The sequence below is a fragment of the Mus caroli genome, unplaced genomic scaffold (assembly GCF_978045245.1).
Source record: "Mus caroli unplaced genomic scaffold, Mus_caroli_1 scaffold_3, whole genome shotgun sequence".
NCBI lineage: Eukaryota > Metazoa > Chordata > Mammalia > Rodentia > Muridae > Mus > Mus caroli.
Genome location: NW_028227258.1, coordinates 153,995,123 through 154,139,301, shown reverse-complemented (window position 1 = coordinate 154,139,301; position 144,179 = coordinate 153,995,123). Strand labels below are relative to the sequence as shown.

At 38.2% G+C, this 144,179-nt stretch overlaps 1 protein-coding gene and 1 pseudogene across 6 annotated transcripts; both read left to right on the top strand.

Annotated features, from left to right (window-relative positions):
• Nucleotides 1–64,155: 64,155 nt before the first annotated feature.
• On the top strand, nucleotides 64,156–129,258 carry Pkia (cAMP-dependent protein kinase inhibitor alpha). Of its 6 annotated transcripts, XM_085836035.1 has the most exons (5): nucleotides 64,237–64,343; nucleotides 91,159–91,211; nucleotides 91,534–91,648; nucleotides 121,383–121,560; nucleotides 125,918–129,258. In XM_085836035.1, exons 4-5 carry the CDS (start codon nucleotides 121,410–121,412, stop codon nucleotides 125,995–125,997), a joined length of 231 nt encoding a protein of 76 aa, XP_085692161.1. In that variant the 5' UTR covers nucleotides 64,237–64,343; nucleotides 91,159–91,211; nucleotides 91,534–91,648; nucleotides 121,383–121,409; the 3' UTR covers nucleotides 125,998–129,258. The 6 variants fall into 6 exon arrangements, with proteins under 6 accessions (XP_021014531.1, XP_029331352.1, XP_085692162.1 ...); XM_029475492.2 differs by lacking the exon at nucleotides 91,534–91,648 and having other exon boundaries at nucleotides 64,194–64,343; XM_085836036.1 differs by lacking the exon at nucleotides 91,159–91,211 and having other exon boundaries at nucleotides 64,224–64,343.
• An 8,993-nt stretch (nucleotides 129,259–138,251) lies between these two features.
• On the top strand, nucleotides 138,252–139,231 carry LOC110291981 (ubiquitin-like domain-containing CTD phosphatase 1; annotated as a pseudogene).
• Nucleotides 139,232–144,179: the final 4,948 nt, after the last annotated feature.

Genomic DNA, 144,179 nt, shown 5'->3' with positions numbered 1-144,179 from the left:
TGGAGGCACTCAGAGCTATGAGTTTTCCTCTTAGAAATGCTTTCATTGCGTCCCATAAGTTTGGGTATGTTGTGGCTTCATTTTCATTGAACTCTAAAAAGTCCTTAATTTCTTTCTTTATTCCTTCCTTGACCAAGGTATCATTGAGAAGAGTGTTGTTCAGTTTCCACGTGAAGGTTGGCTTTCTATTATTTATTTTGTTATTGAAGATCAGCCTTAGTCCATGGTGATCTGATAGGATGCATGGGACAATGTCAATGTTTTTGTATCTGTTGAGTCCTGTTTTGTGCCCAATTACGTGGTCAATTTTGGAGAAGGTACCATGGGGTGCTGAGAAGAAGGTGTATCCTTTTGTTTTAGGGTAAAATGTTCTGTAGATATCTGCCAGATCCATTTGATCCATAACTTCTGTTAGTTTCACTGTGTCCCTGTTTAGTTTCTGTTTCCATGATCTGTCCATTGGTGAAAGTGGTGTGTTGAAGTCTCCCACTATTATTGTATGAGGTGCAATGTGTGCTTTGAGATTTACTAAAGTTTCTTTAATGAATGAGGCTGCCTTTGTATTTGGAGCATAGATATTCAGGATTGATAGTTCCTCTTGGAGGATTTTACCTTTGATGAGTATGAAGTGCCCCTCCCTGTCTTTTTTGATGACTTTGGGTTGGAAGTCAATCTTATCTGATATTAGAATGGCTACTCCAGCTTGTTTCTTCAGACCATTTGCTTGGAAAATTGTTTTCCAGCCTTTCATTCTGAGGTAGTGTCTATCTTTTTCTCTGAGATGAGTTTCTTGTAAGCAGCAAAATGTTGGGTCTTGTTTGTCTAGCCAGTTTGTTAGTCTATGTCTTTTTATCGGGGAGTTGAGTCCATTGATATTAAGAGATATTAAGGAAAAGTAATTGTTGTTTCCTGTTATTTTTGTTGTTAAAGTTGGCATTCTGTTCTTGTGGCTGTCTTCTTTTAGGTTTGTTGAGGGATTACCTTCTTGTTGTTTCTAGGGCGTGGTTCCTGTCCTTGTATTGGTTTTTTTTCTGTTATTATCCTTTGAAGGGCTGGATTCGTGGAGAGATAATGTGTGAATTTGGCTTTGTCGTGGAATACTTTGGTTTCTCCATCTATGTTAATTGAGAGTTTGGCTGGGTATAGTAGCTTGGGCTGGAATTTGTGTTCTTTTAGTGTCTGTATAACATCTGTCCAGGATCTTCTAGCTTTCATAGTCTCTGGTGAAAAATCTGGTGTAATTCTGATAGGCTTGCCTTTATATGTTACTTGGCCTTTTTCTCTTACTGCTTTTAGTATTCTATCTTTATTTAGTGCATTTGTTGTTCTGATTATTATGTGTCGGGAGGTATTTCTTTTCTGGTCCAGCCTATTTGGAGTTCTGTAGGCTTCTTGTATGTTCATGGGCATCTCTTTCTTTAGATTTGGGAAGTTTTCTTCTATAATTTTGTTGAAGATGTTTGCTGGTCCTTTGAGTTGAAAATCTTCATTCTCATCCACTCCTATTATCCGTAGGTTTGGTCTTCTCATTGTGTCCTGTATTTCCTGGATGTTTTGAGTTAGGATCTTTTTGCATTTTCCATTTTCCTTGATTGTTGTGCCCATGTTCTCTATGGAATCTTCTGCACCTGAGATTCTCTCTTCCATCTCTTGTATTCTGTTGCTGATGCTTGCATCTATGGTTCCAGATTTCTTTCCTAGGGTTTCTATCTCCAGTGTTGCCTCATTTTGGGTTTTCTTTATTGTGTCTACTTCCCTTTTTAGGTCTAGTATGGTTTTGTTCATTTCCATCATCTGATTGGATGTGTTTTCCTGTTTCTCTTTAAGGACTTCTACCAGTTTGGTTGTGTTTTCCTGTTTTTCTTTAAGGACTTGTAACTCTTTAGCCATGTTCTCCTGTAGTTCTTTAAAGTCCTTCTTGATGTCCTCTACCATCATCATGAGATATGCTTTTAAATCCAGGTCTAGTTTTTCAGGTGTGTTGGGGTGCCCTGGACTGGGCGAATTGGGAGTGCTGGGTCCTGATGATGGTGGGTGGTCTTGGTTTCTGTTAGTAAGATTCTTACCTTTACCTCTCGCCATCTGGTAATCTCTGGAGTTGTTATAGTTGTCTCTGTTCAGGGGTTGTTCTTCTGGGGATTCTGAGTATCCTCTGTCAGCAGACCTGTACAGACTAAGTTCGGCGGAGTCCCGGAGTCAAGATGGCGCTCCCTGCAGGGCAGGTCACTGTTCTCCGGCTGGGAGGGTGCCGGAAGTCTGCGGCCCCAAAAGGGTGCTGCCTCAGAGGCTCTGTGGCTCCCGCCTGTCCCAGAAGCCGTCTGCCCCCGTGGTCCCCACTCTGACCTGTAGAGACTAAGCTCGGCGGAGTCCCGGAGCCAAGATGGCGTTCCCTGCAGGGCAGGTCACTGTCCTCCGACTGGGAGGGTGCCGGATGTCTGCGGCCCCAAAAGGGTGCTGCCTCAGCGGCTCTGTGGCTCCTGCCTGTCCCAGAAGCCGTCTGCCCCCGTGGTCCCCACTCTGACCTGTAGAGACTAAGCTCGGCGGAGTCCCGGAGCCAAGATGGCGTTCCCTGCAGGGCAGGTCACTGTCCTCCGACTGGGAGGGTGCCGGATGTCTGCGGCCCCAAAAGGGTGCTGCCTCAGCGGCTCTGTGGCTCCTGCCTGTCCCAGAAGCCGTCTGCCCCCGTGGTCCCCACTCTGACCTGTAGAGACTAAGCTCGGCGGAGTCCCGGAGCCAAGATGGCGTTCCCTGCAGGGCAGGTCACTGTCCTCCGACTGGGAGGGTGCCGGATGTCTGCGGCCCCAAAAGGGTGCTGCCTCAGTGGCTCTGTGGCTCCTGCCTGTCCCAGAAGCCGTCTGCCCCCGTGGGCCCCACTCTGACCTGTAGAGACTAAGCTCGGCGGAGTCCCGGAGCCAAGATGGCGTTCTCTGCAGGGCAGGTCACTGTCCTCCGACTGGGAGGGTGCCGGAAGTCTGCGGCCCCAAAAGGGTGCTGCCTCAGCGGCTCTGTGGCTCCTGCCTGTCCCAGAAGCCGTCTGCCCCCGTGGTCCCCACTCTGACCTGTAGAGACTAAGCTCGGCGGAGTCCCGGAGCCAAGATGGCGTTCTCTGCAGGGCAGGTCACTGTCCTCCGACTGGGAGGGTGCCGGAAGTCTGCGGCCCCAAAAGGGTGCTGCCTCAGCGGCTCTGTGGCTCCTGCCTGTCCCAGAAGCCGTCTGCCCCCGTGGTCCCCACTCTGACCTGTAGAGACTAAGCTCGGCGGAGTCCCGGAGCCAAGATGGCGTTCCCTGCAGGGCAGGTCACTGTCCTCCGACTGGGAGGGTGCCGGATGTCTCAAGAATAAAACTATTGACAAAAATTTTACCTGCCTTTTTTGTCAGTCTTATTTGTGTCCCTGACCATTTATTTCCTTATATGGTTTCACATATCTAAAACAGACACCATCAGTTGCAGATATAACCAAGGCAGCAAACAGTGTGCTCTTTTTCTCTTACCTCAGAGATAGAAAAACAGGAATGGGCACAACTGGCTCAAGATTAGTGACATCTGACCCACTTCTTGGCTTGGCCCCTAACACAATCAGTAGAATCACAGAACTCACTAGGGTGATGCTGAGGGTATATATTGCCATATTTTATTCTTGTTACACTGTTCATTATGGATAATTTCCTTCAACGTCTATCCCAGGGAAGTAAAATGCCCCTCTTGCCATTGGAAGTTAGCAAAAAGAAGACAAAAAAATTCTTCACAGCTCCCCATTTGAATTAACTACTTCTGAAAGACCTACAAATAAAGCAACTTTGTCACCTTTAACTTTTTTCTGACAAAGCAGGACTGCTTTGATATTATGTCATACTCTATATTCAATTATTTATTATAATTCTATTCATCTCATGTGTTGTTTCCATTACCACATGGTATCTTGATTTTACTTCATTGCATTAGTTATGGTTGTACAGAAAAATAGAAGCACTAAGAATATATGTATATCCAATATACATATATATGCACCAGATGTCAATAATATCTGTGTATGAATATCATGATTATGACTTTGACTGTTTTTATATACATACAACCTATAAATCAATTCTCTATGAGCCTATAAATTGGCTCATGGAATGGTGAAGGTGAAGATACCTTATGCTCTGCAAGCTGGAGACACAGAAACGCGTGGAAGAATTTCATTTGATTCTGAGGACATGAGACTTGGAGGCAGAAGTGGTGTAAATCTAAGCCTGAGTCTAAAGTCCAAGGACCAGTGGGGCCAAAGGAAGAAGACATGCTGGATGATTGAGGGCCAGCTCAGAAAGTCTAATTTGCCTTTCTTCCAGATTTTAGTTCCATTTGTTCACTAAGTAGGTTGAATGGTGATATTCTGTATAAAGTCTAAAAACTCAAAACTTTATGTCTTTTATAACTCCTTAGAAGGTCCATACTATATACCAAGACTATAATTATAGCATTTTGGAAGCTGAACAAAGAATAATATATGTTTCAGGCCTGTATGTATTATGCATAAAGACTACCACAAAACAAACAAACAAAAGATTCACAAATAAATGCAGGAAAAATGTTATGTTGAATAACTCCACAACTCCGTTGCTGATCAGTTTATCCATAAAATTAACCATGATATATTGACAGACTTTTGGGATAAAATGAATCCTAGGAGACAACTAAGTATGTATCCATGTGATATAGTTGCAATCTAAAACAGTTTAATTCATAACAGAAAATAATGCATATGACACATGCATATTATGGAAATAAAAAATGAAGACTTGGTAGTTGCCATCAACAGGAAGTCAACACTGAGTCCTGGACTTTGGAAAAAAATGATGTGCCATCCACCATAAGAGAAGCTCAGGAGCCTGTGTAACGTGGAAGAAGGTTGAATCATGATGCTCCTGAAAGACCTGACACTGAAGTCACCAGGAAGAAACTCCAGCCTATACCTCAGACTTTCCATTGCCTTCAGTCTCAGGCCAATAAATCATCTCAGGCAGATGTATTTACTATCTTTAATAGAGAAACCTGAGTTGAGAGTACGGTTCCCAGTCAATCGAATTGGAGCTGGTGGTACAGGGACACATGGTTCTGACATGCTGTAATCAAGAACAACTCTTTTACTAATACTGATTTTGTCTTATAAAGGCTGAAGTAGTCTTTCTTTGGGCTCCAAATGGAGTTTCTATGGAAATAAGCTTTACCTAAACTATTTTTCCATTTTATTTTCTGTTGATATTAAAGAAAGCACATCTCTCACCAAGGACAGAAGCATCATTTCTAATGCTGTATGAGGAAGCATTCTCACTTTTAATAAGTCTGGGATGGTCAAAAACTAATTCAAAACTGAGGTCATTTTACTTAGGTAAATACACCTATAAATTATAGCATAGAAGAACTATTTGCTCATTAAGTTATAATTTTAATTCTTAACTCAACACCTTTTCTATTAAGAAAGTATATTCATCTTTAGTGGACTATTCATGAATATAGAACTATATATAAGCTATTAACTAATTCACAAAATACCTTATTATTTCCACTATCAAAATAATCAGTGATTTTTTTACTACTTATTTTTTTATCCTGTAATGCATTATAAGACTCACATAAAGACATCAAATATCAGATATCAAATATAGCCAATTTGCTGGAACATTTTGTTTCATAATTTTTGTTTAACATCTATAAATTTTCTGTGGTTTGATGATAAGCAGTGTGAAAATACAAATTATAAACAAACAACAAGGTAACCCTCTAGATTATCAGTTCATTAAGTGAAGACCACACCAAGCCATGATTATTCTGTGTGTCTAAGTTAGATCCATCTATTTGAGGATAACAAAGGAAGCTTGCTAAGTGCTTTTAGGGTGTCAGCCAGGACAGTCAGCATTTTAGTGGTAATAGGCAATTTACATCCTTTGACCTCAGCACATAGCAGTTAGAATCCATTTTTTGTCACTATCATTCATTTGTTCACAGGGGTATTTTTTAAAGTTCGTTTTAGCTTTACAATTGCTTGGCCTTCATGTTTTTTGTTGTACAAAGCTAATGATAATAAAAATTTAAGTAATACATTGGATCACCATGGTCTGGAACAAGTTTAGTTTCATTAAAATTGCACACGAAGCTCTAGATGATCTTCCTGTCCCATACTCAACTCTCACTGCTCCTTCTTTCCCATTTTTACTGCTTTATTATCACATTTCACACAGATCTCAAGACATGCCATGTTAATTACTTTGAACATGTTGTTCCTTCTAGCTGCAACAGCCTTATCTGCATTAGATCTTCTGGATGAGTTATTTTCATTCTTTGCCACCTCTGGGAACTACTGTTTCTTTAAGAAGTCACCTGTGTATTGTTGTCATCTCTCCATGGATCACTGTGCAGTAGGTTTACTCATTAATGCACAGCACTTCCCAGCGAGTGTCTTAAAGGCACAGACTACATATGTATCACTGTGCTTGGACATGATAGCTGCTGACAATGGGAAATGTGTATTTCTAGCTCTCAAAGAAGTGCATTTCAGCTGAAAGGAGGATGACACATAACAAATGTCTTTTTGATGGTTTGCTCTAGGTAAAACATTCAAACTTATGAAATAAGAAAAGGTTTTGCTGATAGCTTAGATTGAAAGTAAGGTTACAAATGCTCTGAATCTGGCATTAGCACCTCAGGCAAGAGAAACGTGATGAGTCTAGTCATGTGACTTTTGCACTGTTTTCCTTGATGAAACTTGAAGCAGGTACTTCTTTCACAGAACAGTAACTACATGTGGAGTCACAAGCCAACCTTTCTCTGAATCTGAGATACATATTCTTCCAAAAAAGAAGTCTTCATTGAATGATGACAACTTTTTTATGATACTCAAAATCTCCCTGATCAAATCACAAAAGAGTTAGTGAAGAAAAAAACATTATAACAAATACATGCTAGTAAAGGATCATCAATGTGCTTGAACATGGAAGGAGATTCTATCACATGACATGACATGACATGACATGACATGACATGACATGACATGACATGACCAAAAAAGTGAAGCCTGTCTCCCTACAGATAATTGGACAGAGAAAAGTACACACCAAAGCTTTATATTGAGTTTTACAATATTTCACCTGGTAACTGATCATCAACTATGAGGAAATTTCATGAGATTGTGAAAAGAACTATCCCACAAAACCTAAAGGTAATTTTTTTATTACACTTAGCCTATTATAATGGCATGCACCTATGACCCCTAGTACAGAGGTCAGAGACAGAAGCACTGACTGAGCCAAGGGCTTAGACGAAGCCTGGGTAATGCCCCTGATCTTATTCCAAATGTTTTTGTTTTTTTGTTTTTGTTTTTTTTGGTTTTTTTATGAAGTTCATTATCAGACGGTAGCACACAGGCCACAGAAGCTGTAGTAAGCTGGGACAAAATCCTCCCTGCCTCCATTTGAGCCCAGGAGCTGGGGCCTTTCCACAGCCCTCTCTGCTTGGTCCTGCCAGGGAAGATTTCCTCTCCCAGGAGGACTAACACAGTGTTACAGGTCCACAGGAGAGACAAACTCAAGCCAGAGACAGCAAGACCAGCTAACACCAGAGATAACAAGACAGTGAAAGGCAAGCACAAGAACCAATACCAACCAAAACCAAGGATACATGGCAAAAATCAGAATGCATTTTTCCCACAACAGCAAGTCCTAGATACACCCCCCCCCAAAAAAAAAAAAAAAAAAAAAAAAAAAAAACGGAAAAGCACGATTTCAATTTAAAATCACTTCTCATGATACTGAAAGTGGATTTTTAAGAAGGACATAAATAACTCCCTTAAAGAAATACAGGAGAACAAAAGAAAGCAGGTATAAGACATTAAAGAGGAAACACAAAATTCCCATAAAAAATTACAGGAAAACACAACCAAAGAGGTGAAGCAATTGAACAAAACCATCCAGGATCTAAAGCTGGAATTAGAAACCATAAAGAAACCACAAACTGAGACAACCCTGGAGATAGAAAACCTAGGAAAGAAGTCAGGAGTTATACATGCAAGCATCACCAACAGAATACAAGAGAGAGAAGAGGGAATCTCAGGGGCAGACGATTCCATAAAAAAACATTGACACGCCCTTCCAGTCCAACCAGCACCAGGGTAGCTAGGGCACAGAGTCTGCTGATACCCTCCAGCTACCCAGGACACCGTCACAAGATCTTAAGACTTCTGGTGAGTGGAACACAGCGTCTGCTCCAATCTCTAAACAGAGACAACTATAACAACTAACTCCAGAGATTACCAGATGGCAAAAGGTAAACGTAATAATCTTACTAACAGAAACCAAGACCACTCACCATCATCAGAACCCAGCACTCCCACTTCACCCATTTCAGGGTACCCCAACACACCGGAAAAGCTAGACCCGGATCTAAAAGCATATCTCATGATGATGGTAGAGGACATCAAAAAGGACTTTACTAACACACTTAAAGAAATACAGGAGAACACTGCTAAACAGGTAGAAGACATTAAAGAGGAAGCACAAAAATCCCTTAAAGAATTGCAGGAAAACCAGACCAAACAGGTGAGGGAATTTAATAAAACCATCCAAGACCTTAAAAGGGAAGTAGAAACAATAAAGAAAACCAAAATTGAGGCAACACTGGAGATAGAAACTCTAGGAAAGAAATCTGGAACCATAGATGCAAGCATCAGCAACAGAATACAAGAGATGGAAGAGAGAATCTCAGGTGCAGAAGACTCCATAGAGAACTTCCGCACAACAATCAAAGAAAATACAAAATCCAAAATGATCCTAACTCAAAACATCCAGGAAATCCAGGACACAATGAGAAGACCAAACCTACGGATAATAGGAGTGGATGAGAATGAAGATTTCCAACTCAAAGGACTGGCAAATATCTTCAACAAAATTATAGAAAAAAACTTCCCAAACCTAAAGAAAGAGATGCCCATGAACATACAAGAAGCCTACAGAACTCCAAATAGACTGGACCAGAAAAGAAATTCCTCCCGACACATAATAATCAGAACAACAAATGCACTAAATAAAGATAGAATTCTAAAAGCAGTAAGGGAAAAAGGTCAAGTAACATATAAAGGCAAGCCTATCAGAATTACACCAGATTTTTCACCAGAGACTATGAAAGCCAGAAGGGCCTGGACAGATGTTATACAGAAACTAAGAGAACACAAATTCCAGCCCAGGCTACTATACCCAGCCAAACTCTCAATTACCATAGATGGAGAAACCAAAGTATTCCACAACAAAACCAAATTCACACATTATCTTTCCATGAATCCAGCCCTTCAAAGGATAATAACAGAAAAAAAAAAAAAAAAAAAACAATACAAGGAAGGAAATCACGCCCTAGAAAAAGCAAGAAAGTAATCCCTCAACAAACCAAAAAGAAGACAGCCACAAGAACAGAATGCCAACTCTAACAACAAAAATAAAAGGAAGCAACAATTACTTCTCCCTAATATCTCTTAATATCAGTGGACTCAGCTCCCCAATAAAAAGACATAGACTAACAGACTGGCTACACAAACAGGGCCTAACATTTGTGGCTGTCTTCTTTTAGGTTTCTTGAGGGATTACCTTCTTGCTTTTTCTAGGTCATGGTTTCCGTCCTTGTATTGTTTTTTTTTTTGTTGTTGTTGTTGTTTTTATTTCTGTTATTATCCTTTGAAGGACTGAATTCCTGGAAAGATAATGTGTGAATTTGGTTCTAAACATGTGAAACTCAAGAAGAATGAAGACCAAAGTGTGGACACTTTGCCCCTTCTTAGAATTGGAAACAAAACACCCATGGAAGGAGTTACAGAGACACAATTTGGAGCTGAGACGTAAGGATGGACCATCTAGAGACTGCCATATCCGGGAATCCATCCCATAATCAGCTTCCAAACACTGACACCATTGCATACACTAGCAAGATTTTGCTGAAAGGACCCTAATATAGCTGTCTCTTGTGAGACTAGGCCGGGGCCTAGCAAACACAGAAGTGGATGATCACAGTCAGCTATTGGATGGATCACATGGCCCCCAGTGGAGGAGCTAGAGAAATTACCCAAGGAGCTAAAGGGAACTGCAACCCTACAGGTGGAACAACAATATGAACTAACCAGTACCCAAGAGCTCTTGTCTCTAGCTGCATATGTATCAAAAGATGGCCTAGTCGGCCATCACTGCAAAGAGAGGCCCATTGGACTTGCAAACTTTATATGCCCCAGTACAGGGGAAACCCAGGGCTAAAAAGGGGGAGTGGGTGGGTAGGGGATTGAGGGGGTGGGTATGGGGGACTTTTGGGATAGCATTGAAAATGTAAACGAGGAAAATACCTAATAAAAAAATAAATTAAAAAAAAAAGAAAACTTCCCTAACCTAAAGAGATTTCCATGAACATACAAGAAGACTACAGAACTCCAAATAGAATGGACCAGAAAAGAAATTCCTCCTGACACATAATAATCAAAACACCAAATGCACTAAATAAAGAAAGAATATTAAAAGCAGTGAGGGAAAAAAGTCAAGTAACATATAAAGGCAGGCCTATTAGAATTACACCAGACTTCTCTCTAGAGAATATGAAAACCAGAAGTTCCTGGGCAGATGGCATACACACCCTAAGAAAACACAAATGCTAGCCAGGCTACTATACCCAACAAAACTCACAATTACCATAGATGGAGAAACCAAGGTATTCCATGACAAAATCAAATTAATGCAATATTTTTCCACAAATCCAGCCCTTCAAAGGAAAATAAATGGAAAACTCCAACACAAGGAGGGAAACTACTCCCTAGATATAGCAAGAAAATTATTTTCTTTTAATAAACTAAAAAGAAGATAGCCACATAAACAAAACTGTACCTCTAACAACAAAAATAACAGGAAGCAACAACCACTTTTCCTTAATATCTCTTAATATCAATGGACTCAGTTCCCCAGTAAAAGACATAGACTAACCAACCGAATGGATATGTAAACAAGACCCAACATTTTGCTTCATACAGGAAACCCACTTCAGTGACAAAGGTTGACACTACCTCAGAGTTAAAGGCTAGAAAACAATTTTCCAAACAAATGGTCCGAAGAAACAAGCTGGAGTAGACATTCTAATATCGAATAAAATCGACTTTCAACCTAAAGTTATCAAAAAAGATAAGAAGGGACATTTCATACTCATCAAAGGTAAACTCTACAAAGATGAACTTTCAATTCTGAACATCTATGCTCCAAATGCAAGGGCACCGACATTCATAAAAGAAACTTTGCTAAAGCTCAAACCACATATTGGACCGCACACAATACTAGTGGGAGTCACTGGGAAGTGGTGGCACCTGCCTTTAATCCCAGCACTTGGGAGGCAGAAGCAGGCAGATTTCTGAGTTCAAGGCTAGTCAGGTCTACAGAGTGATTTCCAGGACAGCCAGAGCTATAGAGAGAAACACTGTCTCAAAAACAAAGCAAAGCAAAACAAAACAAAACAAAACAAAAAACAAACAAAACAATAATAACAGTGGGAGACTTCAACACCCCACTCTCATCAATGAACAAATCATGGGAACAGAAACTAAACAGAGACACAGTGAAATTAACAGAAGTTATGGAACAAATGGATTTAACAGATAACTATGGGACGTTTTATCCTAAATCAAAAGAATATACTTTCTTTTCAGCACCTCATGGTACCTACTCCACAACTGACCATATAATAGGTCACAAAACAGACCTCAACATATAGAAAAAGATTGAAATAATCCCATGCACCCTATTAGATCACCATGGATTAAGGCTGGTCTTCAGTAACAACAAAAATAATAGAAATCCCATATACACATGGAAGCTGAACAACCCTTTACTCATTGATAATATGATAAAGAACGAAATTCAAGACTTTTTAGAATGTAATGAAAATAAATCCACAACATATCCAAACTTAAGAGACACAATAAAAACAGTGCTAAGAGGAAAACATATAGCTCTGAGTGCCTCCAAAAAGAAACTGGTGAGAGAATACACTAGCAGCTTGACAGAACACCTGAAAGCTCTAGAACAAAAAGAAGCAAGACCCAAGAGGAGGAGAAGGCAGGAAATAATCAAACTAAGGGCTGAAATCAACCAAGTGGAAACAAAAAGACTTATACAAAGAATCAAGCAAACCAGGAGCTGATTCTATGAGTAAAACAGCAAGATAGATAAATGCTTAGGCAAACTAACCAAAGCAAAGGCAAACTAACCAGACAGTATCCAAATAAAGAAAATGAGAAATGAAAAGGGATACATAACAGTAGAAACTGAGGGCATCAAAAATATCATCAGATACTACTAGAAAACCCTATACTCAACAAAACCGGAAAATCTGAATGAAATGAACAATTTTCTAGACAGATACCAGATACCAAAGTTAAATCAGGATCAGATAAATGATATAATAGTCCCATAACTCCTGAAGAAATAGAAGCAATCATTGATATTCTCCCAACTAAAAGAAGAAGAGAGGAAGAAAGAAAGAAAGAAAGAAAGAAAGAAAGAAAGAAAGAAAGAAAGAAAGAAAGAAAGAAAGAAAGAAAGAAAGAAAGAAAGAAAGAAAGAAAGAAGCCCAGGACCATATTGTTTAGTGCAGAGTTCTATGCGACCTTCAAAGAAGAACTAATACCAATACTCTTCAAATTATTCCACAAAATAGAAACAGAAGGAACACTATCCAATTCATTCTATGAAGCCACAGTTACTCTGATACAAAAACCATACAAAGACCCAACAGAGAAAGAGGACTTTAGACCAATTTCCCTTATGAATATCGATGCAAAAATACTCAATAAAATTCTTTCAAACTGAATCCAAGAACACATCAAAATGATCATCCATCATGATCAAGTAGGCTTCATCCAAGAGGTGCAGTGGTGGTTCAGTATACAGAAATCCATCAATGTAATCCACTATATAAACAAACTAAAAGACAAAATCCACATGATCATTTCATTAGATGCTGAGAAAGTATTTGACAAAATCCAATACCCGTTTAAGATAAAAAGTCTTGGGGAGATCAGGAATTCAGGGCCCATACCTAAACATAGGAACAACAATATACAGCAAACCAGTAGCCAACATCAAACTAAATGGAGAGAAACTTGAATCACTAAAATCACTAAAATGATAGACTAGACAAGGCTGCACACTCTCTCCTAATATAGTATTTAAAGTTCCAGCCAGCACAATTAGATAACAAAAGGAGGTTAAAGTAATACAAATTGGGAAGGGAGAAGTTAAGATATTACTCTTTACAGATGATATGATAGTATATTTAAGTGACCCTCAAAAATTCCACCAGAGAATTTCTAAACCTGAGAAACAACTTCAACAAAGTGGCTGGATATAAAGTTAACTCAAACAATTCAGTGGCCTTCCTCTACTAAATAGATGAAAAAACTGAAAAACAAATTAGGAAATCAACTCCCTTCACAATAGTCACAAATAATATAAAATGCCTTGGTGTGACTCTAACTAAGCAAGTGAAAAATCTGTCTGACAAAAACTTCAAGTTTCTAAGAAAAGAAATTAGATATCTTAGGGGATGAAAAGAACTCCATGCTCATGAATTGGCAGGATTAATATAATAAAAATGGCCATCTTGCCAAAAGCAATCTACAGATTCAATACAATCCCCATCAAAATTGCAAATATACTCTTCATAGAGTTAGGAAGATCAATTTGCAAAGTCGTTTGGAATAACAAAATTCCCAGGGTAGCAAAAATTATTCTCAACAATAAAAGAACTTCTGGTGGAATTATCTCTGACCTCAAGCTGTACTACAGAGCAATAGTGATAAAAACTGCATGGTATTGGTACAGACACAGGTAGATAGATTAATGGAATAGAATTGGAAACTCAGAAATGAACCCACACACCTATGGTTCCTTGATCTTTGACTAGATGTTAAAACCATCCAGTGGGTGGGGGGGAGGCAGCATTTTCAACAAATGGTGCCGGTTCAATTGGTTGTTACCATGTAGAATAATGCAAATCAATCCATTCTTATCTCCCTGTACAAAGCTCAAGTCCAAATAGATCAAGGACTTCCCCCCCCCCAAAAAAAAAACAGATACACTGAGACTAATAGAAATGAAAGTGGGGAAGAGCCTTGATCACATGGGCACAGGCAAAAATTTCCTGAACAGAACACAAATAGCTTATGCTCTAAGATCAAGAATTGACAAATGGGACCTCATAAAACTGCAAAGCTTCTGTAAGGCAAAGGACACTGTCAATAAAACAAAATGGCTACCAACAGATTGGGAAAAGATCTTTGCCAACCCTCCAACCGATAATGGGCTAATATCCAATATATACAAAGACCTCAAGAAGTAAGATGTCAGAGAACCAAATAATCCTATTAAAAATGGAATGCAAAGCTAAACAAAGAATTCTCATCTGAAGAATCTCAAATGGCTGAGAAGCACCTAAAGAAATATTCAACATACTGAGTCATCAAGTGCCATGGGGTAGACTCAGTTGGTCCCTCAACCCACTGGAGAATTCAGAGTCCTGGTTCTCAGTTAGGTAAGGTGTCAGTGGGGTGACAAACAGACATGAACACCAGAGTGCTGTATCTGAATGAAATTTCTCAAAGCAAGCATCAGACTTATATTACAGAAGAAAACAAGGAAGTAAGGCGATGCATCAGCCAAGGTACATCGAGAAGCATAATGGCTCTTTACACAAAAAAGAGAAAATGCATTACATAAAAGTAAACAGGGACCAGGAAGTGTTTACAACTAAGATATGATCAACCTCATCTAAAATAAGCTATTCACAAGAGCCAGGTGAAAGAGCTAATAAGCCCAGGTGCTGCAATACTATACTATTGTTAAACCCACCACCAGGGGTCCCTTAATAAATACCTAAGTTTGCTATTCTTCAGGACCTAGTGAAAAACATGCACCAGGGAAGTTCCCTTCTGCTAACCTTTTCATGAATAATACTCTTAATACTCTTGAAGTTAATATTTGAAGAGTATTAACTTATTGATATTTCTAACTATCAACACTGGAGGCATTTGTCTGAATGAGTAGCATTCTTAAAAAATTCCAAGCCCAAGGCCAGCTCAAGGGCTGCCTAGGACATTGGTGAAGGTCAGTAAGCAAAGTTCAATCTAACTTAGGTATTTGTCAAATCATTCTTTGGAAGCACCTATAGTAAAACAATACTGAAAGAAAGCACACAGAGTCTTCTGCTCCAATCCAATTGCGCGGGACCTGAGACTGCATTAGTTAGGGAAGCAGAAACCGGCCTGAGTAGGACCACAGGCCTCATCCGGCTGGATCAGCGCCAGGGTAGCGGGAGCGCAGGGTTGCCTGACACCCGCCAGCTACCCACGACCCCCGCCTCAGGATTTTGGGACTGCTGGTGAGTGGAACACAGCTTCTGCTCCAATCCAATTGCGCGGGACCTGAGACTGCATTAGTTAGGGAAGCAGAAACCGGCCTGAGTAGGGCCACAGGCCTCACCCGGCCGGATCAGCGCCAGGGTAGCGGGAGCGCAGGGTTGCCTGACACCCGCCAGCTACCCAAGACCCCCGCCGCAGGATTTTGGGACTGCTGGTGAGTGGAACACAGCTTCTGCTCCAGTCCAATCACGCGGGACTGCTCTGGTTGGGGAGAGAGAAATCCGGCCTACATAGGGCCACAACCCTCTTCCAGTCAGAAAAGCACCTGGGCAGCTGGGGCGCAGGGTCAGCTGACACTCACCAGCTACCCACAACACCCACCACAGGATCTTAAGACTTCTGGAGAGTGGAACACAGCTTCTGCTCCAATCCAATTGCACGCGGGACCAGAGACTGCATTAGTTAGGGAAGCAGAAAAACGGCCTGAGTAGGACCACAGGCCTCATCCGGCTGGACCAGCACCGGGGTACCGTCAGCTACCCACGACCCCCTCCGCAGGATTTAGAGACTGCTGGTGAGTGGAACACAGCTTCTGCTCCAATCTTTAAATAGTGACAACGATAACAACTAACCCCAGAGATTACCAGATGGCGAAAGGTAAACGTAATAATCTTACTAACAGGAACCAAGACCACTCACCATCATCAGAACCCAGCACCCCCACTTCGCCCAGTCCAGGGCACCCCAACACACCGGAAAAGCTAGACACGGATTTAAAAGCATATCTCCTGATGATGATAGAGGACTTCAAGAAGGACTTTAATAACACACTTAAAGAAATGCAGGAGAACACTGATAAAAAGGCAGAAGACAATAAAGAGGAAGCACAAAAATCCCTTAAAGAATTGCAGGAGAACACTGCTAAAGAGTTACAAATCCTTAAAGAAAAACATGATAACATAATCAAACAGGTAGAAGTCCTTACAGAAAAACAGGAAAACACATCCAAACAGATGATGGAAATGAACAAAACCATACTAGACCTAAAAAGGGAAGTAGACACAATAAAGAAAACCCAAAATGAGGCAACACTGGAGATAGAAACCCTAGGAAAGAAATCTGGAACCATAGATACGAGCATCAGCAACAGAATACAAGAGATGGAAGAGAGAATCTCAGGTGCAGAAGATTCCATAGAGAACATCGGCACAACAATCAAGGAAAATGTAAAATGCAAAAAGATCCTAACTCAAAACATCCAAGAAATACAGGACATAATGAGAAGACCAAACCTACGGATAATAGGAGTGGATGAGAATGAAGATTTTCAACTCAAAGGACCAGCAAACATCTTCAACAAAATTATAGAAGAAAACTTCCCAAATCTAAAGAAAGAGATGCCCATGAACATACAAGAAGCCTACAGAACTCCAAATAGACTGGACCAGAAAAGAAATACCTCCCGACACATAATAATCAGAGCAACAAATGCTCTAAATAAAGATAGAATACTAAAAGCAGTAAGAGAAAAAGGCCAAGTAACATATAAAGGCAAGCCTATCAGAATTACACCAGACTTTTCACCAGAGACTATGAAAGCCAGAAGATCCTGGACGGATGTTATACAGACACTAAAAGAACACAAATTCCAGCCCAGGCTACTATACCCAGCCAAACTCTCAATTAACATAGATGGAGAAACCAAAGTATTCCACGACAAAACCAAATTCACACATTATCTCTCCACGAATCCAGCCCTTCAAAGGATAATAACAGAAAAAAACCAATACAAGGACAGGAACCACGCCCTAGAAACAACAAGAAGGTAATCCCTCAACAAACCTAAAAGAAGACAGCCACAAGAACAAAATGCCAACTTTAACATCAAAAATAACAGGAAACAACAATTACTTTTCCTTAATATCTCTTAATATCAATGGACTCAACTCCCCGATAAAAAGACATAGACTAACAAACTGGCTACACAAACAAGACCCAACATTTTGCTGCTTACAGGAAACTCATCTCAGAGAAAAGGATAGACACTACCTCAGAATGAAAGGCTGGAAAACAATTTTCCAAGCAAATGGCATGAAGAAACAAGCTGGAGTAGCCATTCTAATATCTGATAAGATTGACTTCCAACCCAAAGTCATTAAAAAAGACAGGGAGGGACACTTCATACTCATCAAAGGTAAAATCCTCCAAGAGGAACTATCAATCCTGAATATCTATGCTCCAAATACAAAGGCAGCCACATTCATTAAAGAAACTTTAGTAAAGCTCAAAGCACACATTGCATCTCATACAATAATAGTGGGAGACTTCAACACACCACTTTCACCAATGGACAGATCATGGAAACAGAAACTAAACAGGGACACAGTGAAACTAAGAGAAATTATGAATCAAATGGATCTGGCAGATATCTACAGAACATTCTATCCTAAAACAAAAGGATATACCTTCTTCTCAGCACCTCATGGTACCTTCTCCAAAATTGACCACATAATTGGTCACAAAACAGGCCTCAACAGATATAAAAATATTGAAATTGTCCCATGCATCCTATCAGATCACCATGGACTAAGGCTGATCTTCAATAACAAAATAAATAATAGAAAGTCAACCTTCACGTGGAAACTGAACAACACTCTTCTCAATGATACCTTGGTCAAGGAAGGAATAAAGAAAGAAATTAAGGACTTTTTAGAGTTCAATGAAAATGAAGCCACAACATACCCAAACTTATGGGATGCAATGAAAGCATTTCTAAGAGGAAAACTCATAGCTCTGAGTGCCTCCAAAAGGAAACTAGAGAGAGCACACATTAGCAGCTTGACAACACACCTAAAAGCACTAGAACAAAAGGAAGCAAATTCACCCAAGAGGAGTAGATGGCAGGAAATAATCAAACTTAGGGGTGAAATCAACCAAGTGGAAACAAGAAAAACTATTCAAAGAATCAACCAATCAAGGAGCTGGTTCTTTGAGAAAATCAACAAGATAGATAAACCCTTAGCCAGACTCACTAGAGGGCACAGGGAAAGCATCCTAATTAACAAAATCAGAAATGAAAAAGGAGACATAACAACAGATCCTGAAGACATCCAAAACACCATCAGATCCTTCTACCAAAGGCTATACTCAACAAAACTGGAGAACCTGGATGAAATGGAGAAGTTCCTAGACAGATACCAGGTACCAAAGTTGAATCAAGATCAGGTTAATGATCTAAACAGCCCTATATCCCCCAAAGAAATAGAAGCAGTCATTGATAGTCTCCCAACTGAAAAAAGCCCAGGACCAGACGGGTTTAGTGCAGAGTTCTATCAGACCTTCAAAGAAGATCTAATCCCAGTTCTTCACAAACTATTCCACAAAATAGAAACAGAAGGTACTCTACCCAACTCATTCTATGAAGCCACAATTACTCTGATACCTAAACCACAAAAAGACCCAACAAAGATAGAAAACTTCAGACCAATATCCCTTATGAATATTGATGCAAAACTCCTCAATAAAGTTCTTGCTAACCGAATCCAAGAACACATCAAAACAATCATCCATCCTGACCAAGTAGGTTTCATCCCAGGGATGCAGGGATGGTTCAATATACGGGAATCCATCAACGTAATCCAGTATATAAACAAATTCAAAGACAAAAACCACATGGTCATCTCGTTAGATGCGGAAAAAGCATTTGACAAGATCCAACACCCATTCATGATAAAAGTCTTGGAAAGATCAGGAATTCAAGGCCCATACCTAAACATGATAAAAGCAATCTACAGCAAACCAGTAGCCAACATCAAAGTAAATGGTCAGAAGCTTGAAGCAATCCCTCTAAAATCAGGGACTAGACAAGGCTGTCCACTTTCTCCATACCTATTCAACATTGTACTTGAAGTCCTAGCCAGAGCAATTCGACAACAAAAGGAGATCAAAGGGATACAAATTGGAAAAGATGAAGTCAAAATATCACTTTTTGCAGATGATATGATAGTATATATAAGTGACCCTAAAAATTCCACCAGAGAACTCCTAAGCCTGATAAACAGCTTTGGTGAAGTAGCTGGATATAAAATTAACTCAAACAAATCAATGGCCTTTCTCTACACAAAGAATAAACAGGCTGAGAAAGAAATTAGGGAAACAACACCCTTCTCAATAGTCACAAATAATATAAAATATCTTGGCGTGACTCTAACTAAGGAAGTGAAAGATCTGTATAATAAAAACTTCAAGTCTCTGAAGAAAGAAATTATAGAAGATCTCAGAAGATGGAAAGATCTCCCATGCTCATGGATTGGCAGGATCAACATTGTAAAAATGGCTATCTTGCCAAAAGCAATCTACAGATTCAATGCAATCCCCATCAAAATTCCAAATCAATTCTTCAACGAATTAGAAAGTGCAATCTGCAAATTCATCTGGAATAACAAAAAACCTAGGATAGCAAAAACTCTCCTCAAGGATAAAAGAACCTCTGGTGGAATCACCATGCCGGACCTAAAGCTCTACTACAGAGCAATTGTGATAAAAACTGCATGGTACTGGTATAGTGACAGACAAATAGACCAATGGAATAGAATTGAAGACCCAGAAATGAATCCACACACCTATGGTCACTTGATCTTCGACAAGGGAGCTAAAAACATCCAGTGGAAGAAAGACAGCATTTTCAACAAATGGTGCTGGCACAACTGGTTGTTAACATGTAGAAGAATGCGAATCGATCCATTCCTATCTCCTTGTACTAAGGTCAAGTCTAAGTGGATCAAGGAACTTCACATAAAACCAGAGACACTGAAACGTATAGAGGAGAAAGTGGGGAAAAGCCTTAAAGATATGGGCACAGGGGAAAAATTCCTGAATAGAACAGTAATGGCTTGTGCTGTAAGATCGAGAATTGACAAGTGGGACCTCATGAAACTACAAAGCTTCTGCAAGGCTAAAGACACCATCAATAAGACAAAAAAAACACCAACATATTGGGAAAGGATCTTCACCTATCCTAAATCAGATAAGGGACTAATATCCAATATATATAAAGAACTCAAGAAGGTGGACTCCAGAAAGTCAAATAACCCCATTAAAAAATGGGGCTCAGAACTGAACAAAGAATTCTCACCTGAGGAATACCGAATGGCAGAGAAGCACCTGAAAAAATGTTCAACATCCTTAATCATCAGGGAAATGCAAATCAAAACAACCCTGAGATTCCACCTCACACCAGTCAGAATGGCTAAGATCAAAAATTCAGGTGACAGCAGATACTGGCGAGGATGTGGAGAAAGTGGAACACTCCTCCATTGTTGGTGGGATTGCAAGCTTGTACAACCACTCTGGAAATCAGTCTGGCGGTTCCTCAGAAAATTGGACATAGTACTACCGGAGGATCCAGCAATACCTCTCCTGGGCATATATCCAGAAGATGTCCCAACCGGTAAAAAGGACACATGCTCCACTATGTTCATAGCAGCCCTATTTATAATAGCCAGAAGCTGGAAAGAACCCAGATGTCCCTCAACAGAGGAATGGATACAGAAATTATGGTACATTTACACAATGGAGTACTACTCAGCTATTAAAAAGAATGAATTTATGAAATTCCTAGCCAAATGGATGGACCTGGAGGGCATCATCTTGAGTGAAGTAACACAATCACAAAAGAACTCACACAATATGTATTCATTGATAAGTGGATATTAGCCCAAAACTTAGGATACCCAAGATATAAGATACAATTTGATAAACGCATGAAACTCAAGAAGAATGAAGACCAAAGTGTGGACATTGTGCACCTTCTTAGAATTGGGAACAAAACACCCAGGGAAGGAGTTACAGAGACAAAGTTCGTAGCTGTGATGAAGATGGACCATTTAGAGACTGCTGTATCCAGGGATCCGTCCCATAATCAGCTTCTAAACGCTGATACCATTGCATACACTAGTAAGATCTTGCTGAAAGGACCCAAATATAGCTGTCTCTTGTGAGACGATGCCGGGTCCTAGCAAACACAGGAGTGGATGTTCACAGTCAGCTATTGGATGTATCACAGGGCTCCAAATGGAGAAGCTAGAGAAAGTACCCAAGGAGCTAAAGGGATCTGCAACCCTATTTTTGGAACAACATGATGTACTAACCAGAACCCTGGAGCTCTTGTCTCTAGCTGCATATGTATTGAAAGAAGGCCTAGTCGGCCATCAATGGAAAGAGAGGCCCATTGGACTTGCAAACTTTATATGCCCCAATATAGGGGAATGCCAGGGCCAAAAGAATGGGAATGGGTGGGTAGGGAAGTGGGGGGCGCTATGGGGGACTTTTGGGATAGTATTGGAAATGTAATTGAGGAAAATATGTAATAAAAATATTAAAAAAAAAAAAAAAGAAAGCACACAGAACCATTCACCTACTGATGCAAGGACAAGTTTGAAGCATTTGTATTACAGGATGCTAAGGGTCCAGGAGACTAGTTTCCATGAAACTTTTTGCCTCAGGACTGTGACCAAGCTTTTGGACTAGTGTCACAGACTTCACTGGAGTGGATGTGGCAATCAGGAAATTGCAAATCAAAACAACCCTGAGATTCTACCTCACACCAGTCAGAATGACTAAGATCAAAAACTCAGGTGACAGCAGATGCTGGTGATGATGTGGAGAAAGAGGAAGACTCCTCCATTGCTTGTGGGATTGCAAGCTGGCACAACCACTCTGGAAATCAGTTTGGGGGGTCCTCAGAAAATTGGACATAGTACTACCTGAGGACATAGCAACACCACTCCTGGCCAAATACTCAGAAGACGCTCTAACATGTAATAAGGACACATGCTCCACTATATTCATAGCAGCCATATTTATAAGAGCCAGAAGCTGGAAAGAATCCAGATGTCCTTCAACAGAGGAATGGATATAGAAAATGTGGTACATTTACACAATGGAATACTACTCAGCTATTAAAAACAATGAATTCATGCAATTCTTAGGCAAATGGAACTAGTAAATATCATCCTGGAAGAGGTAACCCAATCACAAAAGAACACACATGGTATGCACTCACTGATAAGTGGATATTAGCCCAGAAACTCAGCATACCCAAGATACAGTTCAAAGATCACATGAAGCTCCAGAAGAAGGAAGACCACAGTGTGGATTTTTCGGTGCTTCGTAGAAGGGGGATCAAAATACCCGTGGGAGGAGATACAGAGACAAAATTTGGAGCAGAAACTGAAGAAAAGGTCATCCAGTGACTGTCCCATCTGGGGATCCATCCCATATACAGTTACCAAACCCAGACACTATTGTGGATGCCAACAAGTGCTTGCTGACAGGAGCCTGATATAGCTGTCTCCTGAGAGGCTTTGCCAGTGCCTGACAAATACAGAAGGAGATGCTCACAGCCATCCATTGGACTGAGCACAGGGTCCTCAATGAAGGAGTTAGAGAAAGGACCCAAGGAGCTGAAGAGGTTTGCAGCCCTATAGGAGGAACAACAATATGAACCAGAACCATCAGAGCACCCAAGGACTGAACCATTAACCAAAGAGTACAAAAGGAGTGACTCAAAGCTTTAGCCACATATATAGCTGAGGATGGCCTTGTGGGACATCAATGAGAGGAGAATCCCTTGGCCTTGTGAAGGTTCAATGACCCAGTGTCGGGGACTGCCAGGACAGGGAAGTGGGAGTGGATGTGTTAGTAAGCAGGTGGAGTGGGCATTGGATAAAGGGCTTTCACAGGGGAAATGAGGAAAAGTGATAATATTTGAAATGTAAATAAAGAAAGTATCTAATAAAAATGAAAAAAGAAAAAAGAAGTATTAAATGTTTTTTAAAAAAATGAAGCTCACATAACCTTAAAACATAAATTTTACCCACTGTTCAAACTAGGAATCATTGTGATTTCTGTATTATGGAGAAAGATTTAAAAGAATTTCATTTAAAATAGTTCAAAATTAGTCTACTTTGCTCCTATATTACAAAATGATATTCCAAATATCCAACTGTTACAAAGTGACTTGCCCATGACTATGGGCAAGCTTATGGACACAGAAATATAGAAATAAAAGCTCTTCACTGCTAAATTCATGTCTGAAATTCAACAGAAGTTTGCTAGGGAAACGATTAGACAAATAGAAGTAAAGTCCCAAAACTGTAATAACAACAACTATAAATTTAAGCCATTATCTCTTACAGCTTTTTTTTTTTTTTTTTTGGAAAGGGAGTTTGATTTTAGACTACTTTTCTAGGCATGACATGGAAGCAGAAACACTAAGCTAGTTGATTACATTTTCATCCATACATAGGAGCCAGAGAGAGGGAACACCTCCTAAATGTCCCACAACGTTTCCTAAACATTGCCAACCACTAGCAATCGGAGGTAAACATGAGCTTTGCAAGGACATTTCTAATTCAACCCCCATGGCATAGGTAGGCAGTTAGAGGAACTATGTCACTGGGTTATATCCTTAGGTTCTAGATTATAGTGTTCTTTGTTTTTCCTTGCTGCATCCCACAATGTGGATTGCTTTGCTGCCTCTCTTTTCCCACAATGGTAGACTAAAAAGCAACTTTGAAACTATGTGCCAAAAATAAAATTGTTCTCCCTAGTTTCTATCACAGCAGCAGGAAAAGTAGCAAATATAGCTAATAACCTAACATATATTGTTTTCTTCATATCTCCTAAGGTTTTTAAAAAAACAGAATAGTAAAGGTAACAAAATTAATAGACAAAGAGCTACACTGGTTCTAGGTTAATGTGTACCCATTAATTTGAAGCAGGTAAGTTAGAAAAACTAAGGAAGGGGATACACATATATAAACACAGAAAACCTGGACGATGCCTGCTTCTCAGAGTTTGGGAGGCAGAAGGAGGAGAATCTGTAGTTTGAGGATAGTTTGAGCTACTTGAGACCCTATTTCAAAAAACACAATATCAACAATAAGAATAGAAAGTGATACAGCCTGTGGAAGAAAGGCTCGCCTTAAGTTCTGCCTTGTGAAGGTGTGCGTGTTATTCTTATACTCTGCATACTAAAGGGATAAACCACCAGGTCATTTCCATAGCTGAAGAAAAAAGAACTTTGCAAACTCAACAGTATACCTTACCAAAACGAGCCAACACAATTATTCAAACTCTGATAATAAGGAAGCGCTTTCTTCTCAAGAAAATGCTCAAAATGGTTTTATTTTCTTGCTTGCTTTCATTTTTTTTGAAAAATAGTATTTTCTCATATAATATATTCTTATTATTGTTTCTCCTCCCTTGAAGGAAAGATGTTCCCTATCTCTACTCCCATCCTGATCTACCCCTTTTCTGTCTCTTCTTAGAAAACAGACATCCAAGAGATAATAATTAATATTCATTTAATTCATATAATATAAAAAAACTAACACATCAAAATGGGACAAAGAAACAAAGGGTCCAAGAGAAGACACAAGAAATAGACCAACTCAGTTGCACAGTAAGGAATCCCATAAAACACTAAACTAGAAGCCATAATATATATGCAAAAGACCTGGTAAAGACCTGTGCAGGCCTCGTGCATCGCCTCAGTCTCTGTGAATTCATGTGTGTTGAGCATGGTGATTTAGAGGGTTTGTTCTCTTGCTGTCTCCATCCACTCTGGCTTTTATATTGTTTGTCTCCTCCTGAACAAGACTCTCTGAGCCCTGAAGAAAGGAACTCGATGAATCCATCCTATTTGTGACTGAGTGTTCCAAGGTCTCTCACTCTTTGATGTCTCACTGTGAGTCTCTATATTGGTTCTCATCTGCTGCGGCAAGAAGCCTCTTTGATGATAGGTGAAGATGGAACTAATCTGTAAATATAGCTAAATGTCATTAGAAAATGTTGTTGTACATCTTAAATATTTTTTCTTTCTCTCAAATGTTCTTAATCTTATTCTCTGCCTATAACAATGTGTTTCAACGCCCTGTCAAGTCCAGGGGCTTACTACACTCAGGACAGCTCCACAGAAGCAGCCTCCAGATGCTCCATCTCCTGTCACAGACACCGACGCTTCTACTGCATTTGTTCCTTCTGACCTATCCTCAGATGGCTCCACAGACTCTGGACAGCAGAAAACAGTCCATTCTCCTAAGACTGGACAAACATCCCCCATACCCATTCTTCTAGGTTCCCTGGAGACACGTCGCCCCAAAGCCAGCCAGAAGTAGTCAGGTAATATGACAACCCTATTTCTGCTTCACCATCTCCTCTTTCTAATTTTTTTTTCTTTGTTAAAAATTAAACCAAAACAGGGGAAGGGGGATGTTAGCATTCTGTCTACACTCCATCCTACAGTTACCTGGCAACAGCCAAGTATATCTGGCCCATTATATAAAGGGTTGCTTGACCCCTCCTCCCTCTCTTGCTCTCATGCTCTCTGTTGCTCTTTTGCTTCTCTCTTCCTCTCCCCTTCCTATTCCCTTATCCCCTTTATCCACATGGTCATGGCCAGCCTCTATTTCTCTACTCTCTCCCTCTCTCTGCCTCTACTACCCTCTTAACTAGCCTCTCCATGCCCTGAATAAACTCTATTCTATAGTATAGAATTATAGTGGTGCCTCAGGGGAAGGGACTCTTCTATGTGTATGGATGTTTTGTCTGCATGTATGTCTGTGCACCTCATGCATGTAAGGCCCTCAGCGGCAAGAAGAGAGAGTTAAATCCTACATGAGTGCAGTTACAGATTATTGTAAAAGTTTTTGGGTGCTGGGTATTGAACCTGTGTCCTCTAGGACAGTAGCAAGTGTTTTTGATGAATGAGTCATGGCTCCAGCTTGGATTGCTTCAATGTTAAAAACCCTGAGCAATAGAATAAATATTCAGTACAACAAGGACAGCCTACAAAATGAGAGAAAATAATCTCATTTTTCATCTAGTAGGGTTAATAACATTCAGAGTTTGTAAAGATCTCAGGAGTTGAAATAATAAAATTTAGAACAAAGAATACAATTCTAAGTGGGCAAAGGAACTGAGCAGACACTTTCCAAATAAAGAACAAATAGCCAAAAAGAAAAATCCAATATCTTCAGCATCAATGAAAGAAAAATCAAATTAAGAATGAATCCATGACACCAGGTTAGAATGAGAATCAATAAAAAGAAAAATGCCATTTGTTCAAAGTATAGGGTGTCTTTATACTGGTGGTAGAAAGCAAACTGGTCTAGCAACCATGGAAATCAGCATGGAAGTTCCTCAAAAATATAAAAATAAAACTGCTATATGACCAAGTATGCCACTGAGTATTTGGTCAAAAAGAAGCCAAATAAGCTTGTTTTGAAGATTCTTGCATACTTCTGTTAACCTCTGGATTATTCACAGTAGCCACATTATGGAATTAATCATCAAACTAAGAGATAATGAAATCCTGGAATCAACCCAAAAGGGAGTTTTATTTTGCCATAAAATCAAGTGAAATTATTTAATTTAAAGGAAAATCAATTATATGAAGTCAAATCAGGAGAAAAGAAATTTCGTGCAAGACCAAATATTATGTGTATTCTCTCATATCAGAGTTAGAAGGGAAAGGATGAAAACAATGAGAAAATATCAGGAGCCAGGGGCAGTTGATAGGTGTTAGCAGTACAGCTGCTCTTCCAGGACCCAGGTCCTGTCACTCTACTCCTAGAGTGTCCTATGCACTCTTCTGGCATCCAAGGGCCCTATGTTCACAGGGTGCACACATATGAGTTGTCAAAACAGGGGTACCTGTTCAAACATGTTTGATTGGAAATATTAGAGACATTGAAGAGGAAAAAAGATGAAGGAAAAGTGATAGAGGGTAAATACGATTAGAACACATTGTACACATTGTTTAAATATTATAATAATAGATACATTAATTTGTATAATTAACATTTGCTAGTATTTCCTATATTGACTATATATCCAATATTATATGTATATTTGTTATAGATTGTATTTATGTATATGAATATCTTGTCTGCATATGTATATACCATATTAAACCACTAGAGGTCAGCACAATACTTAGACTAAATATGGGTTTTCTACTTCTTTTAACAATTTTTTTATTAGATATTTTCTTCATTTACAATTCAAATGCTATCTCAAAAGTCCCTTATATCCTCCCCACCCTGCTCTCTCCTTTTTTGAAATCCTGTTCTCAGTCAAACTGTAAAAGTAAAATGTACAAGCTGTTTATATTTTCAGCCTTCTATTCAAAGCTTGAAAGAATGTTGTCCCTTGGAGAACCTCCACTCTGTCTAGATCGTTCCTACTTAATGTAATTCTATGTTTTGTTTTACCTTGGTTATGAGAACGCACACATACTCGTGATGCACTGCTAGAAGCCTGCTTGTTTTCTAAGACAGAAAGAGAGGAGACGGGGTGGGAGAGTAGGTGTGGGAAAACTGGGAGGGATAGAAAGGTTGGGAATTATAATCAGGATATATTATGTGAGGGGAAAACTATTTTCAATAAAAGAATACTTTCTACACAGAGATTTGCTGCATAGTGTAGAGAAACTTAGCTTATATTTAAGAGAATAGTGGTGTCAATATAATTGTTTCAAAAACAAAATCTAACAACAATGTAGAGATAAGTCAAAAGAGAATTTGAATACTTAACATTGACCCAATGCATGTTGTGGCCTAGAATTTTACAAGAACTTTCATTAATTAGGATTTTTAATGATCAAAAAACTGAGGGATGAGATACAAAGCCAACCTCAGCTCTCAGCGCCAAGGTCACATTCTCTGGAGATCAACACAGAAAGGAAAGAAAGACGCCTCACATCAAGATTGACCTAAGAGGTGGGAAAGGTGGGAAGGGAAATGGAAAAGACACCTAGGTTTAAATCAAGAGGGCATTGCCACACAAACCTGACAGGAAAGTTTGAATTAACTCTGAGAATATCAGATGCATGTGCCATTGACTAAAATAAACCTAAATGGAAGGTGAGAAGTAATGTGATTGCTTATATTCTAGTTACTAGTTGTGTTTTATTATCATTTAAAATCACAGGAAAGAAATGGGGGAAATCCTGCTTTGATCCAAATAGGTAATATGTGGGATTTCCACAAATACACACTGATTTTAGGAATTGCTTACTGAGTGGCAACTATATGCTAGACACTGACTTGAGTTCTGGAGAGATAGATAGATTGACAATCAAGGTCCATCTTGAGGAATAAGCAAATATCATAGTTGACAGGACATGATAAATCTCCTTTTTAAAAAGGCATAAAGCACAATGAAGAGTCAGATGGGACTATTCCAACATATAAATTATTAACCTATTAACCATTAGCATCCTTTCACAGCTGTGGTGACTTAGAACAGCTAGTGTCCTATGGCAGCACCTGTGCTAATTAATGAGTTCCCATAGAGGCCATTTCAAATGTTCTAGCCAGCGCAATGTAAAATTAATCTTTTGTTTATCTCAGTATACTTAATATATTACCTTTTCTGTATGAATTAAAAATGGAAAGACTTGAAAATTTGCCATATAAAGACTTAAGAATTCAGAGATCATTTGAAACTGATTTTGCAAGGTTCTCCAGCATTTAGGTCACAAACCCTATCCATCACTTCCATCTTCCTCATCTTTCTGCCCATTTCATCAAAAATATCAAAGAAAATTCTAACATCTCAAGTTTCACTTCATATGTATCACTACTTAATATAGATTTAATTTTTTTAATTTTTAATATTTTTATTACATATTTTCCTCAGTTACATTTCCAATGCTATCCCAAAAGTCCCCCATAGCGCCCCCCACTTCCCTACCCACCCATTCCCATTCTTTTGGCCCTGGCATTCCCCTATATTGGGGCATATAAAGTTTGCAAGTCCAATGGGCCTCTCTTTCCAATGATGGCCAACTAGGCCATCTTTTGATACATATGCAGCTAAAGACAAGAGCTCCGGGGTTCTGGTTAGTACATCATGTTGTTCCAACAATAGGGTTGCAGATCCCTTTAGCTCCTTGGGTACTTTCTCTAGCTTCTCCATTGGGAGCCCTGTGATACATCCAATAGCTGACTGTGAACATCCACTCCTGTGTTTGCTAGGCCCCGGCATCGTCTCACAAGAGACAGCTATATTTGGGTCCTTTCAGCAAAATCTTGCTAGTGTATGCAATGGTGTCAGCGTTTAGAAGCTGCTTATGGGAAGGATCCCTGGATACGGCAGTCTCTAAATGGTCCATCCTTTCATCACAGCTACGAACTTTGTCTCTGTAACTCCTTCCCTGGGTGTTTTGTTCCCAATTCTAAGAAGGGGCATATTGTCCACACTTTGGTCTTCATTCTTCTTGAGTTTCATGCGTTTAGTAAATTGTATCTTATATCTTGGGTATCCTAAGTTTTGGGCTAATATCCACTTATCAGTGAATACATATTGTGTGAGTTCTTTTGTGATTGTGTTACCTCACTCAAGATGATGCCCTCCAGGTCCATCCATTTGGCTAGGAATTTCATAAATTCATTCTTTTTAATAGCTGAGTAGTACTCCATTGTGTAAATGTACCATAATTTCTGTATCCATTCCTCTGTTGAGGGCCATCTTGGTTCTTTCTAGCTTCTGGCTATTATAAATAGGGCTGCTATGAACATAGTGGAGCATGTGTCCTTTTTACCGGTTGGGACATCTTCTGGATATATGCCCAGGAGAGGTATTGCTGGATCCTCCGGTAGTACTATGTCCAATTTTCTGAGGAACCGCCAGACTGATTTCCAGAGTGGTTGTACAAGCTTGCAATCCCACCAACAATAGAGGAGTGTTCCTCTTTCTCCACATCCTTGCCAGCATCTGCTGTCACCTGAATTTTTGATCTTAGCCATTCTGACTGGTGTGAGGTGGAATCTCAGGGTTGTTTTGATTTGCATTTCCCTGATGATTAAGGATGTTGAACATTTTTTCAGGTACTTCTCTGCCATTCGGTATTCCTCAGGTGAGAATTCTTTGTTCAGTTCTGAGCCCCATTTTTTAATGGGGTTATTTGACTTTCTGGTGTCCACCTTCTTGAGTTCTTTATATATATCTACAGAACATTCTATCCTAAAACAAAAGGATATACCTTCTTTTCAGCACCTCATGGTACCTTCTCCAAAATTGACCACATAATTGGTCACAAAACAGGCCTCAACAGATACAAAAATATTGAAATTGTCCTATGCATCCTATCAGATCACCATGGACTAAGGCTGATCTTCAATAACAAAATAAATAATAGAAAGCCAACCTTCACATGGAAACTGAACAACACTCTTCTCAATGATACCTTGGTCAAGGAAGGAATAAAGAAAGAAATTAAGGACTTTTTGGAGTTCAATGAAAATGAAGCCACAACATACCCAAACTTATGGGATGCAATGAAAGCATTTCTAAGAGGAAAACTCATAGCTCTGAGTGCCTCCAAAAGGAAACTAGAGAGAGCACACATTAGCAGCTTGACAACATACCTAAAAGCACTAGAACAAAAGGAAGCAAATTCACCCAAGAGGAGTAGAAGGCAGGAAATAATCAAACTCAGGGGCGAAATCAACCAAGTGGAAACAAGAAGAACTATTCAAAGAATCAACCAATCAAGGAGCTGGTTCTTTGAGAAAATCAACAAGAGGGATAAACCCTTAGCCAGACTCACTAGAGGGCACAGGGAAAGCATCCTAATTAACAAAATCAGAAATGAAAAAGGAGACATAACAACAGATCCTGAAGACATCCAAAACACCATCAGATCCTTCTACCAAAGGCTATACTCAACAAAACTGGAGAACCTGGATGAAATGGAGAAGTTCCTAGACAGATACCAGGTACCAAAGTTGAATCAAGATCAGGTTAATGATCTAAACAGCCCTATATCCCCCAAAGAAATAGAAGTAGTCATTAATAGTCTCCCAACTAAAAAAAGCCCAGGACCAGATGGGTTTAGTGCAGAGTTCTATCAGACCTTCAAAGAAGATCTAATCCCAGTTCTTCACAAACTATTCCACAAAATAGAAACAGAAGGTACTCTACCCAACTCATTCTATGAAGATTTAAATTTTTTAACATAACATTTTTATTGATTCTCTGGGAGTGCCATATCATATGCCCCAATCACACTCACTTCCCAGTCCTTCCTGGTCTACCTTCTTACCCTTGTAAATCCACCCCCCCCCAAAAAGTAAAAATAAAAATAAGAACAAGAGAGAGAGAGAGAGAGAGAGAGAGAGAGAGAGAGAGAGAGAGAGAGAGAGAGAGAGAGAGAGAAAGAGAGAACAACAACACCAAATCCAATTTTGGTTGTCTATGTACTCAGTGGGGCATGGTCAACCTCTCAGAGCCTACCCCTTAAACAAAACTGAGTCCTTCCCTTTCCTCACCCACTCCAAAAAGTCATCAATTGTGGAGATCTACTTTTCAGCATCTCCTTTATATTTTTAAAGAATTCTACTCTTGAGGCTGGAGAAATGGCTCAGCAACTAAGACCACTGAATGTTCTTCCAGAGGTCCTGAGTTCAGGTCCCAGAAACCACATGGTGGTTCACAACCATCTGTAATGCGATCTGATGCCCTCTTCTGGTGTGTCTGAAGACAGTGGTGAGCTTCCAGTTGAGGCTATCAATTTTGGTGTGGCACAGGAGGCTGGGGTAGGAATAGTAGTTGCCACTGAAGCCTTCTGTGTCTCTCCCTCTCAACTGTACATCTGCAGTCACCTATATCACAACAAAATCAGCCTTGTTCTTCACAGTCTGTAGAAACATGGACCATTGGCCTCTAGTCGGTTTGTGGCAGAAGCACCAATTACTAATAGGACTCCTGGCTGTAGTTGTATCATCGATTCACTAGAAAAAAAAAAAAAAAAAGACCCACAGAGTCAGCCCAAACCACTCATCAGCTTGACCTCAGGTGCTTACAGGGCACTCAGATCTGTATGGCATACAGATGTCAACATGGCTTCAGGAGTAGGGGGAGCCTAGACCAAGGATCAATGCCTTTGATGATAACATGGGCCGTAGACAGCATGAATCCTGGATGAACTTGGACAATGGACCCAGATATTGCACTCTGCAGTATCATAGACCATTGCCTTGGGGTGGGAACTCAGCCCACCTACATCAATACGGCCCCTTGTGACAGCAGACCCCATGGATATCCATGTAACCACATGTATACACATGTGGATGCAGATACAGATATACACACATATACATATAAGTATACATATATATGAACAATACTGAATAGCCTGGGCTGTTTGCAGTGTGTGTGTGTGTGTGTGTGTGTGTGTGTGTGTGTGTGTGTGTGTGTGAAACAGTAGTAATCTATGAAGAAAAGATGAAAATGTCATGTATTTGGGATGTACTGGCAAAGTCATGGAAGATGTTGGTAGGGAGATAGAGAGGGGTTGAAATACTTTATATAAATCATTGATATATGAAATGCTCGAAGAGTTTTTAAATGAGGTAACCAGCAATACAGGAAAAAAAGAAAGTTTAGCAATAACAGTGACAAATTATCTTCCTGTTTCTAAAGCTGCCTTCAGTGAGTAGCTTGAACACTGTTCTTTTCCACATTTGGACATTTTATTTTACAATTGAAGGATTTTAGAATATTACCAAATCAAACAGTGAGGCAGTCATCAATGAACGTGAATATGTCTGTGCTTAAAACACAAGAACAGGATCAATCCCCTGCTGCTTCGCAGTCCACGCCCTGGTGGGTCGTTAGAAGACTCCAGCTTCCAGCTCCCACTTGCATATTTCTAACCAGAATCCTAAGACAAATCATTGGCTCTTAACTGTGAACCTCTCTTGTCAAAAGCACCTTTTACTGTGTGTGTTCAAAAGACCCCCAGGGGCTTGTGAAAAGGGGACAAGAAATTCCGTTCTAATCTTTCTATAGCTTCATTAGGGAGCATAAAGTACTAAAGAACCAAGATGGTGGCAGAGTCTCTATTGTCTATGCCATGGACAATGAATTCTTCCTTTCTTCCTTTTCCTTTAGTTAGCCAAGCAGAACTCTCCCCCTAACTTGCACATGCTTAGAAATAACTCCTTAGTAAGAGCTCCCTGGGAGTCTCCCCACAAACCACTCCTCTTTCCGACTTTGTTGCTGGGCACACATTTGAAGAAATGTTTTACAGAGTAAAAAGCATCCAGATATTTTAGCTTAGTTTTCTTGAACTTCAGGTTAACTTGCAACAGCTTCTCTCTTACTACAAATTCTAAACCCTATTCAATAAACTAGCTCAATCCTGAGTTTCTTTCAACCCTGGGTTGTCAATATATCCACAGCAGGACTTCAGAGGACAGAAATAGATGATATGGGCTCACTTTACTTTAAACACTAGACTCATAAAAGATGCTTAAAGAAAAAGAAAAACGGAAGAGGTCAGAGCGTTCAGAGCACAGACGACTGGAATCGTCAGTGCTTTAGATAAGGTATGACGAGGTATGACTGTGTGCTCCCCTTCCTCTTCCCTTGTTGTATGTGTTGAGGCCTCCATCGCCAGGGTGGCACTGCTATAAGGTGCTGCGAGGCTTTTACAGCGGAGCTTCATGAGCTGTCTCTAAGCTGCATAGCTGAGAATGACTGGAGACTGGACTATTCTTGTTTATTAGTTCATGAGCCACCTACTCCCACTGTGCTGTGCTACATGCTAATCCCCAAGCAAAAAGGACACCTGGTCTTGAACTTAGAACCTTCAAATGAATGAACTGGATGAATGTTTTCTCCTTATAAGCTTGGGTACTAAGTTATGCTTTACAAAACTGGCTAATATATAGGTACGAATTAACCGTCAAATGTCTCAAGACACTAGTGTTCAATGGTTGTGAACCTGAGGGAGGAGTGGTATTTAGCATTCTGAAGCTGCTTGTTTCCACATATTTCCTTTGTTAATGGCAAAAAAGAAGAGAAAAAAAAAAACCAGTTTGTCCATCTGGTGTCTGGACAGAATAAACTCAAGTACTAGTCAAACTCAAGTCAACCTGAACTGTTAATTCAAATAAATCACTGACCTGGTAATGGTTCTATGATTATAATGAACATGGGACTTTTTTCAGTATTATAAGTGTACAAAATTTCCAAAATATTACTGAGTTATATAAATAAAATGTTTGCTGGTGAAAATATGGTCTTATTTACAATAGTATTTCATTCCTGAATAATTGAATTCAATATTCATTTTGAAGTTGGTATGAAGCAATGACAAAGAGGGCTAAGTATTTGGCAGCACAAAACCACACAATTTATCAATATTTGGTAAAGCAGAAACAGCACTTATAAAGAACAGATGGTCTTTGCAACATGAAGTTTTAAGTAATGGATATCACTTGTGTATGAAATATAGAGTGAGAAATTGGCATGTAATCAACTCTTTCCAATTTTAGGAGGAAGAGACACTTTTCTAACCCCCCCCCCTTTCTGGTTGTGAAGTGCAAGATTAAGTAACTTTCATTTACCTTTATGTGAATGTACAACAAAATATACCATAGCAATTATTATAAAATAGAGATGATAGAGCATTAATAGCTATATTAAAGCATTTGAGCTCTCACTTTTGTAGATTATGAAGTTAAGGTTAAGGAAATTTACATGATAGAATAGCACAACTGCAGGTCTGTCAGCTCCAAGTCCATGAACTTCCACCTTAAAAAGAATGTTACCTCACACTATCACAGTCTCTGTGAGTTTACATATTTATCTGCCCTGTTGTGTCTGAAAGAACTTTCTTTGGTGTCATGAATCCCCTGCCTCCACTTCTGCATAGTTCCCTGAGCCCTGTAAAGGCATCCCATTAGGACTAAGTGGTCTAAAGTGTCTCACTCTCTGCACATTGTACAGCTGTGAGTCTCTGTATGGGTTCCCATCCACTGCTTCTCAGCTTAGGGCTGAGAAAGACAATAGTCTGTGAGCATAGAAGAATGCCATTAGGAGTCATTTTATTGATATGTTTCTTTAAGAGATCAGTAGCATTTGGTTTTTCTGTAGAAACCTGGCCTGTCTAGTCTGAGAGCATTAGCCACTTTAGTGTTCGTTATGGCTTCAATCTCATAGAGCATGCTTTAAATCTAATCCAAAAGAGTTCTGTTTCTCCCATAATGTTTGTGCCACAGTTGTATCAGTGGGCATATTTTTATCGGAAGGTCAACTGTTCTTACCCACAGTGTTTGTAACTAGGAGGTATTGGTGGTTACTTTTCTCTTCTGGTAGCATTCAAAGTATCTTCCAGCACTGTAAACATTACTCAGCACATTAAACAAGACTTGTTGAGAACCAGCTCAATTTCCTATTATTCAGTGATGTAAGCACATGCTAGCAAAGATCCTGGCAAAGAGAACACTAACATTTCTTAGTAGACGTGTAAGCTGGTACAGTCACTATAGAAATCAGTTTGAAGATTCCCCCCAAAGCTGAATATTGATATAGCTTAAAACCCCACCTTATGCATACACTGTCTTTATGCATATACCCAAAGGGCTCCACATTTTCTTAGAGATTCCTGCTCATCCGTGTTCATTGATGTTCTATTCATAATAGGCAAAACATTAGGAAAGCTGAGATATCTATCAACTTGTGAATGAAATATGATGCATTTATACATTGGAATATTTTTCAGAATATTTATACAATGGAATACTTTTCTGTTTAAAAGAATAAAATTAGAAAACTTTCAGGTAAACAGATAGGGATAGAAATAATCATCATGAGTTGGGTAAACCAGACTCCAACAGATAAATACTACATATTTTTCTTATATGTAAACATATAAAAATATGTATACATATTTTTCTTATATGTATTTTCTTCTAACCTTTCAATATGTGTTTCTATCTGAATAATGACAGAGGCTAAGTACCTGGTAAGGGACCAGAGAGAGGAGGAGGAGGGAAACTTCCAAAGAAGGGGAAATAGAATAGTGTTATAAAGAGATAAAGGGAAACAGAAATAGGAAAATTGCATTAAAGGGGGGAAGGGAACGCTAGGAAAAGGCAAAATATAAAGAAGCACAACTACCACTAATGGCCTTTGGAGAAGCCATATGGAAATCAGTACTGTAAAAGATTAATAAAATATATACATATATGAAATTCATTTAAATGGAGTCACCATGTAATAAAAAAGATAATGCCCCACTTAAGAATCTTATGCCACTTTGTATGACTTCCAGCACCAGGAATGGGTGATATTTTGCTGAATCAATGGCTAAGGGTACAATAGACATCTGTAAACATCAGCTATTGCCAAGACTATTGACTCCTTGTAACAACTTGATTCAAAGATCTAGTGATAAACCCATTTAAAAATTCAATATCAATATTATTTTAAATTTTAAATCATACTTAAATATTTATCTATATTCTGGAACATTGCTGTTCAATTTTCTCTGTAAATTAGCATCAAATTAGAAATGCTGCCAAGTAGTAATATCCAAACACTGAGAGTGATTACAATGGGGGCATTGTAACAATGAATGCCCTGTCTTACAATACATATATTGTCAGAGAATGAGACAAGAGTTTCCAAAACCATTTGTTAACAAAATAAACCCAAAAACATATTTTCACATGATTGCTGAGGATGTAATGGAGTGAATTAGAAGAAGACTAAAGGCAACAGCTGTGTTTCAATGCTGGTATAAACAGTTATTAATAAAATGAACAAAGCCACTCTGTGGGTATGCACCTTTAATCTTGGCACTCAGGAGGCAAAAGTAGGTGGATCTCTGAGTGTGAGGCCAGCCTGTTCTGTAGAGCAACTTCCAAGACAGCCAGAACTACAAAGAGAAAACCTTTCTTAAATCACCTGCCACCTTCGCAAGAAAAACCTTAATAGGTGTTATTAAGTTCTCATTTCAAAATAAGTAACAGAGGAAACAAGTATGCTTAAACTGAAACTCACATTTTACTGTTTTTTATGATAACCTGCTCTTTGTGACTCAAAGTCCAATTCTTGAAAATGTAAAGGGAGAGGAAATGTGCATAAACACGAGCAGAATCGCAGAATGCTTTAAATAATGCTACCAAGAAACATAAGATGAGAAAGATTACAGGAGACAGAAAAGCAGAATCACAGAGATATTAACACAGATTTGTAGGGTTGTTTTCTTTCTTTCTTTCTCTCTTTCTCTCTCTTTTTCTTTCTTTCTTTCTTTCTTTCTTTCTTTCTTTCTTTCTCTCTTTCTTTCTCTATTTATTTATTTATTTGCTTGTTTGTTTATTTATTTATTTATAACTCTAGATTATTCTCCTTTCTGCCCCCCTGTCTCCACAAAGATGTCCCCACCCCCATCCCCTACCCCACCAGGCCTCTAAACTCCCTGGGGCCTCCAGTCTCTTTCAGGGTTAGGTGCATCTTCTCTAACTAAACCCAGACCTGGCAGTTCTTTGCTGTATGTGTTGGGGACGTCATTGTTGCTGCCTGGTTGGTGGTCCAGTGTTTGAGAGATCTCAGGGGTCCAAGTTAATTGGGACTGCTCATCCTCCAACAGGGTTGTTCTCTTTCATAGCTTCTTCCAGCTTTCCCCTAATTCAACCACAGGGATTAGCAGCTTCTGTCCATTGGTTGGATATAAACATCTGCATCTGACTTTCAGCTGCTTGTTGGGTCTTTCAAAGGGCAGTCATGCTAGGTCCCTTTTTGTGAGTGCTCCATAGTCTCAGTAATACTGTAGGTCTTGGGACCTCCCCTTGGGCTGGATCCCACTTTGGGCCTGTCGCTGAACCTTCTTTTCCTCAGGCTCTTCTCCATTTCCATCGCTGCAGTTCTTTCAATCAGGAGCAATTATGAGTCAGAGTTTTGATTGTAGAATGGCAACCCCACCCCTCACTGGATGCCCTGTCTTTCTGCTGAAGGTGGGCTCTACAAGTTCTCTCTCCGAGTTGTAGGGCATTTCATCTAAGGTCCCTCCCTTTGAGTCCTGAGGCTCTCCCTCCTTCCAGGTTTCTAGTAGATTCTGCAGGGTCCCTCCAACCTCCTACCTCCCAAGGTTGCATGTTTCCATTCTTTCTGCTGGCCCTCAGGCCTTCAGTCCTTTGCCCTTACACAATACCAGATCTGGCTCCCCTGGTCCCCCAATCCTCCATACACTTTTCCCTCTCAGGTCCCTTCCTCCCTTCCTCCTTGTGATTGCTTTCCTCTCCCTCCCATGTGGGACTGAGGCATCCTCACTTGGGTGCTTCAGCTTGTTGACCTTTTTGAGTTCTGTGAACTATATCTTGGGTATTGGGCACTTTGGGGGGGGGGGTAATATTCACTTATTGTGAGTACCTACCATCCATGTCCTTTTGGGTCTGAGTTACCTCACTCAGGATGATATTTTCTAATTCCATCCATTTGTCTGCAAAACTCAGGATGTCCTCATTCTTAATAGCTGAGTAGTATTCCATTGTGTAATTGAACCACATTTTCTATCTACATTCTTATGTCGTGGGACATCTGGGTTTTTTATCACAAAGAAGGCCACTATGAACATATTGGAAGACTTGCACCTCTGGCATGGTAGGGCATCTTTTGGGTATATTCCCAAGAGTTGTATTGCTGGGTTCTCAGGTAGATCTATTTCCAATTTTCTGAAGAACCTCCAGGTTGATTTCCAGAGTAGTTGTACTAGTTTGCAGTTCTACCAGTAATAAAGTAGTGTTCCTTTCTCCACATCCTTGCCAACACATGCTATCACCTGAGGTTTTGATCTTAGCTATTCAATTGGTGTAAAGTAGAATCTCAGGTTCATTTTGATTTGCATTTCACTAATGTATTGGTTCACGGGTGATCTCTAAAAACAGAAAAAAAAAAAAGGTTTTCCAGTTATCTCTTAGGGAGAAAACACTTAATCTACCCAGTAGTCCTTAATCATAGATTTACAACACAAATAAAATTAAAATGTATACACTCCATATAGGTGCATTTGTGAGAAGATCTACCAATATATTTAAAGTATATGGAATTTGCCATTGCCTAAATGCCATTAGGTTTAGCTTTTACACATACTTCTAACACTGGGCTAGATCCAAACAAGGATTTTTCTGGAAGTTTCTCTTTATTTCACATCAAACAGACCCTCTATGTAGACTCTCCCATTGCTAGCTGACTGAATCAAAGTGCTAATCTCTTTTTAAGGAAAATGTAGCCTGGGGACCTGAAGGTCTCATCAAATCTAGGTCACCTCTAAACAGGCTCTGCATGTTAAACAAAAGCCACCTACATTCCAATTGAGACTTGGAATCACTCTTTCTGAGTTCATTCTTTAAGAAAGAGCGTCGAAAAAATCTAATTCATCAAATGTGTCATCTTAAAGAACTCTTAACACAACAACATTCCATTGTTACTAAAGTACACAACACAATCTGGGTTTACTTTTAGCCCATGAAACTATTTATCTATACTCTGTGATTACTTCAGTTTCTTTTCTTCAGGACTCAGATCAATTATTACCTCTATGTTGTCTTTTAACTACCATTGTTAAACTATAGAGTACAGTTTCATTCAATACCTTCTAGAGCTCTTGTACTTCTTCATATTACTCTATATTTACATATCCATAAGAGGAAAGTAAGACATTCAAGCTTCCTATATCCTCTTATGACATAAGAGGTAGTACAGACACTTCAATAATTCATTACATTAATCAATGAGTCAATATTGTAAATTTAGAATGAGTAGACTACGGTACTGAAGGCAGGAGGATAGAAAGTTTGAGACCAGTGTGAGCTACATGCAAGAGTTTGTCTCAGAAAGGGGGTGATAAATACAGATAAATAAGTATAAAAGGTGCTATAATTTTTTTCTGTTCCTTATACCTAAGGAGTTGGGAGTCCTTCATGCATGTAGAGATTATTATTAAATATTTCCACACAGTTTTACTCCATGATTATCACCCTGCCTCCTAACCAAACCCGATCTTATAAAGCAATGCTTTCTGTGTCCTTCAGGGCTTCCCTGGTTTATATAAAAATCAGTTTAAACTCTGCATTCATTTTGGTTGCCTCCAGAAAAATTATATCACATACTTTGGTTCCATAATGTAGAAATATTAAGCAATAACTGAGCTGGAAGCTTCTTTCCAAGTGGCCCTTTTTACAGTCATGGACATTGCTATGCAGCTTCTGGAGGAGATGTGGATTGTCTTACCCGAATATGAAGCCTTTTTTTTTCTTTTTTGCTTTTACTTTATTAATAATGTTCATAAGTTATTTTGACAAAGCTCTTTGTAAACTTAATCGTGAGGCTATATTATATTCTGTAATATTCTAAATACATTAAAGTCTCTCTAATGAAAGACCTAAACATATTTTGGTATTTATTAGGTTATTACAATATTTTTCTTATGCACTTTTGAAATTCTTTTTTTTTCTTTTCTCACTTTTAAAAATTAGATATTTTTTTACATTTCAAATATTATCCCCATTCCTAGTCTCCCCTCCCACCTCCCCCTACTTTACAACCCACTCACTCCCATTCCTGGTCCTGGCATTCCCCTATACTGGGGCATAAAGCCTTCACAGGACCAAGGTCCTCTCATCCCATTAATGACTGACTAGGCCATCCTCTGCTACATATATAGCTAGAGCCACAAGTTCCACCATGTGTTTTCTTTGGTGGTATAGTTCAAAGGGGATCTGGAGGTACTGGTTAGTTCATATTGATGTTCCTTCAATAGGGCTTCAGTCTCCTTCAGCTCCCTGGGTATATCTCTGGCTCCTTCATTGGGGACCTTGTGCACTGTCCAAAGGATGACTGTGAGCATCAACTTCGTTTTTTGCAAGGCACTGGCAGAACCTTGCAGGAAACAGCTATATCAGGCCCCTGTCTGCAGGCTCTTGTTGGCATCTGCCTAGTGTCTGGGTTTGGTGGTTGTTTATGGGGTGGATCACTAAGTGGGGCAGTTTCTGGATGGTCATTCCTTCAGGCTCTGCTCCAAACTTTGTCTCTGTAACTCCTTCCAGGGGTATTTTGTTCCCAATTCTAAGAAGGAACAAACTATCCACACTATGGTATTTCTTCTTCTTGAGTTTCATGTGTTTTGCAAATTGTATCTTGGGTATTCTAAGTTTCTGGGCTAATATTCACTTATCAGTGAGTGCATATCATGTGTGTTCTTTTATGATTTGGTTACCTCACTCAGGATGACATCTTCCAGATACATCCATTTGCCTAAGAATTTCATAAATTCATTGTATTTAATAGCTGAGTAGTACTCCATTGTGTAAATGTACCACATTTTCTGTATCCATTATTCTGTTGAGGAACATCTCAGTTATTTTAGGTTCTGGCTGCTAAATAAGGCTTAATAAATAAGGCTGCTATGAACATAGTGGAGCATGTGTCCTTATTACAAGTTGGAACATCTTCTGGGTATATGCACAGGAGAGGTATTGCTGCATCTTCCAGTAGTACTATGTCCAATTTTCTGAGGACACCCCCAAACTGATTTCCAGAGTGGTTGTACCAGCTTACAGTCCCACCAACAATGGAGGAGTGTTCCTCTTTCTCCACATCCTCGCCAACATCTACTGTCATCTGAATTTTTGAACTTAGCCATTCTGACTGGTGTGAGGTAGAATCTCAGGGTTGTTTTGATTTGCATTTCCATGATGATTAAGGATGTTGAAATTTTATTCAGGTGCTTCTCAGCCCTTTGTTATTCCTCAGTTGAAAATTCTTTGTTTAGGTCTGTACTCCATTTTTTAATTGGTTTATTTGACTTTCTAGAGTCCAGCTTCTTGAGTTCTTTGTATATATTGGATATCAGTTCCGTATCATATTTAGGATGGATAAAGATCCATTCCCAATCTGTTGGTGGCCTTTTTGTCTTGTTGATAGTGTCTTTTGCCTTACAGAACCTTTGCAATGTTATGAGGTCCCATTTATTGATTCTTGATCTTACAGAACAAGCCATTGTTGTTCTGCTCAGGAATTTTTCCCCTGTGCCATATCTTCGAGGCTTTTCCTCACTTTCTTCTCTATAAGTTTCAGAATCTCTGGTTTTATATGGAGTTCCTTGATCGACTTAGACTTGATCTTTGTACAAGGAGATAAGAATGGATCCATTCGCGATCATCTACATTATAACTGCCAGTTGTTCCAGCACCATTTATTGAAAATGTTGTCTTTTTTTCCACTGGATGGTTTTAGCTCCCTTGTCAAGATCAAGGTTTGTGGTTTCATTTCTGGGCCTTTAATTCTATTCCATTGATCTACCTGTCTGTCGCTATACCAGTACCATGCAGTCTTTATCACAATTGCTCTGTAGTACAGCTTAAGGTGAGGTACGGTGATTCCACAAGAGGTCCTTTTATTGTTGAGAATAGGTTTTGCTATCCTAGTTTTTTTTTGTTGTTGTTGTTGTTATTCCAGATGAATTTGCAAATTTCCCTCGCTGAGTGAAGAATTGAGTTGGAATTTTGATGGGGATAGCATTGAATCTGTAGATTGCATTCAGCAAGATAGACATTTTTACTATATAAATTCTGCCAATCCATGAGCATAGGAGATCTTTCCATCTTCTGAGATCTTCTATTTCTTTCTTCAGAGACTTGAAGTTCTTATCATACAGATCTTTCACTTTCTTAGAGTCACACCAAGGTATTTTGTATTATTTGTGACTATTGTGAAGGGTGTTGTTTTCCTAATTTCATTCTCAGCCTGTTTATCCTTTGTGTAGAGAAAGGCTAATTTTATATCAGGCTACTGCACTAAAGCTGTTTATCAGTTTTAGGAGTTATCCAGTGTAATTTTTAGGGTCACTTATACATACTGTAATATCATCTGCAAAGAGTGATATTTTGACTTCTTCCTTTCCAATTTGTATGCCCTTGATCTCCTTTTGTCCTCTAATTGCTCTGGCTAAGACTTCAGGTACTATATTGAATAGGTAGGGAGGAAGTGGGCAGCCTTGTCTAGTCCCTGATTTTAGTGGAATTGCTTCAAGTTTTTCTCCATTTAGTTTGATGTTGGCTACTGGTTTGTTCTATATTGCTTTTATTATGTTTAGGTATGGGCCTTGAATTCCTGATCTTTCCAAGACTTTTATCATGAATGGGTATTGGATTTTGTCAAACGCTTTCTCAGCATCTAGTGAGATGATCATGTGTTTTTTTTTGTCTTTGAGTTTGTTTATATAGTGGATTATGTTAATGGATTTCTGTATATTAAACCATCCCTGGTATGAAGCCTACTTGATCATGATGAATGATTGTTTTGATGTGTTCTTGTATTCTGTTTGCCAGAATTTTATTGAGTATTTTTGCATCGATATTCATAAGGGAAATTGGTGAGAAGTTCTCTTTCTTTGTTGGGTCTTTGTGTGGTTTAGGTATTAGAATAATTTTGCCTTCATAAAATGAATTGAGTAGAGTACCTTCTGTTTCTATTTTGTTAAATAGTTTGAGGAAAATTGAAATTAAGTCTTAATTTAAAGTCTGATGGAACTCTGCACTAAACCCATCTGGTCCTGTTTTTGTTTTTTGTTTTTTGTTTTTTGTTTTTTTGTTTTTTTGTTTTCGTTAGGAGACTATTAAAGACTGTTTCTATTTATTTAGCGGATACGGGGCTGTTTAGATCATTAATCTGTTCTGGATTTAACTTTGGTACCTGGTATCTGTCTAGAAAATTGTCCATTTCATCCAGGTTTTCCAGTTTTGTTGAGTATAGCCTTTTGTAATAGAATCTGATAATGTTTTGGATTTCCTCAGGATCTGTTGTTACGTCTCCTTTTTCATTTCTGATTTTGTTAATTAGGATACTGTCCCTGTGCCCTCTAGTTAATCTGGTTAAGGGTTTATCTATCTTGTTGTTTTTCTCAAAGAACCAGCTCCTAGTTTGGTTGATTCTTTGTATAGTTCTTTTTGTTTCTACTTGGTTGGTTTCAGCCTGTTTGAACATTTCCTGTCCTCTGCTTCTCTTGGGTGAATTTGCTTCCTTTTGTTCTAGAGCTTTTAGGTGTACTGTCAAGCTGTTAGTGTGTGTTCTCTCTATCTCTCTTTTTCTTTTTGGCAGCACTCAGAGCTTTGAGTTTTCCTCTTAGGACTGCTTTTATTGTATTCCATAAGTTTGGGTATGTTGTGGCTTCATTTTCATTAAACTATAAAAAATCTTTAATTTCTTTATTTCTTCCTTGACCACTTTATCATTAAATAGGGTGTTGTTCAGCTTACATGTGAATGTGGGTTTTCTATTATTTATGTTGTTATTGAAGATCAGCCTTAGTCCATGGTGATCTGATAGGATGCATGGGATAATTTCAATATTTTTTAATCTGTTTAGGATTCTTTTGTGACCAATTTTATGGTCAATTTGGAGAAGGTACCATGAGGTGCTGAGAAGAAGATATATCCTTTTGTTTTAGGGTAAAATGTTGTGTAGATATCTGTTAAATCTATTTGTTTCATAATTTCTGTTAGTTTCACTGTGTCTCTGTTTAGTTTATGTTTCCAGGATCTGTCCATTGATGAGAGTAGGGTGTTAAAATCTCCCACTATTATTGTATGCAGTGCAATATATGCTTTGAGCTTCACTAAAGTTTCTTTAATGAATGTGGATGCCCTTGCATTTGAAGTGTAAATATTCAGAATTGAGAGTTCATCTTGGAAGATTTTACCTTTGATGAGTATGAAGTGCCCCTCCTTGTCATTTTTGATAACTTTGGATTAGAAGTTGATTTTATTCAATATTAGAATGGCTACTCCAGCTAGTTCGATTGGAAAAAACTCTTAGGTTGTGTCTGTCTTTGTCCCTGAGGTGGGTTTCTTGTATGCAGCTAAATGTTGGGTCCTGTTTATATAGCCAGTTTGTTAGTCTATGTCTTTTTATTGGGGAATTGAGTCCATTGATATTAAGAGATATTAAGGAAAAGTAATTGATACTTCTTGTTATTTTTGCTGCTAGAGTTGGGATTCTGTTCTTGAGACTATCTTCTTTTAGGTTTGTTGAAGGATTACTTTCTTGCCTTTTGTAGGGCATAGTTTCCCTCCTTGTGTTGGACTTTTTCCTTTATTATTCTTTGAAGGGCTGGAATCGTGGAAAGATATTGTGTGAATTTGGTTTTCTCATGGAATACTTTGGTTTTTCCATCTATGGTACTTAAGAGTTTTGCTGGGTTTAGTAGCCTGGGCTGGCATTTGTGTTCTCTTAGGTTCTGTATAACATATATCCAGGATCTTCTGGCTTTCATAGGCTCTGGTGAGAACTCTGGTGCAATTCTGATAGGTCTGCCTTTATATGTTGCTTGTCCATTTTCCCTTATTGCTTTTAATATTTTCTCCTTATTTAGTGCATTTTTTGTTCTGATTATTACATGTCAGATGGAATTTCTTTTCTGGTCCAGTCTATTTGGAGTTCTGTAGGCTTCTTGTATGTTCATGAGCATCTGTTTCTTTAGGTTAGGGAGGTTTTCTTCTATAATTTTGTTGAAGATATTTACTGGCCCTTTAAGTTGAAAGTCTTCATTCTCATCTACTCCTATCATCCTTAGGTTTTGGTCTTCTTATTGTTTCCTGGATTTCCTGGATGTTTTGAATTATGATCTTTTTGCATTTTGCATTTTCTTTGATTGTTGTTGTGACCATGTGTGACCATGTTTTCTATGGAATCTTTTGCACCTGAGATTCTCTCTTCCATCATTTATATTCTGTTGCTGGTGCTCGAATCTATGGTTCCTGATTTCTTTCCTAGGATTTCTATCTCCAGAGTTGTCCCCTTTTTTATTATTTCTACTTTCATTTTTAGATCCCGGACCGTTTTGTTCAATTCTTTCACCTATTTGGTAGTATTTTCCTGTAACTCTTTAAGGGACTTTTGTGTTTTATTCAATTCTTTCACCTGTTTGGTAGTATTTTCCTATAACTCTTTAAGGGATTTTTGTGTTTCCTCTTTAAGGGCTTCTAGTTGTTTGCCTGTGTTTTCCTGTATTTCTTTAAGAAAGTTATGTATTTCCTTCTTAAAATCCTCCATCATCATCATGAGAAGTGACTTTAGATCCATATCATGCTTTTCTGGTGTGATGGTGTATCCAGGGCTTGCTGTTGTGGGAGAGTTTGGTTCTGATGATGCCAAGTAACCTTGGTCTCTGTTGCTTCTTTTCTTATGCTTGCCTCCTGCCATCTGATTATCTCAAGTGCTTGCTGTCCTCAATATGTCTGATTGGAGCCTGTCCTTCCTTTTATTCCTCAGAGTCCAGCTTTGTCTGTGATCCTGTGATTCCGAACTCCTGTGAACCTGAGATTCTAGGTGTGTCGGAGTTCTTGGCAGTCAAGCTTCCTCTGAGACCCTGAGATCCTTGTTTGACTAAGCTCCTGTTATCCTGAAATCCTAAGATCCTGGGCATATTACAGCGCCTGGAAGTGATGTCTCCTCTGGGGACTGTGGTGCTGTCTGGTGTGTTCGAAACCAACATATACCAGCACCTATCAGAAGGAACAGGAGTCGCTGTCACAATTGGTTTGGAAAAGATGTTGTGTTCCACTCACCAGTGATCCTAAGATCGCATTGAGAGTCCTCTGGAGACTATGGGACCATCCATCGAGTTCATGCCCCAAGTGACCCCTGAATTCTTTGAATTGTACCAACCCTCTAGGCATAATATATCCAATATGCATTGGTTGCATTAAGATTAGTGAAGAAACCAACCACTCTGGTTTGATTTAAGACTTGGTCCACAAAAAAAAAATACATGCATTTCCAAAAAGCATTGCATGAGAGGTTTTAGGTAGTAGGAAACTACTGAATATTTTCATATAAGGAAAGAGACATAGTGTCAAAGTTTCTTCTAAGTTTTTAAGTTTAAACTCATAGACAACAGTCTGGAATATATATATATATATGTATATATATATATATATATATATATATACATATATATATATATATGTGTGTGTGTGTGTGTGTGTGTGTGTGTGTGTGTGTGAATGCTTTTAAAAGACATTTTAATCAACTTGTTGTAATTACATGAAGTCTTATGCATTGTAACTGTTCATATTAGTCTGTCTTTTCCACTGTGTATTTAGTTCTTCCCAATCTGAATGAACAATTATCTTCCTCCCACTCAAGTTTTCCAAGTTGAAAACAATTAATCAAAAAAAAATTCATAGAAGTAAATCTTGCTAGACTCAGCAGCCTCTCTACCCAAGAGACAGCTCCTACATGAAAGAATATCAAAAAAACACCTGTGTCTGTGTCCAGAGAAAATTACTTTTACTACAATATAACATCTTGGGGTCTGTCTGCTTCTTACACTATAAATGAATGTAAAGATTACAAAGTCAAACAAATTCATGTAATGGAGTATTTTAGTCACTAAATTCAACCTTTCCAACTTGAAAATAACTGAAATAATTATGAAAATAATTAAGTGATTTGAGGATCTCAAAACACAGCAATAATAGAGTTAGACTTCAGGCCTGCAGCCACATCCTAAGTCTGTATACTTTCTACCTTTGGAACACACTGCAAGTATTTCCTTTCTTATTATATTTATTTGTGTCTATAAGTACATTTTTATACATATACACCATTTTCATCTTTGATATTCTTTTTAGAAATTTCTTATTAACTTTCTTCTAAATCATTTCTATAAAATTTCATTAGAAACATTCCAGTTATTCAAAATTAGCTCCAGCTATGCTTGCCTCATAATTTGGTATTTAGAATCTTCTCTAAATACCAAGTTATTGGTACTCAATGTTCAAAAACAAACAATATGAGAAAATGCATCTATTTTTGTACCTTTTATAAATGTTTTCTCCAGTATGGCAGAATCTAGAAGAAGTATGACTTTGATTTCAGAGGGAGTATATGCCTTATGTTTCAAAATTACATGTGCCTTCTGTATGGAGGTTAAGTGAAAAACCAGTGTAAGGTGTTCATCTTGTTTTATTAAAGTGAAACTAAAAGAATGGTAGACATTGCACAAAAATGCTGGATGATAAACAATCTGCAGTTAACAAATGAGTATAACCAGAATACTATAGACTGCCTAATATGTATCATAGAAAAGCTAGAGATGTTCAGCTAAAGGTTACCAGTCAGTGAACTATATCACACTATTATAAAGAAGTAAATGTGATTATATCAACTGATAAAAGATAAATCATTGATAAGGTTTTACAGTCTCTCATGTTTATAAATCTAAGATAACAATATTCAGAAAATAAGGTATCATGTTTAACATGATAAGTGACGTTTACCATGAAACTGCAGAGTTACTTAATTGTAAAGGACTGAAAGTCTATGCTAAGATCACACAGTCATCAAAGATGCCCACATTCACTACTACTCCTCAATATTACTCTGGACATTCCAATTGAACAACTAACACCACACACCACAAAGATCAATCCCAAATTGATCAGGAACTGAAATATAAAATTGGAAGCTCTTGAAGTACATAAAAAGGAAAATATTGGTTTAGCAACAGATTCTTAGACACACCAAAAACAAAAGTAAAAGAAAAAGCTAAGAGTCAATGTGGAGTTTATCAAATTAAATTATTTTTTCAGCAGAGTATATAACTAACCTTGTATGAATATGAAGGGCTAACCTTGTAAGAAATGAGAAAATAATTGCATCTAAGTACAGAACTATGTGAAACTCTCAAATAACAAATAAAGGAATATTTTTATTAAAATTGTAATAATTCAGTCCATAAAATGAGGGAGAAATGTCTAACTTCCAGGAACCTGATATAATAAATATAAATAGGACCTCCTGCTGATACAATATACACGTATGACCATGTGTTACCTTTATATATCTACAGGCATAAAATTCATGATGCTAAGCAGAATCTTTGAATATGTGTGAGCTGTGCAGCTAAAAGAGCTATAAATGTATATATGGTCCCTATTTCCTTTTATATAATACACAGACTAGTTTTTCCAGGGATATTATAAGTTCATTAGAGGTAGTCGTTATAATTGGCTTCATGCAATGGCACAGAAAGGATTTGTTCACAGATTGTTTTACCCTCTTCTGTTCTAGGTTACTCTCAGGCTTCATTTTTAAATGGAAGATACACAATAGACCTTTAAATGTAGGGCATGGCTGCTTTCTACATTTCCAAGTGAAAGCTTGCTTCAGTCTCCCTAAGGTAATCTCTGAAACATGAGCCCTTTAAAGGGGGATCAATCCTGCTATCTCTCTTCTTCCTCTTCTTCCTGCTATAAACATTGAGTTCCTTTGTGCCTTCTTAATTCATGGGATAGTTTGTCTCACTCTAGGGACTCAAAATTTGTAGTTTAGGAAGTAAATGGGAAAAATAATTTTAACAATAAAAATCAAACAACCATCATATTGGCTCTCATAAGGTATGAAATACTAATGGCACACTTCTTGAGAATGCTTTCTCAGGGCATGAGTTTCAATGACTTTCTAAGGGCATGAGGTTAAATGGCTTTCTCAGGGCATGAGTTTCAATGACTTTCTCAGTTGCAATGGAATGCAACATATTTTTCCCTGAGCTGAGAACTTTACAGGAAATTCTTACTCATAATGGCATATTGGGAGCTTATATCGTTCTTAAACCTTCACATTAAACATCTCTCAGAAACATTATATTTGACTTATTAAATCTAAATAATGAAGCAACTCATCTATAATTTAAAAGAATCAAAAGAATAGCCAAAACCTATTTTTAAAAGCAAACAACCAGCAGAGTGAATGTTTCAACCAATCAGTGTTATAGTCTCTAACAGAGGAAAAAAAAGGACCACTGGCTATTTTTCGACAGAAGCAAATGCCTAAAGATCTCTGATATCTCACCAGTGTGGAGAGAGGATTTTAGAGTGCTTAGCACTGGGAATCACAGTCATGACTGTTTGCTTGTTTCCTGTATAACCTAATCTGACCTTCAATTCCTGATCCTTCTCCCCAGTCTTGCAATTGCAAGCATGTGCCACTGTGCACAAAAGCACTAAGTACTGAGTGTTTGATGAACCTTGGTTACTTTATATGGATGAGGAAGTGTAGCGCTATATGGTGAATGTGCATCTGAATCAACAGCTGTGGGTCAGCATCACTAATCTAATGTGCAAAGTTACGTGTCTATACCAACTATGCCAAATAGTTGAAGCTGCAGTCCAATGGCAACACATGTGTCTACTGTGTGCAAAGCTTTTGTGTGTGTGTTAGGTCTCAGCACCAGAAAAAAAAAAAAAAAAAAAAAAAACAGGAACAGAAGTAATCAAGTAGGAATCCATGCTTTGTCACACCGAGGTAAATATAGACTTAATTTCATCAATGTATTAAAGAAAATAACAAGCAACTGGTATAAGGTAATTTGTAAAATGCCATAAAGGTAACATCAAAGGAGTATTTATATGCACCTTCACTGTTGTGTAATGAGCAGGAGAATATAACAAAATGTGCAAGTATCTGTACATAAGTACAGAGAGGCATGGATAAAGAAGAAACTAAAGAGTTAGGAGAATGATCAGCTACAGGAAGAGATGAAAACTAAATGCAAATGTTTATGTAACAAATGAAACAGAACAAGATTCAAATACATATAAAATATGTCACACACTTTATCAATGAACTCAACTTTACTTCATATAAATCTTATGATTACACTGAAGTAGATGGGGAAAAATGGATGAATAATGAACAATATAAGCAACAATGTGATACATAATGCTAGTGAAGTAGATCCCAGTAAATTAAATAAGTATGCATTTCTCCAAACTGATATAATGAAACAATAGTGAGGAGAAGAGAGACAATTCCTCCGAGGAGTTAAATGGGAATTAATAGTGGTAAGAGGAGTGGCTTGGATAATAATGGAACATCTGTGATACATCACAGCAGCTCCTGAAGACAGAAAGTATTGATAGAACTAAAATTGGTGTGGAGAAAATAAAGGTTGAAATGGATTACTTGAACAATCTGAAATTACAGACTCCTGAAATGCCCACTGCATGCAAATACAGTTATTTTGCAACTATCAAAGTTCTGTAGCTGAATAGAAGGAAATATTTCTCATACTCCATGTCATGGCATACTAAGAATCATAAGAGATTATAGTGCTGTTCAAATAACCTCAACTGTATGTTCTTGGCTCACAGCAAGAATTCAAAAGTCTAAACCTGAAGGGCATACTACATAGCCCACAAGTAAAATGTAAAAATGATAAGAGATCCTAGATAAGAAAACAAAGAAATAAATCAATTCACTACAGTAAGTGACCCTGGACTTGTATCAGGAAACATTTCAGTGTATTAACAGGATCATAAATTAGTCACTAACATTATACCAATGTGAATATTTTCGTGCATGGATTAAACACATTAAAGGTTTTTCACACAGCCTCACATGTCTCCAATATTTCTCACATGTGGCACAAATGTAGCAGTTTAAAGGAATTAATACTAAGTTCCAAGCTAGCAATAATGCCTCCGTGTTGAATTAAAGAAAGAAATCAAAGCACTTGCCCCTGGTGTCATTACACCAAAAACAAATTCAATATTTAGCTCTTGCCAAGAAACTGCAGATATTTAACATGACCAGGACATTGAAGTCCCCTGACAAGCAACAGCATTTCTAGTTTTGTTTTCTTACATGCAAAATGAGAACAATTCCAATACCCGATTCATAAAACTGATTATAGAAAAATGTAGATAACTATACTTTTATATTTTTTAGTTTTTAGTTTTTAGTTTTTAGATCACATAGCAGTAGGTAGTTATCACCAACGTGTTAATTATAGTATAAATGATGAGCAGATTAACAGCAATCACCTGTAATAACAATGTACACGCATGTCTGCAGTTGGCTTCCTGTGCTGAGCTCCCTTTGCCCTTTCATGCCCATACCTATTCTGCATGAATCGTCAAAACAGCCCCGTTGATCTCCTCTGAGAGAACTTACAATACATACCATGTGCTCATGCCACCAGCAATCTTGCAAGTCTATGCAATGCTTGTCTTTATGTCAGACTACAAGTCTTCTGTTAAAGAAAGTGTCACCCCTACAACTTAGCATAGCAGCAATCACATGGGAGATGCTCAAGAGACTTTTTGTTGTTGTTGTTGTTTTGGTTTGTTTGTTTGTTTGTTTTTTCAAGACAGGGTTTCTCTGTTTAGCCCTGGCTGTCCTGGAACTCACTTTGTAGACCAGGCTGGCCTCAAACTCAGAAATTCGCCTGCCTCTGCCTCCTGAGTGCTGGGATTAAAGGCGTGCACCACCACGCCCGGCTTCAAGAGACTTTTTTGAAATAAAATTGTTAGTGGATAAAGGAGGAAAGGTTGTTAAGTTATTTCTTAACATAAACTAAGCATAAAGGTGTAGGTAAACATAATGAACTTTTTCCTTTCTTTCAATGGTATAAAGATTGTCTACTACAGGGCCAAATGCTGGTGTGTGTGCTGATGCGTTCACTATCTTTCAATGGCTTTCCATATCGATAGGCATCCCTAACAAGTGAACATTAACCAGAGAAAATATTCCCCTTGTTTTAGTGTTTAAATGATGGTAAGACAAACTCTCTTCTGACATTCTAGCTTCTCATATTTGAAGATCATGTCAGAGATAAAGCAATTACTTTATTGCAAAGTTCTAAGTTACAAACATATAATATGAATAGAATAGAATAGAATAGAATAGAATAGAATAGAATAGAATAGAATAGAATAGAATAGAATAGAATAGAATAGAATAGGGCAGGATAGGGCAGGGTGGGCCTGGACATGGGACAGTTCAAAATAGTATAACATAAATAAATAAATATCAATGGCTCTGTCATCTTCCACATTCAGCCAAAGTGTGACCCTTAACATAATCTCAAACTGAGGAAGAGGGTGGAGTGCTAAGTAGCATGCATATATATTATTGGTTGAGCATTTCTCTATCACTAACATTGAAAATAACATTTGCACTTTTTAAAAACCTATGTAAAAGATGGCATGGAGTGGGCTGGGTTCTGGGCTGAAGGGGATGTTATCTTTCATGTTGATATTTCCAGATTTAGTCACAAGAGGGCAAAATTGGGTTACAAATAGAATGGAGATCCACCCAACATAATAAGCCAGTTTATGTGAGTGAACAAGAGTGGACCAGAAAGCATTGAATTTGTATTAGAGAGAAAACGGTGGCAGTGCAGATCTTCAAAGACTAAATGGTTGTTTACCTTTATCATTATTTCCAGAGCCACAGAAAATTTATATCCAATTGGTCATCAAGTGTGGAAAAGTCATGGATATAGAGAAGAGCAATGGGTTAGAGAATGCTGCAAGCCTGCTATGCTTATCTCTATGCAGATGACTTTTAAAAGTTAGCTTTAATTGTGTATATTTATGGGTACACTGAAATAATGTAATTTCCCATGTATGCTTACAATTATAACTATCAAATTAGAGTATTAATATATCTATCAACAAAATTTGTTAAATAAAACATGTTTCAGAATGATTTTACTAAGAAGTCATCCTTTACCTAATACGAAATCATTGGTTTAAAAAGTGCTGATGAGGCATTCCTAGGTAACAGGGTATTCTGGCTTCCATTTGGTTGTTGTGATAAAACTAAGACCAAAAGCAAATTAGGGGACGAAAGGGTCCTCCTAACAGGTTACATTCCATCACCGTGAGAAATTAAGGTAGAAATTTTGTAAGAATCTGAAGCAAAAGTCCATTTAGATCACTGCTTGCAGCAGAACCAACTCCTCAGGGAATGGCCTCACCCCTGGGAGCTGAGCTCTCCTGCAGTGAGGAGCAATCAGCAGGACCCATCACAGATCCTGAGGTGCACAGGCCACTTGCTTCTTCACTTGCCAGCAGAAGTCCCCCTCCCCCAGGCTCTCTCTCACGCGCTTCTGCTGCTTGCCTCTGCATTTTTCCTCAGAAGCTCTGCTTTCTCCCACCTGTCCTTCCCCCTCCTGACTTCCACCTCCCTGGCTGCTCCAAAAGGACTCAAGGAGCCGTGGGTGCCAGCCTGAGTAAGTCAAATGACAAAAACTCCTCAGCTTCAGTGGTGCCAAGACCAGCATTCTCCCAGATAACCAGATGCAGCTGGTGCTTATCCTTGAAGAAAGGAGATTAGGGTCCCATGATATAATCATAGAAAAGAGGTAATCAAAGATCACAAACAGTTATGGCCTTCCATAAAACTAGTTCCTGATAGCCCCACAAAAGACAATCTTTAATCCCCCTCTCAGCCTCGCTATACCGCCCTACCAAATGGTGTCCTGTCTGAGTTATGACTTACCTCACTCGCCTTCTCTCTCCTTCATCCTAAGCATTCAAGAAATTTCTAACTCTGCTATATATAAGTTCTAAAACACTAAAGCTTGGGATCGCACTCCGGACCTATGCTGTGGGGAGGTTTGCTATCCAAGTCAAGACTCTCAATAAAGGACTCGTGTGCAAATTGCAGCAACTTCCGTGTTCTTGAGCTCTCCTGTGTTTTTCTGCGGAATTGGGGCAGAGCTATACATCCACAGGCAAATCTGACTCTAGGCTGTGTCAAATGGACATTTAGAGGCAGATAAAACATTGGGCTGAATATTTCGTTTTAGCATGTCATTAGGTGCCAAAATTGTCGGCGTTTGTGATCGTACATAATGTTAGAACAAGGGAAAGACGCGTCTGACACTTAAGAATTATCCAAAGTCTTCAATTCCCTCTTTACTAGAATAAGAGTCTGTTGTCTACCTTGGGAGTAATTTCTTACACTTACTCTGAATACAATGGCCACCACCGTCGGCTGGAGCGGCTGGAGTGGCCAGGCAAAATCTGCGGAAGAGACCTAAGCCAGCAGAGCAGCTGTGCTAAGGAGACAAGTGGGCCTGGTACCTTTGCCTACTGGTAGTGTTTAAATTTACAATCACCAACCCTAACAAACCCTAAACTCTGATCAGTTCCTTCCCCTGCCCTACACAAACACTACAGACCTCCTCTTGGCTCACAAATGTTTCACCTTCAGAAGTTTCAGCAATTCCTTTGATCCCAAGGGACAGAGGTGAGGACATGACATCTGAGCACATAAGATGCTGTCTACTCTGGAGCCCTTCCTTCTTTGGGAAAATGAAAATTTGTCCACTGACCCAAAGCCAAATCCAGTTATATTCACTGGATCCCTCTCCATGACTCTCCGTGACCAGCACACACACACACACACACACACACATAGACAGACAGAGAGAGAGAGAGACAGAGACAGAGAGACACAGAGACAGACAGACAGACAGACAGACAGACAGACAGACAGAGAGTATAATCTTTCCCCTGCTGAATCAATGCTTTCCTCTGTACTAGATGTTCTCATTAGCATGCAAAAATGTCCACCTCCAAACAAGTAAAATCCTTTTCTGTTTCCACTTCTGATTTTAATCATGACTCCACTCTTCTGGTCCTTTTTATGCTAGTGTGGCCATGGTTCCCAGCTAAAGTGGTAGCTCACGTGTTTTAAAACTACAGGCAACAGTTAAGGTTAGGGGAGATATGCTAAGATTCAAGATGATACATTGTGAGGTAGCTAATGTCTTTGAAGCAGCCAAAGTCACTGAAGAATTATGTGTATGGGACACTCCAATCAAGCCAAACACTACTCTCAGATTTAGCTGAAGATTAAATTATCTTCGCAATTATCACAGCAGATGCAGAGATCTGTGACTGCTCTAGGTGGTGAGAATAAGTGAGGCCTGAGGGCTCAGCCCTAACAACATCATCTATACTTCCTCATCTAAGGCTCTGGGAACCACATGAATGGGAGAAGGAGACAAAGAATGTAAGAGTGAGGAGAAACTGAGAAAAGGAAACGTTCTCTTGTGAACCTGGCACAGCCACTGCAACCACTACCCCCAAAGCATTGGGATAATGGGGTAGATGCCACTGGGCTTGTCTTAAAGAACTATGGATGAGACGAGGGCCTTAGCTTGTTCAGCTAAACTGCTTGTTACTGGTAAATTCTGGGAAGGAGTGACCATTGTCTTCAACTCCGTGGGTCTACAGTGAGCTATGGACAGTTTAAAACCCATGTTTACACAAACAGCCCAAATTAAACTCAGTGAGTCACAGAACAAAACAAAACATGCATATAAGAAAACGACTTGAGACCAGCATGAGTTAATAGTGCTGATAGGTGCCACAGGTAGAGCTATACATCCCTCCTGCCAGAGATAAGGGAAATGATTCCTTTTGGCAGAGGTGGACCTATTTCACAAGTTCCTGGAGAATGCTAGTTTTATCGAACCACCAGAAATCTTCCTATAGTACAGATTGAGCTCATTTCTGGGTATTTGGACAGCAACTAAACCTAATGCTAAGCACTTCACTTAAGCAAGTATTCAAACACAGATTCCAACTTCAGCATCATACTGTATTATATAAGTGTTATAGCTACTCCTTACCAGAGAGAGAAAGAGAGAGAGAGAGAGAGAGAGAGAGAGAGAGAGAGAGAGAGAGAGAGAGAGAGAGAGATGACAGAAGATGGGAGCCAAGGAAAGAACCAAGCAGATGGTGGGGTCATTACCATCATTACCCTTTTAATGCTGTATTTCTGTTTTATCAGCTTGTGTGTGTTGATTTTTACAGTACCTACTATCAACTTTCATATAAGTGATAGTGTTTTTATAATTTGTATCAGAGTTATTGGGTAAACAGGGCATTTTGATCTCTCTTGGCTTATATTACTGGATAAAACTATTCTATAAGTTCATAGTAGGAAAATATCTTACAATACATTATTTATTCCGTATAACTCTAATGTTTTCTGTCCCTTAGCCTTACTATCCTTAAATTGTCCTGCATACATTTTATATGATATTCTTTTTAACCTTATTAAAAGAGTAGAATTCTTTACATAAAATTAGAAGTAGTCTGTAGAGCAAATCACAAGCAAGTCACAGCCAAAACCTAACCACACTGTAAAACAAATCACAGGCCAAACCTAGCCATGCTGTAGAGCAAATTACAACCAAAACCTTGCCACAGTTCCTGTGATTAGGAGTGAAAAAGTAAAAGCACATTTTCTGTGGGTATCTTCCTCCACTCCTTTCAGTAAGTCGTAGTTACAGACAACAGTACCGAAAGCCCAGCACTAAGCACTCAATTTCTTTTCCTCCCATTAATTTATTTACTTGTTCACCTTACATCCCAGTCTCTCCTCAGATAGTCTCTTCCCCCATCCCTTCTTCCCTTCTCCTCTGAAAGAGTGGAGCCCTTCTGGGTATTCATCCCACCCTGGCACATCAAGTCTATGCAGGGCTAGGTATATCCTTGCCTATTGAGGCCAGACAAGGCATCCCAACCAAGGGAATGGATTCTACAGAGAGGCAACAGAATCAGGATAAGCCCCTGCTCCAGTTGTGAGAGACCCACTTGAAGGCCAAGCTGCACATCTGCTGCATATGTGTGGGGAGCCTAGGTCCAGCCTGTGTATGCTCTTTGGTTGGTTGCTCAGTCTCTGACCTCTGCCATGGGTCCAGGTTAGTTGACTTTTGGTCTTCCTGTGGAGTTCCTATCTCCCTTGGAGCTCTCAATCATTTCCATAAAAGTACCGAAGCTCCATCCAATATTTGGCTGTGGATCTCTACATCTGTTTCAGTCAGCTGCTGTCTGGATCCTCTCAGAACAGTCATGCTAGGCTCCTGTCTGCAAGCATAACAGAACATCATTTATAGTGTCAGGGATTGATGCTTGCAGTGGAGTAAGACACTAGTTGAGCCCGATATTCGCTTGCCATTCCCTCAGTCTCTGCTTCAACTTTGTCACTGCATTTCTTATAGACAGGACAAATTTTGGGTTGCAAGTTTTGTGGGTGAGTTAATGCCCTTTTCCTCCACTGGGTGTCATAATGGCTGCAGGAGGTGAACACTTCAGATTCCATATCTCTACTGCTATGAGTCTCATCTAAAGTCACCCCCATAGACTCCTAGAAGCCTCCCCCATCCCAGGTCTCTAACATGTCCTACACCCCTATGGAGTGTGAAGAACAGATTTGCTTGTCAATGGGGTGACAGATGTTGGGACCAAGTCCCTCTCAATTATAAATCTGAGAAACTAATCTCTGCTAAATTGTTAATGGCTGCTAATGAAATACTCAGTTATCCTTTTGATAAAACATTTGCATATAAATGAATCTTTCTGGATGGACTCCTTTAACCCCAAGGAGATGTTCTGAATGCTGGCAAGCCTCTAGGTCTGCTTTCTCATTGTCCCTTGCTGTTATCAATAGGCTGTTTGATCTCTAATTTTAGGACATCATAAAGGAAGCAAATGCAATTAAGCACTAAATCAAGAGCTGGAGTTCAGCTTCTAAAGAATGAAGTTCACTGAAAATTGAGAGTAAAATCAAATGAAAAGAACTCTCTCACTCCGCTTATCAAATGAAACTTCCTGTCATGCTAGCATGAACAGAAGGTCCCAGTGTGCCTTCTGCTGAGCTTCTATGGGGCTTGATTAACTGACCAGAACTTCTATGATGTGAATGTTGCAAGTCCAGAACCAAGAGGGAGTCTTAAGCTATTACATTGCCTTTCTCTGCATCTGACTAAACATCTTTGTGACAATTAAGCAAATACTTTGAGATTTACAGTCACACACCTACCTTCTATCAACCAAAAGACTAAGTTAAATACCACCAGCCAATATTTGAGGCCCATAGCAAATGTTTCTCTACTTTGATTTAAACAATGGGTTCTAATTACTTTAATGTTGCTGTGATAAAGACAGTGACCAAAATCAACTCAAGAGGAAAGGACTATGTCTGTTTATACTGCCAGATAAAGGTCCATCACTGAGAACAGAGAGGACAGGAGCTCAAGGCAAGAACCCTGAGGCAGGAACTGAAGCAAAGCCCTGGGGAACACTGCTTACTGGCTTACTCTGACTCACTTGCTCAGTTTGCTTTCTTATTTGTCCTGGGGCCACCTGTTCAAGATGACACCACCTATAGTGAGCTAGGCCCTCTCCACATCAATCAGCAGATATAAAAATGCTCGTAGACAGGGAATAGACTAATTTGATGGAGACAATCCTTCATATGAAGTGGACTCTGTTAGGTTGATAAAGCATAAACATCATACCCATCTATTTAATGTTTCTACTAATTTATTTGAAAAGTTCATTGGCTCATAACTTTCATTGTCTCGTTACTAGAAAACGTCATTAAATTAGTGCTATGTTTAAATGGAGTGATGGGTAGTCTAAATCTGTGTTCCTAGGCTATCGTATATTTGGTCTCAAAGTAAATTTCTCCTACTCCTTTGAGATGAGGACTGTTTGATGTTGTTCCTGTTTGTTGGTTGGTTTGCATGGACTTTAGTGAGTGCCTATTTTCAAGAACACAGATGTTAACATTGTGTGGTGAAATAAAATATTAGTATTTATTTTTCCTTTTTAAATCTATCGTCCTGAACCTCTCACTGTGCTGATGTGCAGAAGCATTGAGTCCTACCACTTAATGCCTACCTTTGTCTTTTCTCTTTCAGCATCTGCACACTGATTCCATTTAACTAAATGAATAAATGAATTGGTAGATACATAAATAAATAAATAAATGTCTGGCCCTATGGAGATAGTTTGTTCTTGCTTCTCAAAGGTAAGGATCAGAATACAGGTCCCCAGAAACCAGATAATAAAGGGCAGGACATTATACCTGACCCCAGCTCTCATAAGCAAGATGGGAAGCAGGGATGGGAAGATTCCCAGAAGCTTCCTTACAGACAAGCATAACAACAAAGGATAACAAAGTCCCACTGCCTCAGAAAAAGCTGCAGGTTGAAGACCAAGCCAGAAATTTCTTTCTAGACTTCCATGTATATAACACAAAAAGTGCCTCCACTCAAATACAGGAACAGAGAAATGGGGAGATGGAGAGAAAGAGAGAGAGAGAGAGAGAACGAAGTCAAGCTACATGAAGATATAGTTACAAAGCCTGCAGAAGTCATTGATTTTTGGATCTCTTTACACACACCCTTCCCTCTATTGAGTGTATATTGTGTTTTATGTCTAGCAAAGCTAACATCTCAGTTATAAATTATATAATTATAGAGAAAGATACTAACTTTTAAGAATAGAAATCAAAGTATTTAAAAAACAATATCATGATAGAGAAATGAGCAGATAGTGAGTCTTTGTTAGTAGCATTTAGTAGAGTCAGGAATGGTGATATGCATCTTTAATCTTAGCACTAAGAAGGCAGAGGCAAACAGATCTCTGAAAGTTCAACACCAGCATTGTCTACACAAAGGGTTCCTGGAAAGTCAGGGCTGAGTACAGAGATCCTGTCTAAAAATAAACAAAAATCCCACATATAGTAATAACTTTTAAGTGTATTGAGTTATATTAAAATGTATTAAGTTATACACATTAAAATATGATTATTAGAGCCATATATTAATAACTCTATGGCCGCTATGTGTTATAAGACACTGGAGGTCAGCAGTTGAGTGTATAATAGTAAATGGTAGCATCATATCTCTCAGTGTTGGAATGGGCATTCACAGGAAAGCTAGAATCATGTTTACAAGAGCAGAGTAATCTGAGGCCTTTGTATGTCTCAATTAATTTATAAGTATTAAGCACATATACATGGTACATACAGAAATGTTTATTGGTATGTGTTCACATAGTTAATACACAAATACAGGCTTTACTCTTCTGTATGGAAGGCCTAATTAAGAGTCCTTTTCTTGGAATCAGAGTTGGTGTCTATAACTTAGTCTCTGCTATCATTCTCCACAAAAAGGAAATTGGTGACCGATTTAAGTTCTGAGCCCAGAACATTTTGAAATTCAAGGAATTGTTTCACACATATAATGTGATTAATATAAAAAATTGCTAGACACAAGAGCACAGGAGAGGTGTAGTGCAGCAGAAACACCTGACAAATGCAGCTATCCGCTGAAGAGCTCTCAATGGAATATTTTAAACAATAAAATAAGGAAACATTAGACTATTACCAAAAGTATAACATCCTTATCTATATTAATCAATTGAGTTAAATGATACATGAGGGCATGTAGACAAAGCTAATCTGGAGGAGAATTCCACTTACTCAACATTATTATTTATGCCCACAGGTTGAATGCAGCTCCCTAGACGCTTGGGCTTCACACAGTGCCTAGATTTCAACAGTAGTGATAGGCTTTACAACTCAACAACAGAAAACCTGACTGTATCTGTCAGCTCTTCAAAGTGAATACCAACAATCATATCATTGTGGCCATACGTAATCTTGAGATAACTGTGCTGAAGGGCACTTCATCTCTATGGTCATAGTATCCACAACCCAAGGAAACTGAGAGTTAGCTCGGACTAATCATAAAGAGATTTAACAGTTGAGTAAATGTGGTATCTTGGACAGGAGTACAGTAAAGAGCTGAAGTCACTACAAAAAACTCAACAAGCCTGCATAAAGACAGCCTTTAGTTCGTGCCTGAGTCTCTTTACCTTCTGGAAGGAAGCTCCTGTATTCCTGTGTGATGCTCATAGTAGAAGATCTTGGGAGTAGGACAAATGGAAATCTGTACTAATTCCTCAGTTTGCCTATACACCAACAGTGTGCTAAACATGGCATCTATTAAAGACTGAAAAGTAACAATATGTTGATATAGCTATAAAAACACATTAAGGGATTGTTTATTTCTGCTAGTGACAACATTACAGTATGTTCACTGCTTATCTTAGGGTTTTATTGCTGTGAAGAGACCTATGACCAAGGCAATCCTTACAAAGGAAGGCATTAGTTAGGGCTGGCTTCCAGCTTCAGAGGTTTAGTTTAGCATCTTCATGATGGAATCATTACAGTGTACAGGCAGATACTGTGCTGGAGAAGCAGATGTTCTACATCTTCATTTGAAGGCAAGATAAGGTAACCGGATTCCACACTGACTAGAGCTAAAGGTGGCCTCTACAGTAAAACACTCCCTCCCAGTAGTGCCACTCTCTACAGGCCAATCATTCAAATACACGAGACTGTGGTGGTTGTACCTATTCCAAGCACCACACTGCTGTGGTTTCTTCCCACATTTCTGTTTAAAGTCCACATTCAATGCTAATGTCAGCCACACATTAGTGAAACTTAAGATGTTACTTCTCAGCCTTATTCTGCAGTTGTGAACTAGAGGCATATACCTCTATGATGCAAGCTAAGAATCCAGCAATCTGTGGTAGGAGGAAGGGCTTGCTTTTATGAAAATGAGTGCAGAGATGCACTAAGCTGTCTCAAATTTCAAGTGTATACAACCTGCACTAATTAATCCTGCATTAATAATTCTCAGAATTATTAATTTTGGTTTTTGTTAACTCTGGTGGCTCTACTACTGACTCTGTTCTGGAATTGATAGAGGGGTATGAAGTTTTTTGTTTTTTAGTTTCTTCCTTGCCCTTATGCTGGACAGATTCCCAGGGTAATACTGGCAACCTCTAATGATGCTCACGAGGAAGGCCAAGATATGAGGAATGAGGCACATCCACTCTGCATAATACTGGTGATAAGGAAACTCCCTGCTTGGAAACGACTTGCTTGGAAAAGAAACCCTGGCCAAGCACCAAAAAGAGAAAATCCTCAGCTGCCTTTCGCCCTTTATACTACCAATCACCTGAACTGTTGGCTAGCCAGTACCTTGGAAGCAAGCAAAAGGGGAAGTGCAAGATTTGTGGTAGCTCAAAATGACCTCTGTTGTAAAAAGTTAAGGAAATGTGTTCTTTTCCCAGAATTTGCCTCACTGCAAGGTGCGCTAAGAGATAGTCATCTGATTGTTTAGAAAAGCCCACACATTGTCTCTGGTCCTTAAGTCTGCCCCCTTAATGCTGTTAAAGGTTAACCAATGATAAACTGCCAGCCCTAAACTGTGACTGAAAACTGCTCTTAAAAATGTATAAAAGGTGTGTGCTTTAGCTACTCGAGGTTGCTTCTATCCTGATTTCAGGATGACCCCAGCATGCTGGATCAATAAGTCTCTTGCTTTTTGAATCAATCTCTGTCTCTGCGTCTCTGTGAGTGTGGGACATAAGGGACCTAAGGCTTTTCCGGTCTTACAGACGCATGGAGGGAGAGCCAATTTAAAGCAAGCAAGGACAAGAAGCTTGTGTGCATCCATGCTTAGTTTGTCATCATGGGAAATTCTGAGAAATCCGTTGGGAGTTACAGCTCTCTGCAGATGTGAAATCTGCCTCTTGTTTTTTCAAATATTATTGCTTTCAGCCAGGCAGTCTAGCCCAAAAGCAGAGACTGTAGGGTACAAGGAGAGAGCTGGGAAGCACATCTGTCCACTAGCAAACAGAACTAAAATCCTGGAATGACCCTTCTCAGTGTCCTTGGGTGATTTCTCTGTTCTCCTCCTCTTCACTGGGTTGGAAGAATCCTATTCTATCACAATAGCAAGAAAATGGAAGTCCACAGTCTTCAGCGTTCATAACTGTTTTTACTCGTGTGTGTGTGTGTGTGTGTGTGTGTGTGTGTGTGTGTGTGTGTGTTAGAATCAAATGACTCATGCTATGAGGGTTCTTTAAAAGGCCGGTTACCCATTTTAATGTTTTCGGAGTATATGACTGTTTATTTCAATAGACAATCATCCCTCAGATTCGGCGAAATGAACAGTACTGATATAGAAGATGGAGAGGGTGGGAAACCTACACTGTCAGATGGAGCTATCCAAACAGCGACAGTGACAGGGGAGTGCGGAGATCAAGGACTCTCTGTAAAGAAGGTCTGTTTGCCCCTTCTGTTTTGTTGCACAATCCGGCAATGCTGCGGGTGTAAAATCGGTCAGAGAAAATCAGTCCCCACTCCGGGGAGCAGCGTCTTTCGGGTGCAGCTGGCAGACGCAATTCCTGGAACACAGAGCGGCGAGTCTCCCCCCGCGGTTCGCACGGAATGCGCTGCTCCGGCGGGCGATGACTTCATGCAGCCAGCCTGGAGTAGCCAGCGGCCGCTGCAGCTGCGGGTGGGGCGGGGGCCTTGCGAGCCCAGAGCCCAGCACACGCGGCCAGGCGGGCAGGACTGCAGCCAGGGGCAGCCGGGACGCGTCTCTCCATCCGGAAGGTAAGCCGCTGGCCCGCGCTTTCCGATCCAAGACGGCTTTCCGCCTGGTTGGGACTAGCTTTGTAGGATCCCGGGGGGAAAAAACAATTAGCCCGCTGCATTCTACAGTGGGAAATGGAGCAAGGGAGTGAAAGGTTGATTAGCCTTGAATTGAAATGGGAAAAGAGGTGTTTGGAAGAAACAAAGGGGCTTTTCAGTCCCCAGTTCTTAAAGGCGATCAGCCATTTCCGTAGCAGGTTGGTTTAAATACTGATGACTTAGAAATGTAAAACCGTCTGAATGTCCATTTAACCTTTGTGTCTTCTACTTTCCATCAGTCTTTCTCTGGCTTGGGAGGCGTGTGTCCTTTGAAGCAGTTGGGGCAGTAGTCGGTAATCTCTCCTACACGTCCTCCTTGCTTCTCTGTCATCTCTGGTGTGATACCTGTGTGTTTCTTCTCTCATCTCAATGTCGTGACACCTGCTTGCTTCAATACAGTTCCTTTGGGAGTCAGGGTGCAGGGAGAACTTCGCTCCCCTCCCAAGTTCTGCCTAAGGTGGGCTGCACTTGGCAACTTCTCCCTTTATTTTCCATCTTCTCTGCCAATCAGCTCATTGATTTTCAGAGGTGCTGTATCTCATCATCTTTTTCCCTTCTTCAGTTCCATGACTGAGTTCATTAAGGACCCAAGAAGGGCTTTGCCTCACAGAAGGTTCCTTGTTGGTTATTCCCTTAACACACCCCTGAAGCTGTACAAAGGAATAAACGTCCCGCTTTCAGCTCAGGACAGACATGGTTTTCCCTAAGTGTTTTTCTTGCTGTCACCCTGGTTGGCTACCAAAAGGCTTGCTTGAGTGGAATAACAGAATATGTTGGGCAATGCAGGCTGTTCTCTCTGCATACATAGGTACAGGAAAAGGAAATGGCAGACTCTCCCGTTCTCTTAAAATAGTTCTAGTTCAGCTGGGGTGTAAGAAAATCAGCTGTCAGAGTTTAGTAGTGTGTATGCCCCAGGATTCCTTAGTAACCCTAAGCTGGGGCTTTCCTGTTGGCAGACAGAAAGCCAAGGTGACCCCAATCTCAGACTTTGATTATTTGAGCATGCCCAGGTTTGTCTCCTCATGTACACGCTCCTTATACCCTCACACACAACATGAGCTATCCCCACCCGCTACCCTTCCCACCCCGAGCTCAAGTCCTTATTCTCAGCTGGGGACATAAGTTTGAGTAAGCTATGAAGCAGGTAAGATGGCTGTAGTGGGTGGCGCAAATGTGTGCCTCAACAACAGAGTAGTTGCAGTAAACTGGATTGTGTGGAATCTGGGGGCCAACATTCCGTATATAAGAAGAGCTGTCATCTCCATACTTGAAATTGGAAAGTCTGTTCGACTCAATGGCCACGCCATTTTATTCAGTGAAAAGGTAAATCGGTGAAAACCAGGAGGGCCTTTAACCTAGAAATGACAAGTGTGCCTGGTTCCCTTCCCAGTGTTAGAGATTCTCTGATGTCAGGCTAATTCTTGTGTGTTTACTTGGTTTAGAAATTCCCTTTAGGAAGATCTCAGTTTGCTCCTTTGTTTCCACCTGCAGTATCTGGCCAGAAGGACAGGTTGCCCACTACAAAACAGCCCGCTCCAGGAACTCTCTCTGGGGTTTCCAGGAACTCAGGTTATTTCTGTTTGTGTATTGTTATTACTGTATCTTGAATATGTTTTTATTTCACACATTAAACACTTGAGATTTCCTAATGAAGGAAACTAAGAATAAGATTGTAAAAGTCCTCACTCCTTCACCTTCCCTAATTTTAAAATACTTAATGAATCAATTATTTTTCTGAAAAATAACTAATTTTATATATATATATATATCACACACATATATATGTATGTATATATATAACACACACACACATATATATATATATATATGTAATTCTTTTTAGTAAATTTGACTTCTAAATCAAAGTCCAATTATATAATGATCACTTGATCCTACAGGGACAGAAAAAATCCCTATGATGTTCTGATTAAGAGTGAGGTGCCTGAGAGAGCATCCTATATGTTCTGGTTGGGAGAGAGGTGTCTGAGAGCATCCTACATGTTCTGGTTGAGAGAGAGATGCTGAGAGCATCCTATATGTTCTGGTTGAGAGAGACATGTCTGAGAGCACTGTGTTGGCAGCTACAAATTCAAAGGCTGTGCTATTTCCTTTTTGAGGAAACTGAAATATCTGGCAAGAAATTGCTTCAGTATCATGGGGATGGTGCTCAGTGAGCTGGCAGGATGTCTGTCAATGTTTTCACAGTTGAAACTAATACAACATGTGAAGGTACGTTGCAGGGAAGGAAGAAAACAACTAAAGAGGTACAACTAAGGAGGACATGGCACATAAGAAATCCTGATATGCACCATGTTGTGTTTAAACTATTTCGAGGAATATTTGTAAGTTCAGAGCTTTAAGCAGAGATATGTGCTTGTGTACACACACACAAATGTACACACACATACAAATGTACACACACACATGCACATATGCATGCACTCACACATACATATTTACACTCATACACACACATATATACATATACACACATATACACAGGAACACACACATGCACACATATATACAAACATGCGCACACATTCACAAGAAACATACACACATCACACACATGTATACAGGAATACACACGTGGACACATATACACAGGATCACATACACACATGCACACACATATGCATAGTGAACATACATACACACATGTACACATGAACATACACAGACAGAGACATACGCACTCTCACACACACATAGATGATGTTCTCACTGAGATTGAGTTATTGCCGTTTTTCCATTGCTCCCCATGTTGAGGGAGAGAGGGAGAGAGAGAGAGAGAGAGAGAGAGAGAGAGAGAGAGAGAGAGAGAGAGAGAGAGAGAGAGAGAGAGAGAGATCAGAAATACAGAAGGGATAATCGAATGGTTCGCAGGATCAAGTGCTAAGCAAGGTGCAAGTGTTCGTGTGTGTCTGAAGAGATGGAATTGAAGCCAGGCAGCTGCTTTTCCAACCACACAAACATTGTGTGTTGGGCAGACAGCATTATGAGAAGCTTAGCAGGAGCCAATCAAAATGTCAGAGGTGACTCCTCCTGTCAAAGGAATGTGAGTGGTGTCACACTGCTGCCAGTAGCTGCCCCTGAGACAGTCTTACAAAGAAGTGATGAAGAACAGAAAGACAGAGGAAGAAATTTCATTCTTTGTTTTTATTAGGCATTTTCTTCATTTACATTTCAAATGCTTTCCCAGTTTCTTCTCTGAAAGTCCCCTATACCCTCCCCCAGCCCTGCTCGCCAACCCACCCACTCCCTCTTCTTGACCCTGGCATTCCCCTGTACTGGGTCATATAATCTTCGCAAGACCAAGGCCCTCTCCTCCCAATGATGGCTGACCAGGCCATCCTCTGCTACATATGCAGCTAGAAGCACAGATCTGGGAGTTACTGGTTAGTTCATATTGTTGATCCTTCTATAGGATTGCAGACCCCTTTAGCTCCTTGGGTACTTTCTCTGGCTCCTTCATTGGGAGCCCTGGGTTCCATCCAATAGATGACTGTGAGCATCCACTTCTGTATTTGCCAGAGACTGGCATAGACTCACAAGAGATAGCTATATCAGGGTCCTGTCAGCAAAATCTTGCTGGCATATTGAATAGTGTCTGGGTTTGGTGGTTGTTCATAGGATGGATTCCTGGGTGAGGAAGTCTCTGCATGGTCCTTTCTTCCATCTCAGCTCCCAACTTTGTCTCTGTAACTGCTTCCATGGGTATTTTGTTTCCCATTCTAAGAAGGAATGAAGTATCCACACTTTGGTCTTCCTTCTTCTTGAGATTCATGAGTTTTGCAAATTGAATATTGGGTATTCTGTTTCTGGGCTAATATCCACTTATCGGTGAGTGCATATCGTGTGAGTTCTTTTGTGATTGGGTTACCTCACTCAGGATGATATCCTCCAGATGCCTCCATTTGTCTAAGAATTTCATGAATTCATTGTTTTTAATTGCTGAGTAGTACTCCATTGTGTAAACGTACCACATTTTCTGTATCCATTCCCCTGTTGAAGGACATCTGGGTTCTTTCCACCTTCTGGCTATCACAAATAAGGCTGCTATGAACATAGTGGAGCATGTGTCCTTATTACAAGTTGGAACATCTTCTACATATATGCCCAGGAGAGGTATTGCTACATCTTCCAGTAGTACTATGTCCAATTTTCTGAGGAAATGCCAGACTGATTTCCAGAGTGGTTGTACCAGCTTGCAATCCCTCCGGCAATGGAGGAGTGTTGCTCTTTCTGCACATCCTCACCAACATCTGCTGTCACCTGAATTTTTTATCTTAGCCATTCTGACTGGTGTGAGGTAGAATCTCAGGGTTGTTTTGGTTTGCATTTCCCTGATGATTAAGGATGTTGAACATTTTTTCAGGTGCTTCTCAGCCATTCAGTATTCCTCAGTTGAGAATTCTTTGTTTAGCTCTTTACCCCATTTTTAAATAGCTTTATTTGACTTTCTACAGTCCACCTTCTCGAGTTCTTTATATATATTGGATATTAGTCGCCTATCAGATTTAGAATTGGTAAAGATCCTTTCCCAATCTGTTGGTGGCCATTTTGTCTTATTGACAGTATCTTTTGCCTTAAAGAAGCTTTGCAATTTTATGAGGTCCCATTTGTCAACTCTCGATCTTACATCACAAACCATTGGTGTTTGTTCAGGAATTTTCCCCCTGTGCCCAAAATCTTTGAGGCTTTTCCCCACTTTCTCTTCTATAAGTTTCACTGTCTCTGGTTTTATGTGGAGTTCCTTGCTCCATCTAGACTTGAGCTTTGTACAAGAAGATAAGAATGGATCAATTCACATTCTTCTACATGATAAACGCCAGTTGAGCCAGCACCATTTGTTGAAAATGCTGTCTTTTTTCCACTGGATGGTTTCAGCTTCTTTGTCAAAAATCAAGTGACCATGGGTGTGTAGGTTCATTTCTGTGTCTTCAATTCTATTCCAGTGATCTACCTGTTTGTCGCTGTAACAGTACAATGCAGTTTTTATAACAATTGCTCTGTTGTACAGCTTGAGGTTCATTCTTTTTTTATGCAGTGCCTCCATTGAGACTGAATAGGGAAAATGGGATCATATTGGAGTTTTGAGCTACTCTCAGTGAAAGTATGAGACCCTGTCTCTCTTCTTTTTTTCTGTTGATTTTTCTTAGTCTTTTTTTTCCACTTCAGATTTTATCCCGCTCTGACTGTTCTCCATTCCATACCTCCTCTCCCCAGCCCTACCTGTCTCCAATAGGATGTCCCCACCCCCCCCACTCCATCCCACCAGATCTTCCCACTCCATGGGGCCTCCAGTCTCTTGAGAATTAGGTGCATCTTTTCTCACTGAACCCAGACCTAGCAGCCCTCTGCTGATTATGTCTCAGGGGGCATCATATCAGCTGGTGTATGCTGCCTGGTTGGTGGTCCAGTGTCTGAGAGATCTGGGGGGTCCAGGTTAGTTGAGGCTGCTGGTCCTCCTACAGGGTCACCCTTCTCTTCAGCTTCTTCTAGCTTTTCCTGTCTTATACAAACACCAAAAGCTACATTAACATTAACAGTGGTGCCTTGATTGATAGCGCTCTCCAATACTTTCCTCCTTTTGTAGTTATCATAAATAATCCCTACCAAGCAGGGTGGTAGCTCATCCAGCTTCCCTCTAACCCTCTGAAACTCACCCATGCCAGCCCAACATAAAGTCACTTCCAGTGCATGCCTTCTGATATCAGGGATATCAGGACTCTATATCTTTACCAGTTTAGCCATCCTGCATGCCTTGAGATTCATAGTTGTCACATCTTATGTGAAGCCTTCTCTGATAAGATAAGCTTTCTTCTCCTTTGTCTGATAAGATAAGCTTTCTTCTCCTTTGTCTAAATCCCCATAGTTCTTTCTGTCTTGAACTATTCATTGTGTGAATGTGCACTGCCTCTTTATAAGGAGAAGAAAGAAAGAGAGAGAGAGAGAGAAAGAAAGAAAGAAAGAAAGAAAGAAAGAAAGAAAGAAAGAAAGAAAGAGAAAGAAAGAAAGAAAAGAAAGAAGAAAGGGAGAAAGGAAGAAAGAAAGGGAGAAAGGAAGGAAGAAAGGGAGAAAGGAAGAAAGAAGGAAAGAAAGGGAGAAAGGGAGAAAGGAAGAAAGAAAGAAAGAAAAAAGAAAGAAAGAAAGAAAGAAAAAAGAAAGAAAGAAAGAAAGGAAGGAAGGAAGGAAGGAAGGAAGGAAGGAAGGAAGGAAGAAAGAAAGAAAGAAAGAAAGAAAGAAAGAAAGAAAGAAAGAAAGAAAGAAAGAAAGAAAGAAAGAAAGAAAGAAAAGAAAAGAGAGAGAGAGAGAAAGGAAAGGAAAGGAAAGGAAAGGAAAGGAAAGGAAAGGAAAGGAAAGGAAAGGAAAGGAAAGGAAAGGAAAGGAAAGGAAAGGAAAGGAAAGGAAGACCAACGATGAAGACAGGGGCTGAAATCAGCGCATTACCTCAACCAACTGTGCAGCACCTTCTATGTGCATCCATGGCAAATGTTCATGGCATTTTCATGACAAAAGGACTCAGAATTCTGTGCTGACAAGTGTGCAGTTGAGCATGGCCAGAACTGACAGCTGTAGTCCACTTTGAAACACACTCATTTATCATTAAAAAACTGTACATCTCCTTCATGTCTAATTTATTCATAATATTGCTATGTGCAGGAGTTTGTCTTTGTCAGTGAAGGAAATGATAATAAATTACAGTCATCAGCCAAACAGTTTCCAGTCTAAGGAGCTACATACCACCTTGAATGCATTGAAATTCTTAGCTGCCTTGTAAAGAGGCTGTAACCAGCTGGCATCGCTGCTCTTGATTCAAACACATGTGGTAAGAACAATAGTAACCTAGAAGTAATTCAAGAAGGGGAGGTTAAGTCTCAAAAGGACACATTCAGCTGTCACTTCTTTTATATGCCCCCTAACACTTTTGGTTTCTAGCCAAAATATAGTAATTGCATAAGCACAAAAAGTGATTGTAATTTTTAAATCTTTATAATATCTGTACTCATGTAATAAATTTATATTTTATAGTATATTTTATAATTATTTAAAATGTTCCAAGGTGTAAGCACATAAGGAAACTAGAACATGGATATATACATATATGATGGGTATATTATTTTAAAATTAGTTTAGTTATTTAATTACATAAAATTTGAAATCAATTTAACACATCAATTTTTCATTTTAAACTACTTTAATTACATACAGTCACTATGTTGTACAAAGGCCATGCTATCCATTTTCAGAAATTTTTGTCATCCTGAACAAATTTTTTTATATGTTAAATAGGAATCCATCATTCTCTGTCCCATTAGCTACCTAGTAAACTCTGTATTCTGTGCCTATCAATTTGTCGATTTTGTGTCACAAAAAGTGGAACTATTGCACTAGTTATCTTATTATGTTTGGCTTTTACACTTAATATGATGCTTTCAGAATTTATCTGTACCATTATGAGGCAGGATTTCATTCCAGTTGAAAGCTATTTTATCTATGCATGTACTATATTTTGCAATTTTTAGGTGCAGAACACTTTCAGTAGTATACTGCATTGCTAGCTTGCATTATGCTTTACAACAATCTAGGAATGTTTACTAAATTTCTATGTGTATGCCATAATTTATTCAGTCAAAAAAGTTGGTAAGTACTAAGTATGTATTAAGTAAAAAATTGTCTTGTGATTGCAAGCTATGGTTATAAACTTCAAGCCACAGTTATGTGGTTATAGACATAGTGGTTTATGTATCTATAACATAAAACTTAATGACTTTTATATTGGGTGGAAGTATGAATAAGCACATATGTTTGTTTGAGTATGGAAGCTAACTTTAAAATTTCTGACCTTCTGTGGAGAGTATTTATTTATCTTTCCTCCCAAGCCATTTGCAGGAATCTTGCAAGTGAACCCAAGTAATAAAAGGTTTCTGAATAAGGAGATAGTATCGCATTTTTTCATCTGTAGTTTGCAAGGAAACATACTCTATATAAATATTGGGAGATTTCAAGTTTCACATATTTTGTAATTTCAAAATCAGTGTGGCACAGATGTCACATCTTGCAGAAGAGATGAATTGATGGGAAGTTTCTGGTTCCAGAAGTGGATCACTGTGTCTAACGTAATCTATAGCAAGCTCTGTTTTTAAAATTCAAATGTATGTGCCTGCTTTATGGTAGCTCTTCAGCCTTTTCTTTGTTTCTTTCTGGTGCATCCTTTTAGTTTATCTTGAGGCAATTTTTAAAATGCCAGCATTTATTATTTAAGCTGACTTATCTAGTGCTTGGAATATGGGAAGCATAAGTGGAAATATGGAATGTAACTACTCAGTGCATGACGATGTTTCACCTGTCATGTGCAAGGCAGGAGAAACACTCAATGTAAAGATGGAGAAATGAGTGTTGTGTCATATACTTAAAACTCATGGATTGAAATAGTTTGTATTTAATTGGCAAAATCACTCCACAGTGTTGTTGCCTGTAGACATGTACCTGTGGTAAATTCTGAATGTTTTCCCTTCTTTTTGCTACCACTTAGGGTCTCACTTTGTCAAATGAAATTTGGTTTTTAACTCATTTGCTGGCAAGGTGAGCTACAATAAGTTTCTTTTCCTCTGTCAACTTCTTTTATACAATTAAAAACAGAAAAATTAGGATAGTTGTGATTATTTAAAAAATAACATAATAAGCTAAGTGTGGTGTTGTATGCTTGTAATCCACATACTCAGAGACTAGGGCAAGAAGACTCCTTGCTGCTGGTTCATACTGCAAGATCTGGTCTCGAAAGCAAACAGAAACAATAAAAAAAAAACCAAAACTTACTGTAATTTCTGTAGTAGTGAGAGTGACTACGTATTTTCCATCTTTACTATTTGTGTGAGATGTTTATAATGATACCTTGTTACGGCATCTCTTCCTGAATGTCGCCCTAACATAAGCCAAACCAAGCTTTGAAAATGCCTGAGCCTCTCTATTTCAAAGCAATGGGCTCTGATCCAACAGTGCTGTGGGAATTAGTCTTAGCTTCTATTTTTGACTTTTGAGCAGCTGATTGGATAACCTAACACAAGTGATTGGCATCTTCTTTCCTCTCTGAATTATGCTGCATGTCTCCTCACACTTGTCAGTGACTCATCAGAAATGGCGGGGAGGGTTTGCTGTGAGGGTGTTGACTTCAGAAACCAAACACCATGAAGGAATGGAAGTGCCTCTTCCTGGGCATCAGCTTTAGCATGAATCTCAGCCACGTGGCGAGCTTGTGAGAACAGGATTGTGGGGGAGTGACTGATGCCACACCTCTCTTTCTTTCTGACAAATTCCTATAAAGTGGTTTTGCTGTTAGTCTGTAAAGTCTGGCTAACAGTGGTAGAGGGAGACTGTTGGAAGAAGAATATTGTGGGAGAGACATGGATTGCTGACAGGCCCAGATCTCCCTCTCTGTGTCGTCCACATCATCTTTCTAGAAGATAATAACAGTCGACTGGGAGCCTACGGGCTATCCTAAGGTTAGCACAGCATAGTACTACTCTCCTGTGTAAATTCACTATGAGCCTGTCCTACAGAATCACTCCTAACCTTTGGCCAAACTCAAGTTCAGTTTCAACCTTTAACCACTCTTTGCTGGATTTTTTTCTATACAAAACAAATGGTCATTTTTCTTTTTGATCACTAAAAGATATCAAGAAATACGAAAGCCAGTTACGACTGATGATATTAAGTAAGCCCCATATAGCTTTAACTTACATGAATTTCCATATTACATAGATAAACTTAGGAGTATTTATTTTTCTATAAATTGTTATATAGTAAGTATAATTGCCACATGACATCTTTCTGCTGGTAAATATTTATGTTATAATTAGAAATGAATGTAGAGAATCTTGGTAAGTCAAGCATACTCTAGTTGAAAACCATATATTGACAAAGATCAGCACAAATTTTTCTTGGTGACATTTTTTGTAAAGTTGGGTGGATAGGAAAGGGAGGATAGATCTGAAAGGAGTTTTGGAAGGGTAACAAATATGATCAAAACATCATATTCAACTGAAAGAACTAAAATAATCAACACAGTCATAGCAAACTAGAATAATTCTCAAGGAAGGAAAGAGGCTTTCAAGCTCACTATGGCATCTTACAGTGATTCTGGATTTCACACTGCTGTGAAAAAAATCATTAAATGCCTGGTGTTAATGAAATGTCAAGAGTCTGTGGGCTATTTGGTAGCATATCATGATAAAATCTTTGCATAATTTGTTTCTGAAATTCACTTCCTGTCGGGTAGTCTAGGATATCATTTTAATCTTCCTTTGCATCTGACAAACACAGTTGAGTCAAAGCTTGATTGAAAGCTTGTAGCATAGGAGACAGGCAAGTCTGGAGACACTTTGGTAGAATGTATGGCTCCGTTGTGGAGGAGTTAGGTTAATGCTGACTCATCCTAGCAGGAAGACCTCAGGACTGAGAACCAGTGGAGTTGTGTGAATGACAGTGGTTGCTGCGACACACAGGTAGTATGCTTATTTCTGCCAAACTATGAATGAATTGATGTTTCATTTTATAAGGTATGTGAACTAAAAATAATAGGCCACAATTATTTTTAAACACTGAAGAAACAACACTAGTATAAAGAAACAAATCTTATGTCAAAAAATCAACTGTAAATAAATTAATTAAATATGGCATACAACATGTAAAAGAAAAGCTAATGAGATCCATTTTAGCAGACAACAGAAATCCTTCTTATAAACAGTAATATCTGAACTATACCAAAAATAGCAGCAAATGACAACACTTTAACTACAATAATTCTTTTATGCAGTACTAAAATCTAAGTTAAAATTGAGAACTTCACCTTGGAGTAAAGGATGCTTATTAATTCTTTTGAGAATTTCATGCAGTGTATTTTGATCATATTCATTCTCTGTGCTACAACTCCCATTCCTAACAGATCAATTCCAACATCCCACCATCTCTTTTTCTGTAGTTGACATTGATACATGTATAAGTATACACACATACACACACACACACACACACACACACACACACACACACACACACACACACACACACACACAAAACCTGCTGCTCCTTTTAATGTTGCTCAGCTCATAATGTTTATATTTTGGAACCAGCCATGTATGAGACTCATCTCTGGGGGAAGACTGATTCTGCCTCTCTTGGTAGCTACTAATTGCCTATAGCTTTTCACTGAGGATTAAAGTCCAGGGAGATTTCTCCCACACACTTGTTATGTCAACTGTCATCATTTGGCTCTTGCTTAGGCTACCATACTGTTCAGATTTTGAGGGTTCAGCTTTCCTGGCCAATAAAGAAGTTACAATTTGACAGTCAATGCTTGGATTCTCTGGCTTTTACAGGCTTTCCACCTCCTCTTCTGGATGTTCAGAAGTTGGTATGAAGTGCTAGCAAAAGTCAAAACCAAAGAACTTCTCTACCATGACTTTCATCTACCATCAACCTGGGAATTGTTTTCCACTGTAAAAATAGACATGAATTGTGTCTTAAGGGGATTGCTGCTTTGTTTCATTTTGTATTTGTTTCTAGTAAAATCACTGTTATTTTATTGTCTATTAAATAAACCATGTACAGGCTATTTAGGCATTTTTACTATTCTAAACTTGCCACATCTACATCACCTTTCTCTCTTTTAGTTGTCCTGTGCTAATTGAGGCACAAGCCTTCTCAAGAGCTGTTATGAGTTCCAATTTCTGTGATGATTTTCAGGCCCTGAACTCTGCCAGCAAGATTTAGCTGAAAGGACCCAAATATAGCTGTCTCTTGTGAGACTATGCAGGGGCCTAGCAAACACAGGAGTGTATGCTCAGTCAGCTATTAGATGTATCACAGGGCTCCCAATGGAGAAGCTAGAGAAAGTACCCAAGGAGCTAAAGGGATCTGCAACCCTATTGTTGGAACAACATGATGAACTAACCAGTACCCCGGAGCTCTTGTCTCTAGCTGCATATGTATCGAAAGATGGCCTAGTCGGCCATCACTGGAAAGAGAGGCCCATTGGACTTGCAAACTTTATATGCCCCAATATAGGGGAATGCCAGGGCCAAAAGAATGGGAATGGGTGGGTAGGGAAGTGGGGGGCGCTATGGGGGACTTTTGGGATAGCATTGGAAATGTAATTGAGGAAAATATGTAATAAAAAATATTAAAAATTAAAAAAAAAGAAAAGGCATATTTCTGGCACAGTGTAAGATGATACACAAAGTTTAATAAACGTTAACTCACAATTGATAAACCTTTCAATTGAGTAACCTCCATTATTTTTGTTTGTTAAATTGGATTGCCATCCTACATGAAAATTGGTTTCATGTCCAAACTTCCCACAGGGGCTCCTGTGTTCAGTCCTACCCTCTTAGCACTAAGGCCAAGAACATAGATTATTTCAGCAGCATAGATTTCCTCTGGTTTCTAAAACCAGTACTTGTAACAGCCCCAGGATGCTTCTTGTGATATACTAAGAGTTTCTTCGATAATGGAAATCTATGTCTTTCTGCTATAGGAAGCAGTAAACAAAAACTGCTAATTTTATGATTATGCTAAAGCCTCAACTGGTTTCCTTGGAAACTTCTTGCAAGATCTGCATTGTCTTAGAAAATGAGCTTCTTTGCCAGTACATTCAAAGAGTGACACTTTGTCATCACCTACAAATTAGTGTCCTAGACACCAGGTCCTATAGTGAAAGAGGAGAGAGTTTCACTAATTACATTTAAGGGGAATATTCTACCTAGAATTGTTTTTAGCTTGAGCTTAACTTTTATAGATGTGAAAATCTCATGAATAGCAATATATCTAAAATAGTGGATTTCCTTGTGTTATATACAAACCTTCAGTGCAACACGGGAAGCAAAGGAATGAAGCAGCAGAGTCCTAGGACCTTGAAGTAGGAAGCTGCAACTCCTTACCAGGATGTTTTATGAAGTTCACTGAAATTGAAATGGGAAGGGGACCAAATATGAACAACTCAGGATATATCTCATCACTGAAGCCATCAGTTGCTTGTTGTTATAAGTAATTCTCCATCACTTGGCTTCCAAGCCAAATAAAATCCCCCATGTATCTTATGGGTCTTTTATTCATTTTGTTTTGTTTTGTTTGCTCACTGTAACTAGTGGTAATGAACACAGATGCTCATGTCATTAGTCAAACAGAATTTTTGACTTTCAAATTTCTCTTTAAAGTATGTGACAACAAAAGTAATCTCAGATTCTTAATTTAAAAAAATCTGTGCATATTTCTTATCATGTTTCTGCCTCCCTCTACTCCTCCCCCACATCCTCCTCACCAGCCTGCCCACCTAGCTCCATATCTCTCTTGTGGCTAGTTCTGGTGCTCTTTGTATTTTGATGCTAATTCCAGGAGGGGCTGTGAAGTTTATCCCCACCTTAATGTGTAAAATAAAGACTAGAACCTGTGATTGAGCAGTGGAAAGGAAGGTGGAACTGAAAACTTTGGGGAAGAAAGAGGAGACACAGAGAGAAAGAGTGAGAACAGAGAGAGAAGGGAGGAAGATGGAAGGAGAGGAAGACATCCAGATTCCATGTGGCTTTAAATAGTCACAGGTAGCTATGAATATCTTATAAGGGATTGATAATTACAGGACAATTTGTCTTATCTAGGTGGACAATTTATATCTATATCAATTGGTTCTGAGTAAATTGTGTGATGTTTTGTGAATTGAGAATTTATTGATATATAAATCTTACTGATTAATTATAAGATTCTAGAGTTTTTATTTTACTGGGTTGGATTTGGGACCACTGACAGGGGTTGGATGACTGGGAATGTGGATAGAATCCGCAGCAGGAGAACCATGTTCACTCACTGCATGGGGCTAGCAGATGCAGCAAGACTGCAGGAGCAGAGAGTAGCTGGGTAGAGTGGGGGATGGTGCCACTCATTTAATATTTCCTGCAACATATCTCTGTCTCTTGCTCTTTTCATCTCTCTCTCAAACCCCCAAAACAAAAAATAAGAACAACTTTACAACAATCCCAATAAGACCAAAAAAGTAAGAATAAAAAAGTCAAAATACAACAAAACAGAAAAGCCAACAAAAATCACAAAGCTCGCCTTTTTTTTTTTTTTTTTTTTTTGCCAATTACCCCTCGACATGGATCTGCCCTGGAGCATGGTTGATATATTCAATGATATTCCTTAGAAAAAATTATTTTCCCTTTACTAGAAGATAACAATTGCAGGTAGCTTTTTCTTTACTGGTGGAACCCTGTGTCCCTTTCCCCATCTCAGTGCTGGGATGTGATCTGGCTTGACCCTGCTTGGTTCTTGCACATCCCACCATAGTCTCTGTGAGTTCCTATCTGTACCAGTTCCCTTGTATCTGGAAGACACTGCTTTGTTAGAATCATCCATCACCTTTGGCTCTTTCTCCCTCTTCTTCATCATATATCCTTGAGTCTGCAGGGGAGAGATTCGTTAAGACATCTCATTTCTGACTGCACGCTCCAAAGTCTCTCTACAGATTATCTAGCTGTGGGTCCCTATGTTAACTGCCATGCACTGAAAGAGGAAATTTCTTGGACTAGGGTTGAAAATGCTCTGATCTACAGGTAGAGCAATATGTTATTAGGAGTCTATTTTGTTTTGGTTTTGGTTTTGGTTTGGTTTTGCTATGTTCTTTAGCAGAATAATAATAGTAGGTTTTCTCTAGGCCTGTGACCTCTCTATCTCAAGTTCTTTACCACTGTATTAATGTCATATGGGTTTCATTTCATGGAGTGAGCCTTAAATCCAATCAGAAAGTGGTTGGTGGCTCTCATAACATTTGTGCTACTATTTTATGAGTGTATCATGCAGGCCTGTCACTCTTGTATTTTAGGTTTTGTAGCTGGGTGTTACTGATCATTGCCTTTATCTTCCAATAGTGTGCAAAATATCCTGCAGCACATAAAAATTAGTCAGTAGGGGTGAAAATTCTACCTGAGCACCTATTTGACTTCTCCAGTTCAGCAGCATAAATAAGTAAGTGTTGTCTTAGCAATCAGGCTTTCCCATTAGATTGTGGAAGGGATTCAGTAACCTTGGAAACAGCTTGTAGTAATTGACAGATCAATTAGACTCCTTTGGCCAATTACTCAATAAGATGTAACCCTTTCTTAGCACTAGAGGTTTTATTTGGTGGCATAAGATGTCTAGGAGGGGCATTGCCTCCTCCATTATAGGGTGGCTTTATTTAAATTTCTCTTGTATATGAATATTTTAAGAAGATTTTACAGTAATAGGTTCACATATGTTTCTGCAAAAGACTTTTAGTGTTACCTGTTCCTTTTTTACCCTGCTCATCTATCTCCTTCTCCACTTAATTCCTCTATTCTAGTTGCCTGAGTATCATTCCACAACACTATATTCTATTACTACTCACTGAATTGAGATAATCCATCCCATTTCTAGGTGCCTCACTATATACATAGCTTCTGTGGTTATTTGAATCGTAGGTCACATGTAGAAAGCCTAGAAGCTAGTATCCACATATACAGAAACATACAATATTTATCTTTTGTCTTCTGGGGTTATGATTGACCTCACTTAGAATGTTTCTCAGTCATTTGTGTTATATCTTTTAAGAGTATTCTGCTTAGTTGTATATATCATTTTTAATTGGATTGTTAATTTTCTGAATGTTTATTTTTTATTTCTTATATAATCTAGGCACTATTCCTATTTCTGTTGTAACTATAGTTGGTAAAGGGATTTTTTTTTTCGTTATTAAGGCTGTTGCTTTGTCCTTGGCCATGTAGAAGCTCTTCAGCTTCATGATGTTCCAGTTCCTATTGGTTAGTCTTAAGGATTATGCTATCAATGTCTTGTTCAGAAAGTCCTTTCTGTGCTAACGAGTTTAGTATTTAAAAGGAAAATTCACAGAATATCATAATGGAATGTATTCATTCATCTATTCAAAATATACACTTGAATACTGATTCATGATTTAATAAGACAGTTCTAATCAGTTTTAGAGGAGATGCTGCCTAGTGTGACATAAAACTAGTCATCACTCACAGTTAAGCTTTGACTCAGAAAAGAAAGTAAAAGCTGGCCAACAAAAAAATGTTAAGATTTGGCAACAAAAATACCTCCTTAAATATGAGAAGGTTTTGTCCACTGAAAATGTGATTTCCCTATAATAAAGATACATTGTATCTGAAAATAGTACAACTGAGAAATATGCTAATGTACCAAAATGGCCCTGTAAAATCTCCGGTCTTAAGTCCAGTGGAAGCTTGTTGCTAATTTAAGGCTTTCTAAATTTAAGGTCATAACTTAAGTGATTAATAACCTTGAAATTTAATTAGGAAAGTGACTGATGGGCATTTCCTAGGATGATGTTTATTCTAATTTCTCTCACTTAACCTTTGTTTCGTCATTCTTTTGAAAATCAGCCAGTCTGTACAAATTCTCCAGCCGCAGATAATAAGAATCCCCTTGCTGGCAAATTTCCTTGTTAACGTGAATGCAATTAAAATTTGAAGAATTGAGGTATAGCTTTAATGTCTACATTCCTTCCAGTTTACATAATGTCTACATTCCTTCCAGTTTATTTAAACTCAAAATGTCTTTGATCAACATTTAAATAAAAAGTACATTTTTAAGTCCTTTTATTTCATAAAATTATTTTAAGAATGAAAGTAAATCCATACATATCTTTGGAATTATGTTATAAGACATTATTATGAAATAAATGATATTTTAAAAAATACTATAACACTTTGTATTATTTGTAAAAACATGTATTAAGTTAGAGTGATTAAACTCCAGGGGTAAAATATGTAATATATTCTGCTTAAAGATAATAACTTACTACCAGAAATATGAAAATATTGCTAACATTCATGTGGCTTCAGATGATCCAAACTACCCATAATGCTTGAGTAGCAAGCATTTTATACAAAGCAACATCCACAACCATGCACCAAATAATTTTAACTGTTCTTCTTTCCTCAAATCCTTCCTGGCATTTGTTGTTATTTTCTTGATGACATTTATTTTAACTGGAATGAAATAAACTCATAATTCTGGGTTGATTTGTTAAATCCCTAACTTCTGCTTTAGTTCCTTCTAGAGGATTTCGAAGCAATAGTTTTCATTTGGAATGTAGAGGTAGCTGTTGCTTTATATTTCCATAACTCTAAAGAATTATGTGTTTCTTTGTTTGTGACATGACACATTTGATATGAATTGGAAAACATTTTCATGAAGAGAAATAGCCAGTAACACTTGTGCACAATAAAAGCAAAACATTTGGGCATAACTTTTATAATCAATAAAAAGGAGGAACATTTTTTAAAGATTCAGAGTTTTTCTTTAGCTTGGCTTCATAGGACATTTTCACTATTCAGTCTTTCTTGGCGATGGTTTAATTTTAGAAACTGACTTACTAATTGCTATTATTTTATAATCTACCACGAGAGTGAGCTATTAGGCAAAAACCATTTTTTTTCCTTGAGTAAACCTGGCAGTACACCATCTAAGGCAAAAATAAAAAAAAATATGATCTAATGGAGACAATTTCCATAGGGGAGGCTAGTTGGACTCAACTTTTCACTCAACTGCTAAGTGAAAAGATTTTGTCAGGTGATCTGGTGGAAACATGCTGGAAGATACCAGTGGGCCAGAGAGAGGCTCGGTTATGTAGTCAGCTCATCTTTCTTAATTTCCTCAATCTAAATTAGGCTCTTCTCTCCCATAGGGATTGGGAAATAGGGCACCTGGTCAATATTTTGTAAGTTCTTTAATATGGGTGCTCCTGACTGGTATCTTTTTAAAGTACTTGCAATCAGTTCATTTAAAGGATACTTAGGACCAGCAAAAGAAATCACAATTCAAAGTTTTTCTAAAGTAAGTGCTACAGAAAGTGGGAAATTAGGACCCACATTCTGGGGTGGGGAGGTAGATATTTGACTAATCTGAATGAGAAAGAAACTTTAAGTCTCTTTTTGTCAGTCAAATCTGAACTGCAAATACATGTCTGATTATTAGCTATGGAGAGATATTAGAGAAGACCAAATGTCCCTCATCCATCCACCCCAGAGCCATATTTTGATTTAGATATTTCAATCATTGCTTCCTGTGGTGCACAGGATGAGACTCCTGTGCTGGATAGTTTAAGTCAACTTGACACCAATTCAACTCATCTAAGAGGAGGGAGCCTCATTTAATAAAACGCCTCTGTAAGACTGAGCTGTAGGACATTTTATTACTGAGAGATTGAAAGTGGAGGGGGCCAGCTCATCTTGCATGGTGTCATCCCTGGGCTGGTGGTCTTAGGTTCTATAAGGAAGCAGGGTGGGTAAGCGATGGAAATCATGCCAGTAAGCAGCACTTCTCCAAGCCCTCTTCCTCAGCTCCTACCTCTAGGTGCCCTATTTGAGTTCTTGCCTTCCTTCTTTGTACTGTCTTGCTTCAATGATTGACGGCAATGTGGAAGTGTAAGTCAAATAAATCCTTTCCTCTCCAACTTGACTTTTGTTCATTGCGTTTTATCAGAACAGTAAAAGTCCTAACTAAGAGAACCAGGTTATCTTACCATGTGAAACACATATTTTTAAATATTTACTTATCAAGATAAGCCTTACTATAAACTTCAAGCTGTCCTGGAAATCAGTTCCATGTGTCTCAGCCTGCCTATTGCCAGCATAACTGATGTGAGCCAACCACACCCAGATGATTCCTTTTCTTGACCTTGAACCACAGACTTCATTAGAGTAATGATCCAGTTCAGATTTGTAACCTCAGAATTGGTAGTAATGACTCTTATCCTTAGCAAGTCAACCAGTGCTGAAATAAACAGGACTTTAGAAAGACAGAGAACATGGACAGCACTGGCTATTAATATAGGAATGGCAATATGGAATCTAGGAAATAACTTAAAACTGTTAGTTTAAGCAATATGATCAGAGGCTATATTTTCTTGGAAGATAAATGTTCCCAGCAAATCCTAGAAATATAAAGGTAGATCAAACTCAGGTTCATTTTTAATTTATGCTGTTCGAACAAACCCATGTTAGAATATACAATTTAATCCTTCACTGGTGAGGAAAATACTGAAATTTCTTTCTTTAGTGAGAAAACTGATATTTGGAGTAGTCTTGGGGGGAAAACACTGTCACTTTTATGAGATTGATGAATAAAGCCACTTGATATGCCTATCTTAAACCTAAATTGCAATTAATTTTGTAGAAGATAGGTAAAAATCAATCATAAACTTTTACCTTCTGTTACTATGTACCTGGATTCCTTGGAGACAACTTCTAACTTTATATTCTAAGTGATGCCCTAGAGAAATGATCATCCTCAAAATATAAGTAGAATCAGGATGTTATTACACATAACTTTAAAGGATGGGAATAGAGTTGTTCCAAAGTTTTGAAAGTGAGGCCAAGGTGAGAATCTGTCAGGCTAGACTTAGAGCTCCTGGTGTGGGGGAGGTGACTTTGAGAATTGCAGAAAGGCTTACAGCTTCCCTGGGAGTGGAGGCTGTGTTTTAATTTAACTTTTTGGCTAAAGAGGATTTTTAGCCATAATCAAGGTTAGAGTCATACTTACTAGAAATTCAGAATCTGTGTCTAGTTGACGAACTAATCTCTTAGGCAGCCATCACGCTCCATCTTCTTTTTGTGAAAAAACACAGACCGAACCACTTTCCCAAATTAAGACCGGGTCTGGACCCTTCCATTCATTAGTTAATGGGTCCCGCCTCTTTACCATGGCATAAGAACTAGAAGTAACTGGATGCCAGTGGCGATCCACTACAGACTGACCTTTAACATCAGATTGCAAAAAAATTTAGAACAAATAAATCAAAAACAAGATGTGCCTTTGGTGACCTTGGGAGATATAACTGCCCCTGTTTTGTTTTTAAAAGCCAATTTTTTAAAAAAGTGTGATGAGCACGTTCAACTATTCCTTATCTAATGGGGTTATAAGGAATTCCAGTTTTATATTTGATGCCAAATTCTTTACAAAATGAAGTAAAATTTTTGTTAGAATAGGATGGCCCATTATCTGTCTTAATAAGTTTAGGCAATCACATGGCATTAAAGGCTTGTAGGCAATGATCAATTACATTTTTGGAGACTTCTCCAGTATGTAGAGAAGCAAAAAGAAATCCTGAACAAGTATCAATACAAACGTATATATTTTAATTTTCCAAATTCTGTATAATGAATTACATTCATTTGCCAAATATGACTAGGCATAAGACCTCATGGATTAACTCCTAAATGTGACACTGGAGATAATGTAATACATTTAGGACATTGTTTTACAATCATTCTTGCCTGCTCCTTACTGATCTTAAGTCAGAGCCTTAAGGTATAGCTAGAGAGATGAAATTTTTCATGATCACGTTTGGCCAAAGTAGCAGGATCTGAAATTAAAGCTTCTCCTATTAGAGCTCTGTGGATGCAATCATTGCCTTCAGCTAAAGGTCCAGGAAGACCAGAATGAGATTGTATGTGGCCAATATAGAATGGGTGTTTTTGAGCAAGAATGATGTTTTGCAATTGTGAAAACAGGGATCCTGCTGGCGTATCAAAGTTAAACATACCACAGGTCTCCAATAAGGGTACCGATTGTGCAACATATAAACTATCAGTAAAAATATTAAAAGCCTCGTGTACAGACTGAAAGACATTCAGTACTGTTGTTAATTCTGCTAATTGAGCTGAGAGGCCAGGAGTCTTTATGATTACCTGTTGATTATTTATAAGATATCCAGCTCGCCCTTTAGAGGAGCCATCAGTAAACACCAGTACAGTGTGGTGTAAGGGTTGTAAAGAGGTCATATTAGGAAATATCACCTCATGTACATTCAAAAAATTTATCAACCTATCTTGAGGGTAGTGGCTGTCTATTGTTCTTTTGAATCCTATTTGAGCAAGCAACCAATCTGTACTATGCTGTTTCAGCCAAGCGTCTTGACTTACGCTGTAAAGCTGAACAATAATATCTGGCTCTTTGCCAAAATAAATTAGTGCCTGCTTCCTTCCAATGATAATCATCTGGGTTACTGTTTCATAATATGGCAAGATATTATTTTTAGGAGAAATCCTCAAATGTATCCACATTAGAGGAGACTTTTGCCATAACAATCCTGTATGTGAAAGCAAAGAGTAATCTATATAAGTGACAAATTGCTCTTCAATAACTTTTTCCACTTGTTGTAAGGCCAGCAATCCTTCTATGGTTAGAGATCTAGGGGAGGTTGGATCAGAACTCCCTTTTAGAATATCAAATAAAGGTTTTAACTCCCCTGTAGTGAGCTTTAAATAGGGGCGAAGCCAATTAATATCACCTAAAATTTTTTGAAAATTATTTAAAGTCCTTAAGTTGTCTCTGCGAATAACTATCTTCTGGGGAAAAACAGCTTAATCAGTAAGTCTAAAGCCCAAATAATTATAAGGATCCTGAGTTTGTATCTTTTCAGGAGCTATCTGTAATCCTTTCTCAGCTAAAGCTTTTTGTAAATCTCTATAACACAAAAGCAAATCTTGGGGGTCTTTTCCAGGCAACCCAGGACAATTTCTTAACTGTCCAAAAACAGTCCTTTTGAAGGAACAGTATTTTTTCTTATGAGTTGCATAAGCAATTGCAAGCTTGAGAATTAATAGCATTTGAGGGATGAACAATTTTAATCAATTCTAAGCTCTGAGCTATATATATTAATAAAGATACAAATTAAGCTTGATTATTAACATTTTAAAACACCATCTACAGCACACAGTTTAATTATCTGTGTTGAAGCAAGGGGAAGCTCAAAAGAATAAGCGTGTGATCCAACTCACATATACTTTTCTCCCATAAGAGGGCTGTTTTTAAACACAGTAAATAGGATGCATACATGCACGAATTTATAGAAAATACAAAAGCATACATAAAAACAATTTTTTAACTTATCTTTGGGATAAAGATTGTCGATTTAATTTAAACTGATGATATGCAATAGATCAAATATTAATATTCTGTAATAACCAAATTAATTGCTGATTGGAACAAGGAACAGACACTTAGGTTTTCAAGACACAATTTTTGTCATAGTTTTTCTAAAATATATGAATTTATCTTACAATTCTTTGTTAGTACCACAGCAGCCTTAATAGGATGCTGAAACTTTACTTTGAGGTGCAGAAGGATGACTTTACAACAATATTTTCTCTTGCCAAGTAATTGTGGGCACATTTAATAACCAATAACTAAAATAGGCAGCTAATATTTAATTACCATTGATTATAATTGATAACAACTATAAAAGCTTTCTTTAATTTCTGCAAGGCCTTTTGTTCTTTACCAGTTAATTTGTGTCTCACTTAATAGCACCTGACAAAGGCTTAAGCTCTCCCGTGGTGAGTTTAAGGTGAGGCCTTAGCCAATTAACATCTCCTGGAAGCTTTTGAAAATAAAAATTTGAAGCAAATCAATTTTTCTTTCTTAGATTTTCAGGACCGCGGTTTTCTATTATAGCTAAAAATCTAAGTATTAAAAGATATTGCCTCTGAATCTTAAGGAATCTTCCCTGAAGGCAGGGAGAGGTGAGGTTCCCTAGTCACAGTCTGTGAAACAAAAGAAATGCCACACAAGCCTCACTGAGGCTGCTCTGAGCTGAGCTCCGCATCTACCATAAGGCAAACACTTCTCAATCAGAGCACTCTGCTAGAGTCCTGGCCCAAAGATTATCCCTATTTTGAAGTATCTTTAAGGACCTGTTTTCCTGGGTTCACTCCTGCCACATGTGGTTTAGAATGACTCTAACTCTGAGTTACTAATTTTACGCTAACTTTCTATTACAAGCAAAAGGCTGCCTGCCCCTTTAAGAGCTACATTTGCAATCAGCTCCCAGCTGGGCTTTTGCAGTCACACTAGCACTTTTCTAATTTTTCACATAGCTCTAAACACATACACAAAACACACAAAACAGAAACCAACAGCTCCAGACACATGCAACCCTTTCTTGTCTCCACGAGCAGGCAAAAGAATTAGAGGGGTAAGCTTCCATTTCATAAACAAAACTTGGTCCCTCTGACCGATCTCTGATCTCCATAGACTGCCCGGTATCTTTGGCTCTCCCTACTCCCCAGGGCGTCCCCTGGGGAGGTAGTGGTCTTCCTAGCACATCTGCTGACCACAGTCCTCTGGTCCTTACAGCCCGAAGGGACAGCTGCAAATACCAAGTGCATGTTTCAGAAAACCCCATCGTCTAAAAGCACCAGAGAAACCAAATGCAGGCAGATCCAAACTCAGACTGTGCCAAGTTTCAAAGACATGGGAGAAAACACAGACAACAAACCAACACAACAAGCACATGTTCGTTTCAGGAAACATAAGACAAACACTCGAACAAAGACACCTGCGGCACGCACACAAGAGGGGATTCCCCAATTTTCTCTCTGTCCCTGGGAGAGTTTCAAAATCTACTTTCCTCCCACCTGATGCAGTTCCCAACTGCGGCCATCCACCTGATTATAAAATCCCTTTTATTTATTTTTTTGTTTGTTTGTTTTGTTTGTTTGTTTGTTTGTTTGTTTGTTTGGTTTTTTTTTGGTTTTTTTTTTTTTTTTTTGGTTTTTTCGAGACAGGGTTTCTCTGTATAGCCCTGGCTGTCCTGGAACTCACTTTGTAGACCAGGCTGGCCTCTAACTCAGAAATCCGCCTGCCTCTGCCTCCCGAGTGCTGGGATTAAACCCTTTTATTTCTCTTGCCTAAAAACAGCAGCTGACTGCTTGCCTGTTGAGTTCCTAGTTCCTGATAACTCACTGCTGAACCTAAGTGAATCCAGCGCGCGGGTTTAGCGCTATTCCAGTTTAGCCCATACCACACCTTCTCCAGTACAGATTTTCTTTAATTCTTTTCTTCTTCCATGGAGCTCCAAACCAGCAGTGCTTCTTGCAAATGTCCTCTGCCATTCCCAGGTTCTGAGTTGGTTCACCAACTTGTTGCAAGCCGGCCAGCAGCTCTTATGTCCGGGTTCGAGTGTGGGAGACAGCCTGGAGCTGAAAGAAAAGAGGGAGTCTAGGTGGGTTGAGAAATAATGGAACCAAGACCACTAGTCTGCTCAAGGTTCAAATGTTTAATAGCGGACACACTTTGTAAAGGGGGGGGGGTGTCCAATCCTGCCATTTCATCCTTGGAGCCTGGAACCAGCTGCAGGTGATGACTTGCAGGATAGGGAGTATTCTCCGAATAGTTCCTGGGGCCTCTCAGCAGGTAGTAATATCTTAAAGAGGAACAGTGACAGAGGCTCAACAATAGTGATCTAGGGAGGAAGGCTCCACCCTAGATAATCTCCCTAGTGGCAGCAAGGTCAAGTTCTGGCTCAGCCTGCTTCAGGCTTGTGGGAGGCTACAGAAAATGAAGCCACAACATATCCAAACTTATGGGAAACGATGAAAGCAGTCCTAAGAGGAAAACTCATAGCTCTGAGTGCCTCCAAAAAGAATCTGGAGGTAGCATACACAAGCAGCTTGACAGCACACCTAAATGCTCTAGAACAAAAGGAAGCAAATTCACCCAAGAGGAGTGGAAGGAAGGAAGGAAGGAAGGAAGGAAGGAAGGAAGGAAGGAAAGAAAGAAAGAAAGAAAGAAAGAAAGAAAGAAAGAAAGAAAGAAAGAAAGAAAGAGAAGAAGGAAGGAAGGCAGGCAGATAGGCAGAAAGTAAGAAGGGAGGGAAGGAAGAAAGGAGAAAGGGAGGAGAAGCAAACAAGAGAGGAAGGGGAGGGAGGTGGAAGGAACGGAAGAAATTGTCACTTATTGTTTTGTTTTCTAATTTGACCTCACTTGACTTTTATTAATATGCCATTGGGCTACAAAATTAATTTTCAAAGTAACAATAACCTTTCTAAATTGTTCACAAGTCTGTAGTGAACAGTGGTCATAATACATAAACCAAATTTTATCTAGTATAGCTTAATGGTTCCAGTTAAAAACCAGTCAATGCATGATCATATTCTTGAGAACTGTCTCGACCTTTACCACATTGGTACACACCATTCCTTATCCAGTGTTGTCTTTTCCTTGTTCTCTTTTTTTATAGCATTCTGAACACTAGTTATACCTCTTATGCATAACCTTCTTTTCTGACCTGTACCAAGTCTATTTATTTATTCTGCTATCATATATTTATCTTCTCTTGGCTTCGGAAACTCATTCTTCCTTCTTACTTCACATACTATGCAAGACTTCATGTATAAGAGAAGCTGTTAGCATTTCTTATTTTTACAGATTCATAGCAATTTCATGAATTAAAATCTACCTTTGACTGTTTCGTACATTCCACTATAATCTGTTCTGCAATTGTTGATTTAAATTGTGTCTTCAATACATAAAGTTAAAATACTTACTATTATAAAGCTATGTAGCTAAGTAAGGGGTACATGTGGCAGGGAGTTAGCTAATGTATATTAAATATGAGGAATTAATGGTCCACTAAAATCTTGTTTCCCATCTCTTCACAATGATTCTATCAAAGATCCTTGTGACTTTATAAAACATTAAGATGTTGGGATTTTACACTTGATTCAATAGAGAGATTTTTAAATAATACATCAATATTTGAATATTTCTCAAAGGGTATAAGATTATCCATGTGGCTTGAGGGCCAGTCACAAAACATTTTGATGCCACAGCTTGTAGCATGTGACCTTTCAATACATACTCATTGTATCGTATTGTTATTCATAATTGAAGGAAGGTCAGAAATCTTGGCAATTCATGTTTCTAATGTGGGTTCAAACCAATTACAGAGGTGATTTGAGATATATTCCTATAAGCTTTCTTTCCCACTTATTGGAATAACAGTGAATCATATTCTAAAGACTCTCCGAAGTCCTCTGATGGACTAACAGCTACCTACAGAAGTAACTCATTCAGATTCATGACTCTCTTTGCTTTCTTCCAGACCCTTTCTCCAATTTCTTCAATTTTTTTTTTCAATTTACTCTTTAGTGGGATGACCTACTCCATAGAAAGTATTCACATCTGATGTCTTATCTCAGATTCAGCTCCTGGGAATTCAAACTAAGAAATCTCAAACTCCTCTTGACTTAATATTTCTGTGCCTCTTACAGAGCAATAAATGGCATTATTGCAAAGGGATGCTGTAAGATATGTCAGTCTTTGTAGATTATACAGACCCCAAATCAAAACCAACATGAATTTACAAACAAACTATTTTTATGTGTGAGAGAATGACCTATGGGTAGAACAAAGTAGAAATAATGTCACTTGTTTTCTGCTCATGGAGATTTGACGTTTGTGGGCAGGTGGTACCTAACAGGTGTGACTATAATTTAAGAAGCTTACTCCATTAGTCACCAGGAAATTGCTATTATTAGTTTGCAGTCTTGACCTCAAGACAGTGTTTTATTTGTTTGATCTTACTGTAATATCCATCAGCCTTGGTTACTAATAGTTAATGGACTTGTTCTGTCTTCACCTTATTTAAAATCTACACACATGCACGTACATAAACAAGCTTTGTGTGTGACAAAGTTTGAAAGGGCATTAAGAGTGTCAGTGAAATGGCCTGCAGATGGATTCTTATGCATATTTTATAATTAAATTTCACAAAACTAACTTCTGAAATTACAAATGAAGAATGCTACATGGGAATTCAGTGTAGAAGCAAAGTAAGTAAAATATATTTTAAAACTTGAATCCTTTCTGCTCATTTTGTTTCCTAAATCACAAGCAATCGACACTGGGCCTTCTGGAACCACTTTGCTTGGCTTGAAGTTTCAAAAGGTAATCTGTGGCTTTATTGTATTTATTTCAAACTTATAAAAAGTAATCTTTTTAACCAGGTGTGGTGTTGCATGCCTTTAATCCCAGCACTTGGGAGGCAGAGGCAGGTGGATTTCTGAGTTCGAGGCCAGCATGATTTACAGAGTGAGTTCCAGGACAGCCAGGGCTACACAGAGAAACCCTGTCTCAAAAAACAAACAAACAAACAAACAAACAACAACAACAAAAAAGTCGTCTTTTTAAAAATTAGAAGATATTGAAGATAAAAAAATGAAATCTATAGGTACAGATAATTAATATTTCACTAACACCTTCTTTTCAGCTTCTAACATATCCAGGCCTGATATCCCCAAGAGGAAATTTCTGGTAGAAATCTGAAGACTATTTCTAAGAAAAAAATAACTCAATGAATTGAGACCAAGACAGTTTGCAATAAGGTAGGAATATGTGTGATCAGCTCACATGTACAGACACCTCAGTAGCGTTTATATAAAGATGGGTATCTGAGTTATGCTAGGAGGCTTTGCTTTCAATTCCCTTGGAGATGGAACTGTTTACCAGAGAGTTCCTTGGAGAGAAGCAAATATAATAATAGCATGATTTTCCCCCAGTTTTAGCTCATTGTTACTATGTGCACTTAGGGATCTCAGGAGGCTGCAAATGCAGAATGGTAGATTAACCTGTTCCATTTTCTCTCATAAGATCAAAGTCATTTTCAAATGTTGTCTCTATGACCCCCCAGTTCTTTATCAAAATCAAGGACCCTGATAAAATCAGGTGAGGAGTAGTTCCAGCAGAGTGTATAAGGAATTGACTAGGTTCTATCTGGGGTACCTCTAGGCTGTTTTGATCCTAAGTGAGGTTGGCAGGAAGGAGGATGGGGCATGTTGAAGAGAAACTATTTTCATGTAAATGCTGATCATATGTTCCTACCTGATTGGAAACTGTCTTGGTCTCAATTTATTGAGTTATTTTTTCATGTTTTACGTATGTCAGAATCCCACTCACAATTTACTTTGGTTTTTTTATTGGTTGTTTTATCTATTTACATTCAAATGTTGTCCAAGTTTCCCCTCTGCAACCCTCCATCCCATCCCTTTCCCCTTTGCCTCTATGAGGGTGCTCCCCCACCTGCCCACCCACTCCTACCTCATTGCTCTAGCATCCCCTCACACTGGGGTATCAAGTCTCCACAGGACCAAGGGTCTCCCCTCACATTGATGCCCGATAAAGCAATCCTCTCCTACATATGTAACTGGAGCTATGGGTCCCTCAATGTGTACTCTTGGATTGGTGGTTTAGGCCCTAGGAGCTCTGGGTAGTCTGGTTAGTTGATATTGGTGTAATCCCCTTCAGCTGCTTCAGTCCTTCCCCTAACTCTTCCAGTGGGGTCCCCAGGCTCAGTCCAATGGCTGGCTGTGAGTATTCGCATCTGTATTGGTCGGGTGCTGGTAGAACTTCTCAGAGGACAGCTATACCAGGCTCCTGTCAGCAAACACATCTTGGCATCAGCAATAGGGTCAGAGTTTGATGTCTGTGCCTGGAATGGATCCCAAGGTGGGCAGTCTTTGGGTGGCCTTTCCTTCAGTTTCTGCTCCAAGTTTTTGTCCCTGAATTTCCTTTAGATAGCAAAAATTCTGGGTTAAAAGTTTTGAGATTGGTGGGTGGCTCTATTTCTTAACTGAGGGCCATGTCTATCTACTGGAGATATCTCTACAGGTTCTATCTCCCCTTTATTGGGTATCAACTAATGTCATCCCATTTGGTCCTGGGAACCTCTTGCTTCTGGTACTTTTTAGTGGCTACCACAGTTTCCTTAACCCCCCCTACTACATATTTCTGTTCAATTTCCTGACCCTCTGTACTTCTCCCCTGTCCCTTATCATACCTGATCCTGCCCCCTTTCCCCCCTCTTCCTCCTCTCTCCCTCTCAGGTCCCTCTTTCCCTCTAGCTCCTGGGATTATTTTGTTCATCCTTCTAAGGATTGAAGCATCCACACTTTGGTCTTCCTTCTTAAGCTTCATATGGTCTGTGAGTTGTATCATGGATATTTTGAGCATTTGGGCTGATATCCACTTATCAGTGAGTACAGACCATGTGTGTTCTTTTATGTCTGAGTTACCTCACTCAGGATGATAGTTTGCTTTTTTATTTGCAATTTGGGATGAGCATTTTGGGCACTGATATTTCCTATTTTATGAGTCATAAAAGCAATGACATCAATATCAAGAACTATGTTTTCTCATGTGCAATTAAAGAGTCAGTGTTTAGCATCACACGTGACCTCTAGTTAGCACTTCAAAGACACATCATAAATGACAAATAGCTTCAAGAATGAGTGAAACAAGATAATAAGGCAGAACGGTTGTCTGCCCTATGTTGTGTTATGTGTTGACTTGTTTTATGTGTTGACCTGTATTAAGCTTACAACCAGATTATTGAAATGTGAGCAGAATGTTCCTACGTTAGTCTTCTAGGCCACACTATTTCTAAAAACATGATTTTAAGCATTTTATAATTGTACTCTTAAAGATAATTTTTAAATAACTATCAATTAAATTCTGTCCTACATTCTTTTTGATAGGTTGAACAGCTATAGTACCACAACAGAGATGTTTTTGTAGGCTGTTGTTCTTACCTTCAGTGGTCCCAGGAGAGAAACAAAGGTTTCTTAATTAATTAAAGGAATATAAGTGTCATAGGTTGCAGTTACCAAACTAAAAAGGAAAGAAAAAAGAAAAAATACAAATGGTCTAAAATAGCATACTGAAACTCATTTTAAAAGGTATGAAAACACAGTCCCCTTTTCTTTTTCTTTTTTTTTTTCTTTTTTTTTTTTTTTTTTTTTTTTGCTGGTGGGTGGCAGTCAATGCACTTGCTAATAGTGTGTTTGGATTGTCGGAGGTCAGGCATTAACTCTGCAGCACTTTCGCTCTGAATACATTTGTCCACAAATTCAAGTTCATCTCCAGCACTCCCTTCCACCCTCTATATTACCTTGGTAACAGAAATTGTACTTCCCTGATGTTTTTAAAGTTCCAGACAGCCAAAAGATTAGCACCACTTTAAGTAAAGATGATACATGTTAAAAGTAGGATGCTTCATTATGATACTAAATTCCTCATATTAAAGGATTTTATAACCAAATGGTCTACAAATAGAGGTTTATAAGGGTATGTGTATAATCTTTAGGAGCAGAAATTATTATCTCCGAAAGTAAAGCCTACCAACAATATTAGCTATCTAGAAATTTTTAAAAACAGTCTTCTATAATATTTAATTCTGGAAAGGTATATAATTTTGAAACATAAGGACAAAAATAAATTTTCCCAAAGTTAAGAACTAGAGTGATGTCCACAGAGCTTCCCTCAGTGTTCCACGTTGTTCCTAAGCCTCTTCCAGCAACTAAGAAGAGAGCGTTCCTGGCCACATAAAAGGCATGAGTTATTTCATTGTATGGGTGGTCAGTCTAAGTTTTACAGACTTACTATCATATTTTAAATATTCTTATATACCTTTAAAGCCAATATTGTATTTCTTTTCTTTTTTGAGTAATACTTGAGAATTTTATTTGAATATTGTATTTCTAAATTCATACATTTTAACTTCTATCTTCCTACCAATGTTGTAGTATTTCCTTGTGTAGAGATAATCATGTGCTTATGATCATTATTTTATCATTATTTTGGCCCTACTTTGAATAATACTTAATGATTATATATGTCAGTGTGCTCTAATGCACATCTTATATATGTGTGTGTATGTATGTATGTTTATGTATAATATATACACATATGCAATACATATATCACACATGTGCATATAGATATAGTTTTCAATACAGCTTCAGGCTTTGCAAAGTAAGTGACAATTCATTTTGCATTAGTTGTCTGGCATTGATACAAAAAATATCACAAACCATTTAGCTTAAATAACATGGTGTTTTTTTCATAGTTCTAGAAACAAGAAAAAATATCTGATAACTTTTTCTGTGGTTCTTTTACGGCTGTTGCTGTTGCTCCCAGTACAGGGGAACACCAGGGCCAAGAAGTGAGATGGGTGGGTAGGGTAGGAGGGGTAGGGTATGGGGGACTTTCAGGATAGCATTTGAAATGTAAATGAAGAAATTACCTAATAAGAAACTGGAAAAAGAAAAAAAAATGGATCAATTCACATTCTTCTACATGATAACTACCAGTTGTGCCAGCACCATTTGTTGAAAATGCTGTCTTTTTTCCCACTGGATGATTTTAGCTCCTTTGTCAATGATCAAGTAACCATAGGTCTGTGGGTTCATTTCTGGGTCTTCACTTCTATTTCATTGATCTACCTGTTTGTCATTGTACCAGTACCATGCGGTTTTTGTCAAAATTGATCTGTAGTACAGCTTGAGGTCAGGCATGGTGATTCCCCCAGAGGTTCTTTTATTGTTGAGAATAGTTTTTGCTATCCTAGGTTTTTTTGTTATTTCATATTAATTTGCAAATTGCCCTTTCGAACTCAGTGAAGAATTGAATTGGAATTTTGATGGGGATTGCATTAAATCTGTAGATTGCTTTCGGCAGGATAGCCATTTTTACTATATTAATTCTGCCCATCCATGTGCATGGGAGATCTTTCCATCTTCTGAGATCTTCTTTGATTTCTTTCTCCAGAGGCTTGAAGTTCTCGTCAACTGAAGATGTTTCACTTCCTTAGTTAGAGTCACACCAAGGTATTTTATATTCTTTGTGACTATTGTGAAGGATGTTGCTTCCCTAACTTCTTTTTCATCCTGTTTATTTTTTGTGTAGAGAAAGGTCATTGATTTGTTTGAGTTAATTTTATATCCAGCTACTTCACTGAAGCTGTTTATCAGATTTAGGAGTTCACTGGTGGAATTTTTAGGGATATATATATATATATATATATATATATATATATATGATTATATCATCTGCAAATAGTGGTATTTTGCCTTCTTCCTTTCCAATTTGTATCCCCTTGATCTCCTTTTGTTGTTGAATTGCTCTGGCTAGGACTTCAAGTACAATGTTGAATAGGTGGGGCAAAAGTCAACAGCCTTGTCTAGTCCCTGAATTTAGTGGGATTGCTTCAAGTTTCTCTCCACTTAGTTTGATGTTGGCTATTGGTTAGCTGTACATTGCTTTTATTATGTTTAGGTATGGGCCTTGAATTTCTGATCTTTCCATAACTTTTATCATGAAGAGGTATTGGATTTTGTCAATGCTTTTTCAGCATCTACCGAGATGATCATGTGACTTTTGTCTTGAGTTTGCTTATATAGTGAATTACGTTGATGAATTTCCATATATTAAACCATCCCTGCATCCCTGGGATGAAGCCTACTTGGTCATGATGGATGATCATTATGATGTGTTCTTGGATTCGGTTTGAGAGGATTTAATTGAGTATTTTTGCATCAATATTCATAAGGGAAATTGTTCTGAAGTTCTCTTTCTTTGTTGGATCTTTGTGTAGTTTAAGTATCAGAGTAATTGTGGGTTGATAGCACGAATTGGGTAGAGTACCTTCTGTTTCTATTTATTGGAATAGTTTGAGGAGAATTGGAATTAGGTTTTCTTTGAAGGTCTGATAGAACTCTGAACTAAACCCATCTGGACCTGGACTTTTTTTTTTTTTTTTGCTTGGGAGACTGTTAATGACTGCTTCTATTTCTTTAGGGGAAATGGGACTGTTAAGATCGTTAGGAAGTTGTCCATTTCACCCAGGTTTTCCAGTTTAGTTGATTATAGCCCTTTGTAGTAGGATCTGATGATGTTTTGGATTTCCTCAGGTTCTGTTGTTATGTCTCCTTTTTAATTTCTGCTTTTGTTAATTAGGATACTGTCCCTGTGCCCTCTAGTTTGTCTGGCTAAGGATTTATCTATCTTGTTGATTTTCTCAAAGATCCAGCTCCTAGTTTGGTTGATTCTTTGAATAGTTCTTTTTGTTTCCACTTGGTTGATTTCAGACCTAAGTTTGATTATTTCCTGCCATCTACTCCTCTTGGGTGAATTTTCTTTCTTTTGTTCTAGAGCTTCTAGATGTGCTGTCAGGCTGCTAGTGTATGCTCTCTCTAGTTTCTTTTTGGAGGCACTCAGAACTATGTGTTTTTCTCTTAGGACTGCTTTCATTGTGTTCCATAAGTTTGGGTATGTTGTGGCTTCATTTTCTTTAACCTCTAAAAAAATATTTAATTTCTTTCTTTATTTCTTCCTTGACCAAGATATCATTGAGTAGTGTGTTGTTCAGATTCCATGTGAATGTTGGCTTTTATTATTTATGCTGTTATTGAATATAAGCATTAGTCTGTGGTGATCTGATAGATTGCATGGGATTATTTCAATATTTTTGTATTTGTTAAGGCCTGTTTTCTGACCGATTATATGGTCAATTTTGGAGGAGGTACAATGAGGTGCTGAAAAGAAGGTTTATCCTTTTTTTTTTTTTTTAAGATAAAATGTTCTGTAGACATCTGTTAAATCCATTTGTTTCATAACTTCTGCTAGTGTCCATGTGTCTCTGTTTAGTTTCTGTTTCCAGGATGTGTCCATTGGTGAGAGTGGGGTGTTGAAGTCTCCCACTATTATTGTGTAAGGTGCAATGTGTGCTTTGAGCTTTATTATAGTTATTTTTATAAATGTGGATGCCCTTGCATTTGGAGCATAGATATTCAGAATTGAGAGTTCATCTTGGAAGATTTTACCTTTGATGAATATGAAGTCCTCCTCCTTGTCTTTTTTGATAAGTTTGGGTGGGTTGGAAGTAAATTTTATTCAATATTAGAATGGCTACTCCAGCTTGTTTCTTCGGACCTTTTGCTTGGAAAATTGTTTTCCAGCCTTTTACTCTGAGGTAGTGTCTCTCTTTGTTCCTGAGGTGGGTTTCCTGTAAGCAGCAAAACGTTGGGTCCTGTTTGTGTAGCCAGTCTGTTAGTCTATATCTTTCTATTGGGGAATTGGGTCCATTGATGTTAAGAGAAATTAAAGAAAAATAATTGTTGCTTCATGTCACTTTTGTTGTTAAAGTTGGGATTCTGTTCTTGCTGCTGTCTTCTTTTTGGTTTCTTGAAGGATTACTTTCCTGCTTTTTCTAGAGTGTAGTTTCCATCTTTGTGTTAGTGTTTTCCCTTTATTATCCTTTGAAGGTCTGGATTCGTGGAAAGATATTGTGTGAATTTTGTTTTGTCATGAAATACTTTGTTTATTCCATCTATGGTAATTGAGACTTTTGCTGGGTATAGTCACCTGGGCTGTCATTTGTGTTCTCTTAGTGTCTGTATAACATCTGTCCAGGATCTTCTGGCTTTCATAGTCTCTGGTGAGAAGTCTGGAGTAATTTTAATAAGCCTGCCTTTATATGTTACTTGACCTTTTTCCCTTACTGATTTTGCTATTCTGTCTTTATTTAGTGCATTTGTTGTTCTGATTATTATGTGTAGGGAGGAATTTCTTTTCTGGTCCAGTCTATTTGGAGTTCTGTAGGCTTCTCATGGGCATCTCTTTCTTTAGGTTTGGGAAGTTTTCTTGTATAATTTTGTTGAAGATATTTCCTGGCCCTTTAAGTTGAAAAATCTTCATTCTCATCTACTCCTATTATCCATAGGTTTGGTCTTCTCATTGTGCCCTGGATTTCCTGTATGTTTTGAGTTAGGACCTTTTTGCATTTTGCATTTTCTTTGATTGTTGTGTCCATGTTTTCTATGGAATCTTCTGCACCTGAGATTCTCTCTTCCATCTCTTGCATTCTGTTGCTGATACTCACATCTATGTTTCCTGTTTTCTTTCCTAGGGTTTCTATCTCCAGAGTTGTCTCTTTTTGGGATTATTTTTATTGTTTCTACTTCCCTTTTTAGATCTTGGATGGTTTTGTTCAATTCCATCACCTGTTTGGTTCTGTTTTACTATAATTTTTTAAGGGATTTTTTGTTTCCTCTTTAATGTCTTCTACCTGTTTAGCAGTGTTCTCCCATATTTCTTTAAGTGAGTTATTAATGCCCTTCTTAAAATCTTCTATCACAATCATGAGATATGATTTTAAATCTGAGTCTTGCTTTTCGGGTGTGTTGGGGTATCCAGGACTCACTGTGGTGGGTGTACTGGGTTCTGATGATGCCCAGTGTTCTTGGTTTCTGTTAGTAAGATTCTCATGTTTGCCTTTTGCCATCCGGTAATCTGTGGTGTTAATGTTCTAGCAGTCTCTGGTTGTTGCTTATTCCTCCTGTGATTCTGTTAGCCTCTGTCAGCACTCCTGGAAGTCCAACTCTCACCTGAGTCCCAGTGGTCAGAGCATTCTCTGCAGGCAAGAGCTCCTCTTACAGGGCAGGTGTCCAGAAGTCTGGAGCTTTGTTTCACCTCCTGAGTCTTGGTGTCAGAGCCCTCCCTGTAAGCCAAATCTCCTCTGGCAAGGAAGGTGCCCAGGGCTCTGCCTCCTGGGTGAGGATGAAGGCCCAAAGGACCCTGTCCAAGAAGCTCTGTTGCTTCTGTCAACCACATGCTCTCTTGTGTCACGAGGTGCTGGGTATGCTAGGGGTCCTGTGGCATGGAGAGTCATGGAGAGTATTCTGGAGCCCTTGGCTGCCTCCACTGGGTTCAGCTGGAAGATGGCGGGGCTGGCCCCAACCAGAACAGATCCAGGCCTCTGATCATGTGAGGTTCCTTTGTCCCTGATCCTGCTGACACAAGACTCTCCAGGATTCTTTGGAGCTAATGTTGTGCTCCACTCACCCTTGACCCAGAGGTGATCCCGAGGTTCTGAGGCATGGAGAATACTCTGGAGCCCTTGGCTCCATCCAGTATTTTTCAAGAGTTTATTTTAATTATGTTTGGGCATGTCCAAGTGGGTAGACCTTAGCAGCTGACAAAAAGGGACAGGAAAGAAAAAGAAGAGAGACAGCTACAACTCTGAGGTTGGAGTTGAGAAATTTCATAAGATCATCGATTGAGACCTCCAAGCAGCCACATTGTGGACAAGAACCACATTGTAGATAATAAGATCTTGGAAGAAAGAGTGAGAAAGCCCAGAGTGCATGTCTATGCATGTCAGACCAGGATCTGAAAGAAAAAGAGATGGAAAAGAAAAAAGAAAGAAAAAGTATGCTTTTGTGAATAACAGAAGAAAGTGCTCAGGTCTAAAGTGCTATGTGATTGTAGCTCCTGAGTCCTCTGTAATTTAGTAATGTAGATTGAGAACTCATCACTCCAGGCTAGGGAAATAACTGATCCTATTCTTTTGACCACAAGGAATTATCTTTGACTAATGGACTTCAACAAGGCCCAGATATTATAAATGCTTCATATAGAAATCTAAACCTGAAGGAGCTGCTTCTTTTCTGGTGGGATCAGGAAAACAGGTGATGACGATCCATCCACAGATGTATACAAGTCTTCCAATTCCAGCAACATCACCTTCTCAAAAGTCAGACCATAATGCCATTAAGGAACCAGATGGGGAACTAAACCCACAAATACTTCTGATATCCACCTAGGACAGGTCCAAGAATATGTCTGGTTTGTGGCCAAGGACATTGATCAAAATCTTCCATCCTAAATTGCCTGCAAGGTTCTGTTTGCTGACATGAGCAGCAATCTTTGAAGATGTAACCCTGACTGTTGTTAGGGAATTTAGGTGAGGCCTGATCTGGCTTCTTCCTGTTGAATGCAGTAATTGCCTTAGATGGCTGTTACATCTCTCTAGTAAGCCTATCTAAAAGAACTCAAAAGTGCATAGATATGCAGGTGCATTTGTGTAACAAACAAGTGTAGATAGGAAAGGTACAACTGAAGGAACACACATTGATGGAATTAGATTGCCATGGCGCTGTCTGACTATGGATTGATTGTAAACAAAGACAGGAAGTTAAAAGAACAGGTAAGTTCATACAATACAATGCTGAATGGATTACAATTAATGTTATAATAGCTACAAACCATTTCCACCATAAAATGCAAAAGTCCTATTCCAAAGACAGTTGGAAGGATAGTGTTTGGCCTGGTCTCCATCTAATTTTGAAATACAATCAAAGGAAATATTAGAAGTATCAAGAATATTTACACAACATTTTATTGACTGTTAGGAAGGGTATGAGAATTTGGCCAGTTGAAGGTCTGTCCACAAGGACCAGTTGGGCACAGAATAAGCCTCTGAATCCTTTACACTTTTATTTCGTTATCTGTTTCCTTGATTGTGTCATCTGGTGAGATAACTCAGTGTCATCATTTCATTCCCATGTGGGGAGTTTTTTGTTTGTTTGTTTGTTTGTTTTTTGTCTTTTTGTTTTTTAAATCGCTTTATTAATTTCAAATTATAAAAAAGTTTTTTTTCTAAAATGGGTTAAATTGCTATGCTAATAGGAATATCTGAGTTAAATCCAATCCAACACAATTTTACAAACATCAAAAGTTTACTGAAAAAATACCCCATCAGATATGAGCTTGTAAGACAGTAGCCATTTTATGAGCCCATAGAAAAATTTTAGATTTTAAGGTATGAGGCAAAAGTCATAATGATTGTCAGTTTCCAGTGTTCGGAAATGCCTATAAGGCCTCGCCTGCTGCTCCTTAGTCTTTCTCTTGACTTCTGTCCCCTGTACTACAAATCTCCTCGTGGGGAATTTATCTGTAGAAGGAGCACCAAGGCAGCACTTAGTCCAGGTTCTGTCATTTCAGGGACTGCCACTATTGTATCTCTCTCTTTAACCTTTGTTTTCATTGGAACAGGATCCCAGATCTCAAACCCTTTCCTCCCATTACAGACTGTCGCTAGAAAGAACACTATTCCTCAAGCTAGAGGTAAACTTCTCTAAAGTGCATTTCTGGAACACAGTTCTCTATCTACACTCACTGTTCATAAGTTTTATTTTACTATGATTTCATTACATTAAAGTGAAGATGCTTATGGATAGTGAATTCATCCTTCCAGATTTTGCTGCTCACCACATCTCAGACTCATAAATATTTTTGACTGTGTCTCTGCTCTGCACATCACTTACATCAAGGTTAACAGACATATTATGCATTTTACTTTTTCATCCTTCTTTTTTAGTGCAGTGGTGCTCAATCCGTGGGTCATGACTCCTTTTGGGGTCAAACAACCCTTTCACAGGGTCACCTAAGACCACTGGAAAGGACAGATATTTACATTATGATTTATAACAGCAGCAAAATTACAGTTAGGGAGTAACAATGAAAATAATTTTGGAGTTGGTGAGTGACCACACCATGAGGAACTGTATAAAAGGTCTGCATTCGGAAGGCTGAGAAAACCTGATGAGTGTTTTGAAATAGAGTCCTACTTACTTAGATAAGTTGGCCTTTAATTTACAAAACTCCTGCCTCAGCCTCCAGGGTTTCTGGGAATAAAAGCACATACCACCACATCTGCTGACTGTACTCTCTCGTGTTTCCCCTTCCTGCCACTAATCTGATTACTGAAACCAAAACCTTTGGATTTGTCCCTAACATGTCACTAATTCAAAGTTCCTACATGTGGTTTATCAACTTGGAAAGACTCTAAAATCGCCATCTAGCCGGAACCCATCTTACTCTCACTAGTTTTATTGAAGCACAGACCATCATTGCTCACCTAGAGCGATAGGCAGTATCTTCCATGATTGCCTACCTTCCTCTCTTGCTCCCATACTTATCTTGTGCTCTGTTACGAATGGAAGATCCACAATAATCTGTAGAAATATGGAAACTGGTGACATCATTGTTCAAAATCTGCCTCTCTTTAGAGTTAAAATACAATTTTACACTTTTTTATGATGTGAATGGCCTCATTCAGTATTTCTCTAACCTCAGTCTCCAAATTTATTTCATACTGCTTCCTGCTTCCTCAAACTCTGGAAGTTTTTTTTTTTTTTTCAACATTATGACCTTTGCACTTCCTTTGGCTGAAAACTAGAAAATCTGTAAGACTCCAACAAATCATATTTCAGAAAGCATTTGCATTTTATTTTGTGAAGACATTTGGGATAAGAAATTTTGAGAAACTAAAGATATATTTATACATTATTCACACTTCTAGAAATCCATCGCTTGGTTAGATTAGAAGTGTGAACTTATATCTCAAACAAGAGATACAAATGGTTAAGCCATATATTTTAAACAGAACTATATGGGCTTACAGACATGGGCAACATGGGCACTGTATAATGTATATGACTGATACAGTTGGCCAGTGGCCTTCATTGAAGATCAAAAAATGATTTAAAGCAAAAGGGAAGAGCATAAAATATGAATGGGCACAGATACCATCTCAAGCACTTGTGGCTAGTAATTATGTAAGTCAAATCAGAAAGTATATCCCAGTCAAGTAGCACTATGTATTTTTTAAGCTATTGAGTATTAAATATTTAGTTAACTAGGGCAGATGGTAAGGGCATTTGAGAGAGATAAAAGCATAACATATGAAAGTCACCACAGTGGGCAACACTTGATAGGTACTCATAGTCTTTGGCAAGATGAAGAGAAGTTTGTATTTAAGTTAGAGTTTAAGTTAAGTTAAAATTTGCTTACATAATTATTGATTCAAGAATTAAGGATATTGAGGACTGTGGCAATCAGTGTTTCTCTCTACCTGAGGAGTAAAGTGTGAAAAGAAAAAAATAACCTACATTGAACTGCATGGTGTTGTACATCAATGAATATTAAAGTGAATTTTATTTTCAATGTAAATTGAGGAGAAATAAACACAAAATATGTGGGAATAACCATATGTGATATGTATATGAATATGAATATATACACACAAACACACCCATAATCTCAAAAGATCTGTTAGTAAGAGAGTCTGGAAGCTTCTTCCCAGCAGCAGTGACCACACATAATATCCCAGTCCTAGTCTCTAAAACACCTTTTCATTTGCAAGAATCAGGGATCTTTAAGGAAATGGGTGAATCAGAAACAGATAAAAGAAAGTGTAAAATGATTCTAGAATATACTCTTGTTCCAAGAGAGATAGAAGATCTCAGTGATTGGTAAATATCAAACCACATTGGCAACACTGAAGTATTTATATGAAAGATAAATTATGTACAATTATGTATACAATTGTATTCAAGATAAGTTATAATCAAGGCAGGTCTCAAAATAAGTGATGCCAAACTTAATTCACCTTTCATGAAAGTTTAAGTCTATACTGAGCTAAGTAATGTAGTTAGTTATTCTTATATTTATATAAAAGAACGAAATTGATGAAAAACAAATAACTTTATAGTGATAAAGGCAAGTAGAATTATTAGTGACATTAAACTTAATGTCGAAATACAATAAAATACAATAAAAGATTTGCCAGGATTGTGTGCTCAGATGTCTTAGTTACAATGTAGTTTCACAGTATGACATTTTCTGAATCCACTCATTGACAAATTCTAACTGAATTCTACAATTAAAACTGAACTGTGATGCTGAAAGTGTTCAAGGTCAGGCTACTGTCTAGAATCCCTCTCCACAAATAAAAGGTTTCCAGATTAAGAGAGTTTGCAGGAAAGTATTAATTCCTGCATCTGCATCCTGAGGTGAACTTTTTGATGTGAAGGGTGTGATTGGATTAAGTGACAATCCTTGAAAGACGCTGTGGGTTGCATCATGGCACTGTGTCATGAGTCCCATGAGCGTTCTGTGTGCCATGGTTTTATTTTGTTCTATATTCACAGAAAGTACTGAAGTATTTATGATAGATGGGGCCTGCTGTTGGTAACTTCCTCTCACTGTTTGAAAAACATGCCACTTTTTACTTTCATTCAACTTTTTTTTTAATTCATTTGATATTAAAAAAAATTGCCAGCAACAATAAATCCCTAATTTCATCCAAACACTCCTCTGGACATTAGGATAGTTGGACTATTGATAGTGACTTCTAGGTCTGGTGTGGGCCAGCTCATCGCTTGTTAACATCTTATAATTCTGGCATTATTTCATAAAGCTTTATGCTTTTTTCCTAATGGTATTCTCATTTTGCTCTGCCTTTACTTGCAAATCATCTATGGAATGGTGAAGTTATCTCTATTACAATAAATCCAAGAAGATTCATAAGAATAAAGTAAATACTTGTAGAATTGGTAAAGATTTATTGACCTTCAAATTGGAGTTTGTTGAGCTAAAATTGAGAAGGGAAACAAATTATGAGGAATCCACACTCAGAAAAACTCAAGTTGAACATGTCTGTCAAGTGATAAAACTGTATTTCCAAACAGAATTGGGAGTTTTGGAATTGTGTATAGCATCCGGCCATGAAACCACTGAGAAACCAGCAGGTATTTAATGTGTGTGTGTGGTGGGGATTAGTGGGGATCTGTATGCATATATACAATAAGAAATCAGCAAGATTTTAATGTGTGGCATGCATGCATACACACAACACACACACACACATAGTACACTACACATATCTCCAGCATACCATATATTCTTAAATCAAGACTTGAAATAGATAACAAACAACTTTTCCAATTTCCTGAAGCCTGGACAGTTATTAGTTAAAACAAATCTGTTGTCCTACATGGTTATAAATAGCAGTAAGACATAAGAATACCCAGCATGCCAAATGGGCCTTCTAAATATAAGTTACCCTTCCTCCAAAGGCTTTGAGAAGAATGCATTATTTTGTGAAAGCATGGTCTTTATAAAGAGCACATGGAGGCAAAGGTCAGAGATTGTTAGACCAAGAAAATACTTGAAATATTTCCTTAGTCTGGGAACCCATGTTTTGGAGGCATAAAAGCTGAAGCCAGACTACTTAATTATTTTACCCAGTATCATATGATACACAAGCAATAATAACACTTAAGCCTGTGACCTGTCATCCACTGAACATGACATAAACTAAATAGCAAGAACTACTCATTGCCACTGTACTCAGGGACAAGGTAGGTCCCATCCTCAATGACTTGCCCTTCTTGCCACTTTTGGAGGGATGATGTAATCTGCCAACCTTAGCTATCACCATTTTTTTTAAACTGTTCTTTCTTGTAAAATTCACTCCAGAAATACTATCTCCATCTTTAAAATATATAAAACTTTTCCTTTCTGTAAATAATTCAACCTGGTGTTTGATGGCTGAGCTGCTATACAGTACAAAGTACAGAAACTCATACTGTGCTGAGAGTAAAAGGCAGTAAGCTGCACAGCAGAGGAAACAGGCAGAGGGAGAGAAGGAAACAGAAATTTAATGTGGCTTCAAAAATGAATATCTAATCATACATTAATCAGTACAGTACAAAACATTTCAACTTCCATTGCAAAGAAATATCTGTTATTGGCATTAACATGGAAGTAGAGGATAAAATGTCCCAGAATTTGCATGTATGTCTATCCTAAAAGTTTCTTCAAAGATCCCTTGAAAATAAGATGCTCAATATACACAATAAAGCTAAGTTTGTCACGCAGTCTTATAATGCAGCTATAAGAGATGCTTGGGCACTTCCAGATAGCTCAGTAGATAAAAGGCTTGCTCCCAAACTAGGCAGTCTGAGTTCAATCCCTGGAACCTAAATTCCTGAAAGTTGCCATCTGACCACCATATAATCATGGTGATAATAGGCATGTTCTTGTTCTTTCTACACTTCTCAAGTAAATCAATAAGGAATGATGATAGATAGATGATAGATAGATAGATAGATAGATAGATAGATAGATAGATAGATAGATAGATAGATAGAAAGATAGAAAGATAGAAAGATAGAAAGATAGAAAGATAGGAGAGACAGAGGCAGAAGAATTATAAATTCAAGGGCTGCAGTCTACCAAAAGTATTCAAGTCCATTCTAGACAATTCACTGAATTCCTGACTCAAAATAAATACTAAAAAGAAGTCCTATGGATATAGATCAGTAATAGACTTCAGACCTCACATGTACAAATCCTTATGTTCAATCACCAGTACTGCAAACAGTATGTAGATATATAGTCAAGTGGTTGGGACAGTCTGTGAAACATCATTGTCCAGTCCATTTTCAGTTAAATAAAGTTCATGTTTAATTTGTTAATCGTTTCTCTTCTCAATATAAATATTCTTATATTAGTAATTTGATAATTTTAATCTTACCTTTTAAGTACTTTGTTTAGTGAAATCTCTCATGTAAAAGTATCTTTTGGACTGGGCACATACCTGCAATCCCAGCCCTTGGGAGGTAAAGGCAGGAACAAGATGAGTTCAGTATCACCTTCTGCTATGTTGTAGTCACAGAACAGCTGAGCTAGACTACAGCTAATCCTGTAGAAAGAAGGAAGGGAGGGGGGAAGAGAGACAGAAAGGTTAGACAGAGAGAGCAACAGTGATTCTTTTGATTTACATACCAGAATGTTATATAGTAGATACATTCTCAAGGGCCACATTAATGCTTTCTTTATTTATTTGTAATATCCTGTTAATTTTAAGTTGTTTAGATAATTCTACTATTCTTCAGCAAATCCTCTTCTCTTTCTTTCACACTTAGAAAAGGAACTAGAGTTCAGACAGGCTAGTATATAGAAAAAGAAGGACTATTTATATTATGTTCATTTGTCATTAATAAAAGTATTATAGAAACATAGTAATATTCAAATATACAGTGAAGTGGAGCAATTCATCAAAGTCTTGAGGGGTGATCATCACACTGTATGCAAAGCAGCATCTGCAAAGCACATAATTGGCAGGGATTACACACACATTTAAAATATGCTAAACACAGTCATAGAAAGTGTTAGTTTTGGCTGAAAAAAAAGGCACATTAAGATGTATAAGCACAATTTTAACTGGAATATTCAGATATCACAAAAAGTGCTTGCTTGCAGCAGGAAAGCTCATATTGATGTGTAAACTGTATGTGGTTTTAGTTAATGCATTTCCACTCATTCAGAAAAGAAAAATGTAGCATTGTGATGTCATGGCATGCCATTCTTAGACTTAAAGCTGCTGTTCCTTTCCCATTTACCAAATATTGCCATCTGCTTATTTATCCTAGCTAAAACTCCAGACACAGTACAAGTTTCTCAATCGAGAGCCAGCAATTTCAAACATCCCACTATGGCAGATACTAATCATGTCCTCTGCAGCAGACGCTGCTTCTCAGTGTACCCTGCTCTTTAAATCTCGGAGCCTGGCAGTTTGACCTAGGGTCGACTGATAGAGACAGGTCTAGTTCCTGAGAGCAGGCATCTGTTGAAGCATTTTTCTCAAGAACAGACAAAAATTCTTTAACAGAAGCAGCAGCAACATTTGGAAGACAAAGTATATATTTAGTTAGTTATGATAATTCAAAACATAAATGTCATAAGCATCATATTTGCATGAACTATCATAATGAGTTCCTCTCTGTCTTCAGTTCTCTTTCAGTTAAATTCTCTACAAATTAATCTTTATTGCTTGACTCTAATCATCCTTCATTTTTTCTTTTTCTTTTCTTGTATCTTTTTCAAACCTTTCTTAGTCACAGACAAATTGACTTTTGGACATTCCAAACAACATGTTATAAGCATGTACCAAATACAGCAAATATCATTTATAAGTAATTGTGCTGGCTAGTTCCATGCCAACTTGAAACAAGCTAGTCACTGGGTAGGGAGAAGTTGAGACTGAGAAATGCCTCCAAAACATTGGGCTATAGGCAATCCTGTAGGGCATTTTCTTTGCTGGCTTATAGAGGCTAGTTCAGCCTATTTTATATAAGGCCACCCTGGGCTGATTCTAAAAGAAAGCAGGCTGAACATATCATGTGGAACAAGCCAGTAAGCACTACCCCTTACGGCCTCTGCACCAACTCCTACTTCCTGTTCCTGCTGTGTTTGAGCTCCCGTCTTGACTTTCTTCAATGATGGACTAAAATGTGGAAGTGTAAGCCAAATAAACCATTTCATCACCTACTTGCTTTTTGGTCATAGTGTTTCATCACTGCAATAGTAACTCTAACCAAGACTAACCAACTCTGCACGAGAACCAACAGAAACCCCGTTAGATGAACCACATTAATAGTAGTGTGGAAATTATTAAACATGTTCTCACTTTTGCATGTTTTGTTTATATTTTGGAACCATTTTTGAGGTATTATTTAATTTTCTCATAGATCTCTGTCAAAATTACAGTTACTGTTAATTATGTTTTTAATCACTTAAAGCTAAACCACCTTCCTGACAACAAATCTTGATTATAAAGCACACCCAAAATGCTTAGACCATACATATTTAGACCAGAAATGTAGGGTTTGGAGTAAGAACGTTTTATGGACCGAACATAGAAATCAAAGAGGACATATGATATGATTGAAAAGTCACATTCTGTGATGATTTACATAGATGATCAGTTTGTGAAATACTGTCTCAATATAGTATGGAAATAGCTACATATGTATAAAGAAATATTGAAGACAAGCTCTAAGTATAAAATGAAATAAACTTAGCTTAACATGCCCTAAAGTAAAATAGTATTAAAAATATCCCTACTAATTATGTAACATAATAACATTAACCTGTTACTTCATCATATAAATACTACATTGATAAAGTCATTAAGACATTTAAATTATCCGTGTACACTCTCTGGTGAATGTAGTGTATCTTTTCAACTTTTAAATATCCCCAAAGCATCAAGTTCATAAACTTCATAGCTAATTTATTATTTTATGCCTATCATTACACATTGGACCCATCCAATAAATTTGATCTTATTTTACTCCTCTTGTGATTTTGAAAATGGAAAAGTAAATAATAAATTAATTTTTTAAATGTTTCATAACCTACCTTTCTATTTTTAAAACAATATTTTATCATTGTCTTATTTATTGTATGAGTTCATATACACATGAATGTCAGAGGATGGCTTGTAAAATAGTTTCTCTCCCTCCACCACATGGAACTCAGGAATGCACCTCAGGTAAGAGAGCTGGCTTGCTGACAACTGCCCTGAAACAGTGAACCATCTTTCTGGCCCCTGATTTTTGAAAGCTAAATGTTTATCAGAAATACATACAGGGAAACACTTTAGTTTAATGGGAAAGTATCCATTTTAAAAGTATCTGTACTCCTTAAAATAATACAGAGCTGGTGAAGAAAATAAGACAATCATTTAGAAAGATTTACATAAGGAAGATCATTGCTAATCTTGGACTCTAAAAGCTGTTATGTTTTTGAAGTGGGTAAACCTAGGCTTCCATTCTTATGTCAGTGTTTCTACTGACTGTGGAAGATATTAGTGAGTCAGTTAACCCCTCTGCTTCTGTTTCTTCATTTGAAGTGCACTACCTATGGATAGTATTTCTACTGCTAATTAACCATCTCAGCAGTAATATTACAGGGATTAATCGTGATACATATATATATATATATATATATATATATATATATATATATATGAAATATTGAAAAAATGATATAGAAATCTCTAACATGAGTACAAAATATATCACTGGAAGTAGTCAATGCTATTTTACAAAAGACATTGAAAACAAGCAATTTGTGAGATGACTTCTATCCCATGGGTGGAGCTGAGACAAGAACTGTCCATCTTGCTGAAAGATTTTTCCATCAATAATACGTTCCTGCTATTGTCATTTCTCCCTTTACCTAACTGAGGTGTGTTCATATGTGTTGAGTCTGTAAGCCATGTATATTCATTTTCTTTTTTTTTAATTTTAAATATTTTTTATTACATATTTTCCTCAATTACATTTCCAGTGCTATCCCAAAAGTCCCCCATACCGCCCCCCACTTCCCTACCCACCCATTCCCATTCTTTTGGCCCTGGCATTCCCCTATATTGGGGCATATATAGTTTGCAAATCCAATGGGCCTCTCTTTCCAGTGATGGCCGACTAGGCCATCTTTCGATACATATGCAGCTAGAGACAAGAGCTCCGGGGTACTGGTTAGTTCATCATGTTGTTCCAACTATAGGGTTGCAGATCCCTTTAGCTCCTTGGGTACTTTCTCTAGCTTCTCCATTGGGAGCCCTGTGATACATCCAATGGCTGACTGTGAGCATCCACTCCTGTGTTTGCTAGGCCCCTGCATAGTCTCACAAGAGACAGCTATATTTGGGTCCTTTCAGCAAAATCTTGCTAGTGTATGCGATGGTGTCAGCGTTTGGAAGCTGATTATGGGATGGATCCCTGGATACGGCAGTCTCTAGATGGTCCATCCTTTCATCACAGCTCGAAACTTTGTCTCTGTAACTCCTTCCATGGGTGTTTTGTTCCCACTTCTAAGAAGGGGCATATTGTCCACATTTTGGTCTTCATTCTTCTTGAGTTTCATGCGTTTAGGAAATTGTATCTTATATCTTGGGTATCCTAAGTTTTGGGCTAATATCCACTTATTTTCAACATTAGTTCAAAATATTCGATAAAAATAAAAATCTAAAAATAAAAAGAACTTAATTCAGACTGCTATGAATTGACCAGAGCTTCCTGTTGCTGAGGCTATTGTTGAAATCTTGTTGTAAGTGGGAGCACACTAAAGAAAGTATTCATGGTAACTGTTCATGTGTTGCTAGAGAAAAGGGAATTTAAGAAATTAATGTAAGAGGACCTGATATTCCCCCTCTAAGGTATCTATCAAGATTTCCTGTAAAAATGAGATAAGATCTAAATATGGTTTAAGAAACAAAAGAAAAACTACAGAGTTAGTTTTAACTCTGTAGTTACTCTTCTTAGTAAAATCCTGTGCACCTGCTCAGTCACATTGTAGACTGAAGGATCACCATTCCTAATAATCTGTATATAAAACAAACTCCGGTTGTTTGTGCCTGGGTGTTTTGGGAAGGTTTTCTTTAAAGTGAATAATGGGATTTGTGACTGCAATATCCAAGCTTCCAAATGAAAAAGATACATTTTGGAAAATGCCATATCTGGCTCAAAAAAAATTCATTAGGTTTTATACTAGAAAATATAACTATTTGAAAAATTTACCTGACTCAATGCCCAGTGAACAAATATATGCCAAAATAGTGATGCTCAGTATTGTGTGTGTGCATGTATACGTGTGCTTGCAAGAACAAAAGAGCCACTCATGACACAAGACAGATGTTAGAGACATTAGCAAACAGGGGTGGAAAGCATTTTCTTATGCTTTTACAGTCCACATTGTAAAAACGAAAAGAAAAGAAAAGAAAAGAAAAGAAAAAAAAAACAACTTTACAAATACCTGAAAAGGCTATTAAAGTTCTCTTCATTTTTGTAAACCTAAAAGAAAAATCTTTATGAGGACAGGTTTTCCTCATATAGCGCAAGGGAAGCAACATATTGCAATAGATCTAGTGCAGATGCAGATTTGAGAAGCCAGATGTCCCTTATTAAGCCAGACATTTATAAAAACCAGAGTTACGAATGTAAAACTATACAAAATTTCTGTCATCATTTTCTTTTTCTTTTAAAAACATATTTCCTTTCCAAAACAAATGTTTATGTAAATATATATTAGGTTTATTGGTATATTTCAGAGAATTAATAAATACTTATATTTGGCCAGTTCTTTCATTTTTTTCACGTGGTAAATGTTAGCAGATTTGTTCCACATAATTGAAAGCTCATTGGAGATCTTGACCACTGTTCTTAATGCAGGGAAATCTTAGACAGAAAACACCAGGGTGTGTTGAGTACTGAACACACTGGGAATTGCACAGGATTTCATTATTTTAACACTTGAGAATTTTTGTCACTGAATTTGAGAGTGGAACAAGGTAATTTTTTTCTGTTTCTGACATTTAGACTTCATTTTTAAAATTGGATTGTTCACTCTAGAATCCTCTGTGCGTTGGAGGCAGTCTCTCCATCCTCCCTTCCAAGTGTGCGACTCCCATTTCATGTGTCCCATTTACAGAAGTAAAATTAGCATGTTCTTCAGTCACCATTTGGCTCATGACTCAATGTCACTATAAAAACCATCTTAGCAGCTTCATAGGCTCAGCTTCTTCTAGGATACACCGATGTGGAAAGCTTCGATTTAAGATAGGAGGCGTAAGTACATGCGGTTATGAGGTTCCCGAAACTTAACTAAATCTGTAATTTCTGCTAGAGGAAAGTCTGATTTATGTCTGTGAATAGTTGCACTGTGATATTAGAAGAACTAAAAGACATTAAGTATGAAAGTCCCCAAACAACTCATGTTGTCAGAAAGTCCCCTTCCATTTAATGTTTCCTGAGGACAGCCCTGCTCACTTCCTTCACAGTGAGAGGGAGGGGCTTGCTCCAGGGGACAGAGCATGCTTAGTACTTTTTCATAAGTGTTGACCTAATTACATTAAATATTATTTTTGAAATTTAAATTTTAAAATGTAATCTATTATGTGGTAGCTCAATATTTAAAATAAAATATCTTCCCTCCCCCACTCCAGACCTTAATTAATATAACTATATTTGCATAACTGGGTTCAGAAATGTACCATATTCTATGTCTATATGCAATAAATTATCATTAATATCTAGAAAATTCTAAATATAGCAACACAAGTAGGAAACAAAGTCCATTATTACTATATTTTTCAAGGGTTTTCTCTTTATTTTATACAGATAAAATAAATAAATGATAATTGGTCCTCTGCTAAACCTCTGTCAGCTGCTGAAATTTATTTGATGATGCTTTCATTCTTCCTTCCTTCTTTCCTTCCTGTTTCTAGATATGTTAGTTATAAATTTCAGTGACAATTCTACAGAATTTCATAGCAAAAGTTTGTTCTCCATGAGGTGATAATGTATTTTTGTTGTTATTGTTTGTTTGTTTGTTTGTTTTGTAAAAGACATCTCTGGATCTTTGGTAGCTGAAAGAGACCCATGCCTAAATACTTGATTTGGATGAGGGAAGGCATTTTGTATGGGAAAACATGCACTTTGGGGAACCTAAGAATAATAATAAAAATAATAATGGAAAGACATGCATAGAATTCAAAGCAGCTATGTATTTTCTCCATAAATGGAATTACATTTCTTCTGCTTTGCATATGTTTATCTTGTGCTATCTGTATGCTATATTCTTTTATCATAACTTTGTTTATCCAAATAAAGAACTTTTTAAATATTAATTTTCTATTAATAGCTAATAAAATTACTATGGTGAGAACTGTGATGAAATACCTAATGTTTAGTTTACAATTTACTTTAGACGTATAATCTACACATAAATCTAATAAATTGATACAAAAATATTTAACAGGAGAGACTTCTATAGGAATAGTGCTTCTTCATCAGTTCTTATTGTCATAGACTCAATTCAAATCCAATCTGTGTATAACCAGTTGAGGACAATTATGACACGCCCTTAGAATTTTCATATCCCTGTTTGTCCCAGCCCATGCCTATTAGATAAGAGTGAACCAAATGAGAGTTTAAAACTGTCAGTTCTGTTCACAGTGATAGACTTTTCAGCTTCATGTTCAGTTTTTTAAAATTCATATCTTTGTTGGAAATATAGCCAATTCTATGCTTCATTTTGATACTACAGATCTTCTTAAACTCAGCAGCAAGGGTGGGTTAGACAAACCCCACATGTTATGGCAGTCTACAGAGAAAAGGAATAATAGGAAAAAGACAAGGAAATTCTTTTATAAAATAAGACCTGGATTTTAACCCTTGGTCTGCATATGATTTCAGGGTCATTTGAAGTATGAGACATTTTTTTTTTGTATGAGACATTTTTAACTGAAAATGAGATATTGGTTTGTGTCGTATTATTTTCTTTTGCCAGATGATAAATAATAGATAGCAGTTGTTTTCTTTCTTTTAAGTCATGCTTTGAAACACTATTTTAAAAGACACTCACTGAGAATAGAAACTATAAAAGGTGTGTATTTCTCTCACTTCATTTCTCCTTAAGTACTTACAGGTATATTACTGATTCTTTTATTCAGTTCTAAACCTTCAGGTTAATGTAGAAAGTAAACATAATGTTGCTAATCGTGCTCTAGCTAAAGACAATATTCTTGTTACTAGCAGAATTTAATTATAGCAAGGTCAAAACATTATTACTGACTCAGAAACAGCCTCATAAAGATGTAAAAGGAGTGTGTTAGGAATTTATGAACCTATGTTCCAAAAATGTAAGAACCAAAGTGAAGATGGGGTGGAAGGTTGAATCACACAGTCTTCACACTCTGCATAAGTTGAATCATTCAAGTTAGAGTGGGTTCACTTTCATTTGCCATCATCTGGAAGCATGGCCAGTCTGTGGCTGCTGATGAAAGCATCTTTGCCGTATCTATACTTTGATTTAAGACTGACACTATGCAAGTAACTATGTTAGTAATGCATATACAAAACTAATAGCAAACATTTTCTTTTCAAATTAGAGTTTCAGTTAGCAAACAAATGATAGGACTGAATTTTGACATTTTTATGTATATAGCACTTGGTTTTCCTCACATCTGTCACTCCACTACCATCCCCATTCCTCCTACTCCCTCCCTTTCTGCCCCTCTCCAGTGGATTCCTCTTCTGCTTTATCTCATATTCATTCCATAATTGAGAGAGTATATGCAATATTTTTTCATCTTAATAAGTCCTTGACTTGTCATAGCTTGCTATCTGTCTAGAAAGAGAGGTCACCATAATGTTGTCAGTGATTTCTACAGACAAAATTCTGAGTTATAACTTGCAGTTTGAAGATGGGGAAAGTGATAAAAGAGAAGATGAGTTTCGGCTGAATTCTGAAGGCTCAGTCTGTTTCACCAAGCAGATTTATTTGCATTCCTGGTGGGCAACTGATTTAAGCAAATGCACCATCATAGATCTCTGAAAAATACTGTGCTGTATTCTGCAATATACCAGCATGACATGTGTGGTGAAGTAAAATATGAAGAAGCAAAAGCCATTTGCCCTTAAAAGGAATTCTAATTTTTAGAATTTATAGACTGTGTGTGAAGCTTTGGAGGGTTTTCAGAATGGCCTAATATTGTTCTGGAAGCAGCATTTAAAATAGAATGAAAATGTAAGTGATTAAAAGAAACCTATTTATTGAGAAGTAATTAGAAATTGATTTCAAGGGTGAGAGATAAACAAAAATGTGCTAAACATGGTGTATAATGTTATAGCAAGTGGATGATCGTATAGGAGATGGTATAAAAGAAAATCAGTAGCATGTTTCAAAATTAAAAGGGAGGAAGGAAGGAAGGAAGGAAGGAAGGAAGGATAGTGGGAGGGAGGAAGGAAGGATGGAAAGAAAACAATTCACCAGCAAAGAAAGACAACACTGAGAATATAGTTTAGGAGAAGTTTGAGAAAACATTAAGCCAATGTCCTGCATCCTTTTAGGAAAGAAAGATGGAGCCATCAATGAAAACAGACAATATTTGATGTGTAGTCTTGAAAGGACTGGGGGTCTTTCCCATGGATCAGAGCCCAAGGAAGAGTCACCTAGAGGTGAATAAAAGAATTTGTGCAACTCTGCAGACTAATAATAGTCAGACATGTCTAGCTGAGCCAATTGGCACAATTGTGTGACTTTTTCTGGTAACAGCCACCTGGTAATAAGATCAAAGAATGTGTGCTGGGCTGTTTTCTCAGCATGAAGCAAAGGTAGGAAAGTGTTGATCATAATAGCAAGGGGACTTCCTGATGCTTAGATGAAGAGACATGAACTAGTGGGCAGCTGATTTCCATGGTACCACACCTAGTACAAGTACAAAGTGCTGAAGGAAATAAGGACTGGCTCAATGTGAAGGGACTTATTCACCAAGTATGAGATGAAAGGAAAGGTAGAGGTGATGGCCAGAGGGGGGATTTCCAAATACAAGATTTTTGAAATAAAGTAATTTTGAGTAACGGTGATTACCATCTCACTTGAAGCACATTAATTATCACATTATCCAGTGCACTTTACTAATTAATAATTAAGAACAAAATGGTTAAAGCTTTCTCTGCAATTCACTCCATGACTGAATGACAGAGCAACAACCGTACTCCAAATTCTTCATGCTGGTGGAAGAAAATGTGCAGCATAGGCAGCTAATGTAGAGGAAGATTCATTTGACCCGTGGTTTTGTACTTTTCAGTGACCACGTTCTGGTGCTTTGCAGCTGTAGCTAGGCATCATGGTGGTTCCATATGGTGGAAGAGGATATACGCCTCTTGGTAGCCAGAAAGCTAAAAAGAGGAAGAGGAGGACCCTGGGTCCCAAAACCCACTTCAAGGTTATGCTTTAAGGATGTAACTCTCTTCTGTTAGATCTTGCCATGTCCAATAGTAACATGGACTGGGTTTAAATGACTGGGATAGATCGTATACTGGTAATCTGTTATGTGCTGTTTAAACTTACTAAGCCCTCTGGGAATGTGAACAGCTTTCTTATCCCAGACACAGTGTCCTCTAGAATTCCCTAGATCTTTTGCATGGAGCAAGGAAGACAGCAAACAGCTAATGACAAATATGTTGTGTGTATATGTTTTTATAGCTGGCCACTTGGTATTATAAAATCAGAGGGTTCGTCCCTAGGAAAGACTAATTCTCCATCTCCTGGAAGTTATCAGTGGCCTGTAATTCTTCATCTAGAAGTAGAGATAGTGAGAGTTTCGCTTCCCGTGTTGGCGTTTCAGCTGGTGTTGTCATTGTTCAGATTGTGACTAGTCATCCATATTGTTGAGAATACATGAGTGAAGCTTCTCTGTCATATATCAAAGCTATTATCCTACTTCAAGGGGATGCCCGGGTACTTCTGTCATATAGAGAAGATATTATCCTACTTCAGAGGGGATGCCTTGGTACTCTGTCATATATAGAAGACATTATCCTACTGCAGAGGGGATCCCTGGTACTCTGTCATATATAGAAAATATTATCCTACTGCAGAGGGATGCCCTGGAACTCTGTCATATATAGAAGATATTATCCTACTTCAGAGGGGATGCCCTGGTACTCTGGCTCTTCTAAGCTTTGTGTCTCCTCTTCCAATGTGTCCCCTGAGTGTAGATGTGGGTATTGTGCTATAGATCTGTCAGTTGGAGCAGGACACCCCACAGGCAATTCTCTGCATTTAAACAGACATTCTGCAATAGTCTCCATGTTCTGTCAAAGGAAATCTTTGATTATGTGTGAAAATTATATATATTAAGGAATGGTGAATAGACTCAGAGGCTACATTTATATGTAAATATAACAATACATGTATATTATTATATATGTAAATATAATAAATAATAATAATAATAGAAAAATTATGACGTTGAGAATGAACAAGTTGGATATGGAAAGAGTTAGAAGGGAATAGAAATGATATAAATAGAATACATTTATTGAAATTAAGAATGAATTTAATTTAATTTAAAAGGTCTCCATAATGACAGCTAGAAGATAAGCCATCTCAATAGAGGTTACTATTATCTAATAGTATAAAAATTTCCATATGGGAACTGGAAGGAAGAGCTATCCAATAAGAGATTGCTCTCCTCTGCCTGGTAGTCCCCCAATCTGCAACTCCAGCATGACTGGTTCAGCACAGTTTCCCTAGTTGTTCCTGCTACATGTTGGAAGCACCTCACTTCATGTCACTCTGCTTACTCTTCCAACTAAACTACTCCAACAGTTTCAGATGGATATTGACAGGGCCCAGTTTTATGATGGGCTGTTATCCATGTGTTTTGTTTTGGTTTTTCCTTCTACCTTCTATTTGTTCCTTCTTCTCTATTTTGCTTGCTACATACTTAATAAACTCACTCATTTGAAACCCAGTACTTCTGTCTTAGATAATTTTCCATGTAGACTTATCCAACACATGGGCCTCTAGGGGACATTCATTACCTTAACTGTATCATTCTTCAAGTTTATGAGTTTATATATCAGGGGTTGTGTTGGACAAGTTCCCTTTCATTTATTCTGCTCAGTCAAAATTGTACTTCAAGGAGTATGTCACTCTTCTCAAGCCATTACTTGTCTCCAGAGCACAAGACTCATCGTCCTGAACCACAGCAGTACTGACAAGAAGTGTTTTGAATTTCTGGTGTAGGGTGATGTTAGAACACAAAGTCTATCTGAGTCGATGTCTCAGATAGTCTTAGCCTTTCTGTAGTTAGTGCACTTGCTGAATGCCTACCTGTGGACTGGATCACTTCACTTAACCCCTTACTTATTTCCAATTCAGCTCTATAGCAGAATTTTAAAATATAATTTTAAAGTAAAATTCTCTAAGGAGAATTTTAAAATATAAGTCATGTGTAAAGTTGTGGCATTTGGGCTAAATCTGGTCCTATGCCCTTTTCATGAAGTTCTTATTACATTTGTTAAATCTATTGCTTGTGACTCTTTTAGACTCTAAGTCAACACTGACTAGTTGGAGTAGAGATTAAAGTACTGGAAACTGAGTCCTGAGCACAAACAGGATCCTGCCTTCCTTTGTTAAAGTTCTTACTTTTACTTTTCTTGGTCCTGGTGGTGAAAAGCAGGACACTGTGCACAGGAAATACTTGTTCTAACACAGGGCTATAACTCTAGCCCATTAGAATTTTGATTTTTTTTAAATAATTGCTACATTGTTTTTTAATTATAACTACATCCTTTTCCTCAGATTTCTTCCCTCCTACTCCACCCATACATCATCTAGCTTTCTCTCTCTCTCTCTCTCCCTCCGTCTCCCTCCCTCCCTCTCTCCCTCCCTCCCTCCCTCCCTCCCTCTCTCTCTCCCTCTCTCTCCCTCCCTCCCTCTCTCTCTCTCTCTCTCTCTCTCTCTCTCTCTGTCTGTCTCATGTTTACTTTTACACTCTCAGATAAATATAATTCTTGACTCTTATTGTAGAAATTTCCTTTTGCAACAAATGCATGCCATTACAGAAAAGCAAAAGCAATGAAAATGCAAAGATGCTCTGGAACCCAATCCCAACTGATACAAACACAACCCAATCCCCAGTCCCAACTGATACAAACACAACCCAATCCCCAGTCCCAACGGATACAAACACAGCCCAATCCCCAATTCCAACTGATACAAACACAGGCCAATCCCCAATACCAACAGATACAAACATAATTCATGGCCTATTTTCATTAATTGTTGCATATATACACCCTGCTCAGACTGTATAATGTTACCTGAATTATCTTATTTTAGGAAGAGTCACTTGCTATTGAATAGCCTGTTAAGAGGAGCTCCCTGGAGAAGACTATTTCTCCTGCTCTTGACACTCCCCAGTTGCCAATACTTCTTTGTCCAGGCTTGAGGCCCCATGAACTATCCCCTTTCTATGTTACCTTAATTGGTCTCCTTATTGTTCAGGTCTTGTTTAGGCATTTAGGTGGTTTGAATAAGAACAGCTCCTTAGGTTCATGTATTTAAATGCTTAATCACCAGTGAATGGAACCACTTGAAATTATTAGAAATCAGGAAATATGACCTTGTTGGAGGAAGTGTGTCTCTGGAAGTGGGCTTTGAGTTTTCACAAGGCAATACCAAGCTCAGTGTCTCTTCCCTCTAACTATAGATCAGCATGTAGATTTCTCAGCTACTTCTCTAGCACCATATCTGACAGCATGCCACCGTGTTCCCCATTGTGATGATACTGGGATCACCTCACAAACTGTAAGCAAGCCTTAAATGAAACGTTTTCTTTACAAGAATGGCTTTGGTCATGGTATCTCTTCATGGCAATAAAACAGTGACTAAAAAATGAAGCCATGTTGATGAGACTTCATCAAAATACATTTTTTCTGGCATTTCTAGTAGACTAATCTCACACCAAACTTGATATTCCTTTGGCTCTTAGAACCGACTCCCAGTCTCTTTGGCAGTGATCCTTGAGCCTTAAGTTTAGGAATTGGGTTGTGTTTGTATCTGTTGGGACTGGGGATTGGGTTGTGTTTGTATCAGTTGGGATTGGGTTCCAGAGCATCTTTGCATTTTCATTGCTTTTGCTTTTCTGTAATGGCATGCATTTGTTGCAAAAGAAAATTTCTATAATAAGAGTCAAGAATTATATTTATCTGAGAGTGTAAAAGTAAACATTTAGAATGTACTTTAAGAATAATGCTGGTTTAGTAAAGGAGCAGTTAGAGAGGTGTTGTTTGCTGCTAGGGTATGTGCTCCACTATTGCACCCCTAGGGTATTTCTGCCATAGTGGTCACTCTTATGGTTTGACAGAAATGTTTCAGAAAAGAATCAAAAGATTATTTCTAAACAATTGTTTCTTGTTCATTTTTTAAGCCATTCATTAATCTTTCTGTGTTCAATATTCGCTGTTGACCACCATTGCATTCACCTATTAACATTTCTTTCTTTTGTAGTCCCTGCTATGTGGATATTTGTTAGCAATGACTGATGTGGAAACTACGTATGCAGATTTCATTGCTTCAGGAAGAACAGGTAGAAGAAATGCAATACATGATATCCTGGTTTCCTCTGCAAGTGGCAACAGCAATGAATTAGCCTTAAAACTAGCAGGCCTTGATATCAACAAGACAGGTGAGTCAGTCAATGTATACTTTTCTAGGAACATGGAACAATTTGGCATTTTCCTACCTGATATTAGGACCCAAAAACAAAAAACAAACAACAAGAAGAAACAAACAAAAAAATGAAAACAATAACAACCAAAAATGCTTCCTTTGAAATGAGATGACAGTTAAAAACAGTTCAGGCCAAATGAAATCTGATTAGTTCCCCAATCCCTCCTTTTTCAGTAACTTCTCACTTGAAAACTAAAACCCTGATTAAAAAAACAATCAGTATCTACAAAAATTTTGAAATTACTTATGGAAAAACCTTAACAGAGTTAGAGTTAGGACTCCTACCATGAATAACACCAGCTGTGCCCTCCATTTCATACTTACTTACAAAGATTCACAATTAAGTCAGGCAGACCTCAAAGAATCATTTCAAAAGAGGCACCCTAGAACCATTTTTATTGAGACCCAAAATCAAAAAGTTTGTTATAGAAGTGCTTCTTAGATAAAGTGTTTTTAAGTTTTCATGATTGGATGATTTTGTTTAAAAAAAAATGTGTTTAATCACCTGGAATTACTAGTGAAAAAGAAAAATTATCCTAATACATTAAAATATTTTATAGTATTAAATTTTAGTATTAAAAAAAGTTATTTAGTAGTTACTCCATACATAGCTTTTTCAAATTTATTAAGAAGACTAACACAGAATAATCATTAAATATAAAAAAAGAATTAATAATCAAGGGAGCAAAGTGTAATACACATAAGAACTGATTATTTCTGACTCTATTTGGAAAACTCAATATGGCTTCGCTCTATGAGTATATTGAGAAAGACTTGAGATATTTGGGAAATGTGTAAGGTTATATATGTGATTTTTAAAAGGCAGGGTTGTCTTCAACTATTAAAGGTCAATAGTAGTAGACACCATTTCAAGTTTAGATTAATGAAAAATGTTGACAGCATGCCTTTGTGCTGCATGGACCTGCATATCCTAGGGCTCATTGTTTCTCCACCATTATTGTATATACTTACTTCTTAATGCACTTTGGAGAAAGACTAAAGGTGCTATTTCATTTTACTCCCATGAAATAAGAAAATACATTTTTTCTTATGGTATAGAAATTTTGCTCATTTCTTTTAATAGATTTATATTTTAATCCTTACATAAATATTCAATTTTAAGTGACTGCATCAATTTCAAAAAGTCTTAAAATTGGGAATTTTGAGCCATAGAGTAGTTTCTTCTGTTTTGCCTGTTAATGAGAACTTTTAATTTTAAGACATTTTTAATACAAGAGACCATAACTAGATTACCATAAGTAATTTGAGGAATACTGACATTTATGTTCATATATATATATATATATATATATATGTAAAATATAAATCTGCATTAAATTCATTTTAATTATATAATTTGAAAAAAAATTCAAGTAAATTGCTGGTTATAATGTATCTTGTTTTCTAAAGAACTCTGCATTCTAATTACAATTATCTAAGCCCTTGCAATTTTTTTTAGTTTCTCTCCCACCCATAAAGTCTAGAACTGGGAAAACTGTAAACATCAGTGACTTTACTATTCTCTATGCACAGAACAGATAATAGTAATATGAACGTCTAAACTATGATATGACATATATAAAGGCAAACTTAATACACTTGTCTCTATTTTCTTATAATACATATTCATCCACATCACTCGCCTTTGTTAGTTCACACGCATCATTTACCCACATCTCTGTTTGCAGTGTAATGCTTAATCCTAAACACTGTCCTCAAGCACCAGGAAGATCCGATCCTCGTGAACGTTGGGTTTCTCGTTTTGTGTTTCTACAGTCAGTCCCTTTCATCCTTCAGTGTTCTTTTGTCCCTCATCTGCCCAGACATGACCCTTCATTTGGTTTTCAAAAGTGTCTCCCATACATTCTTTTCTTGTCAATACACCCCACATCCAGGTCTTCTGCACATCTTGAAGGCTTCTCCAGGACTCTAGTAATAAAAGCTAGTGTATGAAAAATTGTAAGCATTGCCTAGTTATGTTTTGGTAAAACTCTAGGTATAAAGATTAATTTCCTAAAATACTTAGAATCACTGGAGTATAATGAGATGTTTAATGTGTAAATTTTAAGAATAGAGGATAAAAGGCAACCAAAACAACTTCATGAGTAAATACACTCGCTGCACAAACCTGATGACTATAGTTTTATGCCAGACCCCACAGTAAAGGGAAAATTCACTGCTGAAAGTTGTCCTCTGTTGAAACACTGTGGCAACTGTGTACCAGGAGACAGACAGACACTCAGATGTAGGTATGTATGTGCATTCATGCACACACACACACACACTAAATTCATTCATTCATTTTAAAATGATGAAGGACAGAGCCAAGTATGATGATGTACATTTCTAATCATAGCTTTTAAGAGGTGAAGTCAAAAGATAAGAAATTAGAGGTCCCTGGAAATCAGTCTGGCTGTTCCTCAGAAAATTGGACATAGTACTACCAGAAGATCCAGCAATAACTCTCCTGGGCATATACCCAGAAAATGCTCCAACTGGTAATAAGGACACATGCTCCACTATGTTCATAGGAGCCTTATTTTTAATAGCCAGAAGATGGACAGAACCCAGATGTCCCTCAACAGGGGAATGGATACAGAAAATGTGGTAATGTAGTACTACTCAGCAATTAAAAACAATGAATTTATGAAATTCTTAGACAAATGGATGCATCTGAAGGATATCATCCTGAGTGAGGTCACTCAATTACAAAAGAACACACATGATGCACACTCACTGGTAAGTGGATAGTAGCCCAGAAACTTAGACTACCCAAGATGCAATTTACAAAACACATGAAACTCAAGAAGAATGAAGACCAAAATGTGGATACTTTGTTCCTTCTTAGAATGGGGAACAAAATACCCATGGAAAGAGTTACAGAGACAAAGTTCAGAGCTGAGACAGTAGAAAGGACAATCCAGAAACTGCCCCTCCTGGAGATCCACCCCATAGACAACCACCAAACCCAGACAATAATGCATATGCCAGCAAGATTTTGCTGACAGGACCCTGATATAGCTCTCTCTTGTGAGGCTATGCCAGTGCCTGGCAAATACAGAAGTGGATGCTCACAGTCATCTACTGGATAGAACACAGGTCCCCTATAGAAGGAGCTAGAGAAAGTAACCAAGGAGCTAAAAGGATCAGCAACCCTATAGAAGGATCAACAATATGAACTAACCAGTACCCCACAGAACTGTGTCTCTAGTTGCATATATAACAGAGGATGGCCTAGTTGGCCATCAGTGGGAGAAGAGGTCCTTGGTCTTGCAAAGATCATATACCCAATACAGGGAAATGCTAGGGCCAGGAAGTGGGTGGGTTGCAGAGAAGGGCAGGGGAGGGTATAGGGGACTTTAGGCATAACATTTGAAATGTAAATGAAGAAAATATCTAATAAAAAAAGAAGTGGAAAAAAAAAAGAAATTAGAGGTCCACCTGGACTACACAGTAAAATCTGTTTCAAGAAGAAAAAAAAATGTATATATATATATAATCTTTTTTTAGTATTATATATAAGTGAGGGCAGTGTGACCAGTCTACCTACCTTTATTTATATCATTTACTTATGATAAACTTTCAAAAAATATGGACAGAATTTATGTTGTTATAACACTACAAAATATTTTGTCTGTCAAGTCATATTGGTTGTAGTAGCCAAATGACAAATTCGAACACGTGAAGGACTGACCAAAGTTTCCACATGTATTAACTGCCCCAAGATAGAGTGAAAATATTGTTGAGTTTTAGTATTTGTGAAGGCACTGACTGAGATTGCAATGAGCATAATGAATGAGGGACATTTGACTGACACTGCACATATCAGAGACCAGCAAACTGTTGGACAAGAGACTGACCAAATATAAAAAAAAATCCATGTATCTTCTGTTGTTAATATGAATTATGAATTAATAGAATTTTTTGGAAATCAGGTGTATTATCCTAAAGTTCTATAAATAATGGAAAAAGGAAATTTTAAATGTTTCTTCACATTAGAGTCAGGACACAATGCCAACTCGGTTTCTGTAGATTGTAAAACCACATTTAAGAGTGATGAGTGTGGCCATGAGATTTCCTTCACCAGAAGCATAGTTCACCATTAACAACTCTAGACATTTCACAGGTCATTTGTTTTTGACTTTCATTCTGATGTCTCATAAAGTGCGGGCTCTGAACATATATACAATTTTGTTTATTGTACACTTCTAAGAAAACACACTTCTCTATAACCATTTCAGACTTCGAAGTCTCCAGCTTTCTGAGAGACAGTAACCATGAGCTTTACTCTCACTTCTCATTGTCTCTTATAGAAGGTGAAGATGATGGACAGAGAAGCTCCACCGAACAAAGTGGAGAAGCCCAGGGAGAAGCAGCCAAGTCTGAAAGCTAACACTCCATTCTGATGGTCATCAACATCTGACAATGTGGCAAATATCCTGGAGATGCTCGGATGGATTTGCAGCCATGGGTGAAACGGAGGGGAAGAAAATGGCTGCGCTGCACAGCAAGACACTGTTGGTTGCCATGTCACAAGTGGGGATAGAGCCTGTGTCTGCACACAGCCTTTTCCCCACCTCTGTCATTAGCAATGGTTGAAATCACCTGGGCTGTGCTTGGAAATCCTTTGTGTATGGGTCCTTTCACTTGACCGTATAATGAAATGCTTGTAGAGAGTAGCACTGACCTAGCTGATGATTCCTGTAGCATCTGGCCCCTCATGATGTCAGAGGATTTAATTGTGTCTAATTGAAAAGAGTTGGTTGAACCCCAGAGTTTCAGTATCTCTGGCTGGAGTATTGACTCACAAAAAGAACCATCCAGAGAGCACAGTTAGCATTATGTCCCTGTGTGTGAGTGCTGTGTTATTTACACCGTTTTGTATCTTACAGTATACCTGCTCTGCACTGCCCTTTGATTGCTTACATAAAACAAAATGATGTACATGACTGTGAATTTTTATACCACTCATTTTTTAAAGGGCTGCCTTTTTAATTTCCCATAGTGTTGTGGCGTGAACAGGGCAGAACCTACTTTTGTAAAACACAACTTTCCTCTTGATAACTCCTGAGGGTTACATCCAAAAAACTCACTGAGCCCACTTTGCTTTATTATACAGGCATGTGGAAATATCCATTAATGTGAATATTGCCTGAGTTCAGTCTTAGTACCTACACAGACCAGCGTTCTGTCTTTCAATATTGATTTTATTTCCAAATAAATACTTTCAACTAATACTTTAATTTTTCATTATAAGAATTTTTTAAGAATCAACAAAATAAACAAAGAATGCCAGATAATGCAAAGAGCTAGAAATGTTGTGCTGTGTGGATGACTTTTCTCACACTGCTGGGTGCCACTGTTTCACTCAGGACGACAGCTTGTGAAGGAAGTGTTTTCCTCAAAGCCTGTGGGCACCCATCTCAAAAGTAAAGCCCTTGTGCTGTGGCCCCTCTCAGCCCTTTCATACCCAAATGTTGTTATGCACTTTTTAATGTTTGTAAAATTTTACTAATAATTTGTGTGAATTGCATTCAGATATAAAAATTATCACCCAACCACACTTTTACTGATGCTGTTGATGGTCTATGCTGTGTTTTGACATCACGATTCTTGTATGGGGAATTTCTGTGGCCTGTATAACCCTCTCTGGTCAGTATTATGAAACCAACTATCTTTGATAATAAATAAGGATCCAGTTAGATGCCCAAGGTTCATCTGGTGCATCATAGGAGGCAAATAACAGATGAAAGAAGACCTTCCCAACAGAAGAGCCTCTAAGTGTCCTGGAGTACTAGCGTAGCTTCAGTTCCAGGTTAAGTAGGGAGAGGTGTTTCAACAGGCAGACCTGGGTATGGTAGGAACTTGGCCTGAGTCTGTAGTTACAGACAAGGTAGACAAGGAAGTCTGCCTATATCTTCCTATAGAGTGCTTTCATTACTGACTGGAAAAATATGAATTTCATTTAGTCCCCAACTGGATGTTTTCCAGAAAAACAAGCACTGTTAAGTATGTCTTTCTGGATATAGAACAGTAAATACATTCAATATGAGAGGCCTTGCTTTGATCTAACTCATTGGAGGCTAGCTAAAATTGAAACAAATCTACCTATTGATAGACTCAAAGTTGTGAACCTACGGCCTATTTGAGACAATCTCTGATAATCTATTTACAACATCCAACAGTTTCAATGTCCTTGTTTAACTATGCTGATAGCTTTCTTGTGAATAGGAGGATCATTCTTAAAGTTGTGTAATTCCAAACTGGATTCACATGCATTTTGTAAAGTGTTGAACCAGTGCTAAGTCTGTGTGGAAGGGTTATACCCCTGTGTCATATACTATTACTAATGCATGCAGTGTCATGCTTGTCTTTAAATATATAAGTAGTGCTAAATGCAGAAGTCATATGGAGGTTCTGATTTCGTTTGATTTCTTACTGCTACTTGGTGTCCTGTATTCAATCCTAGAGGGATTCTGTGGCTGGTAAGGGAAAAGAGATAAACATTCTGAATTTGTCACATTGCATAAATTTTAATTGGCAAAAGTACATAGAATCTCCTGGTTTTCATTTAATACTTATCATTTGCAAGTAAATAATACTACATAGGGAATGAATCTGTAAATGCAGATGGAAGTGTGGGCAGCCCAAGTAAAGGGGTGTTAGTTAACTACCCCAGCTAAGCCACTTCAGAACCAAATGCACCATTCAGTTTCATCTTATTCCCCTTTCACAAATTACAACGTGAACATGAATAAGGACTAATTTTTGCAAAATTAAAAAGCTAATTTGAGCCCATGTTTATCAACAGAATTTTGAATCCATATTTCATAAAATTTAAGCTAATTACACAGTGTGTTTCTCTGTATGAAAAACTATAGATAATACACTCATTCAGCTTGCATTTTACAGAGAAAGAGTTTAAGTTTCTAAATAGACGAGCCTTTCTTGGGTTTGTACACGTCTTTGGGGCAAAGACACGTGGTTAAGCCTACCTTTGTGGGGTTTTGTTTTGTTTTGTTTTAATACTCATTTATAGCGTATTTTGAATTTATTTATGACATGTAAACTGTAAATTTACATGCTATGTTCATGCTATGTATGTGAACAAATATTCTTGCTTTTTATTTAATAACCTAGAAACAAAATTTTCCATTTTAACACATTAACAATGAATGAAGCTGTAGAATTTGTTGAGCTTAACTTTTTTAAACTAAGAATATTTTATGTTAATACATATTCATCCTGAATTCACAGAAATGCTTTCTGCTCTATAACAGAAAATCATGACCTTTATTTTTCAGGAAATAGTAACATAGTAGCTCACTGTTCACACCTTACCACTGAGTCTTCCTTAGACGTGACATCAAGGATCCAATGACATTTTTATCTCTTCTCAGAGGAATAAGAAAAAATGTAACTGTTGGGCAGCAAGCTTCTAAATGAATTCTGCAGTAGTAAGGAAAAAAAATGTATAGTCATTAAATTAAACGAAGAAAGGATCCATAATTTATGATGTCTTAGAAGCCTGGAAATGTTCTTTCACTGACTTGTGGCAGCCTGGGAAGTCATCTTTGAGCTTCTATGACTTTTGTATTTAGCAATGTTGCATGCTCACATAACTGATATTAAAAGCAGCACTTGTTTTCTGAAATGCAGTCTCTCAAGAGTAATTATTTACTGCATACTATATATTGATGCTGAAGAAAGGATTGTAAAATAGGGTGTGAAAGGCAAACTCAATGTCTGAGCTATCTTGGGGTGCTTATCCCCAAGTCTCTGGCTTTACTTTCCTGCCCTCTACCCTAGATGCTTCTGATCCATTTGACTCTAGGAGTCCAGCTCCTCACTGTAGCCTTCTACCATAACCATGCACACTCAGAGCTGTAATGTCAGCTTCAACCTATGCTTCTGATTTGGTTAAGAGAGAAAGTATTCAAACATGCTAAAGTTTTAAAAACATTCCTCAGTAGCAAAAACAGAGAGAGAGAAAGGGAGAGGGGAAGGAGGAGGGAGAGGGAGAGAGGGGGGAGAGAGGGAGAGGGGAAGGGGAAGAGAGGGAGAGGGGAAGGGGAAGAGGGAGGGAGAGAGAGAGAGAGAGAGAGAGCAGTCATGGTCAACAGAGAGAGAGTGAGAAATGTGGAATGTGCAAAGTAGATTTTTGAGGAGAAATTTTACTGAAAAGAAAACAAAACAAGGTCTATATGCTAGAATTATTACTTAAGATGAAGATTTCATTGAAGAAAGTTAGTTGTTTCTATTTCAAGATGACAAAAGATCTACAGTAATGTTCACTGGTAGGAAAGTGGAGGTAGATCACAGTGGATACTTGTTAAGTATGGGAAGAGGAACTGGGACAAGTGGAAAAGTAGAACATAAGACCCTAGTAGGAAAGCCTAGAAGACCAAAAGCAGTTAAACATGGCAGAGTGAGACATGTCTGATATGAACTCTCTAGTAGACGTGTCAGAGGGGAAAGCACAGAAGTCAGGGCACATACCAACAGAGCAAATCTGGGCCACAGAAAAGCCCATACCCAGCCTTCAGCAACCAAGAAAGAAGTCTATTTGTGGGTGTTAATTTTTTTTTTCAGGTATACTAAATGTTAGACAGAAATTATCTTAAGACTTATTCTGAAGATAAGAATTCACAGTTGAAAAAGCCAAAGAAATTTTGAAAGGAAATAGAGCACCAGCTGAGCTTTTCTTCCTTCCTTCCTTCCTTCCTTCCTTCCTTCCTTCCTTCCTTCCTTCCTTCCTCCCTCCCTCCCTCCCTCCCTCTCTTCCTTCCTTCCTTCCTGTCTGTCTGTCTGTCTTGCTTGCTTCCTTCCTTCCTTTCCTTCCCTTCCTTTCTTCTGTTCTTTATTTATTTGTTTATTTATTTATTTATTCCCTTCCTTCCTTCCTTCCTTCCTTTCTTCCTTTCTTTCATTGAGGTATTTGTTTACTTTATATCCTGATTGCAGCTTGGGCATATACCCAAAATATGCCACACCATACCACAAGGACATGTGCTCCACTATAGCAGCCTTATTTTTGATAGCCAGAAGCTAGAAACAACCCAGATGCCCAACAATGGAAGAATGCATACAGAAAATGTGGTTCATTTACACAATGGAATACTACTCAGTTATTAAGAATGAGAACATCCTGAGTTTTGCAGGCAAATAGATGGAACTAGAAAATATCATCCTAAGTAAGGCATCTCAGACCCAAAATAACATGCATGGTATGTACTTACTAGTAAGTGGATATTAGCCAAAAGAGTACAGAATACCCAGGACACAATCCACAGAACTTAAGAAGGTTATCAAGCCAAAGGCCCAAGTGAGGATGTTTCTATCCCACTAGGGTGGGAGAAGAAAGATGATTGCAGCTTCTACTCACTCCTCTCTTCTCAGTCCTTGTCTCTCACCCCCACCAAGCTCCCCTCCTTTCTCCTTAGAAGAGGGAAGGCCTGTCATGGGTATGAAACAACCTTGACAAACAGTTGTAGTAGGACAAAGGGCATCTTCTCCTTCTGAGGCTAGACAAGGCAGCCTGTTGCAGACCCTCTGGGCCCCTTTGTCTGCGTGGAACAGGTCTCTAGTCGCAGGTGGTCAAAGCATTGGATGGAATGACAGACAGATGCACACAGGAGAGGTTGTGTAGAATCTGAATGTAATTTGTCAAATCGAGCATCAGACTTTTTATACAGAGGACAATAAGGAAGTTGGGTGACATACCCGCAAGGTACAAAGAGGTTACTGGATTCTTACATAAAACAGAGGAATGCAAACACAAAAGGTCTAACAGGAACCACCTGGGATAGAATACATTGTTAACAACTGGGATCAACAAGGGCTCCACCTAAGATTCACTTAATCTTAGAAGCCAGGGTCAAGGGCTCCATGCCCTTGCCATAGATCTTATTTTAGTCTATTGCATAGTCCACCTTTCCCTTAGTCCATTGTAAATACGTGTGTATGGGTGTAACTCAGCTGTCTATAGTTCTAAGTATCTATTCTGGTTTCTCCTTAGCTCTGAAACTTCCTTCTTCCTAGATGATGGTAAATTCCTGTGTAGGGCAGTGACCTAGCTTTTATTCAAAGTGATAGTGTAGTAACAGAGGCAATTCTGAATGTCACTGAATAGCAACATTCTTACTGAATTTTAAGCCCATGATCTGCTCAAGGACTTTCCAGGACATTGGAACACTGGCGAAGGCTTTAGCTATGTCAGAATTCAATCTTAAAAGGCACTTATAATAGGATAATACTAAAAGAGAGCACGTGGATCTATACACTAGACTAACACAGGAATGGAATATTAATGTGTGAGTTAGAGAGGACGCCAGACTCCAGGAGATGAGTTTCCATGAAGCTCTTTGCCTCGTGAGTAGCTTCCAAGCCTCTCGGCTTGTCAAGCTGACTCGAACAGAGTGCGTGGCATTTTTCCCTTTCTTTTTTATTTTTCAGCTGAAGTTCTAGGATGTCTCGCCTTGTCATAGCTACAGACCTCAGGAGCACTCTAAAGATGAGTGGAAACACAACGATTACTAATAAAACTGTCAAAAATAATAACAAGTAGGATTATATATTGAACCCAATCCAGGGGGTTCAATGCACTTAGGTTGTTTTTCAAATCTCTAGCCAATTCATTAATGTTCTAAGTGTCCAAATGACTTTTACTAATATCTGAAATTTCTGTCTTTAACTGTTCTAAGTCATCAGAAATATCAGTATCTCTCCATACTCCCTGTAAATGAGCTTTAGTCTTTTCCCAATCAATGGTTGTATTATAAGGTAAGGGGGTAACACAAATGTATTGGAAAGAAGCATGACATTTAGTAGCTAACCTGGTCTTAATATTAGCAATACCTTGCCCTATTGCCAGCATTACTTCTTTTAGGGCGTTAACCTTCGCTTCAGTTTTTATCTATAATATGTAGCTCTGACAAGGCTACAGCAGCCTAGTTACGACAATTGATCTAAAGGTAGGCAACAGGGTCAGAGACCCTGCTTTTTCAGTTAGAGGTCTCATTTGAAGACTGACCTGAACAACTTTTAGGTATGTTCAGAAGACCCAGGTCCATCCCATGTATGCTCCCTGGTTTGAATGTTCTTGTGGTGTCCTTGGTCCTCTGGATCTTTCAATTCTTCCTCCCACTCTTCCCTCTTTCCACTGGATTTTCCAAGATCCACCTAATATTTGGCCATATGTGTCTGATCAGTTTCTATCAGTTGCTGGTGAATTCTGCCTGAAGATTAAAGGCTCTATTTTATTTCCTTTATTTGTCAAAATTACTCTAAAATAAGAATATTTATATATCCACTTATATAAAGAGAATAATATATATATGTACTACTGTGGGAACTAAAAGGAGGCTAGGGAAAGAGGGGAAGGAGGATAGCCCACGTCCAGCTAGAGTTCCACCTATGCTCTGGGCAGGCGGAAATGGGTGGGCTGCCAGATACTTTCCACTTGGCCCCGAGTGGGCATCTAAGCCACTGACCCCACTCGTTGGGGGTGGACAAGGGGTAGCCCCTGACCAGGGGGCCCCTGGGGATACACCCTGTGCCCCAGGGTTATAGGAGAGAGGGCTGAGAGTCTGTGCAGCGAACCCTGATGAACAGAAACAGTTTATGGCTTTAAAGTTTTATTATAGAAAGGCAGGGAGAAACAGAAAAGGGAGAGAGAGAGAGAGAGAGAGAGAGAGAGAGAGAGAGAGAGCAGTCATGGCCAAGAGGAGAGAAGGAGGAAAGGAGAGGGAGAAGAAAGGCTAGAGAGTAAGAAAGAGAGAGTGAGAGGGAGTAAGCGCAAGAGAGCAAAGAGGAGAGAGTAAGGAGGAGCCAAACAGCCCCTCTTAAAGTGGGCTGCTTTATCTTACTGTTGCTAGGTAACTTGGGAGGAGTTTAGCCTGAATGTCAGAAGCTTGGAACATTGCCTAGGTGACTAAAAGCCATGCTTCTCTTGTGGGGGCTGAGGGGGCGGTAACTTCAACAGGAGCCAGGGTTCCAGGAGATGTGAGAGAACTCCTTCCCTCCCCTGTAGGTGAATTATCACCACCAGGTCCTAGGGTTCAACATCTCAGCTCAACTGGATTGGTCTTTGCATAGCCCAATGCCCCACATATTACACACACACATATAAAACATACATACATATACATACACATGGACATGCACATACATATACATATAGTAAAGTTGCTTAGCAAGTTAAGATACTCAGTGCCAAGACAGCACCTAAGTTCCACCCCACAAAGTCATATGATAGAAACAGAAAAGCCACCTGCAAGTTGTCTTCTAATCAGCAAATGCACAACGTGGCACACACAAAAAATGAAATAAGATAATTATATTAATGTGAAAAAATACTTTACATGTTATAAATGAACAATCTGGGACTCATACAAGTCACACAATGGCCCAAAGAAATGTAGTTGGGGAATTGAAACCAGGAATAAAATTTAAGTCAATGTTCTCAGTTGACAATAACTCTGCTTTCAACTAAACAAGATCTTTCCAAATGAGCAACAATAAAAACCAAACATATAACTTTACATTCTCTAGAGTTTATTAAAAATAGAAATAAAACTTTACAATAACCTGATATATTTTAACTTCTTGTTTATTAAAATGTATTTTGGTCAATACTGAGTCCTCAAATTCCACATGTTTTTTTTTTTTCACAGACATTATATGTTAAACCAGTTCACACGATCTAGGTGCCACCATTCACAGTATATTTTCACAGGTCAACCCTACTATGTATGGATTCAAAACAGAAAATAAATGTTCACTTTGAGGGATAGAAGCTATGTGTGTTTGTACAGTTCTAATTGACCCTAAAGACGGACTTTACATCAGAATCTTTTGGAAAACTCTTAAACATATGAGGAACTAAAATAAGTCTGTACAGATTTTAATTTAGTTGTAGTGTGAATCCCAGGTATCAGTACTTTTAAATTTTGTATTAAAGTATAATGAATATTTAAAAATGAGCATATGTTCAGAGTCATCTGAACTTTTCTAGAATAAACACAGTTAGGAAAACATCACCAAGATCAAGGACCCAAATCTGCCAACACCTAAAATGCTCATCACATTTCTTTATTAGCCACCTCTGGAAAAAGCTGTATCCCATTTGACTGATAAAATGATTCATAAACATCTGTCCTTCCGATGTTAAATCAGTATATCCCATCAACTAACAAAGCAGTGCTCTTTTCAGATGGTTCTTCTGTAGAGTATTACCAATATGATTTCAGGTCAACATGACCCACCTCCTAATTATATGTCACCTCCCTGTATGCATATGCTCCAGAGAACATAGGCCCTTCAGACTATTCCATCTCCAGGTCCATCCAGATTTAATTTTCATTCTATCTCATGCTGAATACTATGTGGTTGTGGAAGAGACAGTGTGACATGGCTCCCACCCCAAGTGCACAACCAGCAGGATATGGGCTTCCATGAGTGTTGATAGCTCTTGGTGTGAGGCTTACTTGTATAATAACATACATAATATATTTTATGTTCCTCCTTTGGGAGATGTTCTCCCTGCTAAGATTAATGACTCCACAATAATTAGAAGCACTAACAAGTCTGTTAGGCAAGTGTGTATCTTAGCAAAATGTTAAGTGCTGTGGTCTTCAGGACAGCCCTTAAAGCTACTGGAAAGAACTCTAAAAACACAAGTTCAAAAATAATAATTTCTCAACTATGCAAAATATAAGAATGCAATATGAAATATATGAGGGGTTTCATGGACCTAAAAAAACGGGGGCAGCTGAACTATGATCCAGCTTGTTAAAAAGATATTATGGAAGGAGATAAAGAGATTTAGGGAGTGTTGATCTCAGAACGGGATTCTATCCAGCTAACTTAATGTCTGCTTCCAAAAGCAAGCAGATCTCTTAATGCATTGTTATGTATTTAAAGGAATTTTTACTTGGCCTCTTTCTCTAAGAATTAAATGGCTAAGGTCAGAGAATGCTGATTCATAGGATAATCAAAAGGAAACCTGGGTAAACAATTGAATAGATAAAACAAAAAAAACAAACAAAAAAAATGGGCTTTGGTCTGCAAGAGCTGAGTTATCTAAATGAACTGTCTAAAGAGCTGTCTCAAGAAAAAACACAAGGGTTGCTTTGCACCCACCTCACTGACTTTGAGTCATTTCTTTTGCTGCTCCCAAACACCCCTTCCTCAGAACCCCTTCCAAGCAGAGGCTGGTCCTTGACAATTCCAGATTATCAGGTGGCTCCTCCTCTGGCACAATCTTGCAGGTAGATTATCAGTTGGCTCCTACTCTAGTACAATCTTGCTAATCACTAGGATTCTATCCCCTATTTCCCTTGTAATTATCTGTAGATCACAAGATCACATATGTGAGAATGCTGTGAAACTAAGTAACAGATTTCAATTGATTTTTTTCATTGACAATAGAGTTGTCTTGCATAATATACATGCCAAATATAGTTTACCCTCTCAACACTCCTCCCAGGTCCATATCCCGCTTCCCCTAGATCTACTCCCTCTCTGTTTCCTCTTCTGTAAAGAGCAGGCCTCCAATAGATGACAGCCAAACATAACAAAACAAGACACACTAAAGAAAGGCAAACACCCTTATATGGTGGCTGGGTCAAGGTAACCCCAAAGAAGGACAAGAGTCTCAAAAGCAGGCAAAAGAGTCAACAACATCCACTCCCATTGTTAGGGGTCTCACAAAAATTCCAAGTTAGCAGCTACAACACATCCCCAGATGACCTGGTGCAGACTGATGCACACATATTTGATATTTAATTATGACTCATAACTGTAGCAAAATTGCAATTCTAAGTAACCACAAAAATAATTTTATGGCTGAGGGTTACCAGGAACTAAGGAACTGTATTAAAGACTCACAGCATGAGTAAGGTTGAGAAGCACTGGTCAGGAGTGTAGAGGGAAAGTCTTCATGCAGGCATCAGCTTGAACTTACACATTCAGTGAACTGCATAAATGTTGTCCTAATGGGGACCCCTGCTCAGACTTCAATTTTTTCTGTACAAGATTAAACAGAATTCCCAAGTCTACTTATTTTTCCTTATTATAGTTTTGCAACTTTCACTCCAACTTATCATCATTCAGTTTTTTGGTCTCATCAACGGTGTTCTGAAGAAAAAGCATTTCATTGTCTTGTTGGCTATCTGCATTTGTCACATTCAAGGCATTGGAAAACATTCAGCAAGCAAATTCAGATGTAGTGTCTTCAATGGATGTTTCCCCTGTAGCAAATGTAAGGCATAATCATCCGTTATAATGTATCATAAGTGTGGTCAGCAAGATAAAACAGGAAAAAAGAGTTAAATTCAAGAGCCCTTTGCTATACTAAGTTCCAAGCAAACAAATTTTAGATATGCTAAATACTCAGACACATTGGCCATCATCTATTGGAACTGCCTTACAATGGAGTTTCATTTCTCTGCTCTCAGACAGCACTCTGTTGTATCTCTAGCCCATAAAAGAATATTTTCAATGAATCTGACTCTCCAAAGACACCACTTACAATTGAGAAGGGAAAACATGATCATCTGTTCCTTCCCTTCTTGGGTCAATCTGACACCATCTGCTGGCAGTTGTCTTCTTTCTTGATTTGTGTTCTTCCCACCCAGCCCACTAGCCTCCCACTGCCAGGTTCCCCCCAGGCCTCCTCCCAGACATGTTTTCCACATTCCTTTTCCCCTACTCTTACACCAGTGCTCTTCCTCATTTGAGCTCTTCATTGTTCTCACATTTGAGAATACACAGCTGTGTGCCTGCTCCATCCTACAAACCCAGTTTCCTTCCAGTCTTTTTGTTTATCGTGTTCTGCACAGTGGCTACTTTTTTCCCAACTACCACTCATCTTTTATAAGAGAATGAAAGAACAGAAAAGGGACACCAATCTTAATTTGCAAAGATGTGACTGGATATCAAGTTTGTTCCAAGTATGGAAATAACTGAGTCATTGGAGAGCCAGTGTTGTCTCAGACAGAGGATAGAGACATAGCAATGCTGTTCAGAGTCTTCCACACCTCAATTATTAAAGAATTTCCCTGAGTCATCCATTATCTATGACAGAGTCATCAGGGTAGTCACCACCAACTGCCACAAGTCCAAACAAGTATAAGCTCTTCCAAAATTAGTGTCACACACTTGCTTAACCATATTTATTGCTGCTGTATTCAAAGAGCCAGAAACTGGATACAACCTAGGTGTTCCTCAACAGAAGAATGAATAAAGAAAATAATATAAAAATGAAAGTATGAAATTTGCAGGCAAACTGGAAAAAAATCATCCTGAGTGAGGTAACACAGACCCAGACAGATAAATATAATGTGTATGTATGTGAATATTAGTCATTAAGTAAGTGATAGTCAAGCTACATTCCATGGGCCCAGAAAGATTAGGTATAAAGAAAGGGACTAGGGGGAAGACATGCTTCTTACTGGAGGGCAAAAAGAATAGATTTTATGGGTGGGCTAGGGATGAGGTGTAAGAATGAGAGGATCAAGTAGGGAGTGGAGACCTCTTGTCTCCTTTGGTTCTATTGCAATCAGCATTTTCATCCACCGTTGCTGATTCTGCAGCGCTCCACATGTTTTGTTCTGACAGAAAGCTCCTGCTTCATATGCTTGAAGAATGGCACTCCCCATCACTCTGAAATGGGGTTGGCAGGAATACTCCGTGACCATGCTCTCAGAAGATGATACTATGCTGGATCCCAAGCAGTTCCTCAAGACCCTTTATGGGAGTGCTCGCAGAGCATCGGAAATTACTAGTGCTCAGAGTGAGTAGCAAACCTGCAGAAAATGATGTTAACCTTGGAGCTCTCAAAACTGAAACCAAGTACTAAAATCATGATGATGGGAACTGGTGAGGAGAGCTTGGAAGACGTCTCATGTCCTCCCCTGGCAATGATGATGTCATCAGTGATTTTGACATTGAAGATGAAGTAGCTGAAGTAGAAAATAGGGAGGAAAACCTCCTGAAGATCTCTGACAGAGTCAAGGAGTGGGAGAGCTGAGCCCTCCCAGGGAAGGGAGGAAGCTCCTGGTGCAGGATGGTGATTATACACTAGCTTTGATCATAAGTCTTGTGCAGAGACTGGTGTAGAGTTAATGAGACCATATCTTCATGAATTTCTAATATCTGCATATGAAGATTGTGACATTGTTACTTGGTCTACAACAAATATGAAGTGGATTGAAGCTAAAATGAAAGAACTGGGAGTGAGCACAAATGCCAATTATAAAATTGACTTCATGCTGGACAGTGTAACTGTGCACACACCACGAAGAGGGCTCATTGATATGAAGCCTCTTGGTGTTATTGGAAAAAGTTTTCTGAATTCTACAGCAAAAACAAAAAAACAACAACAAAAAGAAAACAAAAAAGAAAACCAATAAAAGAACATTGTGTTTGATGACATAGGAAGAAATTTTCTAATGAATCCACAAAATGGACTGAAGATAAGGCCCTTCGTGAAAGCTCATTTAAACTGTGATAAAGACAAGGAACTGATGAAGCTCACTTAGTAACTCAACGAGATAGCCAGGCTTGATGATGTCCTGGAGCTGAATCACAAGGACTGCTATCTACCAGAGAAGCAAAAACAGTAGTGACACTCAGAGCTGAAGATCCCTGGGGTTCATGGTCCATTGTTCTTTGCTAGACATTACCACGGTTGTGCTGGACACTGAAGCAGATGCCAGGCAGGCTGCTGAGCTTTGTAAATTTAATTTTTCCAATGTTTTGTAAATTTAATTTTGTATTGTTTTTGAAGATCATAACAAAGTGCTAAAAATATGTTTTCTTCTCTCTGTGTTAATTTACTCTTGAAGAAATGTCCTCAGGCATTAACTATTGAGGTATTGCCCAAACCCTCTAAAAATGCAAAAATAAAGGAAAATGAAAATTGGAGGAAAATAAATCTACCTGTGTCATCCTGTGACTTTGGAAATGAGTTTTGTCTTGTGACACTGCTTGGGTGATCAAGAATCAGACAGAGACTAGATAGACAACAAACATGGTAAAACCAAATAATACCAGCATAGATAGATAGATGATAGATAGATAGATAGATAGATAGATAGATAGATAGATAGATGATAGATAGATCAGCAAGAAACAATAAAATGACTCCTAATGATATTCTGCTGTAATCAAAGCTCAGTGCCTTGCTCAGTTTTGTTGTTATCTCTTAGCAGCCTGGTCTTTTGTAATGAGAAGAAGAAGGGGAGTAGATCTTGGATGGGTGGGGAGATGAAGAGAAACTGACAGAAGATGAGGAAGGAGGAGATTGTAATAAGAATGTATTAGATGGGAAAAGTATCTATTATGGATAAAAGGGGAAATAAAAATAAATAAATAAAAATAAAAACGATTAGCATCACAACTTTATGAAATCCTGCCATTAGGATTGAGGAATTATTGGACAGCTGATTTTAAAGCCTGTGCTCGGAATCCTGACTACTAATTAACTCAATATGTTACTTTGGACAATTAACTATTCTGAATCTTGCTTGCAAACAAAATATAGTAAGCATTACTCTGCAATGCCGATTAGAGTCTTTAAGAATATTAAAGATTGGATTTTTTAAAAAAGGAATTTGACATTACTTCATTCATGATAAACATGACACACAATCCTCAGCTTACAACAAAAACATCAGTTACTAACATTTAATCATTGTGTCCACATGCATCCTGTAACTTTAAATAATTTTGGCATAGAACATGACTTTTATCCCTGTAGAAGTAAGACTGCCCAACTGTATTTATTGAACAAATATGAAATGACTTTATTCTAATCACTGCATTATCATAATGTTGGCTATCTGAGGACAATTAAAGCCTGAAACTGATTTAGATGGAATTTAGGGAAACAAGAACTTAAGTTAGAAATGTCCTCTAGGGGGCGCGAACTGGGCAGGCCCTAGCACACCCAGGATCTTGGGATCACTGAGACCAGTCTACACAGGAGAGCACGTTGGCAGCAGAAGCAACAAAGCTCCTTGGACCGGGTCCCTTCGGCCTTCATCCTCACCCAGGAGGCAGAGCTGAGACCCAGACCCCTGGCCACCTTCCTGCCAGAGGGGTGTAGGCCTCCAGGGAGGGCTCTGACCCCAGGACTCAGGAGGTGGATCTGAGCTCCAGACTTCTGTGCACCTTCCCTGCAAGAGGAGAGCTTGCCTGCAGAGAGTGTTCTGACCACTGGGACTCAGGAGAGAATTGGACTCCCAGGAGTGCTGACAGAGACTAAAGAATCACAGGAGGAACAAGCTCCAGCCAGAGACAGCTAGAACATCTTACACCAGAGATTACCAGATGGCAAAAGGCAAACAAAAGAATCTTACTAACAGAAGCCAAGACCACTAGGCATCATCAGAACCCAGAATGCCCACTACAGCGAGTCCTGGATGCCCCAACACACCCGAAAAGCAAGAGTCAGGTTTAAAATAATATCTCATGATGCTGGTAGAGGACTTTTTTTTTGTTTGTTTTGTTTTGTTTTTCTAGACAGCATTTCTCTGTATAGCCCTGGCTGTCCTGGAACTCTGTAGACCAGGCTGGCCTCGAACTCAGAAATCCACCTGCCTCTGCCTCCTAAGTGCTGCGATTAAGAGGATTTTAAGAAGGGCATTAATAACTCACTTAAAGAAATACAGGAGAACACTGCTAAACAGGTAGAAGTTCTTAAAGAATTACAGGAAAACACTGCTAAACAGGTGATGGAATTGAACAAAACCATCCAAGATCTAAAAATGGAAGTAGAAACAATGAAGAAAACCCAAAGGGAGACAACTCTAGAGATAGAGTTATATACATTAATTATAACAAATCCCTTTTGATTTATTCAATGTATATGCAATAATATATAATATAATACTATATTTATATATAGAATATATATATAGTATTATATATATAGAATATAATATATAGTATTATATTATATTTTTATTATTAGTATTATATTATATATTATATTTGCCATATATATATATATATATATATATATATGGCAAATTGTTCTTAAGGATGCCATAAAGCAACAAAAAGGTTGGCTTTTGTTACAAATATCTTCCCTTAAAACTCCCAATCTTAGCCCAGTGGTACATCTTACCTTGATTTGCTTTAGCCAAGTAGATCAAAGTCTCATACTCTTTCCTTACATAAAGTCACCTTTGTCAATCAGACCTGGCCAATGTGTGAATAGTTTCTTTGAGTAAGAGTCTGCTCTTCAGTAGAATAAACCTGCTGGAAGGTACCCAACATAATTTCACAGGAGCACAGTATTCCTTATATGAACTACAAGTTAGAAATTCTTCAAGCACATGGAGCTTGCATGGGGATGCACTGGGCAATCTGCATACATGAGGTGGTTTGTAACTGGGGAGTTTGTGGGATTCCTAACAGTGGGATTGAGGTATCTCAGACTTGTTTTCCTGCCCCTCGACCCTTTCCCTCCTACTGGGATGCCTTATCCATCCAAACCATGATATGGAAGTTTGTGCCTAATCTTACTGCATCTTGTTAGCCATGTTCAGTTGATATCACTAGAAGACCTGCTCTTTTGTAAAGAAAAATTGAATAGGATTAGTTCTGAGGGAAAAGTAAGGTAGAGAAATGGAAATTGGGAGGAGTGGAGAGACAGGAGGCTGTGGTGGGAATATGTTGTATGAAGAAGATTAAAGAAATAAAAAGAAAATAAATATATAAATTGTATATATTTATATATAATACATTAAAAAAGAAATGTTGAAGACTTTGCCAAAACACTAATTTACTAAGGTGATTATTTGAAAGTGTGAGTTGGTGCAATATTTTAAGTATTACACTATAGAAAAAATAGTAAAATAACTTTGTGCTTTATGGAACTAATAAATATTTAGCTGAAGTACTTATAGCACAAGGCTTAGTAAAACACATTTCATACATAAATGATAAAATTAATTTGCAAGTTTTTTGTTATTTTTTCTTTTTTTTAATTTGCAAGTTTTTAACTCTTAGATCAATGAACTTAAGATTAATTTTGAGATCTTACATCAGTTTGACTAGAATGTGAGAATTTGGATCAATGAACTCAAGATTAAACTTTGAGATCTTACATCAGTCTGACTAGAATGTGAGAATTTTGTTCAGAGGCACAGACACTACATTGTATTCAGACATCGTTCAGACATATGGCAGTGCTGTCATAAGAGTTTGTCTGCTGGTGGAGGAGAACTGGCCTGATGCACTTGGTACACATGATAGACAGGAAACAATTTAACTGAAGTCAAAGCATTGAACATATCAGTATTGCACACAACTTCTGTAGACACTATTGGAGGTGCTTCCTTTCCAACCCTACTATTTATTTGAGAAGCTACCCCCACCCCAAGTTGTGTTTTTGCAGAAGAGTGCCTGTCTTAGCAATGGGAAATTTAGTTCACTGGGATATGAATGTTACTACTAAGTTCATTTACTTGTGGTGGTGATCTATAAGTTCAAAGTTTAGAATGTCCCTAGAAAATTTAACATTTTCCAAGTAAAAGGTAAAATGAACATCCATATAGCAATTGTCCAGCTCTGAAGTTATTCATCTTCAGCATCCTTGTATGAACTTTCACATCTACAGTCCCACAATTCCCAGCCACAGTGTGATTTTGAGGAAAGACAGCTGCGACATAAAATATGCATTAAGTAAAGACTTTGGTATCTCTAAAATGTAAGAACTATTTTATGCCCAATTATAACAGCTTTATCACAGCTAAAGAAACAAAGTAATATCTGTCTATGAAAACATTTCTGACCAAGTTTTTAATTACTTCACAGATCCACAAACCATAGTTACTAATAAACTCTTGAGACTTTTTAAATAATATTGTTATAAATAGTTTTTAGATGTGCAGATTGCAGTGAATATCTACTGAATATTTGCCTTCTGGTGGCCATATGTTGGTGTTTTAGTTTTGTTTGTTTATTTGTTTTATATTTGATTTTGATTTTTTTAGTTGGTTGTGTTGTGTTTTGTTTTGTTTTGTTTTGTTTTGTTTTGTTTTGTTTTGTTTTGTTTAATGAGGAAAACCAGAAAATACAATTTCCTAAGTATGGCCACAGTAGGAAGATGGATGAAAAGATCCAGTGACCCCCTCTTTCCAGTCTATTGCTGAAGCCCTACAGTGAGATTAAATCTTACATAGAGGAGTAGGGATTACACATCTAAGCAATCTGTCAAGGTTTTATCCCAATCACCACTGACCCAGCATTGTCTGGACTTTGGTCTCATTCTCAGTGTTTACTCGGGTTGTTAGAGCTACATGAAACCTTTTAAACAGGAGGCAAGTCTCCTCTAGGCTATGGTCAGGTTTTTTTTCTTTCCTTCTCCCACCATGAGACTCCTAAGGGAAATTGCCATTTCTTAGGGTTCATTGTCAGAACAGCTTGATAGATTAAGGCACACATGTGTCTCTAAAATATTTTCAGTTTTTCCAGGCCAATTATGATTATCTGCTTTTTGTTTTAACACCTCAAACTTGATGTGAAATATATCTATGTCTGAAACATATAATAAACAGAATG

Bases quoted from the DNA above. Each gene is read 5' to 3' on its own strand.
- Pkia (XM_029475492.2), top strand. From the start codon at position 64,196: ATGACTTCATGCAGCCAGCCTGGAGTAGCCAGCGGCCGCTGCAGCTGC. The intron at 64,344-91,158 runs GTAAGCCGCTGG...CTAAATCACAAG, and splicing joins CGCGTCTCTCCATCCGGAAG to CAATCGACACTGGGCCTTCT. The intron at 91,212-121,382 runs GTAATCTGTGGC...TTTCTTTTGTAG, and splicing joins TTGGCTTGAAGTTTCAAAAG to TCCCTGCTATGTGGATATTT.